The following is a 144,179-nucleotide window of genomic DNA, read 5'->3' as shown; positions in this document are numbered from 1 at the left end:
TGGGAAAATGCCATCTACTCCGGGAGATTTCAGTGGCTAGCTTCTGAGCATACCTCTTTTGCTAGTTTCCAGTTCTCCTTTCTTCCCCTTTTATTCGTTGTTGGACTGTTAGATAGAATCTCGTCGCCTGCTACCGTGGGGTAACTGTCCCATCTTCCTCCTTCAAACAGACAGAGGATATTCCTCCGTCTTTGGCTACAGCTTTGTACAGCCTGGTTGCTTTTGTGATCTGTTCGATCCCTTCACAGAATTCCCTGAAACTGTTCCGCTTTGCTTCCCTGATCGCGTTGCTATACGCGGTCAGTGTATTTTTGTACCTCTGCCAGTCCCCGGTTTGTTTTGCCCGGTTGATGAGTTTTCGTGCCTTTGTTTCTCATTCTGGCCAGGTTTCTGTTGCACCATGGTACATCCCTTGAGGACTTAACTGTCTTAGCCGGACAGCTGGCCTCATATGCTTCAATGACGACTGTGTAGAGGTTTTCCACCACTGTTTCTAGTTCCAGTTCGCTTCTGATCTCACCACCCCCTTGAAGGTGGGCAATGTTATTGCTCAAGTGCGTTGCGTAGGATTCCCAATCCGTTCTCGTGAGAGCAAGCAACTTTAACTCAACTTTGAAATCAGTCTGCAAGATGTGAATGGTCAGACGAAATTCGAATCATAAGCCAGGAATGAAAAAGCCCCGAGTAGGTCAAGAGAGAGGAAAAATCTATGGGACCTGGAGCTAGCTATGCTTAGCTTCGTTAAAGTTATCAGTGTTTTAATCCTACCCAAGATACAACAGGGTTGCTCGTGACGAACAAGGGGCATCCTGTGACGAAAGTTTGTTTTCGACGTATATGAGGTTTAATGTCAGGTTAAGATCATTAAGTGATGCAAACTGGTGGAATAAGAACTTAGTGAATTTTTATTAAGAATGCTGGGAGTCCTAAGTCTGCATCCACTTGATGACGTCTCAGACCACTTGGGAAGTAACTTACTTACTCCTCTTTTTGGGTTAAACACCCAAGTTCAAAAAGAAAAGAAAAAGTCTAATAAGTTGCCTCTGCCCTGGACGAAACCGTCAGTCAAGATTTTTTGTTTTCTTTTTGAACTTGGTTGAACTTGGTGTTTAACCCACAAGAGAGGACGTAAGTTGCTTCCCAATTGGCCCGGTCCGCCATCAAGTGGATGCGGACTTAGCACTCCCAGCATCCTCAATAAAAATTCACTTGGGCCTGGCGTAGGTTTGAACTCAGGACTCATGTCGTATTTGCGATTATATATAAATGGAGCGATTACCCCCTGTCGTCATTTTCGGTCACGCTGCTTCCAAGGCATAGGTGAGGCAGAGTCTGATGAGTTGCCTCTGCCCTGAACGAAAACGTCAGTCAAGAATTTTTCTTAACTTAGGCAAGTTGGGAGCAAAGCTTTTGAGGCTGGGTAGAATAAACCGAGGAGCGCCTAAGGTACAAAAATGCGCAGACGATGTTAAACAATGCTTGTGAGGAGTATCGCAGTAGACGGATAAATATAAGAGCACCAAAAATTTACCCTTCAAAATTTTTTAATAATCCTAGTTTGCGAATGCGCACGTTTATTTCTTTTTCTTTATTATTCATTATTCAAATAAACTACAATCATTGCAGGGTCATACAAGGTGCGCTTGGGCAGACCACCTACGGGTCTAAGATGGAAGTAGCCATTATGGGTAAACCTTAGAGAAACCGTCAAGGTAGCGTACGGGCCATAGATTCGACTAGTAAAGCGGCAATATGGGCGTGCGGCGGACAAGCCATGCAATGTACTATGAATGGGTCAAACAGTGCCTTTTTTTAAACGAAAATAGACGGGGTATATGTAAAGTTCTTACGCCCCACTAGGTCTAAAACTGCCTGCCTATTCTCAACGCAAAAGAACGAGGTCGAAGGGTGATTGAGAGACAGGGAGCCATCATACTCAAAACCGGGAAAGAAGTCGGACTAGCCTGCAACAGCTTTGGATGAGCAGACCGTCATAGAGGTGGATTAGATCAACTTAATAAAGCAGGCGGCTCTCAATCTGACACAATGCATCATCAACGAGTGTGACGTATCCATGCCTTGGAGACTCGCATTGCCCGGTAGAAGACCCAATTACTGATAAAATAGTGAACTGATCAGCCTTCGATCAACTTTCCACTGAGCCAGGTGAACTACTCAGAAGGCGATAGTTAGGATCGATCAGAGGCGAAAAGAGTGCGGAAAAACTCTCAAGCTGGCCATTAACGAAGCTAGAGATAGTCGTTTAAGGAATTCTGCACGGAGGCGGAAGTAAACCCGTGGGGTAGTGCCACTAGAATCGCGATGGGACTATTTAGAGGTAGTTTATCTCCGCAGATCACATGTCGTACGCTCTTGTTGAAAATTATCCAGGGGTTACTTCCCCATCAAGAGAGGGGCACCTATAACTTCCAAGGACTTCTAAATGCGACGGATTAACGGATTCTGGCGGTCGCTACGGAGAAGTTACTGGAAATCTACTGTAGACCAGGTGACAGTAAAGCCGAGGACCTGGACGGAGTACCGAGTAAGGTTTAAGCTTGCTGTGAAATCCAGGCCGTGGATATTTCCTGCGGCATGGGAGCGGCAGAAGGTGGTATTGCTGGCAAAAGCTTGTAAACTTCCAGGTTATATTCACCTCCAATAGACCTATATGTTTTGTGGACACTGTGGGGAAAAGCGGATGCTCTAGTATGATACCGATGATGGTCTGAAGAAGTACGTTGTGTCCGTGGCTATCCCACAGAGCTCCGTAATTAGCCCACTATTAGAAAATATCGTGTAGAGCGATGTACTTATTCTTCCCGTTCCCACGGAAGCATGGCATGTTTGTTTCTAGGCTGCTTGTAGTTAGGGTGGTGGGCAGGATCTTGCTCTATGTAGCCCCAGTTTGGTGAAAAGCATTGCAGATCGAAGCTAATGCTTATAAAATGAATGCAGTCTATAGCATGGCAGCACTAGTTCTGCCTTTAGGAATGTCTCAGATGATGTTGCATTCGTCATCTCGCGAATAATGCCCACTCTTGGCGGAGGACATAACGAATATATACAATGTGAAGCCTATGTTTGCTTTAGCACAGATGAAGAACGTCGAAAGGAGGAAATCTGTAAACAGATGTCAAGAGCGTTGGGAGCACTCGGGGAAATGTTTGTGGATACACAGGCTAATCCCAAGGAGTGGTTATAGAGGCGGCACGATGAGATTGATTAACATCTTGCCCAGTTTCTCTAGGAGCACGGAGAATATCCCCAGTATCTGGCAGTTTGAAGTGGAGAAGACCCCGAGCATTTTTTCTTCCACTGTCTAGGATTTCTGAAAAAAAAACAAAAAATTCAGAGGAGACTCTAGGAGAGGTGCTGATACCAGAAAATCGAACGAATACTAGTACATTAGGAGGATAGTGATGCGACCAATGCCATGATTCCATCTATCCAGAGTAAACTTCGAAAGGCAGAGAAGACAAGAAAAGCGCGGTTGCGTACGTCGCGTAGAGCAGAAAGGTGACTAAGATAGATATAGCTAATTCTGTCCGGCGTTACGGAGCGTAGGGCGGGGGGGGGGGGGGGGGGGGGTTTAGTGAGCAAAAATCACACACCCTAGAATGTCCCGTCCAGTGTCTTTGAAGATTTCCGCTCCCTCCTGATTTTAATAAGGTTCTGTTTTACACAAAACAATACAAATGCTCGACTACTACAGATCCTGAAGGTTCTTGATGAAAGTGCGGCGAAGACGGACATGTAGAGGTAATTGGGGAGTTCTATGGACAAAAAAGCTGCTAGAAGCCGTCAAAGTCGAAACTGGATGAGCCCTCTCGTCGCTAGCCATTGCACTTTATAAAATCAAAAATTTCTATACCTTTCGTAAAGTAAGGACAGGCTCAGTGGAAGGCATTCCTTTCGTAAGAAATGGAAATTAAAAGAATTGTATATCCAAAAAACAAAAAGGGGTATGTTGAACCAGGCAGTACACTTTTAAAGTGTATGATGTAGTAATGTTTGGTGGAAAATTACGCATCAAGGGTATAGTGGAAAGAAATTTGAGCAAATTATTTATAACGTAGTTGGGACTTGGGGTGCCTTTTTCAAGGTGCAGTAATAATGCCAACAGACTATCGAGATCTTGTTGTAATGAGAAGGTCAAGAAACTGTGGAGTGAATACCTGCAAGCAGGAACTGATGCGTAAATGTACAGGTTAAGGCACAGAGAAGAAGTGAAAAGCGGCCCATTAAGGGAAACAGAATTCTTTCAGTCAACTCAGCGAAAGAGCCGAAATCATTTTATGTAGAGGAGCCTATGGAATGGTGATGGTTAAGATAAAAGGAGACGAAGTCCTACATGTCAAAGGTTCAGTTTTCTATGCAAGATAGCGGATATATAGTATTATTACGTTTATACGAGGCCACCCTTGAATGGGTATACTGAGTTGTGATAGAAGACGCGCTCATCAACTTCCTGAGCAAAGTTTGGAGCCAAAAGCACCCGCTCGATAACTGCCATCATAACGAACTTTGGGGAACCCAAATTATTGATGAGGTTACTACTAACTCGAGGCTATAGATCTATTTTGGCATACGCGGATAATCAGGGTGAAGCAGAAACGCGGGGTTAATGATGACAGAGAGAGGTGGAAAAATAGACTAATTGATAATATTCAATGCACTTCGTATACGACGATTCTCAACAGAAGAGAGACTCTTGCTCGTAGAAATGATCATTCCGAAAATGCTTGAATTCCAAGAAGTCCAGAAAGCTGTAGATGGCACCATAGGCCGCATACTGGAGAAGCTTCCAAGGATAGAGCGCGTATGTAGGAATTGTAGGAAAGGAACAGTTCTCAACTCACCAGTCATCTAGTAATCCTGTTTATTTTGTTAGATTTCTTCTGAAGTAGGTAGTTTCTGCTGCTCATAATGTAGCCTCGCTCATTAACAGATATGGCAATGTGAAGTTAATCAATAATTGAGAACGCCCCCACAATTTTAATTTCAACCCCTTTTACATTTTTTTTTGAGAGAGATCTTGTATCTTTTTCCTAGGAATAAACATCTCTTACTTGCAATCTTTGAACGTTATCAATTTTATGAGTACACAGCTTTGGAATAAGCTCTTTGCTGAATGGTAATCATCTATAATCATGAACGAATGTTTGATTCATTCTACATATTTCAAAAACATCTGATTCATAACAGAAAATCCAAACCGATAAGGTCGTCTTCCATATTTCCAAATACGGTATTCACCTCCGATGCTTTTTCATCCCATGAACTACGCTAGATGTTTTTGCATTCTATGTTCAATATCTTCGCCCACTGTGCAAACATTCCTTGGATTGAGGAATAGGTGTATGTTTCAATGTGAAGCAAAACAATCTGGCCGCTGGTCTAAAAAGCGGTCAGCAATATGTTGACACTTAGCACAAGTATAAAGTGTTGAATTGAAGCGTGGGTCTCACTCGGGAAGCCTACGCACAGTGCGGCGATTCTGTGCAAAAATAAGCCAATAAATAGTAACATATAGATGTCCATAGTCACTATTCAATTCGAATACAAAGGCACTTATTACGACCGCAGTTAATGGAAAAGAGATCTGATTCATTTGAAGCCAGATATCTATAAGTGTGCATGTACAATCTGATCTGGACTCTAATTTCCGCTTGATCGTCGCCAGATTGCTTAAGAACTGCTTTAGATATATTACATGTTCCTAATCTCAATAATACCAAACCAACAAGAACTGCGACCAAAAATTACATCATTCCGGGACTGGGGTTCAGTGAACACTTAAATTAATTCATTTCCTCCTGCAAAGTTTTAATAACCTTCCATACTGGGGTAGGTGGATATTCCAAAGATTTCCTTTTAAGGAGCCCGTTCGCCGTTGGATTAGTAGAATATATTAAAGACTCTAGTAGTTCTCTCAAAATGGATCTAGATTTGCTTGTTAAAATCTCATTTTCGGATAGCTTTTATTGTATCTCTAGAAATAGATCACATTCAGCCTACAATTTATCAAGATAATTAATGGTGGACTTTCTTAATCGGTTGAAATTATAATTGAAATGTGTCATTCAGCAAATTTTGGTTTTTAGGCTTTTAATTAATACAACAATAAATTTGGCCCGTACTTATATTTTGAAATTTGTAAACAGATGTTCCTTTAAGGAACAAGCAGATGAATCATAATCTAATCTAATTTTTGCCACCTAAACCACTATTCCCTTATTCTGTTATTGTTTTTTTGAATTCCACTTGGTGGGACTTCCGCATTTTTTTAATTCAACCAGTTAATTATTATGCGACCTTAAAAATTAATTTGTAAAGGGGCGTTCAAAACTGAATACCCAAATGACTATCTATCTAAATGGGCCGTACTCAAGTGACGCTTATAAATAATAATATTTATTGTTCATTCCGAACACCTACCTCGCATTGTGCTTATGAAAATGAAATCAACTTATGTAACAACACATGCTTTGCATTAAGCAGTGCAATAAGCAGTGAAATAAATTTATAAGTAGTTATTATTGTATCTTTAGTGCGTTTGTTGATGCCAACGCGGAGTCGTATCTGAGCAAAAAAGGCAGAGTATAATCTGAGATCCACTTGTGCATTTTTATTTATGTACATATATTCCCCATATTTGGAGTTTCCGCGAGGGTAAAAAAAAATAGAACACTATTAAGAATCTTTTATGATCTCATCCTGGAGTCATCTGTTTTACGTTGGAGTCCGATAGATGCATGTAAATGTAATCGTAATAAATATTCATCAATGTCAAGTGTTGAGCTCGGGTGGTTACTGCCTATTCTGTAATTTTGGAGTTAACAGAATTATAATTTCTAATCTGAAATATATATTAATTTCAAATAATAGCGAGAAAAACATAAGGAAGTATATAGATTTCCGTTAATATACAAACAACTATTTCAACTCCTGTTCTATGAACGCGGAACGATTAATAGTTAAAACTAGATGCTCTGCTTTTATTTTGTTTAACAATTCATTCATTTTCCACCAAATAGTTGTGCGGCGAAAATACTTCGACAAGAGAGGATATAGGTGGAAAGACATCATTACTACAGTTACGGATTTTATTGCTTGTGGACACCTAAACAGAGAATTAGCGTATGAATATTTACCAGCCCATTCCTACATCCTGACATTACCCTAGATGTTACCTCCTAATTTATTTCTATTAGTTAGGTCGTCCTGGAAATCAGCCCCAAGAGGGAAATGCTCTCAGGAAACCTGAACCCGAGCCTTAGAGAGGGGAGGTCTCGGGGATATCAGGGGTGAAGACTGGAGCCAGGACAGCCTCTGTTAGGTATGCAAATGCGGTAAAGAGCATTCGACTGGCTAAAGTATTTCCGGGAAAAATACTCACTCACGAGGATAAGGGATTAATTGAGGACCTCATCGTCATGGAGATGTGTGAGGAATGGAATAATGAGTTCGTGTTCACGGGCATACTCTAGACTGCGCGACGGAGAATACGGCGGAGTGGCTTAAGACTATTGTCTCTAAATTGTCTGTGTAGTGATCATTGGCGACGGCTGGTTTTCGAAAAGGGATAGACTCATCGTCAGACCTAGCGGCGCAGCCTCCCTGAAAAATCAACGAACTTTTCCTCGCCAAACCGGGCACTTTGAGTGTAGGCCGCTCCGTTGTAGGTAAATTTACGCAGTGGAATATTTTATTACAACCGTGATCTCCACAGCACTCCAGTCCGAGATGTAACTTCCTCAGCTCGGCAAGTCGAATCGGACGCGTCGTTCGCGCTTTCCTGGGAGATCTTCTTGGGGGCGTCTCCAACGATGAGGGTAAAGTGGTGCGGACCTCGCTCAAAAATTTTCTGAGGTCCGTCGTATAGTGGATGCAATGGTCTTCGGGAGGCGTCGGTCCTTACCAAGTCGTGTATGCGGGACTCAAGATCCCTAGGCACGTTGGCGATATTTTTCGAATAATTGTCGGTGGTTTGATCCGGCTCACGGCGTCTCTAGCAGATGCGACCGGCCGGTTGGATTTACGCTCGATCGCACGTCGAGAACTGTGGAGTCTCAAGTTCTCCCCGTATACGAATTCCCTGCGGCTGACTGTCCTTATGCCAAGTAGGACAGGAGGCAAGACTTATGACCAGGAAGGAGTCTGCCTAACTCCGAGAAAAGAGAGGATTCAAACTGCGTTTCCTGGGCTGTGATGATGATCGCCGGTACACCAAAGTGTAGAATCCATTCTCGACAGAGGGCCTCGGCACATGATAGTGCCGTAATGTCTTTTAGAGGAATCGCCTCAATTCACCACGTGAACCAATCGATGATTATGAGGCAATGCCTGATAGCGTGCGAGTCGCAATGGTCCAATGATATCGATGGTGTGAAGGCACTTGGTGAACCTGAGGAACACAACTACTTCTTTTCTTACATGCTTCGAAGTTTTACATTTCTGACATGCGATGTACTGTCTGCGATGTACTGATTGGCGTCTTTGTCCATGGACGGTCAGAAATATTTCGCAGTGACTAACTGGTTCGTTGTCTGGATGCCTGTGTGCGCCAGATGGTCAATTGTGTAAAATACTCACTTGCGAAAAGCGGCCGGAAAGTATGGCCTTGGTCCCTCTTTTGAGTTCTCGCAGTATAATGTAGAGGTCGAACCGAGAATGAGGAATTTCCTGAAACTTCGATTTACTCCTCGGGCTCTGAAGAACTGCGTCGTTCTTCTGCGCGTCCGTGATTACCTGGAAATTGATTGTGGCAGGGATCTTGACTTCTCAATGCGTGACAAAGCGTCAGCAACTATGTTCAGACACGTGTTGGATGTTGGACGTGAACTGGATTATGAAGCTCAGGTGCTTGAGTTAACGAGGAGAAGCTTTGTCGAGTTTCTGTTTTAAGGCAAATGTAAAAGGTTGTGGTCCGTGAACACCGTGAATGGCAGGCCATTCTACGGAGTAGCGAAAATACTTTATTGCGAGGTATGCGGCTACCAACTGATAATCGTAGGTATTGTAATTCCATTGGGCGGGGTTCAACTGTTTCTAGAATAAACTAAACGGCTGCCAGCTTTGTTTCACCTTTTGGTGAAGAGTAGTACCTATTGGTGATGCCGGGTGCATTGACGAAAACAGCTAGGAGTGCATCTTGCTGAGGAAAGACCAGAAGCGTGAAGTCCACCAGCTGTTGCATAGTCGACTTAGATGCCTGGATAGCTACTGTGGACCATTTAATCAGTTGGGTGTCTTTGCTTTTCGGCCTGCCGCCCTGGGCAGGAAGCAATGGTAAAAGTTTAGCATGCCCAAGAACCTTTTCAGATCCTTAACAATTTTCGGAAGTGAGAACCTCGCGATTGCTTGCACGTTGTCCGAGTCCGGTTGGATGGTGGCGGAAAATTTCACCTGCAGTTAGAGGAATTTGCACTTTTCAACGTTGAGAACAAAACTGGTCTGCTCAGATTCCAAAGAGGAAGCGACTAGAACATCATCTATGTAAGCCAAACAAAAGTTTAGGTTTTTGAAGCGTTTGCGCTGCATTGCACAGTCTAAAAGTCATCCAGGTGAACCTGAGAAGTTCGAAAGGTGTGCATATTGCCGCTGTCGGAATGTCTTCAGGAGCTACATGGATTTGGTGGTAGGTCTTGGTTAAATTCAAGGCAGAAAAAAACGGCTACCAGCGAGAGAATGAGGGCCTGCATATACCCTGCTTGAGGAGCCCCTGAGACTTTTTCCGTGCAACAGCGAGCTTCTGTGGTGGTAGTGGACGCACCTTAGAGAAGACAGGAGGGCTGGTGGTGCCGAACATCATGCTATACTGGCTTGGAGAGGCTGCAATTGGTAGGTATTTTTGAAGAAGCGATTGGATGAGCAACGCCTTCAAAAATTATGGATAGAATGCCGGATGGCAGGTGGAGATCGTTCCTGATGACGTAAGGTTGATTGTGGGATCAATAAGAGACCTGCGTTCTAGATTCACTAACAAACCATAGTGGTGGAAGTGGAAGTCTGCTCCCAAAATGGGAGTGCTAACGTCGGCTATAATTAAACGTTACGTAAATATAAGTGCGGCCCGACGATGAATTTGCTGCCGCCAATTTCAAAGTCTGAAGCATTAATCGATGGTACCTGGATGTGGGAAGAACCGAAACCTCAGGGGGTCGTAAACGGAAAGGCGACGTGGTGTTTTGCTTGTGGCAGCCGACAACAAAGGCGCAACGGCTGGTACAATTTGTGGTTTTTTCACGAAAGTTCGGTAGTGCCACCATAGCCTGGTACCTGTTGATGGTCCTTACGGACGCCTATTTCAAGAAGCGGATTCAACCTGTTTCACAAGCTTCGTCTCAGATGGAGAACAGAAACAATGTCGGCTAGTTTTGCTACGGGGGTTGCCAATGCGGTCATTGAATGTTGTAGTTTCGCGAGTTTATCCGGCGCGTCACTAGACACCTCACAACCCATGGACCGCGAGTACCCCTTCATGGACTTTGTCGGTGGTTGCCGCCAGCATGTTCAGCGAACCAGAGTCTGCGCACTCCAATATGGCCCGAATGTCCTTCGGAAGCCGCTGCAACCACAAAGATTGAAGCAGAACCGGTCCCCTCCATATCTCCAGCCAGCTGCTTCGTTTCCCTAAGCAGTTGACTGTCCGGTCGCCAAGCGTGAGTTTCGTCAGCAAGTGATTAAGCTTGGTTGTCTCAAAATTGATAGACCAGCAGCTTACTCCAAACTACAATTTTATTTTATTATGTATATATATTTCGGGAGCAACTTACTCCCTTCATCAGTACAAAGCTACTCTATTTAGAATTTTAGACTTAACTACAAATAGAAGACAATATCTAACCTCTTGGTTGTCTCACTTACTGAGAGATGCCGTATTAGGCGCTCCTGTAATATTTCATATGAGCCTTCCTCCAACACGTCGAAGACGAGCCCAATAGATTCTTCGTCTAATGGAGGTCCAATTTGCCAATTTGCCCTGGCTGGCGTCACATCTGACGCCAGCCAGGGCAAATTGGGCATAGAGCTCGCATAACCACGCTTCGGGGCTCCTGCACCATAAAGATGGCATACGCACGGTCACGGAAGCCATGGGTTGTGCAGGCCTTGTTGCGTCCTTTTCTTCAGTGCCCATCGCTAGAGTGGACTGCAGTGGAGCACGCACCAAAACAACCATAGAAGCAAAACTAAAAAAACCGAAGCGAAAATTGAGACAGCGGAGCACACTACCAAAACTGTGCATCGGCTCTTGGGGCGAGTGTACACTTTTTATTTTAGTAGCACTTAATTATACACTGGCAGCTACGGTCTGCTTCTGGTTTAGTTGGTGGGACGATGACGATGGCGGCATTATCAGACTTGATGACCTTGGGGTTCTGGGGTGGTCCTGCTGCGGGCTGTGTGACAGTAACTGATATAAGAATATTTTATTTAATTTTTATTAGCAAGCACGCTATTTCCTTAGTATCTTGTACCACAATAGGGACTTCGATGCCATCTGCGAAGCCAATAATGGACGAAGAATCCTTGTACAACCCCACAGCTTGTCCGACACGCTTTAGGTCCATTGTCTGAATTGTAGTAGAAAAGTCTCCCCATTAGGAATTCTAAAACGATACGCACCAGATGTCTGTCAGCTTAGTCTACACCAAGTTACCAAGGGAAACCTTCAAGTGGTAGCATCGGGAAATGCTATATTCGCTATACTTGCTGGCCGTGATACGGTAGGAAAATGCTCCAAAGCCTAATTAGGGCGACCAGATCTGAGTCCGCATGGAGACTCACCTGATGTGGCTTCCATCAGAGGTTATCTGGTATCATGGGAATCGGGATAGCCGAGGGTATATGACTCAGGAGAATTCCTGGAGAATGGCCCGGTTATTTGCGATTAGCCCCCTTGTGGGAGTTTCATGGAAAATGCGGATATGCTCACATTGCAGGTTGAGCTCCTTGTGGGCTCAAGTCTGAAATATGTGGAGGCCGTCTGGCGATTAATTCTGTTTTCGATGCTTTACTACGAAAATCTTCTAAAGATTGTTCGCATATGTCAATTTTATTCTCGGGCACGCTTCGGGGAAAGTAAGTGCTGAGTTGTCCGACCCAGTGCTGAGATCAACTTCCTGACCACCGTATATCTATTGCTGCCTATAATATGATCACAAATGTGTTTCTCTTGGTTTGGAAGCGGGTATACCTAATGATACGAATGAAGTGAATTTGGCAATAGACAATCAGTTTTAGATGACCAAAAGATATTTCTGGTTTATATGAATAGGACTAGATTGTCATCATTGATCACAATCTACCAATATCTAACTCTTGCTGACCTTTATAAGTAAAATGAGCTAAAGCCGAAAAAGCAATTGGGAAATTAACCAAAATGTTGATAAGTTTATTGGATTTGTACTATATTTGGGATGCAGGATTTATTCGATCTTTTATATTTTTCCAATTCGTTATAAAAACCTAGCTCTGCTGCCATAATAGTCGCACTTTTTGGCTGTCCAACTTTTGACCTGCACAAAATCTTCCCTGGTACTTACATCGAAGCTTGAAAGTCAAAAACATCAATCATTAACCCGTTTTTTGAAAGGCGAAGCTGCATCTTTCTGCAATAGCAATCCGTTGTTCGCTTTAAAGGTGCCAGTTTCCGAATTCGGGCATTGTGATATAAAACTGACATAAACTCAATTTAGGCTTGAAAAAGTTCGGAAGAGGCTAAAATTATGGCCTGTACGTAGTAGCATTCTGCGTTGTTATATTTGCCGGCATAACTGCTAAAAGTATATGCAAATTTGAGTTTGGCCCGAGACGCTTGACTGAGGTTATTCAACTTTTTGTTTACTTTATGAAAAGCTACTGACATAACACCGCCAACACGAAAATATTTCGTATCTGGAAAAGGCAATTATTCTTTTCAGTCAAGATCAGAATGAGTTCATGCTCAATTCGTAATCGATGTTTTCGATAGTATACGCAAGAGTATCTATGACTTATCTTGCTGGAATCTAGTTTAAGTGAAATCTATAAATAAAATGATTCATGTATTACAAATGACACAAATAATGCGTCAGAAATTGAAATTAAAAACTAAAGCGAAATTGTAAAGTAATACTCATACTACTGGAGGTATATATTTTATTACGAAGCATTTCTGAGCAATTTACGTCTTAATAAATTACTTTTGAACAATATTTGTTATAGATGCACTTAAAATAAATAATAAAACTAAACTTAAGTAAAAGCAACCACAATAACGAATCTGAAAAAAAGTAATAATTTCAAAAATAATTTGACTCGTATTTCATCTATCATGTGTACCCAATAATTTCATATTTGTCTGCTTATTTGTCTTATTTATTACTGATGGTCACAGCATCTATAATAAATCAAATGAGGCGAAGGCGGATAGTACAGTGAACTTTAATTCAGATTCGAAGGGTCCGAAGGTCACTACAAACCATAGAGTAGCAATCGGCAATAATACCTAGTTTACGACTTATTTTCATGTCAACGACCAACGAAAAAGTTTTTCGAAAATACAGATCGATATTTGGAAACTCTGTGGATTCAGCAAAGATGCGTTAATATTGCTACAACTACGGCAATTTCACTAAAGTCGTAAAAGTACCTGAATCAGTTAAGGGGTCAGACCACTGTAGCGCCTAATAAATAAGCGTATTTTGTTTTTTTTTCGCGAAACAATGAAGTCAATCAAAATTCCAATAAAGGAATACGGACCGAGTCCTTGGCTCCTCGGTGCCTTGCATGTCACTTCACAAAATCCATGTGCCTCTGAACTCTACATTAAGGATGATGTTCTTTGGTGTTTCCCTCATCAAATTGATTATAAATGTTGACAACCTGCCTAAACAAGTCGGAAAACCAGCAACTGGACGCTTCAGGTATGACAGGTTTTGTGTATTTATTTTATGAAAACATCCCCCCCCCCCCGCCCTTTGCACGTAATGTATGTGCATATCTTATGCCAGAATATCCATTTTTGGGTGCTACTGACATTCAAAATCTTAGATTTTGCACTGAAGTGACCACTTTGACGTATTCAAACTTTGTTAATAATGGCGCGATTTTCACCAAACTTGGTAGGAGTAGAGAGAGGTAGGTGTGTCCGGATAGCTGAGTGGTTAGAGCACAAGGCTGTCGTACGGAAGGTCGCGGTTCAAATCTCACTGGTGGCAGTGGAATTTGCATCGTGATTTGACGTCGGACACCAGTCGACTCAGCTGTGAATGAGTCAAATCAGGGTAATAATCTCGGGCGAGCGCAATGCTGACCACATTGCCTCCTAGTGTACCGTTACGGTCTTGAATGAAGTGCTCTAACACACTTCAAGGCCCTGATCCAACATGGATTGTTGCGCCAACGATTATTATTATTATTATTTTTATTGGTAGGATTATGCTCTATATCATCTATATTACTGGAAATGCATGATTCTAAGGCGGATTTAAGGGGCTTCTGCAATCAATCATTAAAAATTATAGTCATATACTATTATTAACTTTTTTTGATCAGATATCAGTATGAAGGGTATTTCGTAGCCTAGGCACCATAAACTGGCAACTTCCTGGTTATTTTCAGATTCCTTGGTTGGGTAGGTTCTGAGAATGGCCCGCTAAAGAAATGATCCTTTTCCAGCACATTATTACTTCTAAGCCGAGCATCAAATACTTGGGAGTGACCATAGATACAAGCCTATACGGTGGGTACTCGTATGAAAGCATCAGGATGTAAGGTTACTAAACAGAAAGGAAAAATTTAAAAAATGCTCCAACTATACTATATACTAACAAATGTATAACAATCCAAGCTAAATATCTGTGTCCAGTTTAGGCTTGCCTTAAGAAGAAGCTCCAGGCATCCTGTTTTTGCGCCGAAGTCCATCAATTCGATATCCTTAAAAGCTGTCTAGCATCCTGGCTCCTGGTGTCCGAATGGCTCAAGTGCTTAGTGCGCTCGGCTGGCATAGCGGAAGGTCGCGGTTCAAATTTCACCGGTGGCAGAGAGATTTGTTATCGCTGGACTCAGCTGTGCTCTAACACACTTCAAGACACTGATCTAATATGGATTCTTACGCCAACGATTATGATTATTATTAGTATCCTGGCTTACTCCATTGCTATATCTAAGCTAGAGTCTGTACGTCTTCTGTATCTACCATATATATTGCCCTTATACTTATACCTTACCGGATTAATTAAAAATCAAGATAAAGACAGTTTGTCCATTTCCGAGTTTTCTTCCGATTCACATCACGATTACGGATCACTTCTTCCAGGGCCAGGTATGCATGATAGGGTATCCCCTTGTCTTACACCGTTATTGATATTGAATGGGTCTCGAGAGTGAATCCTCTTTGGTATGGGAGATGATAGTCTGGGCTTATGTGACTACTCAGGCTAGTATTAACATTTGTTGGAAAGTAGCGGAATGTGAAGGGTCGAAAGTGATGATTTCTTTAACAGACTCTTTCTCAGAAAGTACCCAACCGAAAAATTGTAAAAAAGTCATGAAGCTCACCCTCAGTCCAGCCCTCAAAATATTTTTCATATGGATACCTACTCAAATTAAGTTCATAATAGTATATTACTCCCAAAGTTATCTTTTCCGTTTAAATTTACTACAACCGAAAATTCTAAATATCAATATCACATTAAAGTGAGTAGTTTGACATGCTAAATAACATATACATTACGGCCTACGTTCAAATGGGATAGTTTTGCCCTCAAATATACTTACATGAGAAACAAACAAAGCAAGTGGTTCCCGAAATATCGGTATTTGCAAAATAAAAGTCAAAACTAGCGAATAAAAAAAACAAGTTTTATTATTTCAAATTCTCTAGATGTTTAAGACTATAACCAATGCTATATCATCGGCATAACCCACCACGTGGCCTCCTCCGGGACTGGAACGTTAAGTACATCCTTGTACATGATGTGCCAAGTAGTGGGTCAAGTACGTAGCAATGTGGGATAGTCGCTTATACAACGAACTCATTGGGCCCATCATCGAGCCTCCTTTTTCGGAGGTAGCTATCGACAATAGCTACAAGGTCAATTGAGAACACCAAACACCAGTTAGGCACTTTCGTATAAGGTTCCAATTGGCTGAATTAAATGCATTCTTTAGGTCCAGGGTAGCCACCACACACTATTTGCTGGTACTGCCCCTTCCGTGAATTGCAGTTTCAGCCAAGCCAGTAATCATTTTGATGGCATCAATGGTTGATCTTCCTTTATGGAACCCATACTGCCGATGAGACATATGGGTTTATAAGAGGATGGTTCACCGGGATGTTTACCAGTACCAGCTTCTGCCGCTTCCATACTTTAGGGAATATCCCTTCGGAAATGCACGCTTCGAACAATTCAGCGAACATGTCCGGTCTGGATTTTATGGCGAGCTTAAGGGTTCTGTTCGGTATGCCGTCTAGGCGCGGAACTTTTGTTATCACCTATTCTGTTGCAGATTTACAACAGCTCGTCCATGTTTACTGCAGGAATTGCCATCACATTCAGAGTTCTCTGAAATGTGTCAGTGCCCCTCTCTTACTGCAGAAATAACCTCCGGATGATTTTTCAACAAGATTGTAGGGAACATTATCTGTGGACATGACCATCCTCTCAACTGTCCCATTACAATTCTATAGCCGGTTATCCACAGATTTACATCTGCTTCCGAGCTGAGCTTCTTAAAGCATTTATTCTTGCTCCGCTGAATAGCAAGCTTGAGGTTTGTGCATGTTATCTTTGGTCTGGTGTGTAGGCTGATCGAACGCTGGCCAATTTACTATTCCACCAGTAGTTGGGCATTCTACTGGGGAATGAGCACCTCCTAGGCGTGAATGCGTCACATGCCTTAGCGATGCATTGTGTGATATTGAGAGCTCTTTTAGTGGGACCGCCTGCCTTAGCAGCTTGGCCTAGCCAGATTTCCAAGAAGCTTCCCTCGTTCAATGCTATTCCTGATCTGTCATTCCCTTCTCAACTCAAAGATGATTGCCTGGTGATCGCTATTGGTGTAGTCCTCGCTAACGTTCGAAGACATATCATGCATCAGTCCAGACATATCCCGTGCCAGTTCAGGCCTGCGATTGAGGAAGACCCCCTTTGCGAAAGGTGCTTGCATCACGTGCCAGTTCAGGTCTGCGATTAAGGAAGACCCCCTTTGCGAAAGGTGCTTGCATCACCTTCATTGGCTAAAACTAAATCCAATGAGGTAAAAGTCTCCTTGTGCTACGCACCCTGCTTCCCCATTCGAGGGCCCAAGCATTGAAGTCACCGGCAATCACCTTTGGGCTTCGTCCCCTTGCATCGGAAACAAGATTGTCTAGCATGTCTTCAAATTCAGACAATGTGAGGCTATTTTTGCCCACACGAAACCACTGGTCGACTGACTCATGGCAAGCATTGTATAGTTCCACCAATCGATTCTGTGAGCCATGATGGTAATATCCAGCTGAGAGTCATAAGTGGTCTGCTCTAGTAAGTCCTGAGCGACCCTGCAATAATTGAGGTTTATTTGAATAAACCCCATTTTTTCATTGCAATCATTTTCCAGTTCCTCTAACTTAAATTGTTCTTTTAACGCAGTGTATATTTCTTCTCTGGATGTCACTTCGTCAGGATCTTTACACTGTATGTAGATCTGATACTTTTGGGTCCGAGCTGCGACATTCTCTCCAAGCGAGTTCTTCACTTGAGTGCGAAAGTCTTCGGTTTTGTCCAAGCTAGATTTTTGCAGCTTAAACATGATGTCGCCTGTCTGTGTCCTTCGAATCTGGCTGACATTCCACCCATATCTTTTAGCTCAGGGTCATATTTCACTTTTTTAGAATTTCCGCGTAGGACAAATTGCGCTTACTAGAGATAACGATTACCTTTGAGCGAGTTCGCATCCACCATTTTCTATCCCCTTCGATTGCTGACGCTTGCATTTGGGGAACAGGCTTTTTACCTTCGGTGGTTTTAATTATTATATTTTGCCGTCTTTGGCATTGAGGGAGATCGAGGAATTGAGAAGGTCCTTCTGAATGGGTCAATTTCTTGGTTTCGGAGTGCCTGCTGTGGTCATCCCTTATGGGCAAATACGGTGGGTGCTGAAACCGCCTTAGTCGTGCACCGATATCCTTTTAAGCCATCATCCCCATTCGTAATTGGTGTTCTTGGCAAGGTCTTCACTTGAACATCTCCTTCTCCAACTCTATATCCTGTAGCCAAGTTGTCCACCACCGAGGCATTGCGGTTGAAGGATACCGACGACTGGGAGTCCGCTTGCTCACTCAGAAAAGGCGCCGGTACGGGGGTTCCGAGCCCTTGCACCGTAAGTTTTCTTCTTGTCTCTTCGTTCATTTTGGTTTTATTTTCTGGGTATCCTTTCCATAGCCATTTAGGTCCACGTACCAGAGTTGAGCAATCGCTAGCCCACACACAGTCAGAAGAGAAAAGTACATGAACTCATATTTACACATCAATAGGTATGTCCCAATTCGCTAACCGGGGTCGCACCTGATGGAATGTCTATCTGTCTGTTTTTCTGTCACATGTATTTTTCTCGGAAACGGTTATGGCGATTGACACCAAATTCGATGAGAAGGTGGGAACTGTGAACGCCCATGCACACAGTGAGTTACATCATTCTACGTCAAATTTAAGGAGGGTCCCCCTAGATGCCAAAGGAGGGTTTAAATTTCAATAATGAGCATTGTTATCACACTGAAAAAATGTGACGTATATCAAGATATTAATAAATATATGATGCAAAATTAGCACTTGTATCTTTATTGAATACTTCAAGAAAAATTTCCAAAAATGCAAAAAAAGGACTTCACACGGGATGACCCCCTTAAGTCTGACATACTTTGTGTAAAATAAAATCATATTTTGTGTTCCATTGAAGAGTTGTTCTGATGTTATTAAGTAGAACGGCCATATATGTCTTTTTGAGTTCTAGTTAAAATTTTAAGAATCAATCGTATTGATTTCTTCATGCATCCAAGATTATTTTTCAATATTCCTTATGCAGCTGGGATTTTTGTTCATATGGAATTATTTGAACTCATCTTGGATGACCATCAGCTTAAGACTTTACTGAGCTATATTTGCGTCTGCAATCTAAGATTTTGTGCAGTTTTGTCCATAGAAAATAACTGACCTAGAATTCTTAAAAATTCTTCATAATAGTCATTCGCTTTCTCTCCATAAATAACACAGCATTCCAAAAATGTTTTGACATGATCGAAGGAACATTTGGCTTCTTTGGCTGTCGGATTTTTTCTCTCGATAAATTTGCATTTCCTTATTTTTTATTAGTTCTTATTAGCTTTCATTGAACATTCTGGAAATGGAAATATTCTAAAGCCATGACAAATTGGTTTCCAATTTTAGGGAAGTTGGCAGCGAATAATGCAAAGCATTTGAAGAGATATCCATATTGGTGGAGGTAGCTTATTTATAGAATATTTTTGAATTTGTTTATTAGTTCTATGCTTCTCTGTTAATTAGAAAATTTGCACGAATTACTCCTGTAGCTTCCTCTTGGAATCTCTCATCCGTATTCAATGATAATTTTAAGAGAGTGGCTATAATTAGTGAAAAGTAGATGCGACAGTATACTATCAAAGATTAAGCCAACTTTGATAGCGTTTTGTTTTATAGAAAACCTTCAAAAATGGTTTATCTGAATTCCATATACAATTACTTGACGTAAGTATCTCTATTTCATCGAGGGGCCTCTCATTTTCAAGTCACATTCACGGTTAAAATTAGGCGCTAATTTTGTATTCAAAATTTTTGCATTTATTAGAATCTTATCTAATTAGAGCACTTGGATCATTGCTATTTTTACTTGGGAATATCCAGAGAGATTGAGAATCCCGGATTAGTGATTTGATGTTATTCAAAGTAATCAATATTTGCATAACATTTTGTCGAATGAATATTATCCAATTCATTTCATACTCACACAACAAATATTTTGGATAGACCAAAATATAAACAAATTTATGCATATAGAAAGGTGTTAATTGGGAGTGTACTATTGCGAAATATAAGTGAATTCTTTCTATTATCAACAGACTTGCGAAAAACTAGATCCGTTTGAATTTTTCCCTGATACACTAGAATGTTGACAAAATAATAATAGTCTCGAGGTTTTACTTTTCGCCAGTCCATCTATGTACAACTTCCTGAATACGCATATGCATACGTCACGCATAGTGTACCCTGATTTTTGTAAAAAAGGCGGTGAAATGGGCAAAGGAATTTATTTCACTTGAGGATATTAACAGTGGGCTAATCTTGGGTTAAAAATAACCTACAAAATGATAGGGTCAGTTTGTATCCTATCTATTATGTAAGGAACGACAAAATCCGTTCACAGTCATTGACAACCAATAGCTTCACTCAAGAGTCTCATTATAGGGTCAAAGCTTCTACTGTACAAGAAAATGATCTCACCTTTCCGTATGCATTCCCTAGAGTCTTGGGGTCTTAGCCCTTCCTTTCTTGCTGAAGACCTTATAGCGCATCTTGAATATCCGCCTAAAGACGATTATGGAGAGGACGGCCTTTTCCAAATCTTAGTACATTTACCTCAAAGTTGAATCACCAGAAACCGCTCTTCAAGAAGTAATAAGCGCGGTTAAGCGTATCGTAGCTGCCTTCTAAAATGGAAAGGGAGGATTATGCAACGTTAGCACCAAAGATATCAAAGAAACTCCAGCCAGAATAGAATTAGAGGGGTGTCTTAAGCAGTGGTAACATGGAACGTAGCTACTTGATCAGAGCTGGGAGCAGAGGGTCGTCCCAGAGGGATGCCATTTCTTCGGTGCTCTGGATTATGGTGATTGATCAAATTCGACGGATATTGGACAGGAGCGGGGTGAAAGTTACTTGGTCATATTCGTGTCGAGGCCGCTTCCATCTAGTATAAGTAAAATGGAGCGCGGTGTGGGAAAGTTGTGCGTGTAGGCTACAAGATCCCAAATCGGCATAAATTCAACCAGGGAGCGAGGATATTTTCCACTAAGACAAGGGTACACAAATTAAACCCCCGCTTGGCTAAATAAACAAAGATTGGTACTTTTCTCCAATGTAAAGTATCTGGATGTGATCCTGGACTCTAAGTTAAATTGGAGACTGAACACAGAACTGAGGGTTAAGAAAGCCTGTATAGCCTGCAAGAGGATCTTTGTAAGAAAATAGGATTCTTGACCAAGGATGATTTTTCGGAAATTCTAAGTATTCCCAACGGACTACATACGTCATACGGAAGGCACGAGAAATTTGCTATGGGCTTTCCGGGGGCAGAGTGGAAGATCCATGAACTGTAGTAGGGTCACGGGTCAAATATGGTCTGACGGGCGGATAAAATATGATCTATGGAGTCGTTGCGGAAGCTTTCTCGGATACACACATTATAGCCGAGTAGTACGGTCTTGCAGGATTCGCCAACGTATTCCAGGTGAGACTACTAGCGATGCTGGAAGGCTTTTAATGGATGGGGCATAGTCCGAGCTCCAAGCGTAGCACAGCCATTCTGAGTGTCAGGCCACCTATAAGGTTTTGTACAGATTAGCGACATTTTCCAGGTCTGTTGGGCAATGCAGGTCTGTCGGAGCGACAAGCATGTAACTCTGCCTCCTCTGGGTTCCGGGTCCTAAGAAAATAGAGGGAATGCGCGAGCTGACGGATTGACTAGGCTGGTCATAAACCTTTGGCAGTCCTGGGTGGGCACAGTTTGCGTCCCCCGGGCGACTGTGAGGGGAGGAATCTACTCGCACGTACGTAGCATCCGTTGCATTGCACTAAGTCAAAGAAGATTTTTTCTGCTCATAATAAGACCAGATCGGAAGAGTTTTTGACTGAAAGCTTGCAAGTGCGTACAGGACTACGGTTGGACGCGCCTACAGAGTTGTAATGGGAAGATTCGGCTTCCGTATGGTCAGATCAGCCATCGACGCCATTAAACTGGTTGCTGGCTTAGCTGAACATGCGATGCATGAAAGGGGTGGTACTCGCAAGTATTGTACTTTGATTACCCATGACGTGCGAAACGCTTTCAATTCTGCCAGTTGAAACCTTATAAGGAGGTTATTGGTGGCTATTGGTGTACTCAGGTACTTAACTGCGCTAGCCGACAACTATTTAACACATAGAAGGCTCTGGTACGACACAGTCAATGGAGCCAAAGAATACATTCGTCCACTATTGCGGAACATCATGTCTAATGCTAACCAGGTCCAAATAGTGGGTTACGCCGATGACATGGTGGTGATTGTTTTTGCAAAAACTCTGGCGAAAGTGGAATTGTATTCATACGAAGCAATCACTGCTATAAAAAAGTAGCTGAAAAATGCATATCCTGCTGATAAAACAGAGATGGGGCTTATCACGAAGCGACGTAAGGAATCCAATGCTTATATCACAATGGGAAAACAGATTGTCATTACAAAAACCAGCAATTAAATACCTTGGAGTGATGATAGATGCGAAGCTGAATTTTAAGCATCACTTACAAAATGTTTATTGTCAAGGCGCCCAATACAAGCATAGCCCTGGCAAAGATGATGCTGAATGTTGAGGGCCCGAAATGCACTCGTAGATGGTTTATAGCTAGAGTGGTGAGCTCTATTCTGCTCTATGCAGTGCCAATTTGGCCAACTGCGTTGCATACCGCTGCAAAGATGAGCGCGGATTGTACAAAGACCGCTTTAAAAGTATACTGTGGTTACAGAACTACCTCGAACGAAACGCCTTATGCAGTAGACGTAATGATGCCGATTGACACTTTGGCTGATGAAATGACACATATCTATGATGAACATGATTCCTCCTGTGATCGGCATGTGAAAAAAACGCCGAAAGGGAAAGATCGTTAAGTAGGTAGCAGCAACATTGGGAATGGGCGGAAAAGGATCGATGGACCTACAGATTGATTCCTTGCATCAAGGTGGGATCGCAGAGGACGCATGGTTAAGTCCTTGGGTTTTTAACGTAGGTACCTGTCGTGGAGACTTAATCCTACGGTCTTCTTAAGACACGAATTGATTTCGTGACCACAATCAGAGCCCCGCTGTGACAAGCAACAACGGTGCCAGTCTATACCAAGTGCATGGCTTTGCATTTATACTGGTGGATGCACAAGGAGCACGGCACCCGTGTTGAAACGCAGCATCACGCCGAGGCCCGAAGGTCTCTTCTCGCTTGAGCATCACCACAGCCCCCATGAAGCTCCCACTAGGGGGCCAACCGCAAACAACCGAGCTGTACTCATATACGACTACTATTCTCCCGAAGTATATGAGTCCAGGGGCTACCCCGGTTCCCATGGTACCAGTATACCCATGCTAAGGTTTCGTGGCCGAGGCCACTTCAGATGAGTCCCCGTGCAGACTGTGATTACTCGGGTCTGATCGCCCTAATTAAGCCTTGGAACATTCGCCTACTGCATCACGGCCGACAAGCCAATGCGATACAGCGTTTCTCGGTGCCATCACGTGGAGGTTCTCCTCGGCCACTTAGTTTTGCTTCAGCCGACAGGGTTGCCTCCCCATCTTCCTCCCCGCCACCTCTGAGCACCAGAGGACGCATGGTGAGATAAACCATTATCTTGCGCATTTTCTCAAGGGACATGGCGGTTACCATGAAAACCTCTATAGATTTCATCTGGACAGCTCACCCAACTGTCCCAGCTGGGACGGAATTCCGGAGGACCTGGAGCATGTTGTCTTCCATTGTCCTAGATTCGCTGAGGAATGCCAGGAGAACTAGAATGCAGTGACCATCATGGTAGGACGGATTCTGTGTAGGTTGAGAGAGGTAGAGGAGGCGAGAAAGGCGCGGTTGCGAATGCAATCTATGGACGAAGAGAGAGGCTAGAACCATGTCCTCTCCGCGACGAAATACGTTGTGGTGGTTCCGGGGGGAAAAGGACAGGAGTTAGCGGGTGGTTTTAGTGTGTAAAAATCCTACACGTTGGAACATGTGTACCAGTGTCTTTGGAAGATTTCCACCCCCGGAAAAAAAAGATCTGTTATGAAGATATTGGTAGTTGCATCAGTAGATGACCCAGAAGAAACGACTATTCAAGAGGCGCCGCTTAACGCAACAGAAGTTGTATGCTTAGTGGTAGCCAACCCTTTAGATGTAATCCTATGAGACGCGTCTTTGACAGGAGCATCGAAACGCTTTTGATCTTCTGTAAGCTCTTTCGTGCTGCGACAAAGGTTGAGAAATCGTTATTATTTGCAAAAGTTCCTGCTTCTCTCATCAATTAAAAGATCGGATTCCTCTTTTCACAACGTACCGTATCCTGACTTTCTTTACTTTATCATGGTATCGGCATGGCGCGTTACGCTCAAGCCCGCTTGTAGCGTTGGAAAGAGCCCACATCCATCAAAAGAACCTACATTAATTCGTAGAACTCTCAGCTTCTTATGTTCATCGATCCGCCGCCGACTTTATTCGCACCACACAGATAAAGGATTTTTTTTATGGCGGACTAGTGTTGTCAATATTGTTGGACAAATTATTCAAAGTTTCCGCCGTTTGGCCAGCATGAAAATTTTCTCACGGTTGGACAAGAGTCAGATTACAGGAATGACCCGTACTAAGTTCGGGCCTCCTCTCTCCATTCTCCTGTAATTTAATATAGTAGCGATACGCAAGCGATAGTAGGCAATAGTCTTTTTCGATGTCGTCATTCAGAAGACAGAGGTTCATTGTCAACTATTCAAAATCCAACTGACCTTGTAGCAGATTCTGTGTTCGAACAGTATGTCGCCAATAATGAGGTGGTGGAAGTGGCAGAAATCTGCAAATGTCTCACAGTTGTATTACGTTTTACTGAAGAAGTGAATAAACTGCTCCCGAAATACATAGTCCTAAAAAAAATTCACTTCGGCTTAGTTTAAGTCTGAACTCAAGGCGGCTTTCACTTGAATGTAATTCACACTCACGTCATGTTTGCGATTTTGTATAAATGGCACGATTACCACCTGTCGCCACTTTGGGTCACGCTGCTACCAAGGCAAAGGTGAAGCAGGATCTGATGGTTATCTCTGCCCAGGACGAAACCATCAGTCGTCTTTTTACATGCCAGCATTTATGAAATAAAGAACTTCATTAGTGACGGAAATAGTATTTACAATGGGTTCTTACTTGCTCCGCTAGAAGCACCGGAAGTAGACACTAGCGGCTTCTATCTCCAGCCAATAAAGGAGAGAGGATAAGCAGGATGTTAGTGAACCAATTATAAGAGGATTTTGTTTTATATAAAGTCTTTAAATTACTGTAAGGCTTGCTGGTTTCTAACCAGTAACACCGTAAAAATAAGAAAAAGTTATATTTACAAAGCATCTACAATATCTATAGTGGTATTCCGGCTGATATTGCAAGGATGCACAGCGGAATGGAAGACCCAATCTATCGAATTAATTTGAAATTCATTATTGGATTTACAATCTCATTACTGTAAAAAGTGGAAAAAATACTTGATTATTTCTACCTATAAATCCTAGACCTGGGACCTGTCTTGGGATCATCAAGGAGCTATACTTCTCCTTGATGATCCCAAGACAACTTGGCCATGCGAAATTAAATAAATATTTTTCCAAAACGGCGTATTTTGGTCTAAGCTCACTTTTGTAAAAATAGCTATTTTCTTCTTGTGTTTAGAATTGCGATGTTATGTACATTTCCGTACTAGCGTGCAATTAGGTTCATTTTGCGTTAGCAGGTCGGCTGAGATAATTTAGAAATTGACGAATGAGGGCTATCAGTGCTATCCATACTACATTTCTAGTAACTAGTGTGAAGTTATTATATTTTCCTCGCTGTACAATTTGAAATTACCACAAAGAACTTGGTAAGTTTTTTCTGCTGAATCTGGTTTTGAGATTAAATTTTCTAAAAAAATAGCCAATAATTAATACTAGCCCAAAAGTTATGAGTAACCAGTTAAGCGAGAAACTAATCAAAGACTTTGTAGGCTTGGCTTGGGGTTTCAATACGAAGCAGATTAAAATAAATCAAAGCCGCGGACAGCAGTGCTACCTTTTTCGTTACTTAGACGTAATCAAACGATTTAATAGGAAATCGGGCTAGCACTTATATAATAAACAAAATCAACTAAACTCAAAGAATTCCCCGAATAATATCGATTTGTAATCTACATGGCTGCAATTAAGGATTGGCGACAGTCCCGCATATCTCCAGGTCTATCAAATCCCCGGATATTCGGAAAATGTATTTACGTGGCCCAGTGTCTCTGCAGAAATCGACCGTTTTATGTAATCCACAATGTCGCATTGCCATTATTATATGTCGCGCCTTCACGACGCTGATCACGCACATAAATTTGATACATTGACCGGTGCGCGGATAGACCAGAAATGGACAAATGCCGGAACCAGTTCCAACTGCTCGACCTGTAACGTCTCAGACCAATATTAACTTAGTTTTTTTCCGAAGCAGATCCAATCCCACTGTCGCACTATGGATTGAACGCCTCCTCTTGACCTTCGCTGGGACAAATCATTTGTGCATTGAATCATTTTTAAGTACGAGACGTAGGTTGCGGCGGTGTAACAATCATTAATGGCAATCACAGCGTCACCATGCAAAAAATAAGATTGTTTAATTTCATCTAGAATGGTAATTGGCGGGAAGTACTAGTGCCTACATTTGGGTTCGCTATACATATTACTCATTTCAGAAAATTAACGATAAGCATTCATGATAAAAACTAAAATCCATAAAAAATCCTTTTATTCCCTTTCACTAAACCACCTAAACTCATATCCTTTAAGTCCAGCTTCCTTTTCGGATCCTTCTTTAGGAGTGTCCTTATCTGAGACCTGTTCCTGCGTCAAATACGGTTGATAGCCAAAATCATTCGCAACATACTCCACGTCGCGACGCAATCCATCACGCCCAACAAAGTAGTATCCGCCATCCTTGCTTCCCACGAAGTCTCCTTTTTCATGGTGACCATGGTATCCAACGGTGTAATTGAATTTGTAGAGAAGTCCAACGAATGCTTTTCGCATCTCTTCCAAGGTATTCCGATCGATCGGCGGATTCAAACTTTTCCCGCTGCGATCGCGTTGACCGCTTGGAGCTTTCGGCTGAGATTGATCATCAAGTTTGCGACCAGATTGAACTGCACGATCGACAGATACTTTTGGATTAATGCGAAGATCAGGTTTTGCTCTCGGATCTGCTCCGATCTCTGGAGTGTCTGCACTTTGTCTGGGTTTCTCTTCTGTTTGGAAGCGAGGATCAATACTTGGTGCACTTGGTTGTAGTCTTCGCTTTGAGAGGTCTTGTGCAATTTCGCGATTTCTATCGTTAACGCGCGCTACTTTTTTTGTAGGGTTATCCAAGCCTTTGCCTACTTTATTCGATTTTTGCTGAAGATCACCATTAATAACATTCGTAGGTGTCTCCGGCACCACTAACTCTTTCATATTATGCTTCATGTACGTGGTCATCTTGGTTACGTCCAATTTTTTGCTGGGTGGTCTAATTAGTAGACTCTGGTCTCTGGGTTCTTCCTTAGGTATTGCACAACCCGAACACGTTCGAGTGTCACTAGGATTGATGGGTCGAAATTCTAAGGCTTTAGGCATACGTTGTGGAGGTGGTGTAGGAGTTTGTCTCGGCGGTGGAGTTGGCTGTGGCAAGGGTGGTTTGGTTGGCAGTTGCAGCACATTTTTAGTTTGGTTTCCAGCTGGAAGAGAAAATAAAACAAAATTTGGAAAAAAAAGTATAAATAGTTGTTAAAATGTTAACGAAAGGTATGGTTACAATTTATTGTTAAAAACTAAGAATCATTTCGGTGGTAGTCTGAACCGTTAAGTTATGAATAATTATTTAATACTCAAGCAAACATTTGATTTGTATATTAGGGATCTGATTTCAATAACCCAAATTTTCAACTTCAACAAAATGATGAACATTTGGCCAAAATTCCAATTGTTATTCCGAAGGAAAATTCACAACGTCCAACGCCTAAAATAGAAACTGTATCCTAAAATTGTTATTCTTCTTCGTTTTTGCTGATATGGAGAGCTTCAAATATATATCTTCGGTGGTTACTCTGAGATAGAAGATTGCGTAGCCATCAATGGAGCAATTGCCACTTCCACTGCGACTTTCACCTGTTAATCAGCAATTTTACCAGTACCTGGCCCCTACAACTGCTAAGCTTTTCGATTGAAATTGTATGGAACTAGATAAGACCCATGACACGACGAAGGCGCGTGTTAATGATATCTTGAAACATTTGAATAATAGCGGCGGTTACCTTCCATGTGTAGCTCCCAACTTGAAGTTGGTGCATACCTAGATTTTACACAAAACAGCGAAGACGAATTTAACGCTGTTAATGCATTGTCTTGATGATACCAAGCAGAAATAATGCTATCAAGATAGACAAATTGATCGACCCTTACGATGTTCTGCCCGTTGATGCAATGACGCTTCAAACAGAGAACCTTGGTTTTGTTCGCATTTACCTCTAGCACAACCCTAATTGCCTCCTTTTCAAATCATCAATCAATTACAGTATGACCATACCTCGGTGAAGGAACAAATAGATGCCATCAGCATTACCGAAGTGTTTGACGAGTGATGTCATGGTTCATTCAAGTTCTCCGCAGAATGCCATTGCGGGTCACTACCTACGCACCCTCGTTCAAAATTCGCTAAAATGTGCTATAACTCTTCCAAGTCTTCCCACAACGCCCACCCTCCTTGTCTACTGTTCTGCGCCAAGTGCTCCCGGAACGACTTACTTTTCGGCCATCTTAGGAGGATGGGTTCCATTGCACGCGTATCCACAATACTATTGCCATCCTTTCGTCATGTGTGGCCTATACCGTCGCCGCTTCCTCCTTTCGATCGAATAGTGCAAGACCATCATACTCCGATGATAAGACGCAGCCAGGTGTTAATGAATGGTTGGAGCCATGGAGCGACAGTGGTGGTCACTTTACATTTGCTACTCTTTAATGACTAATTGAGATTGCGATGGTCAAACGACCATCCTGGGTGGCCCGAGATGATAAAAAAAGAAGAGCTATCCCAAAAACCTAAACAAAAAAATAAATGGCGACATTGACCGTCAAGGTCGGCCCGCAAATTTCGAAACTCCATCGAAGTGTTCCACCGACACCTGCTTGCACGCCTCTGTGCTAGCCAGGGCCGAGAATGTGGGGGAGGATACTTTTAGCACAAAAATTCACGTGTCCTTTCTGGTGGGTCCGCACCGGATCCTGAAAAATACTCAAAAATGAGTATCCGCGCGCACCTATCGGAATGAAGACAGCTCGACCGCATGCGTGGAGTCGTAAAAGTTTGGACCGATGATTCCCCTGCCTCAGGTGTTTCGTGAGGTGCGGCATCTGAGGTTCCCGCCCTGCCTTGGCATTCTTAGGCCATTATATTAGAGGATGTCCCTTCTGTAATAGGAGTTTTTCGGGGATAAGGATGAAAAGGGAAGTGGGCCCTCAAATTAAAGCGAGAATCATGCATAGCATGAAATGTGCTAGTGTACTTACCCATTGGATCAACGTACATTTTCCTGATGCGACAAATCCGTCGATTCGAAGTAAAATCTCGCTGTTATGTTATCCCTTGGTATCTATAATTCGTGGTACCGCCTAGAAAGAATATTATGATCTTTTCGATTTAGACAGCTCCACGCCTCACTGACATTCCCGGCCATCCTTGAGATTGCCCTCCTTGCTTTCATCTGTATGTGCATATGGGGAGGGGTTAATCCCAGAAGGATCTCCAAAGATGCCGTTGGACATGTCCTCATTGCCCCACTGATCTACATGCAAGTTAGTCTTTGGAACTACCTGGCTTGTGTGCTTAGTTCAGTTCTTTCTACCCAGATAACCACCCCACAGGTAATCATTGGCCTTACCATTGCAATGTATATCCAAAGTAGTATATTTGGGGTGCGACCCCATTTTTTCCTGCTATAGACCTGCAAGTCATCAAAGCCCGACAAGCGTTTCCGACAAACACCTTGCAGAGTAATTTTTGGTCTAGCGTAATTCCCAAATACTTGACCTTTGTTTCTCGTTTTATCTTCATGCCATGTAACTTTATGGCTCTCATGTTATCAAGCTCACGCTTCCTAGTGAATGGTATTATAGTGGTTTGGGCTGGATTGATACGCAGCTCCACCTACCTGCACCAGGTGCTAGTAACCCTTAATTCAGTTTGAATTCTATCGCATAAGTGTAACCCTGAACCAGTATTATAGTATTTGTTAGCTGATCTAGGAGTTCTTCCACTACCATACTTACATAAGGGGTGATATGATGAATCATGCGAGAGGTCATGCAATTTCAATTTAAAATAAAATAAAAGAAAAAATTCCTGCAAAATATGAATTCAGCACGAAACACATTAAAAAAAAAACAGTTCTCAATGACTGTCAGGACAAAGTGAGTAATTCGAGATGTTGTCGGACGCGAAGGAGCCTAGCTAGCGGTACAGTTGCATGGGGTTAACGGAACTAAACTGTTCTTCGCGAGTTCTTCCGTTACTGTGATTTTTTTTGCAATCAATTCGCAAGTCTCTAGTTCACACTACTTGTGGCTGCCCTCATCCTGCACAGAGCCGAGGGCAGATTGTCCTGGGCAGGAAACAGCACAGTAAAGATTGTTCGAATCTGAAATTATCTGATCAGAAAACTTAACCAAATGGTCCGCTACGCACTGAATCAATGGTACCGGGTTCTAAACCAACAAATACGGCCGTATGCTTTATTTTAGTAGAAATAGATGCGTTCCATATTAAATCATCATCGCCATGATATGCACCAGATACAACAATACCATGTTCATCGGAGATGATTTCTCAGAACTTAGCCCCAACCTGGTTTCCGCATTAACCACTTGAATATGAACGATTTCACTCTTTTTGCCTCACGGATTTATTTTCACAAAATTACATATTTCCAAACAAAGTACGCTCTTTCTCTCACATCGCAACTGCACTGTACAAGACTCGCTTATCAATTGACGACTGCCGGTCCAGCTGATCAGCTGTCCCTCTACTCAACCGGTGCCCGGTGCTCTCTCTAACGAGGTGCATCCCCATTCGCTTCAACCAACCCAACCGTTTGGCCTGCATTCCGAAATATATGAACCGGTCAAGTTTAAATGCGAGGTCGATGTCCTCTTTTCACCGGTCATGGTATATTCAAGCATTGTTACTATATATAAATTGACAATTTATATATAAATATATAAAAGAGATAAATAATATTTTTGTTAAGGATGCTGGGAGTCCTAAGTCCGCACCCACTTAGTGACGGACCGAACCACTTGGGGAGCAACTTAGTCCCTCTCTCTCCCGGACTCCTTTTTTTTGAGTTAAAACCAAGTTTACAAAAAAAGGCAAAAAGTTGACTGACGGTTTCGTCCAGGGCAGAGGCAACTCATCAGACGCTGCCTCACCTCCCACCAGTTGCCTCTGCCCTGGACGAAACCGTCAGTCAACTTTTTGCCTTTTTTTTTATATTAAAGAGTTTTAAAATTTTTTGGGAGAGGTAACAGGTGGTAGGTTTCGACAAGTAACATAATGAAATGACTGATTTTTAACATTTGAAATGATACAACTCCCATTAGCAACATAGAAAGAAGACTTGCGCAGAACAGTATCAATTTGATTTTGGTTTTAAGATAACTGCGTTTCTAGTTTTTAGACTGGGTAGCAAAAGCGGATCTACCGCTGTTATTCGTCGAGCGACAACCAGTTCGGTGTCACCGTCAGCATAAATCACGCTTCCCTCATTTGACCAAGGTTCATGACCTGGTGAGACAGGTTGCAGAACAAAAAGATGTCGGGTAGTCGAGGTGTTTGACAGATTGAAAGATGTCATAGTCTATTGAACTCCTCCATGTCCTCCGGAGAAGGCAGGATATAAAACGTCACTGGTAACAAGAAGAAATAATATCGGTGACGAGATGCAATTATGGCGGACCCCACTTTGGACTTCATATTCCTTTGGAATTTTGCCTCGATGCAGCGCGTGACATTTGGCGCATTCGTATGTCACTCTGATAACAGTTATTGGTTTTTCAGAATGCCCTTTCTGCGTAGAGTACGTCAAATACTGTCCTGTTCACACTGTCTAAATTTTTTTCGAAATCGATGAAAAGCTGATGAAGCGAAGATTTAAATTTCACGCATGGCTGCAAAATTACCTGTAAGGTGTCGATGTGATCAATGCATAAGAATGCGTAGCGAAAAACAGCCTGTACTATCGATCAAGCTTTCGAGACGTTCTTTGAAGCATTGCAGGATTATTTTATTAATTATCTTTGCGGCGACAGGGAGCACGCATATACCCCTTCAATTGGCACACTGCCACCAAGAATATGCTTCCCAGTCACATTCCCGAGCAAAGTGTTTTCATAGCCAATCTTGATCATGATGAAATTTTTGGGGAGTATTCTAGTCTATTCTCCATGAACATACAATAAAAAAGTGGAAATAATCTTTTGTCTAAAGTAGGTTGTCCTGTCCAAATTGAGGAAAAGTTGGAAGGGATTGTACTCCCGCTTGATTTACCCTTAGATTCAGATATTAAGAAGTAAGGACTTAACTTTTTTTCCTGGCATTTGTGGGCATGGCTATAATAAACCGAATGTTTAGAGAAACACGAAACGAGCATCTGATTTGAAACCGAAAGGGCAGCGCCGTTCAGATCAGAGTTCTCATCAGGATATTTAGTTTTATTCAAAAGTGGTGAAAATAAAATTTAAATACCTAACAGTTTTCTATTAGAGTGCTAACCATTGAAATTTAATAACGCCTTCTCTTTTCTAATGGTTTTTTTCCCACAAATTTATATCATATACATTCAAACCCTTAATACTTACGCAATCCAATTTTAAGATTTTTCATGAATAAAATTTTAAAATTTCCATTTTCATCTGTAGCGTACGCTGTGACATGGTATACGCCATCTCCTGTGATAAATCCATATTCGCCCATAATGATTCCTTTCTCATCTACAATAGAAAAAGTTAGCTTAGATTCGAAATTATTCTAGAAATATAAAAAAGAAAATTGCTACCTTTTGATTCATGTCGATGCTGATAGCCTTCTAAATTAAACCCAAATTCGTATGGCCGGTTTTCTCCGTCGTAATATTTTGATGCACCTTCGGTTAAGCTGGCTCCTACTATGAAAATTACCTGAAAAGTTTGAACAAACTTGAATCTGATAGTTTACAGATTTAGATTGCCTAGAAAACTAATATGTAGAAAATACATGTGTACAAATCGACCTCAAAGTCTATGGGAATGATGGGAAATGTGGAATCCCTCGAACTTCGAGACAGTTTTTCGTAAAACTATGATGATGACATTTTCTACACACTCACCCCGCGGGACCACCGTTGTGGTATTACTTCATAGGGCGAGTTGTTATCGCTTTGCGCGGCATTTATTGCAATAGCTTTCCTTCTATGGCTCCGCTGCGCTTCTGCTCCTTTTAGCTGCGGGAGGATCCGTTTCACCATTGCAAGTACCGCGTCCCATGCTCTATTTGATTGCACCATGTACCTTATCAGATTTTCCACTATTAAACGGGTGTTTAGCTCGGTTTCAAGCTTCCACCTTGAGCTTTTAAATCTTTGGCACGTAAGGAAAACATGTTTCGACTTTTCGGCTGCATCTTCACACATAGGACAATCGGGCGATTTAATTCCTGTGTGCACCGTGTCCGGCCACCGGCCATTCTCCGCCTGGTCCCATGCTGTTTGTCATACAGCCAATGACCATATACGCTCATTTTGCTTGTTTAGGCTCGCTTCCTGATTCTCGTACAGACGACCTCCCTCATCGGTTAGAATATCCACTGGGATCATCCCCGCAATCACGCATGCGGCCTCATAAGATATTGTTCGGTAGGCACAACATATTCGGAGGGCTCTTAACCGATATGCAGCTTGAAGCTGTCTGCGATTTTCTCCAGTTTTTATCGCCGACGCCCACATTGGTGCTGCGTATAAAAAACAGAGTTGACGACTCGCGATAAAAGTAATTGTGGCTGTGTTGTAGGCCGCCTACATTTGGAAGCATCCTTGCTAGGGTTGATCTGATAGTCGCCGCTTTCTCCCTAGTAAGCTTTAAGTGGGATTTAAAGCTCAGCTTGCGGTCGAATGTTTTTCCCAGGTGCTCCAGCGATGGCTGAGAGCCACTTTGTAAAGAGCACCAACTCGTCTTGCGTTCGGCAAGCTTCAGCCCGTGGTCTTTAAGCCAAGACTTGATCGTCCATATAGTCTCATTCGCATAAATCTGTACTTCTTCGGGGTGATTGGAAATTATGATCACTCCAACGTCATCTGCGAATTCGCCGACAACGTCTTGCTTAGCTACTGAGTGCCGTAAAACGCCATTATACATTAAGTTCCATAGCAGAGGGCCCAGAACAAACCCTGCGGAACACTTGCCTTTATTACATACATCTTCGACCCTTCGTCCGAATCATAAAGTAGCTTTCGCTGTCGGAAGTAGTCGTCAACCGCTGACCCAGCCTTCCGGAAGCCAAACTGCCTATTCGATAAATAACCGCGACTATTAATTATTGGATATAGCTAGTTATAGATTACCCGTTCGAGGACCTTGCCTATTGTATTCAGAAGACAGATTGGTCTATAGGATGTTGATTTACTTATCGGCTTTCCTGTTCTCTCTTTGTATTTTCCATTCTGCGTGGAAGGTCCCTTCTTTTAGGCAGCCTGTGAATACCCGCGTGACCATGCTTAATGCCATTCTCATCGCCAGTTTCAGCGCCTTGCTGGGGACTTGATCAATGTCGGGCTCTGCCGTATCTATGACCCATTTCACTGCGTACAAGACTTCGTCTGTGGTTACTGAAGGGATTTCTTCGGCGTCCATTTGTATCATTGGGAAGATTGTTTCGGGATATTGGGGGGACAATATGGAAACTATCTCCCACAATAATCTAGGTCACATAATACGAGGCGACCTTTTGCTTTTTATTGCCGACATAACCGACTTATATATATTTCAGGTATCTTTGTCCATACTTTGCCGTGTTTCTTCGGCGTTGACTCCGCCTTCTAGCCTTCAACCATTCCGTACGAAACTTCGTATTTTAGCGTTCCACCAGTAGTTAGGGTTGCGCTTCCGAGAGTGTGCCCGTCTTGGCATGGAAGCGTCACATGCTCGGTATATCTTTTGGGGCAGCTGCGATGCTTTTTCTATGAACGTCCCAGTAAACTTGGTGGTCCATTTCAATACCTCCAGAAATGTATCCTCATCAAGCGCTTTTGATGACTAACCTGTTTCTGATTTCTTCAGGCGAGGATTTATTGTTCTGGGCCCCTAATTAATAGTAATATGCATATATCGCCTGATGGTCGTCATGCGTGTATTCTTCGCTAACATGCGCCTTGACCAGCGACCACGTACAAAAGTAAAATCTACATCAGAGCCTAGTTCTAAAAGCCTAAAAGTGTTTACGTTTCCGATGTTAGTTAGACAGGGCAGGAGAAAACCTCGAGTAGGTTTCTTCCCCTTTCATTTGTTTTCCGGCTTCCCCATTCCATTACCCAAGCGTTGAAATCGCCAGTAATAATTTTGGGGTTGCGATCTTTGGCGTCTCTCGTTAGTTTGTTAAACATATTGCTATACTCTGGTTTTGTCATACTTAGGGCGTCATCGATCTTAACCCTTGCAAAATCGTGTTCGCGATGCTTTATTGCTTGCTGCAAGGCTCGATTGCCGCAAAACCACACTGCAGCTCAAACGCCGTGATGGAGGCTTTTGTATTGTTCGCAGACAATAGCAACATCGATTTCCTCTTCACTTTCTATACTAGCAGATCCTGGGTGGCGAAGTACGGCTTGGCATTGATTTAGATTCAGCTGGATAACTCTCATTTACGTAGGGTACTTAAAGCGATCCTTTAGGCTGGACACCTGGTACTACCCGTTTTGTGGTTGCAATCGCGATCTGCTCCGAAATAGTTAAACCGATTGTAACGTAGTTTAGTGAAAACATGTGTCCATCCCTTACATGCAGCGAGTGGCGCCATTTTGCGCTGAATTTGAAAAGGGACTCTTCATACAAGTGAAAGGGGGGTGTACATTTTTTTTCACTGAGTATGGTCATGTGGGGTATCAAATGAAGGGGCTCGATTGTTACTTTCCCAAACTGATCTTATTTCTGATATTAAATGAAACATAGGTTGGTGAGGGCTCAAAATGAGTGCCCTAAAAAGTGAAACAGGACTCGATCTCAGAACTTACCCACCAACAGTGTGCACAGTATTTAGGTATTTAATATGTATGTACATAGGCATATTATGTTTGGCAATATACGACGGAATATAATGCATACTTAGCAATGGTATGAATGGAAAAACGTACACAGAGAATTACTCTCATAAGTTGAAAACAAAACTTGTTTACCAATTATTCTTAGTTTATTTACTCTTTTTAAGGTTTTGTGTTTTTGTTAACAAAACCTTATTAATCAATATCTGTCTGTCCGTCTGTCTGTCTGGCTGGGTGTCTGCTACACCCGATTCACTCGGAAACGGCTGAACCGATTGGCATGAAAAATGGTGAAAATATGTGGTCTGTGTGAGACTTCACATGAAGCAGGTGGCATCATTTTGTGTTGGTATAAAGGACGGCTCCGCATACATGCGAAAGGAGGTGTCAATTTTTTTTCAAAATGTGGTCATGTGGGATATTAAATGACTATTATTATGATTATTTCTACATGCGCTGGAACATAGAGGAGATAGAGCTCAAAATATGTGTCCAAAAAGTGAAACAGGTCTCGTTTTCAAAGCGTACCCAACCGAAAAATCTGAAAAAAATCACAGTGATGCATCGGTATGAAATCTAGGCCTCAAAATACATACCGTTCCAATATTCCCACAAATAAAGTTAGTAATAGTATATTACCACGTTTTAGAAATTTACCGGAAAATTCCCCTTAAGTTCATCTTAGAAGTACGAAATTTGGCATAAGCATAGACGATAACATATGACATAATAATTTGAAGACAATCCAACTATTATTAACAAAGTGATACACAATCGAAATTTCACATTTCAGGTAAATTTATTGTGCCCTAAGACGTATATAAAACGTCATCAGTATATAAAACTTATATGAAAGGAGAGTTTCAAGGATGTATCTTGGAACGCGAAAGTTGTACTCCAGAAGTAACAAAATTGAAAAAACTGCTACAAGACAGAAACATACAAAGTTTGCTATTATAAAGATATTTACGTAAGCAACTGGGAGTTTTCAACCCATAAATTCTTAATAGCTGAGAGACTCAGCAATACTTTCTGAAGTGTCACCATTTCCTATTCATAATTTACACATTCTTAGATATCGACCTTTTTTTTATGTTCTGATTACACTTTAAACTAACCAGTGGCAATAACACAAGAGTATGGTATAGCACTCCTTCTGCGATTTGCAATCAAGTACAGGTCACCTTCCGCCATCATCCCTGCGAAACTCGTCAATCGCCGCTCTATGCAACAGTGTTTTGTTCCCATTTCCTTCTTTACAAACTTCCTGTATTTTTGTTTTGGAATAGCTTAGTTCAGCGTCCATGTGCTTACTCGTATATTAAGATAAATATAAGAAAAAAAACACGTCGGTATCAATATTGCTGAAAGTGCTTCCAGAGGAGTCTTCATTAGCCATTCAGTCAACAATAGTACATCAAATCAATGATAATCTAATGTTCATATTATTTACCTTAATTACATGTTAAGGTATTTAACTGTGACAGTTATCTAAGCGTTAATCTGCCGCTTTCAGATAAATGTCGATTTCATTAACTCGCAGCAACACAACTATCTGAGAGAGGCTCGCTACAAGCTTTTCAGCTTCACTTAAATCGTTTGATGCTTACTCCAACGGACAAATTCATTCATTTACAATAAAGCATGAGTAAGCGCCGTCACCAATGTTCAAATAGATTGAAGGTAAACGTTGACTCGGAAAAAAAATTCATCCGTGTTCCAAAGCACACAGTTTACATAGATACATAGATAATTCGAATATAATGTGGTACTTGACACTTGCAGAAGACCTCCAGAGCCAACACCTTGAATTAGCCAAAATATCCAATATCGGTCGTTGAAATCCATCAAAGTTGAGAATTGATGGGTAGCAACTGTGATCTTGACAAATTAGCCAGAGGCAGATTTATAAAAATGACGGTAAATACCATATCATATTTATAAACTTATTCCGGTCACGTGGACCCAGGAATACTCAATTTCCATGCAGAAATCGTAAGAATAGCCGGAGAAACCTGTTCCAATCACTTGTTATCCGATCGGCTCGTTTTTGGCCGTTGTGTGATATCTTCTGGAAACAAAAACAAAAACAAAAATCCAGCCCAGAATTTTACTAAAAATAGTTTCCCAAGCATAAAATACCAACTGACCAAGTTCCTCCAAGGACTTTTCATGAAAACTTTATGACCGCGGTACCACAGAGAGGGTGTCATCCAAGTGATTTATTGAAACTTGCGGCGATAATGCTTAATGTCTGCGGATTCAAGATATGTAAGTTGTTTCTTCAAATTCATCGTAGTGAGGTGTCTCGTATGCATATCTATAAGTGAAGAAATACGCAATAACTGTTTACGGTTAGATTTCATGATGATTCTGATGACATTCGATTGCAAGATATTCGTTGGATTTTGTAAGAAGCAAACTAACTGGTGTCCGTATCGACTGCCAAATTTGGCCTAAGGGAAAGTTCCAATGTTGATTAGTACAATCTGAGATAATATAGTGTCCTTGGTGGTATTGGGTAACGGATTGTTTACCACCCTCAGTGAGTGGCATTTCAGAAAACACAAAGCATCTAATTGCACCCAGATATTTTAAAATTTTAAAAAAATTGCTTTTTGCATATTTTCTTTTGAAAACTACATAGTTGACTATATAGAAAAATGTGCACTTAAATCAAAGATGATTCGAATCGATTGAAGCATTACTTAATGAACTTTTTTTGTAGTAAACTGCGTATGTAGATTTATATAATTCCTGTTTAGATATTTTTAAATGTTTGATCACATCTTAATAGCTTATTTTATACTTTTCAATAGTAAAAGCAGTGCATAAAACGTTAAACTGAGATTCTATTAGGATGACATGGTGTGTTAATATTTACTAAACTGTAAACTATATGTATGAATTCGTTGCCCTGGCGGTTGGATAGCCCAATCTGGGTTGAAACAATCATTTTTGATATGATTCTATTACTATAAAATTAGAAAAAAAAATCTCGAAATCAGCAATGAATGTAATAGAAACAACCAAGCATTTGGTTTGTAGGTTGCTCGACATATGAATTTAATATTTGAGACTATTTACTTTAGTGTGACAGCGGCATTGCATGCTTTCATTACAGGTCCTGGGGGTTTAAAGTAAGTACTTGTCGGATAGCCATAATTCCGCGATGCTCTTCAGTGACGGTTTGATTTGGAGACCACAATCAGAGCCCTGCCTTGGATGGCTAGGTGGTACTGGTTGATACTGAGTGTAAACATTCATTCCAGTGGTAGTGGATGCAAGGTTTATTTAATTCATCTGCTGCAACCAAGAGCTACGTTGCCCGAGCTGTACGGCGCACTTCCGCGGTTGAGTCCACTATGAGCTCTGTCCACGATATGCGCGCAACCACGACCACTATGAAGTTTCCCACAAGCGGGCCAATTGCAAATAACCGGGCCTAGAGTGCATCCCCTACGGATTCTCCTGGTGCATATGTTCTCAACGACCATCCTGGTTCCCATGGTACCAGATAACCCCCGGTGGTACTTCGTGGCAAGAACCACTTGAGATGAGCCCTATTGGAGACTCGGATCGAATCACCCTTTTGAGTACGTGGGGATGGCACTCACTAACGGCTTGATTGGAACTATTCCAGGACATGCCAAGCATGGTACAGTAAATTCTAACTTTCACCTACTATACCTGTAGTAGAACTGTACGGATCTTTACAAACTTCGCAGTATAATAATAGTAATATAATAATATCATCACGCAATGTCGCCCTGCGTCCTAAAAGAACTATTGTGCCCCCTTAATTGGTTATGGTATACCTATAAACTATACAGGGTAGGCCATTTAATGTGGGTCCATTTGTTTCTAAAAAAAACATGAAAAAAAAATTTGCTTGCTGTTCATATTAAAAATCATTTATTTTAGTTTAAGAAGATTTGTTCCAGCTATTTTTTGAAGATGATATCTTTCAAATGTTTGCTTTTGGACTTGATGGCCGAATGTGCTCTTTTTCCCATCGTTTCGGTCAATGTTTCGGCCGATATGCCGGCTATTTCGCGTCGAATGTTGTTTTTAAGTTAAGCTAGGGTCCTTGGATTGTTGATGTATACCTTGAATTTGAGATAGCCCCACACAAAAAAGTCTGGTGGCGTCAAATCTGGTGATCTCGGTGGCCATGGAAAATCACCATTTTCGGATATCAACCTTCCGGGAAACAATGGGTTCTAAAAATCGATTGTAGCGCGTGAAGTGTGGCAAGTTGCTTCATCCTGCTGAAGCCAGAATCCTTCCATGTCATTTTCTTCGATGATTGGCATGAGAAGATCTCGAATCATGACCCCATAACGCTCGCCATTGATGGTAACAGAGGCTCCTTCGTCATTTCCGAAAAAGTGCGGTCCGATGACCTTTTCCGCACAAACACCACAACACACCGTCACTTTTTGATCGAAGAGAGGCTGTTCGACAGTTTTGCTTATTTACGCCTCCATTCAACTGAAAACGGGTCTCTTCTGACATGATGATTTTTCGCCAAAAGTCTGGTCCAATGTGAACAATTTCGACGGCCCATTTGGCATAATCAAGGCGTTTTGTATAATCAGCTGGGTTTAATTTTTGTGTCATTTAAATTTTGTACGGAAACATTTTTAAATCGATACAAATTATGCACCTGAGTGTGGTTTTTGCAATGCCTAACTCCTGGGAACGGCGATAACTCGATGTTCTCAGAGTCTCCTCAATACTGGCTCGTATGGCTTCAATATTTTCATCGGAACGTCTTATACGTTGTCTAGATGCGTGATTGGTATTGCTGAGATTACCGTGGTTAATAAATTTTGCGTATGAACACTGAAAAGTGCTTTTAGATGTAGCACTTTTCACTTTATTTTTTTTTTACGAAATGCACGTTAAGTTAACACAATTGAGAGCTTATTTTGAATGTAAAGTTGAACTATTTCAGCGCGTTCTTCTGGAGTGTATTGCTTCATGCTATAAATTGTCTTCGACTGACGCTCCAAACGCGGTATGTCATTAGTCAATCTGGCATTCCTGCTAAAAGTTACAGGGTTACCAGATGGGCCCACATTAAATGCCCTACCATGTAGTATGTCGTGCAAACCTATAATCGACATAAATTTTATAATGTTTCCTACTTCCAAGTGTTTCAACCTGGCATCTGACATTAAGTCTTCTCCCACTTTGCACAAGTATCCTAGGACATGTATGGGGGTTTCATCACTCTCCTTACAGCATTTGTAGCTAGTATCCGCAGTTATTTCTAGTTTTCGCAGGTGATAGTTTAGCTTGCAGTGACCAGTGAGTATTTCCACTATGATCCTTGGTCAGCTCGTCCGCTCCTTCATTGCTTTCTAACTCAATGTGGCCTGGAACCCAGAATGTCCACACCTTATTGAGCGAGCTGATCGTATTCAATCTCTCAAGGCTCCCATACCAGTTTGGAATTTACCTGTCGATTAGAATAGTAATGTTCTGCCCCACATATTTTTTTTTAAGGTTGAAAAGTGCAAATCTGCCTATGACGCATATTTCCGCCTGAAATACGCTGATATGCTTACCGGTTGGCTCAAAGTGCATTTTACTTGGACCAATGATCCTAGTGCATGCCGCCAGGGATCCGTCAGTGTACCAAGTAATCAGTTGCTGGTTTAAGCTGTATGTCAATGTCACGCTCTCCCAGTTTTCTCTGTTGCTTTAAAGTATTTCAAACCTCTTATCGAAGTGGAACCTCATTGTGATGATATCCCTTGGTATCAGTAATTCGTGATGCCATCTAAAAAGAATATCAATTTTCCTTCGATTTAGGTAGCTACCGCCATAGTGCCAGGATAAATTTCAGTGAATTTTTTGGGTAAAAATTAACTACAAAGTAATGTACTTTTATTAAGTTGTCTAAAGATCGATATGCGATGTATTTTCATGATTTTTACAGATTTTTCGAATAAGTGGCATTGTCTAGTCGGCATATGACTGCTAATCTTCAGCGAACGAGGGTTGACGCCTCTATGACCCAACATATGCAATGGGGGAGCCTTATACCTATCGACGCAATTCACGTGCATACGCTTACCTGCTGCATGAAATAGAGACAAATCTTTTCACAGAAAATGTGAGCTCTTAAGGAAGCAATCAAAATAGTGCCAAATAAGTTTGTCGAAGCATTTATAACATGTCTTAAAGAAAGAGTATTTCCCACACGAAATGGAAGAAACAGAAACTAATACTAATTTCCAAGCCAAATAAATCTTTGGGTAAACCTTCGGTCAATAGGCTAATATGCCTTCTTAATAATACTGGCAAACTATTTGAACGAATAATCTATAGCGGATAACTTCCGACTGCCCAAAAGGAATGAAATCTCTCAGAGGAGCATTTCGAATTTCGAAAGAGGAGGTCTACGACTGACGCAGTTAACCTAATGGCTAACATAGCTAAAGTTGTCAACTTATTAATCAATAGGCTTTACTAATCCTATTATTTGCAGCCCCAGTGTAGAGAGATGCACTGGAAAATAAGGAAATTAAGAGACAAATTGGAGCTGTGCATAAGTGCACTTCGAAGATATTGTGCTTATAGAAAAATATCCGGTACAGCAGCCTGCGTGATAGCAGGAATGATCCCAATTGATATTCTGGCGAGAGAAGAACATAGTCTTCTCGATTGAGCGTACCTCACTGAAGAATCTTCGCGGTACCTTACTGAAGACTCTATCGCGGAATATCAAGAGAGGTGGGATAAGTCTGAAAAAGGTCAATGGACCCACAGAATCATATGGAATATTCGGAGATGGATCGAGTGACCACACGACGCAGACGGTTTCGAACTAATACTGCTTTGGGCGGACACAGGGATTGTCGAGCAAATATCTATCGATGTGGTTCAAAGCGCCCAAATGTTGCAAAACACATTCTTTTAATTTCTAAGATTCGTAGCTTAGCAGGCTGCATTAGAAGCTACAACCGGGGAACACTTAACGTTCGAAAAGGTCATGCAGAATATGTTGAGATCGAAGGCGAAATGAACTGAAGTCTGTTTGACTTTAGCGATAACAGTCATCCATAAGAAGCTTAGGCAGGAAGAAGTCAGTTGGAAGAAGTAACGAGCGACGAACACGAATGTCAACACTACTGCAGAATAAATTCTGATCCAACATTGGGATGTAATGCCATTTGGAAGCCAGCTTCCATAGAAAAAAACTGACAGACAGACAGAGAGATGAAGGAGTTTTAGTGGGCAAAAACCCCATACGCTAGGAAGTTCAGACCAGCATTTTTTGAAGATCCCCCTTCATAAAAAAGACAGGCAAACCGAAAAACAAGCGGACAAACAGTACACCGACTTTAATAAAGTTTTGTTTTTACACCATAAACCGTCTTAAACCATTTTTATTTTGCAGCCTCGGATATTCTTAAAACATTCCTTGCTAATTCCGACCCAATAAAAGACAAAATGTTTACAAATAAAAACTGCCATTCCGTTAAATATTCATACAGAAGGAATTTAGCGATAAGTGCGACATGTTTTCCACATCATACGACTACAAAGGGACCAGTATTTCAAGGTAGCCGAGTGTTTTGCTTAGATAAATCTTGTATTCATTCAAATAAAAAATGTTCTTCTGTCTTTGCTACCATAATTGTATATCTGTTCGTACATTTTACGATGGTAAGCTTAACGCCATTGTATAACTCAACCTCAGTAGACTCGGAAGCGAACCCCCCACTCAAGGAAACAAGGAGCCACGGCGAGACTGGATTGATAAAGAGGCGTTGGTTAGGCTAGGTTTAAACAGGAAGAGGAGGTCCGCAACTAAATACACTTAGGCTTCATATATTAGGTCTGTTGTATTGCCCTTGAAATGCCTATTTAGACGGCTAGTTGAGTTGAAATCCTTATACGTTTTTAACAAATCAGTGTAAATATATATATATATATATATCGCACTAATATGTGGCTATTTTATTTCAGTCCACTTTCTGGACTACACTTCCCAAATACTCACTTCCGACGTAAGTCAATGGGTGGCGTATCTCGAAGCACCCCAAGTAAAAATACGAAATTAAACAACCAAATGTTTCGGCGCAAACTGGGATGCCCTTCATAAAATAGCTAAATACTTTTTCTGTACTCTCAAGGGATAGATTAACTGGTAAGAAAAAGTCGCATTGTCATATTAAAGAAGCTGAGTAAAAGTGAGCAAAGGGTAGTATAGGTCCCAAGGCGAAACGTGCATTGGTAACCACGATGGGACATAAAACCTGGAAAATGCCTGCTGAACCAACACCAACAACTCTACCACCAAACCCTATCTCCACCTCCACGTGCGCTCCCTGTACAGAGATGAAGCTGCTGAACAGCTAGCCCATACCTTGCCCCAATTTAGGGTTGATGTAACAGCGTTACAGGAGATGCGTTGGATAGGGACCGGCATCCTCCGCTACACCATATATTATAGTGTTGATCGAACGCCGCCACCTCTCAGCCTTCATGAATGTCAAAAAATATAGGGGGGCCAATACAGACTCGGATCACTATCTCGCTGGTATGATGAGCTCGAATAACAAAAGCCACCCAGAATCCCCTGTGACGATCAGATGGGAGTTAACACTGAAGCCATCCACAACACAGCCCTCCGCACCACCTATAAGAGGGAAATGGATGCCGCAATAACCGCAGCCAACAAAGATCCTGGATATGATCTTCACAATCACCTGAAGAACGTTATCATAAATACGGGCACAAACATGGGGCCAAGTGTGCTGCAAAATGAGTCGGAACGGCTGGTTTGAGGGGGAATGTAAGCTATCAATGGAACGGGAGAATGCTGCATACTGAGTAATGTTGCATTCTAAAAGAACACGGGCACGCGCAGAGACTTATCACGAACTACGTCGAGCGGAGAAACGACTTCACAGACGGCAAAAGGAAGTCTGAAAGAACCAACAAGTATGTGAACTCGAAAAGTACAGGGAGCAACGGCACCAGGCGCGCAAATTTTACCAATAAGTCAGCAGGATGAAGCCTCACAAACCTCGATGTTCATCCTACCGAGACAAAGAGGGAAATTTGATTTAAGACAGAATGGGCATATTGGAGCGATGGGTTGAGAACTTCGGCGAGTTGGAGGTCCTGCCAATTGAAGACGACGGAGAAATACTGCCACCACCAAGTATGGAAGAAACAGTCCGTGCAATTCATGGGCTTAAAAATCATAAGTCGCCAGGAGCCGATGGAATCACAGCTGAATTGGTTAAATATGGAGGCGACCAATTACAACACGTGGTTCATCAATTTGTGCTCAAGGTATGGGACAGCGAATCAATGCCTGGCGACCAGCAAAGAGGCATTATCTGTCTCATACATAAAAAGGGAGATATCACACAGTGCAGCAATTATAGAAGTATCACGTTGCTGAGCACCATCTATAAGATATTCTCCTCTATCTTGCTAGACCGGATAGCGCCATATGCCCAGAACACCTTTGGCCCATACCAAATAGGCTTCGCTCCAGGCAAATCAGCAACAGATCAAATTTTCTCTCTGCGGCAAGCAATGGGAAAACTGTTGGAATATGGCCACCAGTTGCACCATCTATTCATCGACTTTAAAGCCGCCTATGATAGCATAGCCAGGGTAAAACTGTACACGGCCATGAGAGAATTCGAAATCCTGACGAAATTAATAAGACTGACTAGGCTGACCCTGACCAATGTGCGAGGCCAGATAAAAGCAGCAGGATCACTCTCAAGGCCATTCGACATCAACAACGGTTTACGATAAGGAGATGCTCTGTCATGCGTCCTCTTTAACCTGGCCCTCGAGAAAGTGATCCGTGATGCTGATGTAAATGCGAGGGGTACAATCCTCTTTAAGTCCACCCAACTACTGGTCTATGCTGACGATATCGACATCATGGGAAGAACCACCCGAGATGTACAAACTGCCTTCATCCAGATCTAGCAGGCAGCGATTGGTGCGAGATCTTGGGTTGCACATTAATGAAGGCAAGAAAAATTATATGGTGGCAACGTCAGCATCGAAAACCAACCAAACAACAACATCAAACCGCACTGGTCAAATAGAAAGAATAAAGATTGGAGAATACAACTTTGAGACCGTTGATAATTTCTCCTATCTAGGGTCGAAAATTACAACCGATAACAGCTACGATGATGAAATCCGCGCACAGTTGTTGGCTGCCAAAAGAGTCTATTTCAGCTTACAAAACCTGTTCCGCTCGAAACGTCTCACCATAGGGTCAAAGCTCATACTGTACAAGACAATGATCTTACCAGTCCTCATGTATTTCTCGGAAATTTAGGTTCTTAGCGAGAAAAATTGCAAACTCTTGGCCGCGTTCGAGAGAAGAATCCTCTGAAGAATTTTTAGCTCCCTACATGAGAATGGACGATTCCGTAGCGTACATAATGACGAAACCTTTGAGCGATACCATCACCATCTGGTTGTGGGTAAAATCCGGCTCCGTTAGGTTACGGTGGGCGGCCCACTTTATCCGTATGGGTGAAGATGATCCCACTCGAAAACTCTATAAGGGCAATATCTATGGTAGAAAAAGAAGAGAAGAAGAGCCGCGGTCACCAGGTTGCGGAAATACTTGGAGCAAATTTCAACGGAAGAATTTACTTATCCTCCAATTCCACACTCAGTGTCAGTGAGTTCGTCAATCACGTTATTGAGGAGAGTAGAACGCCATTTGATTGGCTAGAGGTCACGTAAAGAAACATAACTATCACTAATTGTTGATTAAATTCGTACGTCATTTGCATCAACCTCGTAACGATTTTTTTGGAAAATGAGAGGGTTCGGGGTTTGACTTAATACTAGACTAAAAGTAATATAAATGTGGCGCTTTGGGGATGCATTTACAAACTTCCCATATCCCGTAATCTTAATAATAAGAATGTTCATTAAAACCAGAAATGTGTACCGGGATGTCTGAATATTACAATATTACGGGGACGAAAATTCCATAAATAGTGTATGACAACAAGGATCAGTAAAAATATCACAAGCTCATATGCAAACTTCGTCATTGTTTCTGCTACAATGAACTTTGACTTAAATTCAATATTTTATGATCAGCAATAAACCTACACTTCCTTGAGTGCACCACATTTAAGGATTATTTCCTAAAAATTAGAAAAGATTGGACCAGCTTCAGGGATTCTTATCTAAACATGTATGTGCTCTATCAAACATAATTACCCACATATGAACACTAAATTGAAGTGATGTGTGCAAATTCAGTAGCATGTAATTGAATAAACATTTACTAACCATGAGCTCATGAAGGAACATTGTAGTCACCGCAAAATGTCACTATCCCCAAAGCAAATATAACTTGCATTCAACCTCGACGATCTTCAACTTTGTCAGTATTTACTCAATTGGTTGTCACTTTCGATAGTACACTATTGCGATTTAATTCACATTTGATTAGCATTAAAACCACCTTCACTTTCCTCGATTATTAAATATTACCAAATCTCCAGAATTGCGATAGTTAAAATCCGGTTGAGAGTAATGCACTTCGCCCGTTAATCCATTATTTGCTTAAAAGGGGGTGCGACAATGAATTATGTACGGTCCGGCTACTAGTGTGAGCAGAAATCATTCAAGAATAAAACTTCTAGCAACATTGACCACATCTATATATAGAGGAAGATGAATTGAAGCCCCAAAGCACAAGACGTCTCCTTACGCAGGGGCAGAGTGTGAATGTGTTGATTTGGCTAACTTGAGGCCAGCGGCGTCTCTTGAATTGCCAATTGCAATGTGATTATAAAACCATTCGCAATTACTTGTTTGTGGTACTTAGATTCATATGGATGTGTATAATGATGATCAATGCTATATGGTTTATACATATGCAGGATTTGAGAATCAAAAGTTAAACTTTCAGCTGATGTCGTTGAATCCAATGCTCATGATGACGTAGTGTTGAGCTTTGATTAATATCCAAACTTTCCCCTTTACTATGTTATCACTCATATCATCATCATCCCTCTTATACTACGATTGAGGAACTCTTTAACTTATTCCCCATCATAAAGGAACGAATATCTGAAATGGGTGTCTGGAATTGTCAATTATAGCTTAGTGAATTTTATCTATTTATCGGGTTGGGCGGAGTTTTAGACTAACTGACTTCAGTAGTTCACATCTAGCTAGAATACCCTTGCAGAATGTACAAGGCTCTACTATGATAGAATATTTGCTTTGATGTATGGGATACTAATGTTATGCAAATCAATTTTTTGCGCTTGCTTCATGCGCCCTCAACCAGATCATCATCTGGCCAATATGTCCCACTCCCTCCAAAAGTTACCGACTAACATACCCTCTTCCTATAACTGAGATCTCCTCCCGGAAGTAACTTTTGCATTACTTGGGGATGGCTCCATTTTGCTATCACGTAATTAAAAAATTACAAATATATATATATATTTATATTAGTTTACTAATAAATTTGATAAATTATAATCACAAATTAATTATCGCTATTAATAGTTTTTTTAATTATTAATTAATCTCTCCTGATCAGTTGACTAGCCCGGGTCCTACGCTGGCTTCGTGGTTGTCATCCTGCTAGTAACAGGTAGGTAAGCTACTCAGGCCGGTAAACTTCGAGTTGTTCAGTCATGGTGAGTTGTGCTGCGCTACTTTGGTATGAAGTTCGGGTGAATCTATGCTAAGCGGCTCCACACTGCAGCGCCTCCTCATTGTAGTTTTTTTGGAAACAAAATTTTCTTAAAATCGGTTCATTTTCTGTTTGTCCGTTTGTCTGTCACACGCGCACATTCTCAGAAGCTACACAACCGAAAAATCAGGAAGAATTCTCGGTAGCACCTGCATGCGATCTAGTCCCCAAAATACTCCTCATTCCAGTATCTGCTCAAATAAGTTGATGATGTCATCATATTTTTAAAATTTATTACAAAATCCTCCTTAAGCTCACCCAAGAATCATAATGAATGCAATAATATAGGCAATGATGAAGCGTGATCCTGGAAAGTCTGCTGGAAATCCTACTATTATCAATCAATGTGATAATAGGTGAAAGTTTTTAAATTTGACAAAAGACTTTGGTTTAGTGCAGGGCAAAGTTGCATTTTACCACTGAAATTACTCTAAAAAGATATGAAATTATAGTAGCGACATCTATCTTGGCCTTTAACAGTCTTTCTTGGAACAGTTCTTGGAAACCCAGCTACCTCGTAGAGTGTGTGATTTCAAAATGTGCAAATCCTTTTGCTTCATTCTCTGGTGCCATGTATCCGATAAACCCTTTTGCTCCTGCCCCATATAATTTTCTTTCCTTACCACTAGTCTCAATTCTTCACCTCAGCCTAACTCCATAGTAATAAAATGCAACCTGTTTTTCATTATTCATTTTAAATAATCCTCTCCCTTCTTTTCAAAATTTTTACCCAAAATGCACCAACTCGATGCCCTAAATCCCTTTATCATCCTATATACTTTCTAAACCAGAAATCATCATTGACTCTTACCTTCTAAAAGCATGAGAGTTATATATATATGCTAATGCGTAATGAAGTACATTTTGCCTAGCGGATCGATACAGACAATGGACAAACATTTACATATCTAGGTACTGTTACGAAAAGGGTAAATGCTTGTGACAGCCTGAAATTGTTGCAGTTAGGCGTTGAACTTACAACTTTTGGACATTGGTTGAGCAGGGGAGTATGGCTGCTAAGCAAAACAAAAAAAGTTAAGAGTTCTTGTTTCAGTTAATCGGTTGATAAATGGCTATGCGCAACTAAGAGGAGCGGTCTCTTTGTCTTAGACGGCAGACCTGATCGGGGAGGCATTAGAAGTCATGGGGATATTGTGTAGTCATCCGTCATTATTAGAAATTATTCACTAGATTTTTCCTTCTTCAACTTGAATTTCCGTAGAAAACTGAAAAATCATTCAAAGTAGTTAGAAATTTGTACGAGCTATTTGTAGGAGTATTGTGAAAATTTTTACGCTATGTTAAACCTTTGGTACGAATAGTGATTCTATAATTCCAGTCTGCTGTGATTTATGTGGCGAGCGGGTGGAATAATTTCTGGTCAGTCCTCGAATTCAGTTATTCCCTATGTCGGTGTAGGAGGCTATATTGGAACAGGGTGAAACTTAGTCACTTCGGCTGAATTCAGATACAGTTCATGACTTCTTTAGCAGCTCCGTGTTGCAAAGCTTAAATTTGGGCGAGTTGTATTTGTAGAATTTAAACTAATAGGTGTGTCCAGTGAGTTGGGGCTTAAGAATACACTCAAAGTCTTTCCTGTTTGTCGTAAGAGGCGAATAAAAGGGATAGAAATTTATGCCCTAGCGACTTGCGCCCTAGGCGGATAGGGATCGATCTCACGACTACGACCTTTCGCTATCAAAAACGAAATATAACTGGTTTCTGGAATGTGCGCACGCTCCGTGGGAACGGTTGTGAGGGTCTTCAGAATGCCATCTTTCTCCAACTTGAACGGGAATTCCAATGGTATAAACTGGATTTTCTGGGCCGCGGTGAAGTAAGATGGTGGGACTGTGAGAAGTACTCTTCTCCCTATTGCGGCAATGTACTTTTATAATCTGGAAAGCCAAGTGCTGGCAGATGCGAATCCGGTGGCAGGTAGTTTCTGACGACACAAGACGCACCCTATCGACCTGGAAGCTGGTTTCTGACAGAATCTTGACGGTAAGATTCCGGTCTAGGTTAAGGAGCATCCCAGTTCTATAGTACTGTGCACAAATGGAGATTTTTCATATAGTGGAGAAGGATGCTTTCTACGAGCAATTACATGCAGTACAGATTGTGGTGGGTGGTCTGAATGGCAAGGCTGGTATTGAGAACACCTTGCTCGGACATATGATGGAAAAACACGGTCTTGGCGACCGTAACAATAATGGCGGGATGTTAGTGGATTTCTGCTACCTCCACCGCCTTGTCAGTGGTGGTACATTGTTCCAGAACAGAGCCTGCCATAAGGTCACTTGGGTTGGCACTGAGTATAGAGCAATCAGATAACTGTGTGTAATCCTGGCTCCATTGGCCGCTGCGAGTGATAGTGGGCGTTATGCGCTTGAAGTCCGATACCAAGCGAAATCCGGAGAAGCGCACTGTAGTGTGCGCAGGCTGATTTTCGCTCTGGATTCCCCTGCATACGCTACATTAACACTCTCTCTCACTCTCTCTCGTTTGGGAACAGTGCGCGGAATCTAGATCTTCGCTGCACCTGCTCTTTCGCTTGCTTAACCCATGGTGGCACCGAACTGGATGCTGTCCAACGCATTTACAACCCTAGATTCGCTTTCGCTGCCCTGTCTAAAATTTGGAAATGCAGTTATGTTAACACCAAGATCAAGCAGAGACTGGTCGGTATTAGTGCTCTTTCTGTGTTACTATATGGGAATAGTACAAGGAAAGGGACCCCCCACAGGTACTCAAAAGCTCCAAGCTTTCGTCAATACCTCTCAGCGTCGTATCATCGTGGTGAGTGCCACCATTTGCTGTTAAATTTAATAGGGCTGCACAAATATAGCTAATCATTGATGATATTCCAGGATCTGGTGTGGTCCAACGTAGTGAATATATGACACACGATTTTTTTAGTTAGTGACATGATAAACACTGAAATTTCGGAAATGATCCCTTCACATTCCCGAACCGAGATAACACCACAACCGTGAGTCGACGGAACACTTCAGTAGAACAGCGATTAACCTTTAGTGGACCTACACGGTCAACTTCGCTACTTTTCTTTAGATTTTGGGATAGGAAATTTGTTTAGTAACAAAGCTTTGATCCTCATTTGGAAGTGAAAAGTCGTCCATTGACATGTGCTTGCTTGCCGTTATGCGAGCCAGGCTTGGGAATGTGGGGAGTCCTTTGAACAATTTAATCCGTCACATGTCATTCCACAAAAACTTCACGTGCCCTCAATCGATGCATGAGCTAACACCGCAATCTAGATTTGTGTAGTCCACCTTCCTTTGTAGTCTCTACTACCATTTCAGAAAGTTCGCATTTCGTCTTTCTCGTGTTGGAGCTTCTGTTTTTTGCAAATCAGGGGCAGAGGTCCTGCTGATATTTAGTTAGTCTGAGGTCAAGTATTATGCAAGCAGTTACATCTAGCATTCAGCAGAGTGCCTGTCTGGGTCCCCTTTACCATTACCAACCAGAACTAACAATTGATTTCTCCATAATTAAGTAAGTAAATCGGTTGCGTTATGTAGTTACCCCGTCAGGTACGGGTGCTTTATTATTCTTCAGTGCTTTCAACACTTTGGTCATACACTATCTTCCGCAAATAGAAGCGACACCATATCGTGTTATCGGTTGAGGTTCTCCCTTAGGATTTCGTAAGTAGGGAACAGAGAACCAACAATTCAAGTTGCGGTTTCACTGTTGGGCATTAACACTTTGCATCCTAATCCCTCAAAAATGCTGCTTAGATCGTTGCAAAATCCGTCGAATTTCACTTTTTTGCTTTTCAACAAGGCCAACTTCAACCCCTTTTATATTCTTTAAGCACTTCCGCTATTGTGCAAAGTCTTCTGGTGCCGGTTAGGTTTTTTGTCCTTTATTGCAAGCAACTTTTCCTTAATTGTGCATATCCGATGACTATCTTCTTCTCCGATAATCCTGAATATTGGGGTTTTGCAACCTTGGACGATTCGTTGCATTGTCGCGTTAATATCATAACAACACATAGTATTATCTCTAAAATCTAAATATTGCTAGTGCACCAAAAATAATAAATATTGTTTGTAATAAAGGATTGAACAAAACCTTGAGAAAACAACTCGTTAAACTTGAATTATTTTTCTCTCAATCAGCTCAAAAGTTATCTTAACGGTCCAGATTTCTTAATATTTCAATGTCAAAGCTGAACAAGTCGGAAACTGGAAGCTCAGTGCGTCAGGTATCAATGATTTTGTGAATTTATTATCCAAGAATATTTCATTCTGCATATGCATTAATTATGTTAGAATATTACTTTAATATGATATTCTGTATAAGAATTTTGAGGCGGACCATACACGTCAGATTATCTGCGCAGGTGAATCACATAAAGGATTGTTTTTCAATTCCGCCGGTCCAGGTGAACTTAAGATATATTTTTAATAAATTTACAACATATAGTGGACGCAAGAAAATGTTGAGACCGAGTTGTTATATACATAGAAATGTATAGGCTTCAGAGCTATACTTCATATTCTTTGGTTACGTACTCTACAGTTCTACTTCTGTAAAAGCTGTAATATCTTTCAAAAACAATTACTGAGACCTTTAATTTGATACCAAACATGACCACATATGGTGAGACGACATTTTACACCGCTGTTTTGTTTGTTGGTGGACCGCCCCCCTAGGCTCAACCTAGAAAGATGTCACTGCACTGTTTGTGTCGGGGTTCAAATTTCACCCCCCGCCCTCCATCCTATGATGAGTTATCACATCCCCATTAGGAGCGAATAGAGGTGGTCCGATAGGGGCAAACCTGTGTAAATGTGTCTATGGATTTTCTTTTCAGAGTGTGCATGTGACATATGTTTGGACATAAAACCAAAGTGGAGGACGTGAGGCGGAGAAAACTCACGGCTAAGTTTCTCGCAACTCTAATACAGCCGGCATTGAGGAGTGAACAAGCGACCACTGATATCCCTCGATCAAAATGCTTCTTCTAAAAAAAACGCTTGAAACAAAGATAAGTCTACCATTTTTAAAAACATAACTAAAGATCTGGAATGCAGAGAAACGGATATCCCAGGGGCGAATGTCCTCAAACGAAGCGAAGCCGAAGGCAATCAATAACGAATAGATCACGGTCACGAATTAAAAAGCAAAGTTGTGAATTCTTCGAAAGACGATTGTTATCTACAGCAAGAGCAATCTGTCATAAGCTAGGATACTGAAAAGTCCAAATTGATTTTTACCTGAAAGGAATTTTCACCAGGATTTAAAGAACCCAGAAAGATATATCATGTTTGAGTTGGAAAAATCGAGCAGTGTAGATGTATATGCAGCGATATCGGTAAAGTCACATCCAGAAAAACAATTGTAAAAGGGTACATTTGGAAAGAGTACAATAGGAACTTCAAACCCATGTTACACAACGAAAAAGGGGAACGGAATAACAGACATATTGCCAGTAATAAAGTATGCTCGAAATGCAGGTAGCCGTTAATTGCAATGAAAAATGAGGAAAATTCAAATAAACCTCAATCATTGTAAGGTCGCTTAGGGTTTACTTGCATAAACCTAGAACCTAGAATCCAAGGTAGCAGTTGCCCTGGATGATGGTGAACCTTATAAAAGCTTTGATGTTAATGCATTGGTCAAAGATTCGAGTAGTAGATTTTAATTTGGGCTAGCGACCCGAACCCATACAAGATTGCTTAGTATTTGGGCGAAGATACTTGGTGTATATAAATGTGTGAAGGTGGTATGTCAAAAAGGGAACATATGTACATTGTCAAACAAATTGCGGAACAGGGTAGCGTTCTGTGGAATTTTGTTCTAACTTTAATCAGAATTTGGGAATGGTACGAGTAGTATGTCCTCAAGTGCTATAACATACAACCTATTGTTATCGCATGCGCCCTAGATTATGGCGATGGTACTAGAAAACGAAAAAAAAATATTAAGAATTTTGCTGAAAGAATAGCTAGAGATAAGGGCGGCTCTTAGCCAATCTAACCCAAGAATTATATTTATTTTTCCCTCTTGCTTTCAAAAATTGTTTGAGGATGGCCTCAAATACTTTCGCAGATTTTTTTTTGCAAATGGTATCTCCACATATGTTTAAACAAAGGGATTCAATATAAACTAATCAAAGGCTGATTGCTACATTACGACGTCTGGTATCTGGACTTACATACGAAATTTTAAGTTTGAAACAGCAGTTGCCGTCCAAACACTATGTAAAGGTTGACTCTTCAACCCCATCGCCGGAGAGGTTGAGGACTTAATGGAGGAGAGGGGAAGGTGTCCTCTCTTCACAGCTGATCAAAATTTATGGCGGACACCCCCTATACAAGCTTATGACCCCTCAAAGTTGGGTTTTTCATATCATGGTAAAGTTTGATTTGCCAGGCCCAGGCCAGGAAGGGAGCATTACGAAGGAACTCCCCTTTTCTAATACCACTGAAGAATTCTAGTCGTCATCTCCTATTGCAAAGTTATGGTGCCCCGAAAAGGGATATTTTCTTATAATCAATAAGGAAGAGGGAAAATGCGAAGGGCCAAAGTTTACTGGAAATGTTTGCGCAGTTGAATATAATCTAGGCTATATCTCCAGTAAAATAAGGGGCAAAAAAGCTTTGAGTCTAGAGCAAACCGAATAAGGCCTGACGCTGAAATATAGACTAAACATGCTTGTTGAGTTGTCTGAATTGTGAAAATCCGATGAAAGCTGCTATTGTTACCAAAAAGTGGTAAACGTCCACGTGAATCATTCTACTATGGAACAATACATCTTTGGATTGAAGTAATAAAAACTTGTTGTTTCTTTTTCGTTGGTGTGGGTATTAATTCTTGCAAATACCGATATTTCGGGAACCACTTGGTGGTTTTAATATATAGAAGAACCATGAGTTCTTCATCCATGCGTAACCAATACCCTTCCAAAAGCAAAATAACCACAGTTACAATAAAAGAAGTAGATCACGGAACAATTCTCGATCAGGCTAGAAGCCGGGGCATTGGAGAATGTTAAGGAGGGCTAGACTGAGTCAAAGTAAGAAGAGGAACAGAGGGTGAAGCCTGACACTATGGAAGTAAGATTGGCTGTCGAAACGGAACTTACCGTCAACGGTTAAATACAATCTTGATGACAGGTCAGATATAATGAAGAATACCCGCCCAAAAAGAAAATAGAGTGGTCGAGAATATACAACTATCAGAAGAAAAGAAGCAGGATCAGTTAGAGGGGTAGAATGTGAGCTATGTAATGTTGGGAGATAAAGATGATGACGAAGTGTCGTGTTATTTATAAAGTGGAAAGCCTTAGAGAAATATATTTCAACCTGCCTGAAGTTAAGCTTTTTGTCTGGTGATGTCTAACAGGTTGGTAGCAGCGACCCGACGTTTCTCAAAACTGTCTTGCTCTTTACTTATTAGGTGACCAAAATGGGCTGTCAACCAATCTTTGATATATGTCACAAGGATTTTGGAACCGGAGGAGAGAAGCAGAATAAATCGTTAGTTTACAATGAGAGTATGAAATTCGCCGAAGCAGCACCGAAATAGGGCATGTAGAAAAAATAAAAATGTTCATAGACTTTAAGCAAATGGTGCGTGCAGACAAACCAAATTTTGCACGGGGTAATAGAGGCCCCTTTACACAGGCTAAGAAAATGGCAACCTTCAAGGTTTTTGTTAAAAATTATGAAGAAAGGGGAAGAACTCTACTTTTTGGTTAAATATAAACGCTTATCAGGACCGGGTCGAACATCGATATCAAGATTGCCTATGAGGTACACGAATAAGGAAGCGGGAAAGAGAGGTATTGTATATAATATGCTGCAGCTGCGCCGAGACGAAATAAGGGTCGTTGCGAGAAGGCTTATATTATTTCCTTGATCCCACCCACGAAACCGTTTTTACAGACCCGTAGAGCTCTGTAGAGCTATCGCCGTCAATTATTCGAAAATTTTGAAAGGGAAGAGGACAGAGGGATATTACTATATGCTCTGATGGTTTAAAAGCCTGATGACAGGGACCTTTCTCCTCCTATACTGACCGCATTAACCTAATATTACTATTTAACAATTTGGCAATTGTGAAGCATGACGCGGAGTTTGAATCTCTTTTCCACCTGCTCTTCTTTGGTTTAGAGAAAGCTGTTGAGTGACAGGGTAAAATATCGTATGCCGCATCTAGGCAAAATTTCGCAGGAACTTAAAGGTGAAGGTGAAATTTAGAAGGCATGCATTTAGTTGATGCTTTTACTGTTTATTGCCATCGTCTTCCTTTATGCTGCTTTGGACGAAGATGTATAGGGCTGCAATGGATCATCTCGTGTTACCTTGAATGTCTCACATATGGACTAGCCGTGCATCTTTGTTAAATAGCTCTGGATTTGAAAAAGAAGCAAGATTCCCATTTTATCGTCTGCGCACGGGCTAAACACCTATGGACAGGTTTACCAAAATGTGAAAATCATGGAAGGTAGGCCATATATTCAGGAGAGACAACAATTGTATAGTTGGCAGCAATCCCGCCAAGGCATGACATCAGTTTATGTAATTTCACATTCCATGTTCAAGATAAATTGGCATTCAATCGCCGAATATCTTTAGCGCATATGGTTCCCCTACGAGTAGGATCTATCGACTATTAGCAAAATAAGTTCCCATGCTGTGTCTAGCTGATTATAACTAAAATACTTTAAATTTGATTGTTTTTATTTATTTATTCAAAAACGTTTCGAAAAATAAATGCATATGAAAATAGAAATGGAACCGACTTCTTTTATTTCCCCTTTCCTACAGCGGAAATTGTTCCGGTTTGAGAACATGATAAAAAATTGTGATAAGTCTTAGTAAACATATTTTTTTATCTTCATAAATTTTCGAGTTAATAAGTTATGATGAAAGACTGGAATTGACCATTAATATGTTAATAAATGCAATTCCAATCCTGAATGATAAGAAATTGAACGTCTCACACAGAAACTGTTAAAACTCGTTTAGTTTTTGAAAAATGCCGAGAGAAAAAGAGGACAAACTCTTCGGATATGTGTTGTTTGTCCTAACTTTGGTGCTTGTTCGAAGATGCCTAATTACCCACGGTTTTACCACCTACATATATGATGATTTTAGGAAAAAATAGCTCGTCCTTCGTTGTATACGTTGCATAATTGTATACTAATGGTTCGCCAAAGCCATGTTTTCAAGATGAAGGAAGCTTGTAAGTGTTTATATATCATGCCAGCATTTCCCTCACGGTTTAAGCACCTCGGAGACGACTATTTAAGACATGTTATACTACTAATTTGATAATTTGATGGCTATTAGTAAGGTGGTTGTTAGGCACTAAATTTTAAGTGGTAAAATAATGTTCCAGTAACTTGTCTTTCTACAATACCATAGCTTATGGGTTTAGTGACTTAAGGGGGTCATCCCGTGTGTCGGATCCGCGGAATCTAATTTTTTTTTCTGGCATTAATTATATCTAGATACAGTTTAGAATATATGAGCAAAGTAATTTTTTGAGGCTGTACATGTGTTTCTTGAAGAAACCTAAGGTTTATAGATTAAGTATAACAGATTAATGGTCAGTTAAGGTTTTATGGTTGAAAATCGCATTCAACTTTTTAAATGCGTTTTTCTCGAAACTGCATGTTGAAAATCGGTTGCCACCATAGCCCAAAATCTATCCAACGAAGAAATTTTCATGACTTATTCAGAACATATTTCTACGGTCCGCAAACTAGGATAATTGCGATTCATTCAGTAGTTTTTTTTTATTCAATAAAGAAGCCTTAAAAAACGCCAAAATTCACAGAAAAAAGTTTAACCCGGCGCCAAAAATTTAGTTTTTAATATTTTTTAATAATCCTAGTTTGCGGACTGTAGTTAAGTCTTAACGTTAAAATGCTGTTTAGTTTTTTTTCTTTAAGCTGATCACAGCGCCATCTAGCGTAGCAGCAGAAAAACACATTTTTTTGGAGATGGATGTATAAGTTGCTCTGTATTTTAATAACGAACGATGCTTTCGTAATGGAAAAATTACTACGCATGTTCAAGATATTAATAAATTTATCGTTTGTATCTTTATCGTTTGTATCTTTATCCAGTTTTTCACAAAAAATTTCTAAAAACAGCGAAAAAAAACGGCCTTCACACGGGATGACCCCCTTAAGCTGATTGGTTTCGGAGGAAGTGTTGCTTGCTTCCGAGGAACTCCTACCTTCCTGTCGCCCTTCTCTCTTTCCTTTGACTGTGCCACTTGTTTTTGTTTTTTTGTTACCCTCTTTCAATATATCGTTTATTGTTTCTCTTTACACCACTTTATACTGGAAACAATTATAAATAAAAATAGCATTTGACATATTTCGCCTTAAAATTTGGCCTTAATTAATTTTCCTCAGCTAGCCACCGTCAAATCCATTAATCCACAGTTTACTATAAAAATGTGTATTTATGTGCATTTCAGTTTGTTTATCTTAGCTATTATGGTGTCGCTGGCTTTAAAAGTAATTAGATGGACGGGGGAGACATTTGGTAGTTGTGTGGGTGATTACAACTCAGAGTGTGCAGGGGTTTACGTGGGAGGCCAGTGACAGGTAATTGCATGAGAAACAATGGATTTTTCTGGCAGGGGTATATTAACGACCAGCTGAGCTAAAAATGAAAACCAGCTGGATTCAGTACGCGGATAAGATTTGATGGACGGATAACGGAGAACTGTTGTAAAACTGAGAAAAGGGAAATATCATTCCTGCATTAGTAAGGACCAATTGTTTTACGCCTATTCAACAAATACCTGAAAGCAACCAGGCAACAATGGATTAATAGGGTTCAGTTTTTATGATTTAAGGACTCCTTTTTTTCTAGGGATGAAAGTTGAAGTGGCTATGAGATCGAATGGGGATTCTTTTCAAATTTTCAATCAAAAGTGTTTAAGGGTATTTTCTTAAGTGACGTTCGATATTTAGACCGTTTTTGTGTAAAACAAAACCTTATTAAAATCGATTCGCTGTCTGTCTGTCTGTCACATGCACTTTTCAACGCCTACAGCGATTCAAACGATTTTCTCGGACATATGGGAACTACCAAATCCTGCGCATATCGGAAGTGGCATAAATTTACGTGGAGTTTAAAGGGGGGATGTACATTTTTTTTTACAGAATATAGTCATGTGGGGTATCAAATGAAAGGTCTTAAATAGTACTTTGCGAAACTGAGCTTTAACGTAAATTGAAAAATGTGCCAATAAAGAGTGAAAGTGTACACACTTCAAGTAAGACAGGCAACTACTTGACCTAGAAATCTGAAGAAAAAAAGCAGCTTGTATGAAATCTAGGCCGCAAAATATATCCCATTCCAAAATCTGCTAAATAAACTTACTAATTATATATTACCAACTTTTTGAAATTGACTGAAAACCCCTCTTTGAGTTCATCCTAGGAGTACTAAACTGCAGCAATATCGAGGACAATATCACTCATAATATTGCCAAGTTTCATGGAAATCTGGCTGGGGGGTGCGGGTCGAAAGCGATCATTTTTTTCGCGGAACCATTCTCAGAAACTATTCAACCCAAAAATCTGAAAAAATCAAAAGGCTGCCACTATATGGTGCTTAGGCTCCGAAATACCCCCTTTACCGATATCAGTTCAAATAAAGTTGATAATAGTAGATTACTATAATTTTCAGTAATTGACTTCAAAACCGTCCTTAAGTTAGTCCTGGAATAATGAAATTTTGCAGCAATGCGGGCTATAAGATGATTCTACCAAGTTTGGTAGAAATTGCACTATTGCTAACAAAGTTGTAGTAGGTGAAAGTTGTCGCTTGGGTGCAAATTCAAGACTTTGAATGTCAGTATCACGGGAAATTGGATATTCTCACATTACAATATGCATATATTACGTGCTTGGTACTAATGGGACAAATGTTCACTCATATGTTTTTATAAAAGAAATAGACAAAACTTTTCATACCTGAAGCGTCCAGCTTCCGGTTTTCCGACTTGTTTATATGTTATTATTGGAGTCTCGAATTATGATACAAAATTTTTAATGAACAGATTTGATAGAACAAGGTGGGTGACTGGTTTCCCACCAGCCAGAGACTTGGCTCTGGTAATCTAAAAACGAAAATTCATACGCTCTTTTATTCTGTATACTTGCCGCTTGAACTCCGTCGACCAGAGAAGCGACTTCACAGACGGAAAAAGGATGCCTGCGAGAACCAACAAGTCCGTAAGCTAAAAAAGTAAGGCGCGGAAGTTTTACCAACAAGTGAAAAATTCAGCACCGAAAACCAACCAACCAACAACATCAAACCCCACTGGTCAAACGGGAAAAATAAAGATAAGAGAATACAACTTTGAGACCATTGTTAATTTCTCCTATTTAGGGTCGAAAATCACAGCCGGTTGTTGGCTGCCAATAGAGCCTATTTCAGCTTACAAAAACTGTTCCGCTCGAAACGTCTCACCATAGGGTCAAAGCTGTTACTGTACAAGACAATGATCTTGCCAGTCCTCATGTATTCCTTGGAGACTTGGGTTCTTAAGAATCCTTCGAAGAATTTTTGGCCCCCTACATGAGGATGGATGATTCCGTAGCCTACATAACGACGAAATCTATGAGCGATACCATGACCGTCCGGTTGTGGATAAAATGCCGCTCAATAGGTTACGGTGGGCGAGTCACTTAATTCGTATGGATGAGGATGATCCCACCCGGAAAGTCTATAAGGGCAATATCTATGGTAGAAAAAGTAGACGGGCCAGACCCTGCCTGAGATGGAGGGATGGCGAAGGCCAAGACAGCAGACAGCTTTTAGGGATATCGAATTGGTGGACCTTGGCGCAAAGCCGGGATGTCTGGAGTTCCTTATTAAGGCAGGCCTAGACCGGATACCGGTTGTTGCGCCGTCGATGATGATGACTGTCAGAGGGGAATTTGGGTGGTGTTGTTATTCGAACTCGGAGCACCATGCCAACGAAATAGTGATGCGAGTCTATATTCGAGTCTGACATTCATCAAAGCTGAGAGCTGGCGGTGTTCGATTAACACGTGGTTTATTTGGTTGAAAGTGGTGGTATTTCCAACAACCACTTCGTGCGACCCTGCTAATTGAATAATCCGCAGGCCATTATCATTTGTATTTTGATGTAAGCTATGGGAGCCAACGTATCGCCTGAATGTGGCCTCCGTCCCAACTTGACTGTTAAAATCCCCAAGTATAATTTTGATATCATACTTGGGATAGGCTTCGAGGGTCCGCCTCGCAGATGGTATCTTTTTCCCACTCTGCAGTATCCTCTGTAGGGGCGTGAACGTTAATGAGGCTTATATTTCTAAACTTGACTTGCAAATGCAGAGTGCATACCTTTCGGTTATATTTTCAAAGCCGAAAACAGCAGTTTTAATTTTTTGGCTGACTAAGAAACCTACTCCGAGCACATGGTTTACTGGATGGTCGCTATAACATATGGTGTAGCGGCTCTTCTCCAGGAAACTGGTCTTTGTCCATTGCATCTCTTGCAACGCTAGTACATTAGCCTTATATTGCGACAGGGTATCGGCTAGCTGCTCAGCAGTAGGGTTGTCAGTCCTACCCAATCCCCAACCTGGAGGACTAGTTGGTACATTTCGTCCCGTTTTTTGGGCGCCGCAGACTCGCCTTCATCCTTCTACGTGTGCAGTCTTTCATAAAGACAAAACTCCCAACGATCACCACGTGGAGGTGGAGACAGAGTTTGGTAGTAAAGCTGTTGGTGTTGGTTCAGTAGGCGTTTCCCAGGTTTTATGCTCCATCGTGGGCACCAATCCACGTTTCGCCCTGGGACCTATACTACCCTTTGACCACCGTACAGCAGTAGGAACTTGAAAAGGAATTGGAGAGATTTCCACATTGTCGCGAACGAGGATAGCTCTGAGCTCATTTCTCATAAGAAGTGCGTTAGATACCTGGGTGTGCGTCTTGGGGAGCGTCTCCAATTGAACGAGCATGTTAAAGTCGCACTAGAAGGCGCTCGCAAGGCATTCATGTCTCTTCGAAAACTCTTTTATGCTCCACATCTTACCCAGAAGGTTAAGATTATTTGCTACCTTACTTTGGTTAGACCGGTGCTCTCCTACGGTCCTCCTATCTGGTTCAATTTGAGTGCTAGCCAAATTAAGAAAATAAGGATCTTTGAAAGGAAATGTCTGCGTGCTAGCACGCGGCTAAATAGGACTGCTTCATCAAACTATGAGCATTATGTAACTAATGAAGTGATGTATGCAGCTGCTGCTGTGCCGAAAATCGTTATCGTCAGATTGATTCGGAATCATATAATACGATCTATTTCGTATGGCGAGAACTTTTGTGTTTCGCAACTGTTCTACCCAAATGATGGGTATTTCGAGAAAACTCTCACGACAGGCTTCATTTTTCCCGAAGTATTCGTGTGTCTTGACAGGATTGGTCTAATTCTTGACTCTGTCGGTGATCCGGTTTTGTATCATATACATAGGTGGACCACGGACGAAAGGATAGAATACCCCCCGAACTTGACTATGTGGGGTCCGGAATTCGACTGGAGATACTCCAGAGCGAGATCAATTGATATTAAGCGGGATAAAAAGAAGAGATCCTGGTACTGGTGGCTGCGGGATGCCGGTTAGCGGCGGCCGTGCTCAGTTCTGTCATTTGTGTCATTTCAGATGTTGCTATCAAAGCTAATTTAATGAAAATATTTCAGCTCTGATCAAGATAGATACATGCAAGGATAACAGAAGGAGTGACAGAGTTCATTTTCATGGTTTTGTGGAAAACAAGTCCTTTTTGAAATCATTTTACGGTCTATCTGTCTAGGGTATGGTACTTGCATGAGCATCACAAATTTAGTTACCACATCAAAATGTTACTGCAAATGTCTTCAGCTTCAGACAAATGTTATTTGATAATTCCCATAAAATATTTAATAAGCTTTAGAGACCGTATTTCACTTGTTACCAGTGACGAGCGCGATAAGCGCACTTTGCAATTCAATTTATTTGGTGCCATATTCCAGAGGCGTTCGTCCGAATAGGCCTGCACCTGCATTCGTACTTTATGCCTCCAATCAAATTACCATTTATGTAAAAGTGAGTGCATAAGTTTGCCATGTGTACACTCGTTGCAATTCAAATGAAGTTTCCCATGCTGGTCAATTATTTATTAAATGCCATTCACAGGTTATTTATCCAGTATCGGCTCCATTTAAAGATAAAGATGCGCACGAACGTGCTAATCTAAGAAATGACTATTTACACTTGGGGATCATCTGCTTGCACTGCAGAGAGAACTTATCACATGAATGTACCACACTAATCAATTACTCCTGCAGCAGACGTAGATGAACAGGCCCCAATGCTTGCTTTATGGCTTTTTCTTAGATTTTCTTGGATGATATATGCGTGGTCGGTTGCATAGCGAAATTCTTCGCTGACCTTTAGTCGCTTTGAAGTTGTTATGTGAGTTATGCAAATGCTCCTTTCCTACGTATTAGTAACATTTCATGCTCATCGCCAACGTTGTCACTGCGTTCGGGATTAAATTCGTTTTAGGTTAACAATTTCATGGTTTATGCTTTTGAATACGTGAATGCAACCATGTTGAATTTGCAAATATCAAAGATGCAACAAAAAGATGGCACCCGAATTTGAATTTAACCAATTCAGTTTGAATGCTTCCGATGAATATTCACTGGGTAGGCTATTGAATATTTTATTGTTGTTTGGCTATGTTACATTGGCGCCTAATATGTCTGAAAGTCATGGGCGCATTGTGTTAAATATTTAAAATATTTCTCATTGAAAACCTGAAATTGATGCATGCACATGTGTCTATATATCATCCAATATTATACTAACCTAAAAAAATAATTTAAAAACAACTACATCCACGTGGCCAGTAAACTTTGTTGTTTGGTTCTAAAATCAAATTTTACAGTTTACACTATTCTAGAATGGTATGAAGAACATACTGGGTGACTTCTACGTTGAGGTTTCGGAAAAGATCTATTTTGCAGTAGGTCTTCATTGCGTAATCGCAAATAGGATGGAAGTAGATTCACAAGATTCAGACCCAACAACAACCCTAATCACTCGTCAATGCGTATTCCTCACAGCAAAATCCACAAACGCAAATTCCATTCAAAAATGATCCCTTTTGCCTGATTTCCCCTGATTCTATCAAGAAAACGCATTCAGTTTCTATAATTTATGATTCAGCTGCGTAAAGATCTCGACATTAAGGGACGGATTCCGAGAGAAGGATAGTAGCAGGTTCGGAAAGGTCGGGGGTCCTTTGAGCAATTCGATCCCTCACGTATCATTCTGCTAAAATTCGCGTCTCCTTTCCGTTTCGTGGATCAGTACGGGATCCTGAAAAATATACTAAAAGGGGATTAGCGCGAACCTAACGAATTACCAACACGCGAACTAATCTTTAAAACCTCCCCCTAGGATACCATCTTGTCGTGCTTGGGGAGCTTGTAGTAGTTCATTACTACACTAAGGGTGTCCAAAAACACATCAAGATGGAAACAAAAGATTGTAACTCTCCAAGTGGTAAGAAGTCAGACTTCGAATCCACCCGCGACTTTGAAATCAGGTCGTGGCCGAAGCACGGATTTTGGAGGCCTTAACTAATTCATGTTCCTCACAGAGAAATCTGTGGAAGACAGGCACTCCACTTCAGTGGAAAACCTACACCCGCTGTCTATGACGGGGTCATCCAAAATGGATAGTACAGCAACTCCCTTAATGAGAGGAACTGGAAATCTGACTACGGCCGACCTATCGCGCCTGTCACTGTTGCCTAATTCTTCTAAAATGCGGGAGAGGAATGCTCGGTAGAAGGAAATTTTAGCCGAAAATGAGAAGGGACTACAGGCTTGCCTGTCAGAACGAAATCCTAGGAAAACGGAATGGACAAAGTTCAATTAACTTCTTGGTGACAAAGTTGAGCTCCCTAGGCGACTAGGGACTCCTTAGGCGATAGAAGGTCAATTGAAAAATCTGAGCCGCACACTTTTAGAGTGCTTTGAAGAGGAAGAGGTCCTATTTCCCGAGGCTAACGCGGTGAAGTGGTCTCATGGTGCAGCCGAGAATTGCAAAGACTTAGAAAATCAACCAGACGACTTCTAAAGCGTACTTGCAAAAGCAATAAAGATGAAGACTGATTAAACTTCCGGAACTCACAGCGTGAATATAAGAGGCTCGTAAAACATACGAAACTCTTTTGGAACATACTGTAAGGAACTGGAAGGTGGAAGGGAGACTTCCAGGCTATGCAGAGTCCTTAATAAGGATGAGTTGGCCAAGTTGGACTCTCTTAGAAAACCGGATGACACTTTCACGAACTCCAGAGTTGAGTCTATACAGACTTTCTTGCAACTACACTACCTATGAGAACACGTGGGAAGAAGTGAATTGACGGTTTCTGTCTGGGAAAGATGACTATTCTAATCTAAAGAGCTTCAGGCAAATCAGCTTAACATCATTTTCGCGGAAATGAAAATGAGACTGCTTGAACATCATATTCACGGGAAGGCGTTAAGATCCCACCCACAAAATGAAAATCAACATGCTTACCAATGTGGAAAGTCCTGTGAATCTGCTCTTCATTCTTTGGTTTCAAAGATAGAGGATGCAACTCTGAAGGGTGAGTTCACGATGGGTGTGTTCGTGGACATTGAAGGGACTTTTGACTGTGTGCCTTTCCAAAAGCTCTGTGATGCCGCCAAATAGCATGGTGTAGACGAAACTCTAATAAAGTGGAACTACTCTAAGCTAACGCAGAGATTGTGGTGTGCTAAAGTGGGTGTTGATCGCTACCTAAGAACGGAAGCGACGAAAGGCTGCCTTCAAGGAGGTGCGCTATCGCCACTTTGGAGTATGCTGATCAACTCACTACTATGGGAACTGCAAAATCTGCCAACACACGTTCAAGCTTATGCGAATGACGTGACTGTGCTAGCTGTTGGTCGAGATCTCGGAATGGTGTGTAGAAATACACAACGCGCCGTTAATTTGATTGACAGTTGGTGTCTCAGGCATGGAATTTCAGTATATCCAAATAAAACTACAATGGTATTATTTACAAAAAGGACGAAACTGAATGGTCTTTACCTTCCAGAGATGAGGGGCACAACTCTTCAACTCTTCGAAGAAGCGAAATATCCATGCCATGAGCACCACATCCGACGCTCTGAATGCATTACTCAATTTGCAGCCCTTGGATTTGTTTATTCAGAGCACTGCAATGAGAGCAGCTCATAGACAAATGCCATTACATCAAGGGGAAAACAATACGCATGGGGGGCACAAAGCATTGGAAGAGTCATTGGGAGAACTGAATCTAATTTCCGCGATGCCTTCCAATTCTGAGATCCTCATACATCTGTTTGGTAGAAGATATGATGTTTATCTTCAAACGAAGAAAAAACTGGGACGAACCAGAAGAATGTGTATCAGGATATACAGGAGCCGGAATAGTTCTCTCGAGGGTCCCACTATCTTACTTCCATTAAGCCCAGAATGCCCAGCTTATATTGTTGGATTTCCCGCTCAAATTGGAGATAGCGAGCATTCTGAGGACCTTTGCTACCATTATCGAGGATCGTACGCACATTCCAGAAATCATGGTCCGTTTTCATAGCCAAAGATCGTCGCCGTGAGGTCAGCCGTTCTGGGTATTTTTTCCTTTTTGGTACCAATAAGTTTAAAAATTTGTAGATTACTAGCCCACAAATTTCTATCCCTTTTATTCGCCTCTTACGACAAGCCGGGAACACTTTGAGTGTATTCTTAGGGCCCGCAGAACAACCACAAACTTCCTCGAGCTGACTCCTTTCTTTTACACACGCCGCTTGTAACTGATCTTTCTTGGCCCCTCCCTGGTTCCTAGCTAAAGTTGGTTAGATCCGATCTGTGAATTGATCGCATATGAATTCTTTAGCATGCTAGCATCCTCCGAATTTAGAGCACCAGCTTTCCCTCTTCCAAAATTATAATTTCGTTCCTCGTTATTGCCAGAATCCCTTATTTCTTGTAGGCGCCTGTTAATTCGCTAGTGAAAATATATGGTAGCATAGCTGCATTTACAATGAGGTAGCCTTTAAAGCGCTTTTGTCGGTCCACCATCCCTTTTCAGTCGGTTTTTTGACTTTATAAGCGGGAAGATGTTATTGAGGTGGGGGTGTGTATGCGTGTTTTCCTTGTAGATGTCAGGTTTGACCTTCGCAGTCTTATCTATGAATGCCTCGCCCAAGAAAGAGAAGTTTACGTTCCGTATACGATCTAGAAAAGATTTAGTAGGCAGCGCAAGTTAAACGCATCTGATTTTCCACCGCTAGAGGATACAGTCGGTAGAATACAAACCAGTCGGGAAACCGGAGGGTGGACCTTCAGGAGTGAAAGGTTTTGTGTATTTCTTTTATGAAGACAGCATGTAATATATGGATATGTTTTGTGAGGATATCCACATTCAGTCTTGAATTTCGACCTGCTATATAATAACTTTGTTAGTAATAGTGTGATTTCCACCAAACTTGGTAGGAACATGCTCCATGTTATGATATGATATCGGTTTGGAGGGTATTTTGGAGCCTAGGCTCCATACAGTGTCAGCTTCCAGATTTTCTCCTGATGTTTCGGTTGGGTAGTTTCTGAACATTGGTCCTTCAAGGAAAGGATCACTTTCGACCCCCGCACTCCCCACCTTTCCAACAAATGTTAAAACTAAGACCGGCTTCAGAAAGTACTAACCAAGGCCTTTCATTTGCTACCCCACATGACTATATATATAATATATATATAAATTTACACCCCCCTTTTTAAATTCGACGTAGAATGATGGTGTGGTGTGAATCGATATAACTGTCTCCGAGAAAAATGCGAGTTACGGACAGACAGACAGACAGATGGGCAGACAGACAGTCTGACAGTAAACTGATTTTAATAAGCTCTTGTTTTACACAAAACCTTAAAAAGTGTAACAAAAATTTTAGATTCGGTGTTAACTATCCCTTTAGTTTAGTTAGAGTTATATATTTTACCAGCGAACTTAGAATATGCAACTCCAACTGTAAAGGTACTTGCTTTGAGACCAGTTAAGGGAATATGTCCCGCTGAATAAAGAAGTTTTGTGTGTCAGCCTGACCTAAGCCATCGCTCCATCTCAGGCAGGGTCTGTCTTGTCTTCTTTATCTGCCACCGCAACCTCCTGAGCCGGATTTTATCCACAACATAGATTTCATTTTCATAGCTTCGGAATTGTCCATCCTCATGTAGGGGGTCAAAAATTCTGCGGAAGATTCTTCTCACTATGGTGAGACGTTTCAAGCAAAACAGTTTTTGTAAGCTGGAATAGGTTCTATTGGCAGACAAGAACCGTGCGCCACCGATTGCTTCGTCATACCTGTTATCGGTTGTGATTTTCGACCCTAGCTAAGAGAAATTTTCAACGGTCTCAAAGTATCGTCCCTATTTTTATTTTTCTCGTTTCACCAGTGTGAATCGATGTTCTTCGTTAGTTGATTTTTAGCGTTGACGTCAGCACCATGTATGTACTTCGTGTTGTCTTATCAATTTCCTGGGGCACCAAATTCTCTCATGACCGTGGTTATTCTGTTATTGGCGGCCTTAAGGTCGACAATTTTCGCAGAGAAATCTGTTGCTGATTTGCCTGAAGTGAAGCCTCTTTGGTATGGGCCATGTGTCCTCAGCAACGTGATACCTTTTTATGTTTGAGACAAATAATGCCCCGTTGCCAGTCGTCAGCATTGATTCGCTGGCTCACATCTTCAGCATCAATTGATAAACTGCTTGGTGTAGTTAGTCGCCTCCATATTTAACCAGTTTGGTTGTAGATCCATCGCCCCCCTGGCGACTTATGATTTGTAAGCCGATGAATGATATGGACTGTTTCTTCCGTGCCTGGTGGCGGCAACATTTGTATATCATTTTCAGTTGGCGGGACCTTCAACTCGGCGATTGTTTGGTTGTTGAGCAGTTCATCAAACTTCTCAACCCTTTCCCTCCAATATGCCCATTATGTCAGAAATCAGATTTACCTCTTTGTCTCTGCAGGATGAACATCGAGGTGTGTAAGGTTTCATCCTTCTGACTTGTTGGTAAAACTTTCGCGCCTAGTGCGATTGCTCCCTGTATTTTTCTAGTACATAGACTAATCTTTTCTAGTTCACAGGCCTGTTGCTTCTGCCAGGCTCCCTTTTTCCGCCTGTGAAATCGTTTCTCCACTCGACAGAATTCTTGATAGGTCTCTTCAAGTGTCCCTTTTATTTGAAAGTGCTGTGTTGCTAGCTTACATTCAACGTATCAGCCGTATCAATGATAACGTTCGTCAGGTGGTTGTTAAGATCATTTCTTGATGCTTCATCTCCAGGATATCTGTTAGCTGCGGTTGTTTCGGCATTCATTTCCCCCTTATAGGTGTTATGGAGGGCTGTGTTGTGGATGGCTTCAGTATTCACCCTCACGTGACTGTCAAAAGGGATTGTAAGCGTTGTTGTGATTCGAGCCCGGGGTTCTATGACAACGAGATAGTGAGTCTAAATATTCTGACTGGCGCCGTTACATGTTCTGACATTGATCAAGGCCGAGAGGTAGCGGCGTCGATCAATCAAATCAATCACAACAATCAATTTGGTTGAAAGTGGCCTCATCTAAAGAGGCTCATATATGTTTGTGGACCGCTTTCCGTGGAAACCAGGTACTTCTAACAACCATTACGTGCTATACTGATAACTGAATAACCTGCAGTCCGTTATCATTGGTGTCCTTATAGCCCGCGTATCGCCTGCATACTAACTCCGTCCCTACTTGACTATTAAAATCTCCAAGTATAGTTTTGGTATCATACCTGGAACAGACTTCGAGGGTCCGGTCAGCTGCCTCGTAGAAGGTATCCTTCTCCGTTTCTCTGTTTCAACTATCTACAGTAAATGGTCAGAGTTAGTTGCTTTTCTGCTTCCAGTTCATTTTGTTGCTTTGTTCTTATATTTTACAATAAGAAGAGGACTGAGGACTATATGTTGACGAAAGCTTCTGATATTATGTATCTAGACATTAGAAAATGTAATAACAGAAAAGTCAATGGGTGCTTAGTTTCCATAAAGAGTACTTATCATTCTTTTTAAATAGTCTTCATTTTTTGCTTTATAGAGTCCAGAAGAAATTCAGGTCCTGGGTGAAAGTTATGTGGAAAAGCTGTGTCAGGTGTGAAAATTACGTAAGTCTGCGGTGAAAATTATTAAACAGCCTCTATTGTCCACTTTTTTTTGTTGAGACTTCTATTCCGGGCCCTCGAATCAGGAGGTAGTCCACTCTCCTTTCTACGGCCACTTTCGGCAGGCCTGGTTTCATAAGTGGTAGAGGGATTATTATTATTTCTAAATTATCACGATATCAGCTGATGCCGCATCTTACTTACCCCTCACAGCGAGGACCAGGTTCAACGATTCTTTCTGACTTGGTCTTTCATTACCAGCTTATTATAATACCAAACATCACAAAATTACCAAACATCACAATATCACCAAACATCGCCACATTGCCAAATATGAAAACATCACCAAACACCAAAATGGTGATGATGATATTCTTGTGATAAGGAAAAGTTTTGTACTCTCGGTGTCGATTTGATATCACATTACAGCACACCACTAAGCATTAACGAGTAATACTGTAATGAGACATTACACCGACTCTGCTAGTACAAACGGCGGCGTTGGTTATTGAGTTCCAGGAAGTGCGGTACCATGTGCTTTTTAGAAAGAAGGTAGGCAATTCCACTGTAACGAATGATGGCAATTCCTCTGATCGACAAGTGTTTGGTCAACCGACACAGTATACTGGTGAACTATTTGTACGAGAAATTCTTCTCCCGATCCATTGCAGGATTTTTTGACTTGCTTATGTCACGACCAAAATTTCTTTCAGTAATATCTGCAAAACTCAAGGCCAGGGTAGCAGTTCGGTGGATGTCCTCGATATCCTTAGTATACCCCCAATTCTACGTGAAAAGTTGCATTGCCTGGACGATTTGATGAATTTTGTTAAGTGATCTGAAAAAGCTCCGATGGTTCCTCGTGAACATTGCATTCTGAGTGGCTTTTCCATATCGTGAGGTGAGTGTATCTAGAATTCGAACTATGGGTGTTTCATTAGGGATGACATAGTACCAGTAAACCTCTTGCAATTAATTTTTTACTGATCTGCTGACATTGCCATACTGTTTTGAGTCCGCCTAGCAATGTCCTCTTCGTAAGGTTTCACCGAAATTCTGTTTCTTTGGGAATGTCTTCCTTCATTCATTCTCGTCCTAGTATTTGATTTTTTCAAATGTGGTTTTTATCCTTTTTCTTTGTAAAGAAAAGTCGTGTTTTGAATATATTTTGTTTACCTTGATGGTGGTTCTCACTTGCACCACTGTCACTACTTTAAATTACGAACTTTTTAATAAAGCTATGTTTAACTGAGGACCTCCATCTTTTAAAATATAAACAAAATTTCTCATCATTACTAATAGCAACAATTTTGTAGTAAATTCAAGTAACCCTTGGTAAGCTTAAAATAATTTTTAAAACTTCAGATTGTATGAACACTTTTGAAACAAAAAATAAAAGAAAATTATTTTCTTGGAACTTATTTATTTCCAATATTTTTTATCGTATAGTAAATCACAAAGAGGTTCAGGTAACTTAGGCAACTGGCAAATGAGCACCTTCTGGTTGGAAACCATTTTCATCGGCGGTGAATTTAAGGGAGTATTGTTGTCCGTCAGCGGCGATCCAGCTGAATTGTCCTTGGACAGCAATAGCTTCGTTTTCTGAGCCGAGGTTCTTTACTTGAGCGACTTCTTGGCGAGAAGTTCCATCGCTGGTTTCGTAGCTGTGAAAAAAGATTATGTTGAATAGCTTTTTGACAATATATCTATTCTCGCGGATAACAAGTCGTTTCCAGTAAATCTTGTAGATTTGTGGATGGTAAAGTTTAGATACGCGAGCTTTACGAGTCTGAAGCATCTAAAATCACGAGTTGAGTCAACAATCAATACAACATCACAATTACACTGAGTATCCACAAGACTGCATACTTTGGGGCTAACGTTTCAAATCCATCTTATGTATATCCATCTTGTATCCATTGTCGACTCAATTGAAATAGTTTAATTAAAAATTTTATCACTCACGCGAATTTGTATCCATCGGTACCAATGTTGTCGCTTTCGAGACGGACAATTTGGGCGGCTCTTGGGTCATCAACTGGAGCAGCAATGGCTACAGCGACGAGGGCGGCAAGGACTACGGCGAATTTCATTTTTGGATAGAAGCGATTGAACTATGCTCGCAAAGAGAAATAGTGATGAACTGATGATTTCACCGATTCAGCACCATTTTATATCAGATGAATTAGTAAATTTGCATACGAAATCATCATTGCTCTACTTTGAAAAACTGCGAATCGAGTTTTCCACCTGGTGATGCCTCAGCGCAAAATCAACATAATCAGATCCAATTCGTCCGAAGCAGAAGAATTCTTGTTTGCATAGCATTAACTGCCAATGAAAAACGAGTAAAAAGACCTTTATAAAAAATACTAGCCGGGTCAATAAAAAGAATTTACTTTCCATCTTGGCTGTTGAAAACCCGATTTCCTCCAAAAATTTCGTCAGTTTTGTATCATATGATTATCTGGTTGGCGGCATAGTCGAGCTTCGCCACCTTGAATGTTTCGACAAAATGTCAAATTCTAATTTTATTGCGGAGATAATTGCGGATTAAATTGGAAATCTTCATAATGACGCCGGAAACATGTGCTGTGAAGTAAGATGCTGGTGGATCCGAACGCTTCAAACATGCCCAAATCTACCTGCATGCGGTAGAATAAAGCGTGGACTGAAAAAACTACTTAAAGTTGTTTTTTGATCTGAATATGCACATACGGCTTTATTTGAACGCATTCCTAATTTTACTGAAATTATTTTTTTATCTAGATTTCGTTAAATTAATGAAAACTGCTTAATTATGACAAAAACTTTCATTTCCTTCAAGGTCTATTTGACTTGAAGCGGCAGAAGGATCTATATCTAAGTTCAGAACAATTTAGAGCTGACGTGGATATACATGTACAAAATTCGAGAATTAATGAAGACCCAATTCCCCATGCAGGCAAACTGTGCGTTTCGGGGCTTGAAAAGAACTTAGAATGCTACTTTGTTCTGTCTGCCTTATGTTGCATTTCCATAGAATAGAGGAGCGATGCACTTTGTTTTCATCTTATGTTCTGAACTTTTCTTCATCTGCAGAATGACACAGTGGAGTTTATAGTCTTGAAGATCATACATAGTTACACTACTTGAAACAGAAGCAAGTGTCAGTATGGACCCAAATGTTAACTAATTGAAACCTGTCAAACAAAAAAAAAAACAATCGTACATTCGTCGAAAAACCCGACTCAGATCATGCTCCCTTTTGGGAATAATGTGACATACTCTCTGGTTTACCAGAGCCAGGAATTATTCTTTCAAATTATTCCTTGTAACTTTCTTACCATCCTTACAGAGTAGCGTGAAGGTGGACAGGGCAAACGACTTGATGCTTCCTGAAGACGTCCTTTAGCGACACGGCCAACGGAAGTGAATTCGTGTAGGAAGTCTTAAAACGCAACCCACTGACACGTGGCAATCATACCACATAACCATACATCGGCAGATCCTTTAAAGCAATTAATAGCTTTTCTTGTGTTAGCTCCTAATAATGAGCAACGCAAAATGGTTACCCTTAAATATAAAATTAATTTATGGAGTTAAATTACTAAATATTTAGCGTTTTTTGGCCCAGTGTGTTACAGCCCAACTATCATGTTGAAAACAAGATCAATGACCACACAACACAGCAGCCATATTACAAGTTAAAAAAAATTTAGACAGCGAGCATGTCCCCATCACAGACCTCAAATCCTGCTCCGCGGCAGAAGCATTTGTTAAAACTCAATCTAGAAAGAAAATTTTGCTTCCATGTGACTCTAATAAATTGCTGAGCCAAGACTTCAAAATTTTTGAGAAATTTCCATGGAAATCTTAGGAAGACATTGCCGCGCCAGGATGCAGTAATATGTGGGATTCTCACCCACTGAAACCACCTCCATTTTCTCCTTCTTCCTTCCCCGCGAAGCTGTCACGAAGCATTAATTCGCAGGGAGAACTACGCTTGAAGCGACCAAACCTACCGTTCTTCGCGTCCTCCTTGCGTGTTCCTCTTTTCCAAATTTCGCCTGTATCCATAGACTTTTGATTGAGGAGCTCACCGTACACAAGAATCCCCCTCCGACTTCAGGATTTCCTCAACGATGTTCTGCGGGCTTATGCTGAATTTTAAAGAGTGTTCTAGGCTCCTCCCCTCTGAGTAAAATTGTGGACGGTGAAACATAACATGCCCCTGGTCCTCAGACGTCTAACCGCATTCAGGACAAAAGGGAGAATCATCCAACCTGAATTGCTGTAGATACTTCCTGCAACCATCATACCCTGATAGGAATTGCGTCAGATGGTAGTTACTCTCGCTGTGTCGTCGCTGGATCCATTCCTCAATACAGAGAATCAAAGTGTGGGTCCAACGACCCCTCTGTCAATCGTTCCACCGTTGCTGCCACTTTTCCAGCGACTATCACCTTGCCGCCCTTTGGTATTCTGTATCCTTTTCAGGTGGATTCATTCTCCTTTTCTCATACAGACAGCGTGCCTCACTTATCAGAATGTCCATCGCGATCATTCCCGCAATAACACACGCTTTCTCGCCTGATATTATTCTGTAGGCGCTGCACACCTTTAGTACCACTAAGCGGTAAGTTATGTTTACCCTCCTCCAATTACTCTCACACCCCAGTGCTTCCTGTCAAATTGGTGCAGCGTGTAATAGACGTCCAACGTCACCACGGAATTGCACTGATTAGACGACATCGTCTCTCGAGCCAGCTTCAAAACAACATCTATTGCGTCGATCGTTGAGTGTTAGTCCATCCTTATATTCAATGATAGAGAGAAGTCTATTGTAGATGGCATCTTTCCTATCGCGTCCACAAAGCAAATCGGGCGAAATGATGATGGATGTCCTGGTTGCTTATTCGATTTCGGAAGCAAAAGTAGTTTTTGCCTCTTCCACTGATGGAGGAAAACTCCTTCTACCATGCATGTTTCAAATATGCTGATAAACCAGTCGGGTTTAGTCTTAACAGCGAATTGAATTGCTCTATTCGGGGCAGCCTAAACCGGGAACTTTGTTTTCACCAATTCTCCAGCAAATTGGCGAAAGTTTCTCCTCAGTTACCAATGCTTGTATATGGTTTTTGGGCTCCCATTTTTCCGGGGGGAAGAGCGCCATCACGATATCGAGCAGAAAATGCGGGCAGGTAACTTGTGGTGTTTGCCCTCTCACCTTTTTATAACCACCCTGTACACTGTTTCCCAGAGGCTTTGGTGTGCCACTGTGCAAAGTTCCTTGAAGCTTTCTCGCTTGCTAGTCCGTATCTCATATACTTACGTTTTTCGTCGAAATCTGGCCTTCCTCTAGATCGTTGGCATATCCTTCTAGTTCGAAAACATGCAGCCCGCAACTCCGCGGTCTTTTCATTCCACCAATCGTTTCACTGCCATTTTGCGATTACTCCCCACCTCGGCATAATAACGTCGCATACTCTCATTATGTGCTCTACCTTTCCTGAAGGCACCATCAGAATTGTGGCTTCCCAATAGCATCCTCTTCAAACTTTTTCACGGACCCGCCCTGGTCTCCAGCTCCGCGGGAACTCACATCACCGCATGGCCTATATTCGTTCTGGAAGATAATTGCCTGGTGATCACTACGAGTATAATGCTCACTGACAAACCAGGCCACTCTCCTCACGAAGGTGGTAGTCACTTACAGATCGACTATTGAGCCTGACCCTGTTCCATGAAAAGTGGACACATTTTCTGTATTCTGTGGCCCAGGCGCCGCTCTTATTGTTCCGGTAAGGTTAGCTGATTATGGATGGGTAAACTTCCGTGTGCTACTCTCATATTTTAGACATTATAGAACGTCATCGATAACAAGAATAAATATTACCGGTGACAAGATGCAATCCTGCGAACTCTGTTTTGAATCTCAAAATTCCTTTGACATTTTGCCTCCGTACGACACGTGACATTTTAGGTCATCATATGCCGATCTGATAATAGCTATTAGTTCCTCCGGAATGCCCCTCCTGCATAGAGTCAGATGCTTTCTCGAAATTGGCAAAGAGCAGGCGGAACGAAGACCTAAACTGCGCGCACTATCCGAGAATTATCCATAGGTGTTGATGTCGTCAGCGTAGGAGGATCCGGATTGGAAACCAGCCTGCTCTCTGTCTCTGGGATGTTCTTTAAGATGTTCCAGGATTATTCTAGCAATTATCTTTGCAAAAAAAGTTGATTGACGGTTTCGTCTCCCATGGATTTTTGATCCGTCTCCAGGCAGAGCTCTTTAAAACATTCCCGCCTGCCCCGCTGAAGAGCGTGCTTTTTTTGCACCTGATCAATTCTACCTATCGCCATCTGAGTCATCCGTCTGAGCCAGCTCGGTGACAGGCTGATCGATGACTGACCAATTCACAATTACCCTAGTAGCTACAGTGGATGATATGCATCTTGGAAGTAATGAATACCTCACCATTGTTTGAATTTAGGTGCCTGGTATCGCTGTGGGTGTAGTCCTAATTAACTTGCCAGGGCATACTACGCACCAGGACAGGGCTGACAAAAGTCAGATACTGTTTGCTTGAATGTCCGTCTGTCTATATGACTGTCTGCTTGAGTTTCGATTACACCTATTTACATGAAATCGGATGAATTATAGTGGTCGACGTTGAACCCAAGAGAGAGGTGCAATATTTTACATAAATTTTCCACAAAACCTCTCATGCCCAAAGCGCCGCGCTTCCCGCATTCAACTGTTTTAAATTGAAATTTCAATCCCGGGCCTGCAAGAAAACTCCGGGCCTGGGCCGGAACCCCTCCCCCTTCCTTTGTATCCATTTCCTCTATATTATTTTTCGAAACATTGGGCTGATCCGAAGTGTTAATAATGAGCATTGCTTGCGGGGACCCTTTCTGCACTACAAAATTGACATCAACACTTTACTCGATGTTGCTGCTACCTGTAAAGACTTCAGGTGGTGGTGTTTGACCAAATGAAATAGCTGCAATAGAATTCGAGACCGATAGCAAGTGTCTGAAGGCCAACATAAAATAATTCGAGCGAAGGAGCCACAACTGAATGGATATTTCCCCACCATGCTTCGGAATTCATCCAGCTGAATTCGCACCAACCACTTGCGAGAATCTATAGCGCTAGTAGCAGCACAGCTAGTAGGGCACACAAAATACATGCCCTAGTGGCGGCACAGCGGAGACGTAAACCAAGCACTTCATTGCCAGCTGTGCGTCGCCTCGAACACATCTCTCAACGTATCTCTGTACAGGGAGCACACATTCCATGAGAAAATTGCACAAATCGTTATTCCGTCGTGGTGCTATCCGTCCAGTCCGAGGCTCCTGTTGTAGCTTCGTTATAAGTTGTTTTCTGTATGGGGTTGTCAACCCTACCCAACCCCCAACTTGGAGAACCAATTGGTACATTTTGTCCCGTTTTTAGGAGCGGGAGACTCGCCTTCATCCTTCTCCATCTGCAGTTTTTCATGAAGAAGGAATTCCCAGCGATTACCACGTGGAGGTGAAGATAGGTTTTGGTAGTAGAGCTGTTGGTGTTGGTTCAGCAGGCATTTCCCAGGTTTTATGCTGGCGTGGGTACCAATCCACGCTTCGTCCTGGGAGCTATACTACCTTTTGACCACCCTGGAAGTACCTTGACAGAAAACCGGTAGCTCTGATGTCGGCCGATCATATAGTTTCCAGATTCGTCTTTGAAAAGACGTACACTGTCCAAATCACCAAAAGAGAAGAATGGTCGGTGAATGGCCATGAGTTTTTTTAGATTAAAGACTAATCTTCACCGACTGGGCAGTCACGGAATACGGATCGGGGGCAGGGATGTTCTCGGGGAATCCGATTATGGAACTGGCCCGACCCGGCGGAAAAATGACGACCATATTCCAGGCGGAGATATATACCATTTCATTGGCAGCAGAAGAATGTCTGCGACAAAAATAGAGGAGTCGCACCATTCGAATCTGTTTTGACAATTAGGTAGCATTAACAGCACTAAACAGCAAAGACATATCAAGCCAGTTAGTGTGGAGTTGTCATCAGATGCTGCTGAAACTTGGGTTACTGAACGAAGCATTCCTGATGTACCCACATCCAGGACACCCAAACATCGCTGGTAATGAGGAGGTTGACAGACTGGCTCGTCGAGGGTCTGGATCCACAATGACAAGGCCAGAACCAGCTTTTGGAATCCGGCGATCCACTGTTAAGTCTACTCCGAAGGGTAAAATTGCAACGATTCACGCAGCCAAGAAATTAGAACTCTTGCCGGCAGGCCAAAATACTTCTGGGAGAATCTGGGGTCGCTGGAGCGGCATTTTTGTTGTTCCTTAAGAAGTGGGACATAAAAATCCAATTAGGGCTTTTAACGGGACGCTTCTCCTTAAACTAGTATCTGGAAAAGATTGGGTTGGTGATTTCGGCTTAGATCTCAGATGAAGATACCTTGGTAAGGTTTTTTTCAATGAAGAATCTGCACACTCTCCTCCTCTGGAGTGTGTTCTCAGATTCGCTAGAGCCTGTGAACGTCGTAGACGGGTTACCATTGAATAGGCGATTTACGAGAATAGTACAAAGTGCCTAATAATGGCCTGACTGTTTGGAACTGCGGTTCCTCCCAGTAAACTAAATATAGGGTTTAAGGGTCCAGAAGATAGTATCAAAAGAATGATGGTGTGAATAGCTACTGATGATTTATTACAATGCATTCTATTTATATCCTAAATCTAATTACCCCCACGCGCTCACATCTACTGCTAGGTACATGCTGTACTTGCGTGACCCACTTACTCATGGTTTCCAGATGTGATTGTCTGGGGGTTCCCCATACTTAATGCAATGACCAGATGTGATTGTCTGGGGGTTCCCCATACTTAATGCAATGACCAGATGTGATTGTCTGGGGGTTCCCCATACTTAATGAGCGTCGCTCTAATTACATTCTACGTACCACACGGCCATTCCTGACATATCGCCAGTCCCTGGTGATGTAATACAATAAACATTCATATCATACGACAGACACATATTACAACAATTACATACGTATACACATAATTCTGTGAATCCATCAAGATTAATAAGATGTTAATTAGAGATTAAAATACATGATATGCAAAACATGAATACATCTCATAAATAAAATACAGTAATCAAAACAAGAATTGTAGTATCAAGGAAGTTACATATCATAAATATAGTAGTAGAACTAAGTGCAAAAATATAAGTTACAGTAAATAATTAAGAGTTACATATTATAAACATGTCGTATAATAGGGATATTATAAAGATATTTTAATTATTTCACGCGATTTCTCGATCTACTGAGATACTGTGTTCGCCTTCATCTTCTTCGTCGTCATCGGGTTCGAGGTCATCAGCAAACCCACGCCACGGCTTCATGTAGTCTGCTCCGGTTGTTGTTAATATTGGTCCTTCGACTTCACCGATCCTTTCAACTTCATACCTATCGCTGTCCTTTACTCTTATCACTTTGTATGGTCCTAAGAACTTGATGGCTATTTTTAGACCTGGTCCTCGTTGGGTTCTTCTGATGGCTACGACGTCTCCGACTGAATACTTGGTAGGTGGTCGGCGGTTTTTGTTGAAGTTTTTGCTATTTTCAGCCTGTGTTTTCTTAATTTGCTCTACTGCCCTTTTTCTGAGTTCTGATCTTGTATCTATGAACCTTTCTTGTTTGGCCTCTTCTATATACTTTATGATCTCCATATCTTCAGGCATTCTTAATTTGGCACCAAACATAAGCTCAAATGGGGTGGCGTTTATTGAACGATGATGTGTCACATTTATGGCGTGTTGAACTCTCCTTATGAATTTGTACCATTTGTTAGGTTGGCCGAGAGAAACTTTGGAGAATACGGCGTTTGCTACCTGAATAACGCGTTCAACTTGGCTATTTCCTCGAGACATTCCGGTTGTAATAAGATGTAGATCAATCTTGTTTTCTTCGCAAAACTCGTCGAAATCCTTGGAATCGAACCCTCTTGCTCTGTCGGTGATGATGCGTGTCGGAGTGCAGAAATGTTGTTGCAATATGGAAAGTTTTCCAAGGGCTTCTTTGGTTCCTTTGGTTTTTGTGGCAAAAATCCATGTATATTTTGTGAATGCATCCACAATCACAAATAGGTATTTGTAGTTCTTGTTCGTGGATGGTAGTGGACCTACATGATCTATGTGCCAAGTGTGAAAGGGAGCCTCTTCCTTAGGGATTGGTTTGAGCAGCTCCTCTTGTTTGCCTTTCTTTCTTGAAGCTAAAATGCAGGTGACACAGTTGTTAATATAATGATCTACATGCTTTTTCATATTTTCAAATGCGAATTCTTCTTGCAATTTTTCCATTGTCTTTTTTGTGCCAAAATGACCGATGTCGTGAGCTTGCCGAATGATGTCATATCGCATTCCTTTTGGCACAACTAACAGCAATTTTTCGCTTTTCTTTTCGTAGAGCAGGTCGTTGTCCAGGGTATAATTTTTGTATGGCCCTACGTTAAGAAGTTTGCGAATTAATTGCAATTTTTCGTCGTGTTGCTGTGCTCGTTTGATCCTATCCAACAGGGGATCATGTATGAGAAGTATTGAATCCTGTCTGCTCAGAGCATCGACGTGTTGCATCCTTTGAGCTGATCGATGTTCTATCTCAAAATCAAATAGCTCAAGGAACATGATCCACCTTGCGAATTTCGTTTTCAGCTCCTTATTGTTCAGTGTCATTTGTAGAGCGGAACAGTCCGTTACTATCTTGAATTTAATTCCTTGCAGGTTTATGCGGAACTTTTCCAATGCTCTCACTATTGCTAAGGTTTCTAGCTCGTAACTATGGTAATTGCGTTCCGTCGGGGTAGTTTTTCTACTCATGTAGTAGACTGGATGGAAAGCATTGTCCTCAGGACACTTCTGGAGTAGAATCGCACCATAGCCATCCTTTGAAGCGTCGGTATGCAGCTCCGTTTCACGATTTGGCCTGTATAGTTGGAGGAGGGGTTCGCTCGTCAGAACGTGCTTCAATTGCAAGAAGGCTTTCTCCTGTTCTGGTCCCCATTTGAAGGTGGCATCCTTGCGTAACAAATTGCTAAGAGGCTTTGCGATGGTTGCATACCCCTTAACAAATTTTCTAAAATATCCCGTAAGCCCGAGCAGGCGTTGTAACTGTTTGGTTGTTCTTGGCTGAGGATAGTTTAGCAAGGCTTCCATTTTAGCTGGTCCTGGCGTGATCGTTCCTTTCTCTACTATGTATCCGAGAAACTCTACTTTCCGCTGTAGAAGCTGAGATTTTTTCCAATTGAATTGAATTCCATTCTTTTGCGCTACCTCTAACACACGGGCCAATCTTTCCACTGCTTGATCCTCGTCTTCAGCTTTCACAAAGGCGTCATCCACGTAGATTTCCATTATGCCTTCATTGATGAGTTCTTGAAAAACATTCAGTATGAACCTTTGGAATGCAGCTGGTGAATTGCAGAAGCCGAAAGGAGCTCTTTTCGGGATGTATTGTCCCCATGGAGTGACGAAGGACAAGTACTTCTGACTCTCCTCAGATACTTCTACATGAAAGAAGCCATCTTGGAGGTCCAGCGTGGAGTGCACCACGGAGTTCGCAACTGAGTCTACGGCATCTTCTATAAGTCGCATTGGTTGTTGTTCACGTTCGACGACTTTGTTGAGAGGCTTATAATCGATGCATATCCTAGCGCGTCCGTCTTTTCGACGAGCAACGACAATAGCACTCGCATATTCGGAAATTCCAGGGACTACTACGCCTTTTTTCGTCCATTCCTCAAGTTGTTTTTTGACATCGACTTCATCGGCTGGAGATAGGCGCCTCGGTCGACATGCAATAGGCTGGGTGTTCTTTAGCCTAATTGACATTTTAACCGAGGTTTGAGGAGGCATATTTGCAGAATAATTTTCTAATAACTGCCTAATTTGCTCCCTCCTTGCCTCTGGTACCTTGATAATTGCTTGACGGATCCCATCCTTAGCTTCGCTTAACTCTTCCTCAATAAGTTGTACGAAGTCGTTGCCGATGATTGGTTCTATTTGTGGTCCTTCCTTACTGAGAAAAACCCTGGCAACGTCGAGTATAGGATCACCTAAGAGGATTCTTGATGGTAAATTTTCTTCTGGCACTACGGTATATTTTAGTATGTACTCTGTGCCATTGATCACCGTTGGTATCCTTACACTTCCCAATGTCCGAATAAGGCCACCAGCTCCGCTGAGTGTTCCTTGTTCGCCGTTCAACGGGAAACGATCTTCGATGCGTTTGTAAAAATCCTTTCTCATTACATTGCGATCTGCGCCACTGTCGACTTGGCAATTCTCGATAATTCCTCCAATGTATGCTGTAATCCGACTGCGATTACCACTTTTGTATTGCACGTGGTTGATTTTAGGTGCAGAATTGTTTTGTGTTTTTCCTTTGTACTGGACGAAGTTTCGAGAATTGGCCTTTAGGCCCTCCTTGAAATTAGAAGGTCGTTCCTGGACTCCTGATTGTCCTAGACCTGGTCGGGTTGCTTCTAAAGTTGCCTCGGTACAGTCTTTTCGGAGGTGCCCGTACTTGTTGCAGTTATAACAACGCTTTGTACCTTGTCTATGGTGGTGCCGACGTTGATTATGCTCCTCCGACTCCCGAGTTTTCATTTTTTCATGAGACTCAAGTAGTTCCATGAATCGCAGGCGAGATGAAGCGCCAATAAGTGTCAATTTAATAGATTGGTCATCCGTTACACCATTGACGATGTATTGCCTTATCTCGTCTTCGTCCAAGTTAGCCTGAGATGCTAGTAGTTCCATCTCTTGAACATAAGCCAAAATAGTCTCATCTCTTCTTCTCTTCCGCTTGCTTAGAGCTTCATGTATGTCTGAAGATTTGACACGTTTTCCAAAGGATTCTATCATACGTGTTTTCAACTCTTCCCATGATATTATGCCTTTTTGACCATCGAGCCATTTCCGAGCGGTACCTATTAGTGCTCTTTTTGCCGCTATGAACTTCTCTACGGGAGACCAAGCATGAATTGTAGCATCTTCGTCGACTCTAACGATCCACGCTCGAACTGACTGGGTTGGAGAATCAGCACTGTATTTCTGCAGTTGTTCCATAGAGACTGACAGTGGTACGCGCCTAAGGACTTGCTGCAAATCGGATAATATTGTTCCTGCGTCAGACATGCTGCCTGTTGGTGTTCGATTAAGCTGCGAATACATCGTCCGGTTGTCTGCGACTGGTGAAAATCCAGAACCGTTGGCATCATGGCGATTTTCGTGATTGTTGTTTGCCGTGAGGATGCCAATAGAATTTCTATGAGTAGCTTCAGCTGTGACCATAGAATTCGATTGATCCTGTGTTGGAGTTGAGGCTGCGCCCGTCCCTTGCTCTGTCCCGGCCGTCGCTGCTGCTGCTGTTGCTGCCGCCGCCTGCTCTGTCACAGCCGACGCTGCTGCTGCGGCTGCTGCCGCCGCTGCTCGTTCTGCTGCTGCCGCTGTAGCCTGCTCTGCCGCGAGTTTATCCAACAGCAGACGCCGCTCGTTTATCCATGATTCGCGTTCATGCTGCACTCGAGCCAAAAATTCTCGATTGCTTTGAGCCTCGTTGCTGCGTTCTGCCTGCATCGCTTGAAATTGCTGTCTAAGTTCGGCTAAGGCGGATGAGAGCTCGTTAGCTTGTCGCTCGGCTTCTTCACGACGCTGTTGTTCCTGCTGAAGAAGCTGTTGATGTGTCATTGTTGTTGCCTTGGTGCTTCTTGGAGGCTGGAAGCGCGACGGGGCGATTATCGATTTCTTTTGATTTTCAATCGTGTTTTTTAATTTTTTCGCACTCACAGAAACCACTTTTAGCACGATAATCGCATCTATTTTCACGTATATTGGCTATTAAACGAACACTATTATTTAACTTTTATAAAACTCGCGAGTATTCACTTGCTGCTCCACGAAGGAGGTCTCCACGTCAAGGAGATTTATTGCTCCACGAAGGAGGTCTCCACGTCAAGGAGATTTATTGCTCCACTAAGGAGATATGACGGCTCCACTTAGGAGAAATGCTCCACCAAGGAGAGATTACGGTATTCGCGAAGATTTGTGCACCAATCAACGCGAATATTAATCAAACTTCTAATTTACTACCTTAGGACGAGCCCCCATATAGGGTTTAAGGGTCCAGAAGATAGTATCAAAAGAATGATGGTGTGAATAGCTACTGATGATTTATTACAATGCATTCTATTTATATCCTAAATCTAATTACCCCCACGCGCTCACATCTACTGCTAGGTACATGCTGTACTTGCGTGACCCACTTACTCATGGTTTCCAGATGTGATTGTCTGGGGGTTCCCCATACTTAATGCAATGACCAGATGTGATTGTCTGGGGGTTCCCCATACTTAATGCAATGACCAGATGTGATTGTCTGGGGGTTCCCCATACTTAATGAGCGTCGCTCTAATTACATTCTACGTACCACATAAATTAAACTAAAACTAAATCAATTAGTATCGATGTCTTCAAGAAAGTGCAGTTGGGGCAGTATTTCAACTCATACTGGCTGTTATTAAAATTTTATGCAAAGATCAAATAACTGCAATACCACAACCAGAATAGGTTGTGAAATAGAGGATGAAATTAAATTATAATTATTCAGTAGATGATGTTCCACTGACCAGAATATGCATCATCTTCCAGTCATTATAAATAAAAACATTCTGCTGCATTCCAACACAACAGGTTGGATGCCATCTTAAGCAGAAAAGTAAGAGCTCGAAATAAAGGTTAAAAAATAATTTGACTATTTGGAAAATTTAGTAAAGCCAGTTTGGACATTTGTATCCAGTTTCGGCGTGGGTATACGCTAGGAACTAGAACAGGGACATATTATAAGATAATTTTTTCTGCATAAAATGCTGAGGAATGTTGCAAATTTGCCAGAGTATCTAGAAAACAGGAATCAAGATTGCAATAGAAGAGTTAATTGCTATGTTTGTCCATTCAGGTTCAAGGTCTGGACCCTGACAGTAGAAATGTGGCTCGTTATTATGTTTTGTTTGATGAGCGAATACTTCGGAATCTGAGCTGGATTTGAACAATGGCATAACCGGAACAACGCGCATAAATTTAAGTATTATAATTTAGATGTATCTTATGAGTTAGAAAGAAGAAGTAAATAACATCAGATATGGACTATATTCAGTTGTTCGTGGGACCCAGCCATTTATCATATTTTTCTCTTCTCCTACGCAAGTTTGGCTGACGAAACTGCAGTTGCTGGATTAGTCGGAGTTTCATAGTCGCTATAGTATAGCGACGACAGTAGGTAGGGTTGGTCATCAGTACAAGGTATTACCTCAAAGCTAACGCAGCAGGCCACTAGGTAGTAAGTTTGGGTTGCTTCTAACTATGACTTAGTAAATTGCGGGCGCAATGCTGACACCATCCAAATAAAAGATGCTCCACCAGCATACAATCGATTTCTTTATTTTATTTTTGTGCATTTCTTTGATTCTTTATCAATCTGTTTTGTCATTTTTCAAAAACCCGCAGAACAGGTTTGTTTACGATTTCATATTTATGATTGTTTTGTTATCGAGGTCGTCTTCTCTACTTCAGCCATTTGGAAACTTAATTATTAAGTGCTGATAGTCTTCCAGTTGTCTTAACCCTACAGTAAAGCATAAAGTTGTGGTTGTGATCTGGGGGTTCACTTGTTTCCTTTAATCTAATGCAGCCATCAATCACTACTTGGCACTATGGCACTCAACAAACAAGTTGGGGCTGACTCCAACAATTATCCTTGGTGCTGAAAAAAGATGAATTATGGTAACAATTACTTTACCAATTATTATTACTTTAGATCCACCGCAGTAATTACAGGCTTAGTTCATGTTGTTTTTTTAGAAGATGGTATTCTGAGCTCGTTGCGAGTGATTCAGCGTCTGTAATTTAACAATTTTATATAAAAATTTTCACAAAAGACGAATTTTTATCTTCGCCTTTCAGATATAGATATTTCCATTGCTTGCTTTACGTATTGAAAAAATGAACGGCGCATTTTTGCTGGACTCAAATATGCTCGGCGAATAAAAGCTTGTACCTTGAACACAGAAACTCAGTTCTCTTCTATCTTTGATTAAGTTAAGCTTAGTATTTGTGGAGTAGTATTCTAGCATTTCTAATCTAATAACAAAATGAAGGTCTTAGTGTTGTTAATATTGAGCGTTATTGTCATAGTGCAAGCTTTCCCGCAAAAAGAAGTTCCTGAAATTGTTTTATACGAAACTGATGGTGATGACAATAGTTACAATTTCCAGTAATATCCCAAATATCCGAAGCCCTTTGAATACGAACGGTCCCTAGTTTATCTTCCTTAACTTTCCAGATTCGAGACAAGTGACGGTATAGCTAGAGTAGAGAAGGGAGAACTGAAGGAGTCTTCAGTGCCCGGTGAACAACAGTTATCAGTGGAAGGTTCCTACGTCTACTCTGATGACCAAGGAAAAGAGCATCGTGTCCGATACATAGCCGACGAACGTGGATACCGTGTGCTTCCGAACAAGTCATGAATCTAACCTGAGCAGGCAGCCTATCTTAAATCACACAATAGAAATTAATTCGAAGCATATGAAGCTAATAAAATTCAAATGGTAACGTTCAAGTTCATGAACACATTCGTCGCAGCAAGCCCCACACAGCAACATTTCCACAAGTTCACAGAAACGACATGTTTCCCAGGAGTGATGTAACCATCCATCTACGTTTACATAAAGCAGATCCACAGGAAGGTGATTCGGTGAAATTATAATTTTATTCGCCTAAGAAACCTATTATGAATGCATGAATTTCTCTTTTCATAATAAATTTTGTGAAAATTAACGAAATTTGTTAACCTAATTAAATCTTTTAGTATTAGCATAAAAAGTGCATTTTGTCTTCGCCCATACTGACCTTGGCCAGAATAATGGTGACTTTTGTTTTTAAGTGAACCCACGTAAAATATGTCCCAAATTCCATTTTCTTTTCTCATTTAGTCAATGCTGATTTATTGAACCGTCTTTTACTTGAATCATCTGAAAATTTTTTTACCTTTGGTGTTTGGATTAACCCAGACAAGACTTGCTTGTCATGTGTTGTCTGGTACTTAACCACATCGAGCATGATGGACCAATCAGATATAATTTTAAACCACGCTATAACCTAACGACCTTATCACAAGACAGTACAAGATTCAAATCATAACCGGTATCTATGTAATCAATCATCAACGATTGTGAGATACATTGGCTAGTGAATGCCTGGGAGGGCTGATGACGTGTAGTAAACTTGAATATCAGCTAACATGAAGTAAATTTGGTGAAAATGGCAGAATTTGTGCAGTCTCCACTTACATATTAGCATTTACACTGAAAAAGATGATCTTCATTCCTGAATGAAACGTTATCATATTTGTGTGAGAAAATTGTTTGGGGTTGAAGCGTAGTATGTATCTCTGGGGGGTCGAAGATTCAGAACTGTAATTTTCAACAAACCAAATGTTGCTTGGATCGTGACATTGGTAACCGTTGGACAATGTAGACAAGAGAGGAAGAACGCCGATTTTTTTTGGGTCGTAAAACAGAAATGAGCCGACTGGCCCTCTTGGTTGGGGCTGCGTAACAAGCTAACGACAACAACCAGTGAAAGAGACAGCGAGGGCTGATATACCGGATATGACACCAGGAGGACTAAATAAAAATGGCAAAGTGGCGCGATTGATGGCATGGCGACGACAACTCCAATACCCTGTAATGTCCTTGTTCCAGAATAAAGCCCCGTCAGAATCGCTAGTCCAGAGCAGGTGGAATCGGACACAGACCAAGTAGAAGTGCCGTCGACCATCCTAGCTAGAGCCGAAAAGCCTCATCAGGAAATGCGCCACAGTAGTGAAGCGTATGCGGTCGACAACGTTCCTTCCGAAGAATGTCAGCAAAGGTGTCAAAATCAGATTGATGGAACTGGAGGAACCACTGGACCGCGTCTCATTCCGCAGGCGAACCCGGAGATGCGGAAAGCAGAAACAGCCGCTCTTCCCATCGAGAACACTGCAAGCCCCAAATGGATCGCAAATAGCCCACTCCAAAGCGAACTGGAGAAAAAGCGAAAAGAGGAAGGCATGCCTGAACGAAACTTTATCCAAGTAGTTTCCAGAGCCCAAAAACAGAAAATAAATAAGGATAAAGGAAAAAACTCGCTACGCCGCCAGAGACCGGTCTATCCAAAGACACGGAGGCTACAAAACAAAGGCCAGTACCGGAGAACACGAGGAAACAAAAAAGGACTAAATCGTCGGCTCTGCTCATTAAACCGACGGAAGGTAAGACATTTGCGGAAGTCCTTAGTGAAATCCACCGCAGGATAAAACCCGAAGACAATGGAGCAGAAGTGTCTTCCATACGAGAAACGAGTAGTGGCGGAATCCTCGTTGAACTAAACCCGAAAACAACTACTAAGAATGCGAAGCGGTGAAGGAGTCACTGGAGGAGAAGGCTCTCGTTTCTCGTCTAGAGCCTATGTGCTCTCTAGAAGTCCGAGATTTTTACTGTCTCACACAAAAAGTCGAAATGGTGGAGGCCATAAAACGTGAATTTTCAGAGGTAACCAATGCCTAGAGAGGTGTCGCCTTTTTGAATGTGCTAGATCGAAAACTCGGTGTGATGGAATATGCGAGGAAACTCCTTAACAGCGGGAAGAACAGAACTGGATGAATAAGGGTACAAATGCGGATAACTCACATCAAGTGTTACAGGTGTCTGGACTATGAACACACGTCAGCAACTTGCAAGGGATGCGACAGGAGGACAGCATACCGCAGATGCAGTCAGGTCGATCATCAAGCGAAGAGTTCGCGGCAAGTCTAGTGAGAGCGTTGCACATACTACGGGTTTGGGATGGTGTACAGTCTTTATAGTCCATCTGACAAGGGTTAGGGAGCAAATTAACATACATCACAGTGCAACCTCTTACCAGCTGCTAGTGCAGTTCGCTGCAGAGGTAAAGGTTGATCTAGCGCTTATCAGTGAGCAATACCGAAACATGGACCTAGCTTCATGGCATCTTGACTTATCGGGTACCTCAGTCACCTGGGTTCGGGACGGCGTTCGAGTTCTTTTTCTTCCCAAAAGTCGAGGGAACCAATTTCCCTGGATTCGGTGTTGAGGGATAACGTTTTTTAGCGTTTACCTGAAGCCGGATGAGACGATGCCGACTTTAATGTTAAGGGCATGCCCAAGCCAAACTCCAAAGGAAAACGGATCCTGAAAATAGCAACGAGAACCAGGCCTGTAGTTTCAAACACCGGATCCAAGCCAACGTTCCAGGGCCCAGGCTGCGAAGGAAACTACCCTGACAAAACTTTTATGTCGGAAAATGTGGCCGAATCAGTGGATGGGTAGCGGGTCCCAGGAGACTTCTCGGCAAACGATCAACAGTACATCGCGTTCGAAATAGTTGACGCTAGTTGCGGGCGTGCACCACCCCAACGCTCCCTCGGACTATGCGGAAACCCTGCATACTAAGTACCGATCCCGATGTCAACAGTGCGGAAAGCGTCGCGGATTGTTCCTTTTTACAATGAGAGCTCGAAAAAGTAGTTCTCACCATGGTACCCTGGCGGAAGTATACAAACTAGCGTTCCGCCAACACCCAGAGTTGCTACTCGAGGCGTTCAACACTTGCCTGAAGGAGGACATTTTTCTTTGTCGCTGAAAGATAGGGAGACTCGCGCTAATTAGCAAAGGAAGCGCGGAACTTCCGTCCGCATATCAACCGCTGTAGATGCTTGACACGGCCGGAAAAATCCTCGAAAAGCTTATTAAGAATAGACCCGCTGAAGCAATCCCCGCTGCCGGGGCTTATCCCCAAGGTAAGTTCGGGTTAGGAGCAGGGAGATACACAGTGAATGCTATTAGGGAGGTCGTCGATGGAGTTCATCGAACCGAGGCGTACAGCGGGCTATCTCGGCGGATAGTGTTTCTCATAACGCTTGGTGTCAGCAATGCCTTCAATTCCCTAGGATGGACAGATATTCTAGGTACATTAGAAAACTCATTTCACATGCCAAGCTATCTCTTACGGATAGTAAAGATTTTCTGAAAGAAAGCTTACTGCTCTATGAGACGATAGAGGACCAGCGAAGGATGGAGATCACGTCGGAAGTAGCACAGTGATGTATCCTAGGTCCGGACCTGTGGATCGCGTCCTACGATAGTCCGCTAAGACTCCACATGCCAGATAAGTCGCGGCTGGTCGATTATGCAGACGACGCTGCGCACTTATTGTCGGATGCACTGTTGAACACGAAGAAAGTAAACTTGGCATATCGATGCAGCGGATGGATGACTGCTCATGGAAAGGTAGACAATCTCGACCCTCCGTGCAATGTCGGTTGGCGAGTTGACTATAGAGTCAAGTCAACTGTTAAACACCTTGGTTTAATGCTCGACTCAAAAATAAGCGAACCAAATAAGCAGTAACGGGCAGGCTACAGCTGAAGTCTCAACATTGAGTCGACTAATAGCGAATGTTGATATCCCTGTATCGACCAAGAAACGTCTTCCTATGGGAGCAACACAGTCCGTTCTGCTCTACGGTGCTGAGGTATGGCTGACGCGTAAGTGCCTTGCTCAAGTGCAGTGACGGGCAGCTTTGCGAGTGGTATCTGCTCACCGCACTGTCTCAGAACCAGTGGTGATCACGGGAGTGATGCCGGTTGCCCTTTTTGCTAAGGAACGTAAATCTATGTACAACCACAAGGGCGAAAATTGGAGAGAGGTGATTGCGCGAGAAAACCTCAACGCATGCTTACCGAAAGGCAACTCTCTTGGCAAAATGAGCCGAGGCAGATGAACTGTGTGACTCATCGACAGTTTAGATCCGCCGCTGAATCGGAAGCATGGAGAGGTTGATTACTTCCTTACCCTTGGAAGTTAGGTGGAAATGGAGGTTTTCAGTCTTACCTTTCACAGGATTAGGAAGGCATGATTTCCTGATTGTGTGTTTTGCACTGGAGTGGCAGACGACGCTGAACATACCTTTTTCTATTGTGAAAGGTAAAACGGCTTTCATCAGCAGCTTTATGCAGAAAACAGGGGAGCTCTCTCCAGACAAGATTGTCAGAGAGATGTTGTGGAGAGCTGGTAGATCGGGCTCTTCTTGTTGCCAAGAAGATTGAACTCGACCGGTGGAGGGACTGATTGGCAGGGGGTTCCCTGAATTAACAATATCTGAAAGTTATTCTAGACAAGAAACTTCTTTGGAACAAACATGTAAAGATAACGATGAAACGAGCTCTTAAAGCTTATGGGCTATGTACGACATTAGGACCTAGGTCTCAGGTAGTAATGTGAATATATATCGTCATCATTAGGCCAATGTTGGCTTATGCATTTGTAGTCTGGTGGATTAAGGTGAAACAAAAGAGTTTTCGCTGTAAACTGGCTACACTGCAAAGAACTGTGTGTCTGGGTATCACCGGTGTCATGCGCACGACATCCGACCCAGATTTCAATGCATTACTAAGTTTGCAGCCCTTGGAATTTTTTATTCAGAACACTGCAATGAGAGCAGCTTATAGCCTAATTCGATTAGATCTATGGAGGAACAGTGGTCGTGGGAGGGAATCTCGGATGCTTTAGCAAAAGAGGATTCAATTTCCTCCATGTCGTACCGGAACCAACAATTGGGGTATCAGTGGCATTGGCTGATTTTGCTATCAGAAACTGTGGACAAGATCGCCATAATAACAGGTGGCAGAGCCTTAATGCTGCTAAACACACCAAACTTTTCAACCAGAACCAAAGAAACATACGACAAAGTTTATCATGTCGAAAAGCAAGAAGACTTGCAGAAGTTTTGTGGGCAATCTGGTTGGCCATAATTCACTACATGATACGTGTCCATTCTGTAGTGAGAAAACGGAATCCACGGAACATTTTCTATGTGAGTACTCCGCCTAGGGGCGCATCAGACATCAGATTTTCGGTGCTGATGTCCTTCAACTACACCGGGTAGCACCACATCTACTAATGGAAATCCTGCGATACATAAATGTGGGATATTCCATTAGACGGGAGAATTGTGTACAGTGTACCACTAGAGTCTGAGTGCTCCGAGGTTTTGCCTCTCCCCCCTCAAACACAGACAGGTATTACAATACGGGGCAGCTCACTCTGGGTTGATCACCTTTCCTTCTCTATGTGGCTTACATGCGGACTTTTTACGTCTCCTCTGTCCTTCGCAATTTGTTTTTGATAAATGCGATCGTGAGGTTGCGTTCCTTACATACTACCATTCTCCGCACCAGATTTTCTGGTACCAGCGCCTCTCCTACAACCTCGTCTAGGTTCCTCTTTTCTTCCCCAAATCTTTTACAGTGAAAGAGTGCATGTTATGGTTGCACCAGGTGTCCATCGCAGTTTGGACAATCGGGTGTGGTGTTCAGTTTAAACCTGTGCAATACTGGCGATATTTTCTTTCCACCGTGAGAAATGGGGTAAGATTATAGTTGATCTCTCCAACCACTTCTTGATGGCAGGGATCAGCCTGTGAGTCCAGCGACTTTTTCTTGAGCATTCCCAATGCTTTTAGCATCTATTTGCAGACTTTTTCCTTTCGACGTTCGTCTCCTGTGATGTGTATTTACGTCATTTCATTTGCCAAGATGTCAATCATTCCCGAGATGATGAACGCAACATCATCTGAGGCAATCCTAAAGGCAGAATACATACTTAGGGCAGTCTTCTTGTGGACTGCACTCAGTTTATTTGCATTAAATGAAATCTACATCAGCATTAAATGAAATCTAAATCCGCCGCATAGAACATCATCGAGCTTACCACCCTGGCTATAAGCAACCTGTATAGTATGGTCCTGCCACGTTCGGCATCAACCTTTGCCAGAGTCATACTGGTAGTGGATGCTTTGTCACAAACATACTGCATGTGTTGTCCATAATTGAGCTTCACGTATATCATCACTCCCATGTATTTCCAATTTAAATGCGGGCAGAATTTTTTTTTTGTGGTGCTTCGTTTGAGTATAAGCCAGCATTCTCGAGATTCTTGTGGCCACAATCAATGCTGTGACATCGCGTAATCCACCATTGTCGCTTTTTCCGGAAGATTATGTACACCGTTGTACATGATATTCCACAGTAGTGAGCCCAATACGGAGCTCCGTGGGACACCCGCGGAAATAACGTATTCCTGGTGTCCATCAATGGTGTTATTCCAGAGCTTCCTCTCAGCTAAATAACTATAAATAATAGCAGCGAGTTAAGCAGGAGTACCAATCTTCGCTAGGGATTTCTGTATTATATTCCAATTGGTTGAATTGAATGTATTTTTCACATCTAGGGTTATTACCGCGCAATATTTTCTGATCTCACCCTTTCCGTGAATTGCATCGTTGGCCAAGCCAGTAACCAATGTGATGGCAGTAATGGTTGATCTACCGAACCCATACTGCCGATTTGAAAGGCCTCCTTAGCTCTCAACAACAGGGAGGAATCTATTAGATCTATAAGATTACCAGCTCTAATATTTTCCCCACAGTGTATGAGGATGACTCACCGGAAGCTTTACAAGGCTTAGGAAGCAGTACCATCTTCGTCAGTCTGTCTGTCACACTTACTTTTTCCATAACAGCTACACCTATTGATACAGTTTGGTAGCAAGGTTTAAACTGTGAATCCAAACGCATGCAATGAATTATAATGCTACACGTTGAATTTCAAGGGGCGTCCATACATCTAAAAGAGAGAATGAAACATCTCGATCATTACTTTTCGAAGCAAACGTTAGTTGTTACATTGTCTGCAAAGGGGAGGATTGCAGGTGTTCGAAAAGCGTCAATTTGTTGAAGAACCCGTTCTCAGAAACAGCCCAACCTTAAAATCTAGAAAAAATTGTGCACCATTAACTATAATAAATATAATAAAAATTGAAGGATCATAGACGAGTACATAGACAAGACCTTAACTGCGAGGACGCCAAGGGCATCGTTTTCGTTCTACATATTCAATTAGGTTAAAAAAAGGAGAAAAATAATTACAGTTGCAGAGGATGTATCTGCCATATCATCGACGTAAATCTCAAACTATAGTTCAAAATTTTGTTACAGGTAAGGCAATGAAAAATCAATGGAAAGGAGAAAAACTCTTGGCGGTTATTGGGAAATATTTGTCTCCACGAACTTCAATATAAATTCCAAATATTGACCCAATGAAATGATAATAGGCAAAAACTGCGAATTGAAAATCCAAACAAAAAGAAAGGTGAAGAAGATTTTTTAAACCCCGAGTTCAACAAAAAGATCTTCAAAAATGCGGTTATTTTTAAATAACTGCAATATTTTCATAAGTGTATCCAAATTTATTCCATAAAGTGTTTTTCTATTGCATCATGGCAATATTCGCCAACGCCCAAGTGGGAACTTCTTCAACCTTGTATCTGAGAAATTACATCAGCCACAAATATATTCTATGTGCACGTGAACCAAGAGAATATTGAGTTCGGAAATCATCAAATTATGCAAATCCCATATGCAGTCACCTCGAAGAAAACCCATTGATACGCAGAATTTGCGGTCACTTAATAAGATACAAGCATCTAAAGTGTTTCTCGTCATTTGCGAATTAAGTCTGGCATTTTTAATATGTGCTTGTACCGTGTGTATTTTGCTTTCATATGTTTGGCCAACAAAAACTATTCCTGAATGATTGCAACGTGGGTCTTTCTGCGCCATGATTACTCAAATTTCTAACATATTGAAATTACCGTTAAGCGTGCATTGCCTCTAATTGCTTGAATCGGGGACTTTTCACATAAAATGTCTATCCTCCACCAACCAGTGAGAAATAAAATACGGTCGTATTACAAACGTGCATATATTGATGTTATCTCGTCAGAAATATCAGATACGATAAAAGGCGTGCAGCGAAAAAGACGACCTTCAGAAATTTCACTCTTACCATTTGGTCGTGTGGAAGACCGCTCAGCAACAGTTATATCATCTCTTCGGCCTTGACACGATCTGGAATGCTACGAGCTGGGAAAGAGAGCTTGAAAAGTTGTAATAGATCTCATTAATAAATCATTATTAGAAAGAGTCAAAAAAAATTTATAAGATCTTTATTAGCTGTTGGCGGGTCGCGGCATGCGGAAAATTCAACAAATGAAATGCAGTGGTTAGCCATGATTAAAAACTAATAGGTGTGAAATTTCATGTGAAACAGGTATCCGCTGGGCTCATTCACGCTAACTAAAAGTTTCATCATCAAAGCTTGGTTGTTATTTGATACGAAACAAAAGACTTAAGCCAGTAACCCGAGACGCGTAAAAAATTCAAAAATGCATTTTGACTGTTTTTTTATCTAAATATCAAATGGTTATCCAAACAGTGAAAAGCTCCTCAAATAATGAATGGAAAAGTAAACAAAAATCTCAATTAGTCGGCGGGGCACATTATTTATTGTTACATACGCGTATCTGACAAATGGTACGCAAAGAGCTTGGTTTCAATCTCAATTAGTTTCATGAATTTGTATGAATGTAAGGAAGATACATGGTATTATCAGCACTTCTTCTCTAGTTCGAAATATCTAAACTGAACGACTGACTAAATTGACATTATTTTTGTCCATATTGCGAACAATATCTTAATAGGACCTTCACATAGAAACGATAGGTTCGATGCGTTCGCATAATGCTCAAGGCCAGAAGATTTTTTTTCTCGAATTCATCACTAAATATAGTAGCCACAGAAATAAACTATAGTCATGATAATCGGCATAATCTTGCATTAGCATATATGAAATTGAAACTAGCTGCTGAATTATCTTAAAGTTTAATATGATGAATATTTCAACTTTTTGTCAATAACACAAAAACCTGATGATAACGAAAGTGAAATAGGAACTGAGGTAAAAAAAAATTCTTAGAACCAGTTAGTTCGGCTGGCGAATGATCTTATCTCTTTGCTAACGGGCGATCAGTTGATATACTAGAAAAACCATCCGCTAATATGTATGGAGCGGTTCTCCTCACTACTACGTGGTGAACAAGATATCATATTTACCGTAAGGAATCTTTTGACAGGTTTTAATAACGTGCTAATCTGGTGCTGAGCTTTCTGGATTTTGAATTTAAATATTCATTTTTTCAAATCATGCTTACAGTTTCATCGCAAAGTATTTCACCATCAGTGCAAAGAAATTATATGAACTTGCATATCGGTGCTACCCTGTATCTGACTTAATCTTGCATCTTTATGCCCTTATTAAAACAGAAAATTCACATCTCTTTTGCTTATTCCTAAGAGTGGTAATAAACAGAAACAGGGAAATCACATAGGGATAATTTCGGCTGACACCAGAGTCCCTCCTCCTCTCCGCAACTTCACCAATGTGCATTGTTGGGTATGATGAGCCTGGCGGTCTGGCCCTTCAAACTCTAAAGCTCTCGTGATAGGGTCTGTGTTCTCTGTGACTTCCGTTGTCCTGCTGTTGTTTCTATCGCCGGAAACTCAGAAACGGATAATTTTGAGTGTCACCCAAACGTTTGAACACATCTCTTCACAGTCCAATCAGCCTGGAGGATGTCGCAACTGATCACAAAGTCTTAATGCCCATTCGCCGTCAATCAGAATAATTCATACCCAAGGGTAATAGACGCGAATCATTACCCAAACAACGACAGATCTCGAGGATCACCAGTGCCTTCGCGAAGAATACACTGTCGTCTCCTGAATGACCATATGAGTAGGCTACACTGTGAGTATCCGAGAAATTTTCCCGCTTCCATTTCATCCGACTTCCTAATCTACTGGGCCGTCTTCCAATATGCCTTGGGTAGAAAGATCACCGCGAAATAACCTTTAAAGGTTGACATAGTCCATTAGGAATACCCTGAGTTTGCCAGCACAGATTACCTATAATCATCTTAGCTTTCAGTATAGATACTATCCATTATGAAAAACCTCCAATACGATCCTGGTTAAAGCCTCCTTGGACTTATATGGTTGAATTCTCCCTTTATATGCAGAAAGGTAACTAAGGTATGTTGCTTGTTGTGCAATGACGACTAAATCCAATAAATTACCTGGCGATATGTGGATTTCCCTTTGAAGTAGACGTGTTAAGAGGGACGATGTGCAAATTTCATTGGCGGTTAGTTAAATATGCGATCCCTCGAGTGGTGTTAGGGGGAACAGTCTGTTAGAAGCATTTGAATAACTACATCTAGTATTGACCAAAGGAGATAATGTTACTACCTATCAGAAAGGCGTGAGTGGGGGGGGGGGGGGGGGGGGTTCTGATTTAGTTGTAGATCTGACTTTTGACAGTCCTGCATTGGAGCGTAATATGTCTTGGCAAGTCAGTGAGGACTCCACGTACAGTGACCACCATAAGATCACTTTTGAAATAAAGAGGCACTCGTCCAAAGCCAATTAGGTTATTCAGCAAAAGTCACGGATGAGTCCACATCAATGAAGGTCTGGTTAAACCAGCTTAATAAGCCAACCACTTCCATGGATGAAACTCTCCATACAATGCCACATATAGGCAAAGCATGTGACGCGTCCTATCTAGACGATGCGCATTCCTCAGCAAAAGACCAAACTACGGGTGGAATAGTAGCCTTTGATTAGGCTACCGCCAAGCACAATTCCGCCAGTCACTAGTTAAAAGTCGCTGGAGATCTGCGATAGAATTGACAACAGCAAAGCCTCGGGCCTTGACGGCATATCGGCATTGAGTGTGGTTGCAAAGCATCTCGAAAATTCTAAATTATACTTATGGGAATAAACAGTCATATTAGGGCATGGTTAGGCAATGCTGGATTGACACTTGCGGAGAAAAAGATGGAAGCAGTCCTCCTTATCAAGCGCCGTAAGAGAAATTATGCTCCCATTAGATTTAGGAGTCATATTGTCATTTCTAAACCAGCCGTCAAATAATTGGCAGTGATAACAGCTACAAAGCTCAATTACTTACGAAAAGGCTTTCACCATGAGTATGGTTCTAGCAATAATGATGTCGAACGTAGATGAGTTCTGGAGCCCATCCCTCCCCCGAAGGCACTGCACGGTATATATAACGAACATAAACTGTGTGCGATCTATCAAAGAACCACCCTAACGGATCAGTGGAGTGGTTGGGGAAAAAGCATAGGGAGATCAATTATAATTCAACCCACTTTTTCTCGTGTCTTGGAGGACACCGATAATGCCTGAACACGTTTGAATTAAATAATTCACTTAATTATATAAGCTGATCTGATCGAACCTGATCAAACTGAGAAAACGAAGGAGGTCAGAAAGGTGCAGTTACGAACGTAAAAAGTTTTCTTGGCACTTCATTCAAGCGGACATCAGCATCCCCATATTAGGCGCAGACTTCCTTAATAGACCTTGATAGACTCCGCAACCTCGTTATAGACTTTTTTGTTGAGGATGCTGGTAGTCCTGAGTCCGCACCCACTTGGTGCGCAACGGCCCTCTTGAGAAGCAACTTACTTCCTCTTTTGTAGTACACGGACTCCTCTTTTTTGGGTTCAAAAACAGAACGAAAACCTTGACTGACGGTTTCGTCCGGGGCAAAGACAACTCATCAGACGCTGCCACGCTCCGGTCCCCCACCAAGTGGGTACGGACTCAGGATTCCCAGCATCCTCAATAAAAAATTTACTTCGGCCTGGTTTAGGTTATGATCGATTTCACTTGAATATTATTCATACCCATTACGTGTTTGCGATTATATTTAAGTGGAGTGATTACCATCTGTCGTTTTTTCCGGTCACGCTGCTCCCAGCGCAGAGATAAGGTAACGTCTGATGAGTTGCCTTTGCCCTGAACGAAACCATCGGTCAACTTTTTCGTTCTTCGTTATAGACCTCAGGGAAGATTTCTACCTGCCGAGATGACACTCTCTCGATAATTTTCAAGGACATTGCAGACAATCACATTCGCCCACACCTCCGAAAGTTTCGCATCATCAATACTGAAAGTAGTTTCTCCAAGCCGGTGAAGCCCGATGTGCAGCACCATGACACTACCACCGGCTCTCCAATTTCTCAAAAGTGCGTCCTCCCTCACCGAAGAAGCTTGCTGGTGCGAAGAGTGAGATTAGAAATTTCACGAAACAGGGTATTTGCAGACAGTTTTTGGTCCTCTTCGCTTCATATGGTCGCTAAACCAATAGGCGAATGGCTGCCATGCGGAGATGATAGGCACTTGAACGCTCAGACAGTTCCAGACCGATATCCCACACCACTCATCCATGATTTCGCGCTCTCACTAACAAATTGCCATGTTTTCACGACCTTGGATCTAGCCAAGGCGTACCACCAAACCCCAGTAGCTCCTGAAGACATTCCGAAAACGACTATTTGCACACTTTTCGGACCCTTCAAGTTCACTAGGATGACTTTCGGCTTGTGTAACGCTGCGCAGACTTTCCAGAGGTTTATCACTTTTGTTTCGTATGTATGGATGATGTTTTGGTCGCTTCCGAATCTGAGCACTTAGAGCATCGCGAGCGTATTTTTCAACGTCTCCTTGAAAATGGACTTCTCTTAAACGTTGAAAATTGCAGATTCCTGCAGAAGCAGCTCAAATTTCTCGACTAGTTAGTTACCCTGACAGTAACCAACTTGACTCAGACAAGGTTAAGGCGATTAAGAATTTTCCACTACCGCGTTGAAGGATCTGCGAAGGTTCTTGAGCATGTTAAATTTCTATCGTCCTTTCTTGCCCAGAGCCGCTCATTATCAAGCGATCCTGAATGTTTACTTGTCTGTGCTGAGGCCGTCCATACGTTTGAGACAAGCTGTCGTTTACTTATTGAGGCAACACTGCTGGTATTTCCTGAGCCAGATGCACCCCTAGTTGTGTTCATCGATGCCTCAGATACTGCGGTAGGCGCCGCTCTTCAACAATGGGTGAATCAAATCTGACGACCGTTGAGCTTCTTTTCAAAACAGCTCAACCCAGCTCAACGCAACTACAGCACCTACGTACCTCGCTATAAAATACTCCCGTCCCCCATGAGGGCAGGCCGTTCACTTTGTTGACAGACCACAAGCCCCTTACATTCGCGTTTAGACAAAAGCCCAACAAAGCGTCTCCTCGCCAACTTAGGCATTTGAGTTATATCAGCCAGTATACTTCAGATATCCAACATGTTTCTGGAAAAGACAATGTTATTGCAGGCGTCTTGTCTCGAATTTCAGTGGTCGATTATACGGCAATCGCCGTGGCACATAAAGACGACACGAAGCTTCAGAGTTTGAAAGAAAATTCCAAATATAAATCCAAGCGGTTTCCTATTTTCGGCTCAAATTCTTACTTATTCTCATTCCGGCCGATTTTCCCAGGGAGGTATTCCACGCTATTCACGATCTTGCGCACGAAGGCATCAGGGCGACGAACCGGTTAGGATGTAAACGCTTGGGTCAGACAGTGCATTGCGTGCCAAGTCCAAGCATGTTCGAAAGGAAATAGGTGTATTCCCTCGCTCAACCAAGCACTTTCATACCATCCATCTCAATATCATCGGCCCTTTGCAAGATTCACACGAATTCGGGCATTGCCTCACAATCATCGGCCAACTTAAGCGGTGGTCAGAAGCAATACATCTGTCTGATATTACTGCACAATCATGTGCCGAGGCCCTCTGTCGAGAATGGATTCCGCGCTTTGGTGTTCCAGCCGTCATCATCACGGACAAGGGAATGCAATTCGAATTTACTCTTTTCGTGGAGCTAGGAAAGCTCCTTGGCTTTAAACGGCATAGGACTACTGCATACCATACGCAATCCGATGGTATGCTGGAACGTTGGCACCGGACGCTGAAAGCCGCTATTATGGCACCCGACGATCCGTCGTGGCCGCGGTCTTTGCCTTCCGTCCTCCTCGGCCTCTGTACAGCTCAGTGAACCGACACGCGACATCAGAGGTCAACACCCCCTGGGGTCTCGAGACATGCAACCTGGCCCTCATCAGGGTGGCCCCCCATCGGAAGCTGCTACAACCGCCATACGAGGGTCCCTTTAGAGTACTTGGTGGAAGCGAGCACTCATTCAAGCCCGACGTGCGAGGCGGGGCCAAGTGTTGGGGCAGAAGGCTTTCGTCGGACTGGTGACGGCTCCGAAAAAGTGCCCCAAAGCGTCAGATTCACCCAGGAAGGTGGTGGTGAGTGATGTGGCGGCGCAGCGGAGGCACGAACCTGGGACACCATGGTGAATTCGCCTCTATATTAATGGCCGCAGCAAAGTCGATAGGTGGCTTGGTAGCGTCAGTTATGACATTTGTCATTAAGATAAATGTTGGCAAAAGAAACTAACAGCTCTCTGTTCGTCCCCGCCATTGTGATATAAAAATAACAATGTGGCGTTAATAAATATTAACTAAGAGAGGACGGGTGTTTGAATATTGGGGAATAGAAACCCGAAAAGGGCATCTAATCAGATACTAATCAGTTTTCTAGCCTCTCCCCGGAGAGTTCCTTTGTCAGTTAGTAGGGTGATATCAATGAGTCCAATAAGTCATAATTTTCCGAACTGCAGAAAAGGGAGGTTGGTGAATTGTCCTGTTAGACACCGATAGATTTATTCTAATAATAAAGTCAGAAAGTCACTCACCTTCTTCTTTGATTTCCAAACTACCTCAAAACATATGCTCTGCATTGGGGTTGCAGCCTATAAGCAGGGTGGGCTTCTCTCCTTACAATAGTAGACCTCAAATGTTGCCATTCCTCCTGTGATGCTAATCGGTCGTGAGCCAGGTAAGTCTAGTAAAATACATGTTATTGGCTCTCGTCTGTTCCAATTTGACCACCGTTGGGTCGAGAAAATTCGGTTCTGAACATAGAAAGGATTACAACCTGTTCCTGACGACAATAAATGCGCTGGACCTGTCCGGATTGTGAAATTTGCTTTGAAGCCTTAGAATCATCCAAGGCCTCCTCCGTTCCTGAGTTCCTATATTAGTACAATATTGATATCGTGGTCCGAAAGGAAGACCAACAGGTTTTTCAAGGCGGATTCAAGTCCTGCAGACTGACCTGTGCTACACCTATCTTGGTCCGCTTACGAAGGTAAAAAGTGCCCGTCAGACAATCGATTTTCATATCCTCCAACAACTGATTGGCGGCATCGACGGAGCTCACGTTACCTGCCGGTTTTAAGAAGCGACCTTTGTATTCCTAATTCCAAACCGCACCCTACAGTTTGGTTTTTTCAGTGCCTCTAAACACGGTCGTCCATCGGGATCATGGGATTTCGAAGGCTCAAGGATCGGACGAGTAACAATTCTCTTAGTTATCTCGCCGTATGAGATAATCTTGAGCTTGACTCTCTCCTGGGAACTTTTGAAAGTCCCTGGAAGCCTGCTCCAAGCATGATATTATGTAATAACCACAAACAACTTAAGAGGAATCGAAGTAGCTCTTTAATTTCGGGTAGGAACACTCCTCCAGAGCGTCGGCGATGAGTCCAATCGACTCCCCATCCAAACCGACAAGCGCTTGCTTAAATCGTCTGCTATCAGCAGTGATGCCCGCGAGCGCGAACTGCGCCTCCAGTTGCCGGAACCAGGCATCCCGGTTACTTTGCTAAATCGGTGGCACTTGTACCACAACTGCGACTACGGGGAGGTGAGATAGCTATTTGTCGCGCTGTTCTCAAACGACATTTGCAAAAATAGATGGATTGCTTAAAGAAAACGAAGAGTCGTCCGATCTCTAAAACGAAGACAAAACGCAAAAACTCAATCACATCCGAAGGGGAACTCTCACCAGCTGCGGAAACACTCGAGTCCCACTGTCGATAGCTTTTTTGCTGTACTGAGCAGGGCGCCTTTTCCAGAGCCCCGACCTTTGACTCCAGTTCGTCTGTCGTGCGAATCTTACCAATTTGCGCACCGGAGAGTTTGTTCTTATTTGCTTTACCAACTTTCTCCGATCGATCCTCCTGGGGTCTCTGAAGGTTTTAGAGACCTCTGCGACGAGATCTAGACTGAAAAGTATCAAACTGTGATCTCTGGCCATTGTCGGTTAGTAGGGTGACACCAAGGACCTCTTCCCAACCGTCACAGTTCTCCGGGTTGGAGAAATGAAAGGTTGGTGTACTGCCCCTGTTGCACGCCGATAGGTTTGAAGTAATAGTCAAATCAAAGAATGACTCACCTCTCTCGTTGATTTTCCTAAAGCGTATGGCTTGCGTTAGCGTCGCAGCCTATCAGCATTGCTATGGTGTTCACCAGATGTTGAAGTTCTTCAGGCGGAGCTGATAGGTCGTGAGCCATGTAAGCCGAGGAAACATACACATTCTCTACCCCCGCCCACTCCAGCATGACCACGACTAAGTCGCTGGAACACAGAAAAGCGTGCACACTCTTCCTCACGAGAATACATGTTCTAGGTCAATTCTGATCAGCGTCTCTTGTGCTGTGGAATAAAGTGAAATCTTTGCTTTGGTGCCCTTTGATGGTTCGGTCGCCTCCGACCCAGGGCTCCTGCATTAGTGCGATCTCGATGTCTTCCTCTAGCCTCTGCAAATTTATCTGCGTTACCCTCAGCATGATCTGTGTGCATGGGGGGTTCGTCCTTATCCATTCGGATCTTCGGCAACTAGATGCCGGGGACCGATCTCCAGGGAATCTCGTCATAAGAGATGACAATGAGCTATACGCCCTACCAGACGTCGGTGATCGACGCACGAACCGAGAAAGTCCCTAAAGAATTGGTCCTCGCAAGCTATAACGTGGAACTCACGGATCACAAAGTTACCATCCGCCAGCGCCACACGTAAGTGGCTCCTGGCCACGTTGCTGAAGGGTTTCGCAGTTCGTCGGTCGTCGGCTGACTGTTACTGCGTACCTATCTTCAGATGCTGCTTAGCGTCTGAGATCTTGCCCACTCTGCTCCGCTTATGATCTTGGTCGACCTCGTCTTGAGATTGATTGCGTTTCAGAGCACCTTCTGCTCGTCTGCCAGGCGTTTGCTATTGTATTCCTCAACAATCGCCTGGTATTTAGTAAGGTCTTTTTCATCCCGCTCGTCGACAGTACCGGCCTCCTTATTATTAGCAGGAGAAGCAGCGAGGAGGTCATGTGAAGACTTGCCGAATTATGCAACTTTAATCTGAAGCATAATTAGATCAGGCTGCCGCTCCACGAGCATTTGCTCGGCAAATTATCTAAATGAAATATATAGTTGGATTCCTTTCACTGTGCTTGCATACGCGCTTGCATTTGGCTCCTACCTTCGTCACGGAAACTTACACAAGGTTTCCTCCATCCTGAGTTCAAGTTTAGGTTTCTTGAGGACATTCCTAGTGGGCTGATTTCTGCTGTTTTACGAGTGTGCGTATGCACGCCCAACGCGCCCCTGCCCGGTAAGGTCAAATTTACTCCTAAGGCGGCTAGGTGTCTGTGAAGCTGCGTTCAAATAGAGTCAGTTCAGCGGACACGGTACGCATAACCTCCTGGATTGGGAGAGATATTTTTCGACTTGCCAGTCTCGATCCGTAGCATTTTGTTAATACCACCGCCTACTAACGGTCTTGGTAAACGAGAGGCTCGACTCCTTGAAAGAAATGTATTAGCCCTCCAGAAAGCAATAGGTTGGCTGTTAAAGAGCGAGAAAATTTTGGCTGGGCTAGAAGTGAGCTTAATGCTTTTTCAACCCGTTTGATTTTAGCTGGTAGAGGCAATTCGAAATAGTTTCTTCCAGGAAGTGTGCTTCCTCTAAGACCGAACTATGTTCAGCTGTGAAAGGACCCCCTGCCAGCTTCCATCAAAAAGAAATAAATTTTAGATAAATCAATACCCTTGAGATCGCGAACTACAAAAACTTACCCTCATAAAGCAGATCTTTTGCTTTTACATGCATAGCTGACCCTTTTGGTAGACAGGTAAACAGTATTGAGGGTTCTAAGGTTATTCAAGCTAATGTCGGATAAATATCTATTATATATGCGCAGATTTGAAGGCTTCTGAAGTGAATCTATATTCTCACTCGCCATTGTGCTCATATGCATATGCATGTGAATATCGATCTATTGGCAGTTTTGAAAACATAACTCCAATGGCTCTTTCGGTTTTTGCTCCATTGATTCGCTTATTTATTAGCCATAATAGCAATTTTCTCATCTTGGATCAAGTTGTTTAGTAGAAATTTTGGGATAAGGATTGAATATTGATAATATGTAAACAAATTCGACCACTTGGGCAGGTGGTTTTTTTGATATTTATGAATTTTGAAGCTGTTCGCAGCTATTTCCACGTTTTTTACTGTTTTATTTTGGAAATGCTAAACGTGAGACGTCAAGAGCAAGTTGCTGGTTTCTTTTAATTGTTTCCAGCTCAAATAGTGGTTTGCTATGGAGCATTGTTGAGATTCGACAAAGCGCAAAGGTGAGCATAATTTTCATTGGATATGTCTAGCACTGCGCATCTTCGGAAATTTGCATATGAACATTTTTAAGAAATATCGAAATTTTTGCAAATCCAGTTTTTGCGGCTTTTAATCGGTTCTTTGAATTGGTTGATCCTTTTCGCGTTGGAAGTGGGTTTCTATAAATGCGACAGTATCGCCTACGAAAAGGCATACAGAGATCAGTTCTCAAGAAATCAACACCAAAATCAACTACAAAATGAAATTCGCCATCGCTCTCTTCGCTGTTTTGGCCGTCGCTGCCGCCATCCCACTCGATGACCCAAAGGTCGCTAAGGTCCTTCGTTTGGAAGCCGACAACATTGGAACTGATGGATACAAATGGGGGTAAGTTGCAGTTGACCTACTTACTTACTACTGAATGTTTTTTCTGATACTCTAACCTGGAATATCTTTGCCCTGTTGCAGATTCGAAACCAGTGACGGAAAGGTCCATGACGAACAAGGTCAATTGAAGAACATTGGAACCGAAGGTGAAGCCATCGTTGTCCGTGGTGCCTACTCCTACACCGATAAGGATGGCGTAAACTACCAAGTCTCATACGTAGCTGATGAAAACGGTTTCCAACCAGAAGGCGCCCACATCCCAAAGTAAATATTTTAACAGACTCAGGATGATGGCTTTTTTGATTCGATTTTTGGATACATTAACGTAGCGTTTGACTGTGGACAAATTTGTTATCTAGAAAAATTTAGAATATTTTAAAATAAACCAAAAGTAAAATATCACTATTGATTGTTTCTCTAGAGAAGTTCCTTAATTCAAATTCTTGGATTACTTCGCTTTTTACAATGCATACTGGATACTCAGCGCATTTGGGAAGCTGATTTTTTTATCTCAAATCTTCATGATAAACACGTACTTAACAAACTACCAGTTGTCAACCGCCTACTGGATTTTACGAGTACCACATCGTTTCCGGTTCCAATAGCGCCGTCTTAGCAAGCCTCTATGAAACTAGATACGTTGTAGCTCATTCTACTCTTGTTCTGCTACTCAACATTTCAAATGACCTTGTCATCTGCAGTGATGAACAAAGAGGAGGAAACTGTCTGCGTTCCAAAGTCAACTGCCTTCAAAAACATTCCAAAACGGAATCATCTCGCTTAGATGAACTCTACTGAGCTAGTGCGACTATTGCTCAATGTACTGGAATGTGAACTTGAGCCCCGGATCATAAATATCTATCGAAACCGACTATCGGATCTACTACTCAGCTTCATCAATGTACTAACATGCATTTTATGCCAACTAAGATGCATCTTGCATACCAATTTCTGCAATTTATCAATGTCTGTAAACATCTTTATGACCATTTTTTCTCACATTTAGAACTGAGAAAAAACCGAATATATGTTAACAACTGGAAGACCAAGTCCGTCTCCCCGAGATGGGGGACTCGTACTATTAACGTAACTGTGTTCACTTTTTTTGTGACTGGAAAACGTAATTTTTTGCTGACTAGCAAGGAGCCAAGAATTGCATCTTCACCTTTTCCCCGGCTTGCCACCGATCCGCTTCTTACTTCTCACCATCAGATATTTGCACGTATCCCCGAAAATTTCTGTTAACGACAAACAAGTTTGTCAGGAAATAATATTTCAAGGTCAAAAGCTGAAATGAAGAAGATCTTGAAGAAAGGTGGTATTTGAGCCAACAGAACAAGTTTCACTTTCAACCCATACCTGGCCTAAGCGGCTTAATAAAAAAATCTCGTTTAGCGGTGATGTTACGTAATTTCAGGTTTTCGAGCATGAAAACTGGAATCGACTTCACTTTAGATAGGTTAATTGCATGATATTTATAAGTCAGACATGTAGTGTGGATCCAGCTACCTTTAATCATGAATTAATTTAATATCAAGAATTCATTATGCATGCGAGAATTATTAATCGATTTTCTTCGGGGGAAGTACTAATATGCAACTTGTCCATCTTGCCAATTTGCGTCTTCTGATTCATTGAAGCGGCCTCAACGTATCCAAACAGTTTGCGAATTGATTGCTGATATTTATATTGGTTCCACTAATATTGATGTTAATGATAGCAAATTAGTTATGTTGCAAATGGTATTCACTATTAAACCTTGGTATTGCAAGGTGAGGTCCTTGTGTTGCATTGGATTATTTCCTTTTCTCAATTTTGTACAACTCCTCCCCAAAGGTGGTAGTTTGAAAAATTCACCGAATATATGTACCTACAATTACTGCCCAGTACCATACTGCGTCCGACTGAATGGAATGACTAAATTAGATCGACAAATCAATGTTAATCACTTTAAGCCACCCCAGAACGCGCTTCCACAAAGTATTCGATAGTCTGATATAGACATGGCGGGAATATGGGAACAGTACCGAAATCATGATAACACATACGGGTGGAAGATACATCTGGCAACAACGTAACAGGAGGGTATAGAGTAAGTCATATAGGAAACAATAGCGCCCCCAAAAACCGAAGATGACTATCAACGGTCTCCGCTCTGCGCTCATCCTGGTGTAATACCAGCACAATATGAGTAGTTGATAAACAGCTTGATGAGAAATACCACAACCATAAAATAACTGGCAAGGAATTCAATGTATGAACCCTGGTACGAGGAAGCCGAGTGACGAAGACCAGAGCCCAAATCCAACTTAAGACCATTATGGAGTTGAACATTAGAGAATATATCACAGTACCTTGTCGGTCAGACGAATGATCTGCCAGTTGAGTGAAAAAAGTAAGATGGTTGGGTAATATACTATGGCTTTTGAAGAAGAAGTGTTCTCTGTGGCGCCAAAAAGAGGCCATCGCCTAAAGGTAACAGCGATCTAAAAAATGAGCCTACAATGTTAGGCACAGAACCTCAGAGGACGATGACCACTGTTATTTGTTACGGGATGTTGGCGCTTTATGTCAGGACTGTTTTTAGTTTGGTCAATTTTTTCTTCTTCTTTCTCTTTTGTCCGGGTTAGAAGCGAGTTTAGCTTATTTTGATCAGGGTCGCCCTTGTTCTCGCTCGTCACGAGGCTCTCAAAACAATCATCCAGCGTATCAAGCCAATGTTGTTTCGTCCAGAGAAATCTTGACAAGTGAATGTTTTGTTACGTCACTGGACCAATGTCTCCATTGCCGCGGGGCGTCGTTCATTGTCTTTTATAACCGGCCAACACTTAGAACCATACAGGGAGTGAACGACATTGCAGTAAATTTTGGATTTGAGACTTTCGTTGATGTGTCAATCACAAAGAACGCCAGTTGCGGAAAGCAACTTCACCCAAGTTGCACTGATGAACGTGGATTAATGGTGTTTTGACTAAACTGGATGATAATCGAAGGTTACCTCGCAAAGCAGGTACTTTGTTACGGGAAAGAAGTGGACTGAAAATAAACACCAAACAAACTAAGGTTTTCAGTCTGACGGGACATCACAATCTCCCTATCTGCATTAATGGGCAGAGCATCGAAGTCGTCGATCAACTTGTATATCTAGAAAGCGTGGTTTCTGGTAACTGGATTGATGGACGAACTGACCCGACGCTAGATCCGCTTGTTCTGCCTAACATCTGAAAATACAGGATCCAGTTGAAACTGTTCTGTGCTAATATTTTTTCTGTCTTCCTGTATGGGAGTAGCACATGGAAGGTGAACCCGACTATCGCTCAATAGCTCCAGGCTTTCGTCAATACCTGCGCAAGTCGTATTTTCGGAGTATGCTGGCCTGACACTATCTCAAAGCAAAAATTTGATCTCTCCGCAGACTTGACATTCGTAAGTCACTCATTTAGGCGAGGCGACAATTGCATTGCGGATTGTGCTGTGCAGTGGAATTCACTCTCCCAAAACGGCGGACGAGTGGGCCGCTCTAAAGGCAGAACAGTAGAGAATAAGTGCGAGCGTCTCGGGAAGTCGTAGGGGGAGCTGGAGAGTGAGTATGGTTGCGGCACTATATCCCACAAAGAAATGAAGGGGCGGAGCGTGTATTCAAGGTTTTTTGTCCTGAGACAATAACAGAAGGCTTTGCCAGTGCACGGACCAGATGTCTGTGGACGTGTTGATTAGAAAGCGGAAATGGTACTGGATACAGTATCAACTGAGGACATTATGTAATACAGGAAAAGCTACTATCCCAGGGTAACCGACGAATGGGTCGACCTAAAGCTATGTGGCATAGAACAGTAAAGAAAGAGTGCTCTAAAACCGTGGAAGGAGTTGAAACCCATTGTAAGAAGCCGACAACAATAGCATATAGGTGTAGTTGATGCACTGTGCCCCAAATCGTTTGTGGCAATAAACCTGAATATTAGTGGTGATTCACATTGAACAGGTTTCTTCATCTTCTAAGTAGCTTTTCACCTTGTACAGTCAATTAATATGGTACTCACTAAGCTTCGTACGTAGCTTTGTAGCTAATTTTCTCGTTGATTTTTGAAGACTTCATGAAGAGAGTGACTTACTTTCGCTAGTTGTTTCGTATGCTTGGAGATCCATGCTGCGCCAATTCCCACCTTAACATACATTGTACTTGGCTCACTGGTAATATTTTTTACAGTGTGTGTATGTATGAGGGGGGGGAGGACAACAACTCTAGACACTCAGACCCTAGTGGTCCATTCTACTCGATCTCCTGTTGAAGGGCACATTTCGGATTTGTTGACGTATCGCAAGATTTTCGCTAGTAGATATGATGCTACCCTCTACAACTGGAGCACGTCAACAGCTAAAATCTGATTTCTGATGCGTCCATAGGTGAGGCATTCATATAGAAAGTGGTTCGTGGATCCCGCTTCTTTATTACAGGACACGTATTATCTTAAAGAATCTCTGTTCAAAACATATGTACAGCTAATGAATTATAGTCAGTCAGAATGGCCACAATACCTCTCAAAATTCTTCCTGTCTGCTGCCGAAAAGACAGGATAAATTTTGCTGTATGATTATTTGGTTCTGACGGTAATAGTTTGATGTGTCTAACAGCATCAAGGCTCTGCCATCTGTCATTGTGAGAAGCCTGCTCCCAATTTTTGATAACAACATTTGGCAATAATAATAATCATTGGCGCAACAACCCAATTAGATCAGGACCTTGAAGTGTGTTAGAGCACTTCATTCAAAACCGGAACGGTTTTTATAGTATAGTAGAAAGCAATGTGGTCTGCATTGCCCTCGCGCGTGATTATTAACCCTAATTTGAATCAGGTAGCCATTCACAGCTGAGTCGATTGGTATTCGTCGTCAAGTCATGATACAAACCCTACAGCCACCAGTGAGATTTGAACCGTGACCTTCCGTACGTCAGCCGTAGTGCTCTAACCACTGGACTATCCGGACCACACCAAATGCCAATGTAACTTACATTTCGTTTGTAGCTCCTGTCCAGGCATGGGAAAATTCAACCTCCTTTTGATTCCTCGGGTTTGTCCCAGTTTTTTCAACGTTTCTGGATAACTTTATATCTTTTACCAAACAGATGTGTGGAGCTCAAAGAATCAAAAGGCATTACCACAACTGAAATCAGTTTTCCCAGTAACTTTTCCAATACTCTGTCCTCTCACTCTGTTATTGCTCCATCGATCTAATCGAATTAGTCTATGAGCTGTTCTCATAGCAGTGTTGAGTAATAATGGATTTAAAGTTGCACCAGATGGCGTGCTCAAGGCCGCGGTAGTACCCAGGTATACAGTTTTTTACGTTGAGGCCAAGTGGAAACTCTGTTTTTTGACTTTAACCCACCATAGCAAATATGCAAAAGCGAACAGGATAGCAACATTACTGCTACATTACTACCTGAGGCCTTAGTACCCATGTCAAGGTAAAGGTCCGCCTGTACAGTCCATAGGTTATGAACAATTTTTCATCTATACCTGTACATGTTTCTTAAAAAGAAGCTTCTTATCTAAAATGACTCCCAGATATTTCATTTTTTCAGAGAGCTGAAGGGTTGTACCTTCATCTTTGGTATGCAAAGACCATTCAGTTTCCTCCTTTTTGGAAATAATATCATTGTGATTTTATTTGGATTTTCTGAAAGCCCATTTCTGAGGCACTGATTACGAATCAAATCAACGGTACGTTGTGAATTTCTACACATCGTTCCGAAGTCTCGACCTCGATCAATTTAGCGCAGATTTCGCAGTTCACTCGATTAACAGCAGTTCAGACGACCAATATACTCTACTGGAGCGCGATAGCACCCTTTTTTGAGGACAGCCTTTCGTTGCTTCAATTGTTAGCTAGAGAATAACACCTAGTACAGATTCATTTAATTAAAATGACATCGACACCACGATCATAAAGTTTTTGGAAGAGTGCAAAGTCAAAGGCCCCCTTCAATGACCTGGAACACCCCCATTGAGTGCGTCCTCTATATTTGACATCTAAGAGTGAAAAACCGACTCACAGAAATTCCACGTCAGTCAACATATTCGTTTTTATTTAGTGGGTGCGATTTTAGCGTCTTCTTGCAAACGCGAAGCGTAACCAGCCTCTGCTGACATTTCAGTGAAAATTATGTTAAGCTTATTTTTCAGAAGTTCTTTGAATTTGAATAGTCATCGTTCCCAAACCTAGGTAGGAAAACTACCTTAGCTTTCTGCCAAAAGATGGACACCCTGTTCTCCCGGATGGGATAGTTCCAAGAGAGTCTGTACAAAGTTATCTCTGGAGCTCATGAAAATTCCATACGGTTTTATTAGAGAGTCCAAGTAGGGCGAACTCTTCACGTCTGCTTTGAAGTCTCTTTTTGGCTTTCCAGTTCCTCACAGTACGCTCTAAAGAAGTCTCGTTTCAAAAGTTTTATGAGCCTCTTATATTTACTCTGTGAGTTCTAGAAGTTTAAGCACCATTCAAACGTCGTCTGATTGATTTTCCAAGTTATTGTATCTCTTAATTCCACATGTTTGTTGTTTCATCGGTTTTGCCCGGGAAATAGGACAAGCTTCTTCAAAGCACTCCAAAAATTTGAGATTCAGAGTTTCCCGTTGATTTTTATCGCCAGATCTTCAGACACCTAGAGATCTACACTTTGTTGCCAAAAAGTTCATTGAATTTCGGCCAATCTGGTTTCCTAGAATTCTGCCTTTGTATTACATTCTGTTCGCCTGGAATAGTCAAAGTAAATTCTAAATAATGGTGATCTGCCAATGAAACTTCTTCTCGCACTCGCCGGTCTTTAATCAACTCCAACATTTTTGAAGTCAATCAATTCACTTCTTGTTGGCCCCACCAGCTCTCTTCTAGGAAGGCGTTTACTATTGCCTCAAAAAATATACTGAGTGTTTGCATCACAACTTATTAAGAGTCCAAGGCCCCTTGATTTTACATACACAACCAGATTCGGCGAAGGACATATAGAAACATCGGGTAATTAAGCAGAGGCAACTATGTCGTTTCTTTTCTTGCCATTAACATAACCGCAACTAAGTCCTGGTAACAAAACTGTGTCATCATGACATCAGGATGCAGGGTCTCTGTCTTGAAGATCTCTCATCAAAGAAGATTCTGGCATCCATTAGTGATCCAATACTAGGGATTTTGCTTAATCGAATCCATGGCTCTTGTACTAGAAAGATAAAAAGACAGTCTTACAACTTTGCCAGCCTTATTGCTAGTAGATGGGTTCATATCACCAGCTTCCCTTTCTTCCACATTTACACATAGAGATGGAAGAGAAGGTTCTAACAGGAAATATTTAGCCTGTAGTCCCCTCTTCTTCGCAGCTGAAGTTTCCTCCTGTCCCCGTTTTATGGAAGAACTAAACAAGAACGCCACTAATGGAAAAAAAGACAATTTGTTTAATGCCGAATAGTGTGTTTTTCATTCCTCATATACCAGTATTTCGAGGACCAGTTGTCCTCCTCCTCAGTGAGTTTTTGTCTAAACTGCTTATGGTCTAGCTTGTCCTTAAATACGTAAATCCAGACCTTAATTGCTAGTTAATTTTATTACCTAATTAATGCAAAAAGCCAACTGTTAACCTTTCCTTAATCACTGTTAATTCTTTTTCCTCCCGTATCTTGTGGATGATGAAACTGTCTAATGCGTCCAATTTGCGTAAGTCATTAACCTTCTTAATTATCCTTAGGTTATCCCCCGTTATTGTGTTTCTCCTCGGTGATGTGTCCGGCTACCAATGATTTGAGGGCATGTGTTGGTCTGCTTTTTGGTTAAGCCAGATTTGCTTCCCTTATATGTTCGTTGAACCTCGTTGCTGTTACTCTTCTAGTTTGCCTATATATGTTATGATGTTTCACAATCGGTGCAGGTTATCTCGTAGATTCCGCTTTTCTCGCTATCTACCTTGGAGTCCTTGACGCTTTCTAATCGTGCGTTCTGGGCGTGGATGTTGGTTTTCGGTAAATGTCGGATCCGATTTTTCTTCTGTTGTTGATGATGAGTAAGTCCAAGAAGGGTAGTTGACGGTTGTATTCGACTTCCATGGTGAATGTAATACTCTTGTGGACCGTATTCAATTTGTTGAGTACGATTTCAAGCTGGCTTCGTTTCCCAATTGCAAAAATTTCGTCAACATATCTGGCTCAGAATCTTGGTCAAATACCAAGTGGTTCTATACGTTTATCTATTCGCTCCATAAATATGTCGCTGATAAATGGTGATAGCGGATTACCCATGTTGCCACCCCCTATGGGCGCTTCTAACATACCGGCTGCAGTCAGGTTCACATTGAAGTGGACAGCATGTCCTTCACAGATTTCTCCCTAGAAGAACATAAATCTGGTAGGGACTCCAAAATCCGTGCCTCGATCACGACCTAATTTCTCAAAGTCGCGAGTGGACTTACTATTTGGAGAGTTAAAAACCGTTGCTTCCATCTCCATGTGTTTTGGACACCCTTAGTATAATATGACGACAAAGTGGTGTCCGAGGGCAATATACAGTGTGCTATTGTTTAAGGATTAGAAGCATGCGTGCGTGAAGCTGACAACTGAGCAGCCTTAGTTATTTGTTTCTTCAATTTTTACCCGGCCTGTTCTAGTTCGTTGTTTCGGTTTTCAGTGGATTGCGGATTTGTAAATGAGAGTTAAATAAATTAGTTTCTCACCTTTATTCTTTTTACAGGTGCACTCATAAGTTGCACAGTGACAGACAAAATATTCAAATGGATCTGGATTTGAAGTAGAAGGTAAGAAGAGACGGATCGAAGATAAACACCAATAGTACCAAGGTTTTCAGTCTGGCGGATCACTTCCTTTTTATCTGGGCAGAAAATCGGGTTGTTTATATTCTGAGAAGTGTTAATTCTACCAATTATCATATCTAATTCAATGTTACGCGACTCAATGGCAGCACTAAATCCGCCTTCGTTATTCTTCCCAAAATCGGAAGTACAGATCTCCGTATCAGTATAGCATTGAATCCTTTCCACATTAACTTCTATATGGTACTGAATGCGAACAAGCAAAGTTTCTATGCTGTCATTAACTTTCATCTGTGATCTATTAATCTAGGTACTACATCGGCATACGGCCAGACATCTGTAAACGCATTGATCAGAAGGCAAAAGTGGCAGTGAAAAGGTCCCGCATTCGAAACTTGTAGCTGCATAATTCAGTAGAATCCAATATCCTCGGATGGCCGACGAATGGGTCATGCGCGGTAAGTAAGTTCGCGAAACTGTAGATGATACAGACATCAGGTTCTAGGTTATTATATTAGGCCCAAATGCGTCGAATGATCCTTGAACTATTCCTGGACCATTTCGTGCAAACTTCAATCAAAATTTTTATTCAGGAACCGTATAGCCATTTAGTAAGATTTGTTGAAAAGAATTCACTGGAATTGAATTAGATTTAAATATTACATAACACGTAAAATGAGGTGTACAGTTTCAATGAAGACTAAGCTTACCCATTGTCATCAAGTTGACCAAATGCCAAATTCTGACTATGTGAACTTGAACGGTGACGAAATTTTTACACTTTAGCCAAGATGTAAGGCGACCGTTGCAGCGATAGAAACGATAAATTGTCACAGGCATCATTTTTTTGTATAGGTATTTTCAAACTGCCGAGCGTGATTTACCCAGATCCGTGATAAAACTAAATATTAACTCAACTTTTCATTCAATTCATTTCATTTTACTTTATCAGCATTCTAAAGGCGCAGGACTCTTTTTTTACTAGTACGGAATTTAACGCTCAGTATTCATGTTAAACCTTGACCCAAATTTTGATGGTACCCATGATTCCACATGATATTCTGCATATAGTATGCCATTCTGAAGCTTGGTCATGGAGAACATTAATGACTACTCTTACCCGGTTCTACTGAAATCAGAGTATTTTTCCCATCCTTATCCCAAACTTGAAAGTTGTCCTGTAGTTGTAACCTCTTCTTAAGGTCAAATTCCAAATCCCAATGTTATATTCGTGCTATATCAATCCAACTGAAAAACTAGAAACAAAAAATACAATTTCAATGAGTATTACTTTATTTTTCGCGGAAAATAGATTATTAAATTTAATAATTAATAATTTAATAAAATGGGTCCTGAGAGCTTGGTGACCAAATCCAATGGTCTTAGACTTGAGTTCAACAAATTCTCCTTGAATTAATCGAAATCAAAGAGTTATTACTTCTTCGTCAATTATTGGATTGTAATTATCCATTTCTAATGAATTAAGATATTATTTTCTCAAACTGGTTTACAGCGGATCGCAACTGATAAATTCACTTACACCGTGCGAGTATACTTTACGAATAGGAAAACTTTCTTCTCCAAATTACTTTGTATAATCTAAACTGTTGTGGCTGATTCTGAAATGTAACCATGAATATATGTACCCTATTTTCGCATGGAAGACTGCTGGTAACATGAAAGTTACTCCGGCAGAAAAATGACTCAATGTACATTTCCACAATCAATTTAATAGTTGTTCCATTGGTCAGGGTGGGACTGGTTTTCATGTTGCCCTTACACGAGTTGGAATATTTTTTTTTTCTTTAGCCGTAAGATTCTGTGGATTAAATCATCATTCACCGAAGGAATTCCAGCATATGGGAAAAAAAATGGAAAAAGCTGGTTAACCACTAAAGGCCCACCGAAAATCTTATGACCGCGGTGGCGCGTCGCCGTGGATTTAACGTACATTTTGTCACAGTATAAAAGCGCTCGCCCATACGCAAATGGAGTCAGTTTAGCTTCTTCACAGCAAGAAATCAGCAAAAAATCCCATCAAAATGAAATTCGCTATCGTTTTTGCCGCTCTCTTGGCCGCCGCCTTGGCTGCTCCAGTTGATGACCCCAAGAACGCCCAAATCCTCCGTTACGAAAGTGACAATATTGGAACTGATGGATACAACTTCGCGTAAGTAGCACATGCCCGGGGGAGGCTGTAATGTACCATGCAATTGTGGACCAATCTTAATTATCATTTTCAATCCGCAGTTTCGAAACCAGCGATGGAACCTCCCGCCAAGAACAAGCTCAACTTAAGAACGTTGGAACTGAAAACGAAGCTCTTGCCGTCCGTGGAACCATCAGCTGGGTTGCTGCCGATGGCCAACAATACACCCTCAACTTCGTAGCTGATGAGAACGGTTTCCAACCAGAAGGTGCCCATTTGCCACGTGCCTAAATTTAATGTTACAAACCCGCTAGTCATGACAAATCTATAATTAAATATTTTTTTTTCTAAGAAATTACATGCGTTTTCATTGAATCCACCCAGGACATGGGGTATTTTCAGGTTCGCTGAACTATCTTAAGTTGTGGGCGTATTACCTTCAAATTGTAATCAATGCAGATTTTTTTAGACTCAACTTACATGGAGGAAGATTTTCCCACAGTTTAATATTCTTCGCACATGTCGTCCGCCTGGTTCGTTACGTAAACTGATCGAATCGAGGTAATAACACACGCGGTCTTAATAGGGATGTTGACCGAAGTCATCAGTTTGCAGAAGATTGGAACTTCTCCTGCGCGTTCAACTCAGCATTTTAATTCATTGGGTGGGTTGCAGTTGGGCCTTTAAATTAGCTTTGAATCTCTTCTGTTTTTATGGGATTACGCAATCTTCACATGTGAGAAAAAAGTGGATAAGTCGACAGGCGTGGGAGCGTGAAATGTGCCAGCTGTAAGGGTTAATCGGGATTGGAAGATTCGGAATTGGACATATCTTCAAATAGTGAAATTGTATCCCAATCTTATTTTTATAAAAACGCATTCCGGTTTCAAGTATATTTTAAATAATGTGTGTGTGCAACCACATTCAGGACAAAAGGGAAAATCATTTAGCCTGAATTGGTGCAGATACTTCCTGTAACCACAATGTCCTGACAGGAATTGCGTCAGATGGTAGTTAATCTCGCCGTGTCGTCGCTGCATCCACTCCTCACAATACGGGGAATCAAAATGTGGGTCCAGCGACCCCTCTGCGAGTCATCCCACCGTTGCTGCCACTTCTCCAGCGTATTCTGCATCCTTTTCAGGACAATTTATTTTCCTTTTCTCGTAAAGGCAGCGTGCCTCACTTATAAGAACGTCCCGCAATAACACACGCTGCGTCGCTGATATTGTTCTGAAGGCGCTGCACACCCTTAGCGCCACTAAGCGTAAGTCATATTTACCCTTCTTCAATTACTCTCACACGCTAGTGCTTCCTCCCAAACTGGTGCCGCGTATAATAGTGTGGAGCAAACCACTCCAGTTACAAGTAATCTGCGACTGTATCTTGGGCGTCCAATGTTAGCCATCAAATGATACGCTGGTATTTGTCGCTTTCTCACAGGCATAGTCCAGGTGTCCCTTGAAATTGATTTTAGCGTCAATCATCACCCCTAGGTATTTGATAATCGGTTTCGAAGTGGTGATGTGACCACCAACACGAATATTAACCGTATTTTCCTTCCTACGATTGGTAATCAAGACCGCAAGCTGAACCATCTCCAGCCACACTTTTATACCGCTAATGGTTTCGTTAGCGTACACTTCAACGTCTTCAGGTTGTTTCGCAACGCCAACTACAGCTAGATCATCTGAGAAACCGATTATCGTGGCCGCCTTTGGAACGGGAAGGACAAGGACCCCATTATACATCACGTTCCACAGGAGAGGACCCAACACCAAGCCCTGTGGTACTCCTGCGGTGATGGTGTACTGCTTGAATTCCTCATCCGTGTCGTACCAAAGTCGAGGAGCTTTGTCAAATAACTAAGGATCCCCGTTTTAGCCAATGAGCTTTTTATCCACTCCCAACTTGCGGAATTGAACGCATTTTTGATGTCCAACATCACCACGGCACAGCATTTTTTAGACGACATCGCGTCTCTAGCCAACTTCAAAACAACGTCTACGGCGTCGATCGTTTAGTGGGCTTGTCGAAATCCAAATTGTTGTCCTTTGTAGATGACCCTTTCGAGCATCTTGCCTACCGCGTCGATGAAGCAAATCGGTCGGTATGATGATGGGTTTCCTGGGTGCTTACTCGGCTTCGGGAGCAAAACTAGTTTTTGCCTCTTCCACTCGTCGGAGAAAACTCCTTCCCGTTTTTCGTCAAAGTCCAGTCTTCCTATAGATCGTTGACAGACCCTTCTAGCTTAGTCAAAGTCTAGTTCCGCGGAAGCCTCGAGCACGATACGGCCCCTGGTGTCCGTAGCGCGAATGCCCCAATCCACGGCCCATGCGTTGAAATCACCCGCTATGATCTTGGGGTTTCGATTTCTTGCATCCGAGACTAGCCCCACGTACTCGAGGAGGGCGATCAGACCCGAGTCTGCAAGGAACTCATCTGAAGTGGCTCTGCCACGAAGCCTCACCGAAGGTTATCTGGTACCATAGGAACCGGGATGGCCCTCTGAGAGCATATGCTCCAGTAGAATTCCTGGAGGATGTGTTCTCGGCCCGGTTATTTGCGGTTGGCCTCTAGTGGGAGTTTCATGGTGGTTGTGGTTATGCCTACATCGCGGGTAGAGCTCCTCGGAGCTCATGCGTGGTGTTGCGCTGTACAACTCGGGTGCTGTACCCCTAAGTTCCGGCAGACGTGTTAGATAAGCCTCGCATTCACTGGTATGAATGCTGAGCCTGCACTTAGTATAAACCAGGACCAGTGTGCTTGCATGGCGGGGCTCTGATTGTGGTCCCATCCGTGTCCGAAGAGGACCGTGGGATTATGCCTTCACGGCAGGTACTCACGTTAAACCCCCCGAGGACTTTCATCCGAGACTAGCATGCCTAGCATTCCTTCGAATTCTGCTATCGTCTCGCTTAGTGCAGCATAGCAACTATATACAGATACCAGCTATTTTTGCCCTGAAGAATCCAACTTCTGGAAACTTCATCACTTCTTGAACGGCTTGATTTCCACACGCCCATATTACCGCGTTGCCAATTACATCTGCAGTCCGGGCACCGCTTTTATAATTGCAATAAGGCTCGCTGATTATGGCAACTTCGATTCCCTTCTCATAGATGGTCTGCGGTCAAGGCTCTCCTAAACACTGGGCATTTGCTGCTGCCTGCAACGTGCCGACAGTTGACGCCCTTTTTCTCCTTGTAAAGCATACATTCAGGCTGAGCCTTGTACTCCCTGAACATATGACCTTCTCCCCCACATTTTCTGCAATTCTTTTTCCTGACATAGTCACCGGTGCATTTCACCGCTATATAGCCAAATTCCAGACATCTAAAGCAGCGCTTGAGGAACACCTGCTCCCTGAGTCGGCAAACGACCCAACCTATTTTTACTTTACCAGCCGCCAGCAGTTGGAACGCTGCTTCAGCTGGTAAGGTTATAGTTGCCGTTTGCGTGCCTACGTGTGGCTTCCTCAGTCCCCTGATTGCGGAATCTTGCAAGCCAAGTGATCTGAACTGCTTTTCTAAAGCGTCGCGGATATTTTCTTTGATCGTGATTTCATCATTGTCCTTACAATGTACAGAGATCTCCTACTTTCTGGCCCGTACTTGTGCTTCTTCTCCTACCGATTTGCTCGGAGACTTCTTCAGATCCAGCACCAAATCTCCTTTTTGGGACCATCTGATTCGGCTGACGTTTTCTCCAAGGTCCATCAGCTCAGGATCGGATTTGACCTTCCTGAGGATATCGGCGTAAGTCATATCACCTTGTTTGGAGATGGTAATTAATTTGGGCCGTAATAATGTTTTATGTGGCGCATTTTTCTTCCCGCCAAACTTAGTCAATGCTTCCTTGGTTCCTTTTGAGGCTTTACCTCCCTTGGGTCGATTGAAGCCGGCGCCCGCCGGTAAGAGGCCTTTTTACCTTTTCGCGTCCTGTGAGGATCCGAAAGAATCGTTCGCGCCCTCTCTACCCCTCTTTTCAAGCTTACCGCCCTTTGGATTTTGAGGGGATGTTACTTGTGTTGGCCTGGGTGATGTTTGATTTCTTCTTGTCATTTTTTTCGGCCTTGGCACTATTGTACAGTACGCAAATGGTACGGACCATGTTTTTGATGGCTTAGTGCAGATTGTGTTTGTTCTTTACAAATTCAGACAAGTCTACTATTTTACCTCCGCGTAGGGCAAACGATGATTCGTCCGTATTCTGATGCTATTCCTCTGCTTAGTTCCGTATTTATTAGCCTTCCGGGAGCTTTCCTGATTTTCTTCCTTCATCAACGTTGATTTACGAGGAGATCGCTGGATCGTCGAGCTTCTCATTCATTTGCCTTGCACGGCACATCACGTTCATTACGCGCCTGCGTCCACACAGGTGACGTGTAAAACAGAATGGATCACACCATTCTAGCTAGAAACAACCTCGGACATTTTTTCAAATGCTACAGTGGCACTAGCTGCCTTTTGACACAGGTGCTCTAAGCGCTCTATAAATCACATAATTACCTCCAATATTTGAAGGCCGGTTGAGAGACGACCGCAAATCCACCGACTTCTACCTTTTCCTTTCTGGGAGGTAATTCTCGACCAGACTCGCCAAATATCCAGGAACACCAATGTAAGCCAATGCTCTTTAATTTGACTGTAGTTGGCGGAGTTGAATTCGTTTTTAACATCCAATGCTAACACCAGATTGACCACCATGTTTATTGGATCCACCGTAGAGCGGACGCGTCGAAATCCGCACTGACGCTCCGACAGGACATTGCCCCTTTCGACGATGCGGAACAGTTTGTTGTAGATGGCTCTCTCCAGCACCTTCCCCATTGGATCTAATAGCCAGCTCCGGCTATATTATGCTTCATCTCCGCCTCTAAGTTTATTCGGTTCGGGAAGCGCACCAACTGTTTCTTTTTCCACTGAACAGGAAATCATCCTTCTTTCAGGCAGGTCTTTCGAAAAGGTCAACCATAGTCTCCGCTGTCGCCTTCAAACCTTTGGTAGGAACGCCATCCAAACGTGGGCCTCGTTGTCGCCGATCCTCCCGTATATTTTCCATAGTTCGTCCTTGATAACTGGAGATACCACTCATTCGTTGGATAGGATGGATAATCGATGGGATTGGCTACTATCCTATGATATAAAGAGCTTATTATCCTGCTATATAAAAAGGATCAATCTACATTGAATTGGCCTTCTTAAAAGCAATTCTGAAATGAGATTTGGTAGAAAAATATTTTACTTTTACAGCGACGGTTACATCAAACAAACACATGATCCCACATGTCTTAACGAGAAGAATGCTTTTGGTAACCTCCCCACAATAGTTGATTAAAAAAGAAACCAAAGAATATTTTTGATAATTTATATTTCTAAAAAAATGACTAGCGGCAAATTAAGCACGTGGCAAATGAGCTCCTTCTGGTTGGAATCCATTTTCATCAGCAATGTAGTTGAGGGTGTATTGCTGGCCATCGGCTCCAATCCAGCTGATTGATCCACGTACAACGAGGGCTTCGTTCTCTGATCCAATGTTCTTCAGTTGAGCCTGTTCTTGTCGGGAAGTTCCGTCGCTGGTTTCGTAACTACACAACAGGATCAGAAAATACTATTTAGTACTTCTTCAGAAGCAATACTCCAATGGTCAGAAAGGATATCTTGAAGAAAACTTACGCAAAACTGTATCCATCTGTTCCGATATTGTCGCTGTCGTACCGGATGATATGGGCATTCTTTGAATCATCGACAGGAGCAGCCAAGGCGACGGCGGCAATAGCAGCGAAAACGATAATGAACTTCATGTTGGATCGGTTAAAGTTAATTTGGCCGTAGTCAGTAAGTAACTAATGAAGTTAAGTAATCTACACCACTTTTATACGGATTACACGAATGGTCTTCAATGCCAACGAAAGTCATCTTACCAAAGATGTACCAAACGGCGCTCAAGATGGAGACATGTAACAATGCTCTACAGAATGGTATTCATAAATTAGCATGGTGCTAATCCGAGCATTTTTTGTGGAGGCTTGGTATATGGAAGCGCGAGCCGTAAATATTTCAACTGAGTGTACCAGTTCAATGGGATTGATCGGATGAATCAGAGATGGTCAATGCATAGGCCTTAAAGGTCAATTCATAGCTTGGAGAGTTGGGTGTGCGGAAATACTTTTGGAACTTATTTCAGCGTAGATTCCTTTGGAAGTTCAATTCCTTTAACTTGCAGGGGTCAAAAAAATAGATTCTTTGCTTCTTAGCTGCATAGAACTACAAGTACCACGGGGCAGGGTTTTATTTGAATAACCAGTTTCCTGGTATTCTCCTTTTTGGATATAATGTCAAAAACATAGCAATCATCCTCTAGTGGAACACCTACGTGGTCTACTTGACTTTAAGTCCATTTGGTGATAATAGTTCTATTTCAAGATACAAACAGGATTCTTTTCGACAGATATGCGTTGCGCAGATTCAGATCGAGAAACTTAACAAATCTGGGATTCCCTCTAACTTATGACATATTAAAAGATTTCGTCATTCATAATTTATTCATTTTTATAATAAAATATTCAAATTCTTTTGATCCTGTTTCACAAGCCTGATTCAAGCTGAAATCATTCGATTTTTTTATTTGCATGTTTTTAATTGGATTGCGGCTCTCCCATGTATTTCCAATTGCAACATTGGGCGGTTGAAGAAGATAGACGTGATGCGTGAAGACATTCATTTGCAAATAACGCATGGACTAATACCAGTTATTAAAGGCACCAACTACCGCTTGCGGCTGGCCTTGCAAATTCAAATCAATCTCCAGATTAACTGAAACATCTTATTTCGGTTAGGAAAAATTAAGTAGCGGCTAACAGGTATCCCTAAATAGTAAAAAGATAAATTGTGCGGATTGCATTTGCTTTCAAACTTTGATTGATGTGATTATAATTTCACCAGATATTTAAAATATTATGATATGGAGCCGGTAACTGGGTTTCGACAGAGGAAGGTGTGCAGAGGGTACAACTGAAATATCATAACGAAATGCTAAATGCTATTGAAATGATGGTACATAGCGGTGGCATCTTCTCATTAGAAGCTTGAGGAACCTGTCTGAAACCGGTCTGGAATATTAAGTTGAACCATCAAATGAATTCCTATCACGATTTTCGAAAAGTTTCTTCCTAATTGAATAGGCTTCGGTACCGTAGAAAAACAAACAACAACCGAAATTGCTAGTGGGTTACTAAGCCTTTGAGACTTCCGTTTTCGATAATTGCATATAAACACTTCTCAGAGGCATCAACAGAGTCGTTCTTGATTACAGCTCCTTGAAGATGGTTGAATTAACCTTTTCCATTCTTCATTCAAGAAGGAAGATTTGTCAAAGGAAGTAAGTGAGAATGCAATTCTGATAATGCGTTGCAAAGACTTACAAAAATGTACTCGTGAAGGTGGAACACTGTCGTAGCAGCAGTTAGGTTAGAAATTCAACCGGAAACATTTTGTTCGGGTCACACAAGTTAAAAATGTCAGGCAGCCCCAGCCTAGAGCGATTGGAGATATAGCTGCAAGCCAGTTTTCCTATAATTTAGGTCGCTCTTAAAGGACAAGGTCACTTTAACTGCTTCATTCAGCCTCCTCCTTTGGAATAATGTATGTTCAACACCATCTGAATTAGAATAGTATGATTTAAAGTAGGCCAGTTATTGTATGTAGCATACTCTGTGCCATACGGATAACTATCATATTCAAACTGATCTTTGATTTCCGCATGACTTCGCTCAATTCTTCTCCAAATAGTAGGGATACATTGCACATTCATCTCAATTGGGAAACCCTGGAAAACTCATGTATAACAACATTTCTCACTGGACTCATTCCTTGCCGCGCCTTTCCCTTTAAAATAAGTAAATTGGCATTATGCCTGCTCCAATCAAAGCAGCTACATGTAATGAAGCCACCTACCAGACATTAGTGGTCAAATGGTAGCATAGCTCCCAGGGATTGGAGCATAAAGCCTGGAAAACGACTGCTAAACTGGCATCAACAGCTCTACTAGCAAGCCCTACTTCCACCTCCACGTGATGATCACTGAGAGTTCTTTCTCAATGAAAAATTGTAAACGGAGAAGGATAAGGGTGAGTCTCTGCCCGCGACCAAAAACTACGGGACCAAATGGACCAACTTGTCCTCCTAGTTAGGAGTAGGGCTTACACAGAAAACAAAATGTACGAAGCCACCAAAGGAGCCTCAGCCTGGACGGATTTACAATGACGGACCAGGACATGAAAACGGAATAACGATTTGCACATTTTCTCATTAAACGTGCGCTCTACAGAAAAGCAGCTTTCAAGTAGCTAGCCAATACCCTCTCCCAATATAAGGCTGATGTTACAGCATTAAAAGAGATGTGCTGGATAGGGTTCGGTTTCCTGGAGAGGAACCACTGCATAATTTATTATAGTGGCCATCCAGTAAATCATATGCTCGGAGTCGGTTTCCTACTCAGCCAAAAAAACTAACCGTTTACGAGTCGTCCACGCCCCTACAGAGAAGATTGCAGAGTCGCAGGAGGGTATTATCTACGAGGCAGTAGAATAGACCCTCGAACTCTTCCCCAGGTATGATATCCAAATCACTCTTGGAGATTTTAACTGTCAAGTAGAGGTAGCTTACATAAAAGCACTAATGACAGCGAACTACGCATTATTTACCTAGCACTGCCACAAGAAACACAAACAAACGTGAGTCTCCCCACTCGTTGTTAAGATGTTCAAGGCTCAAATAAAACCACTGCCTAGAATCCCCTTCTTACAATCAGTTGAGGGAGAAAATTGAAGACATCCATAGCAAAGAATTCCGTAACACGTATAAGGGGGAACTGGAATCGGCAATTATCGCAGTTATCAGAGGTCCTGAAGATAAAACATCGACAAATGAACCTCATAACCACCTGATAAATTTTGTCTGGCTTATTTTTAGTAGCAAAAAATAAAAATTAAAGATCAAATTTTTCCTAAAAAACCGAATAGGGATTTATATTTCTCATGTACCGATATCTTTAGGGATAATTGTCCTCATCCTCAACGAGTTTTTGCCAAGGAGGAAGACAACTACTGGTCCTGGAAATATTGGTGTATGAGAAATATAAATTTTTATTCGGCATTTCAGAAGAGATTTGGTCTTTTCTTTCTGCTGTTTACACCTGAAGAACGTTATAAATGATAAGGCCAGAAATACATTTGGTCGCCCAAAATATCGGAATCACGGGTTCGACAATGAATGTAAAAGCTAGTAAAGAAACGGAAGAATGCTGCATACAGATCACAAGCTACGTCGAGACAAGAAGCAACTTCACAGACAGAAAGAGGAAACCTGGGAGAACCAAAGGTCTGTGCACTAGGCATACCCTGATCCTCCCCAAAAGGATCACCAAGTTTGTTGAATCAATGCCTGCTCACTGCCAATAAGGTATTATCTGTCCCGTAAAAAAAGAGAATATTAGGCTATGCAGCAATGATAAAGATATCACGTGACTGAGTACTATCTATAAGATATCCTCCGCTATCTCACTAGGCCGGATAGTCCCATACACCCAAAACATCATCGGCCCATAAAGAAGAGGCTTCACTCCAGGCAAATCAGGAACAGATTACATTTTCTCTGTGCAGACTCCATCCTCTTCAATTCCACACAACTACTGGTCTATCTTGACGATATTGACATCCTACGAAGAACATCCCAAGATGTATAAACTGCTTTCATCCTTATCAGGCATACAAGACAAGATTTTGAGCTGCACTTAATGAAGATAAGACGAAATAAATGGTGACAACATCGGCACCAAAAACGAAAGAAACAACAACAAATAGCACTGATTACTGAGATTGACAAAAGTAGGAGAATACAGCTTTGATCTCGATGATTATTTCTCCTATCTAGGGACGAAAATCACATTCGAGAGCAGTTATGACGATGAAACCCGCACACGGTTTTTGGCAGCGGTTGTTTCAGCTTATAAAAACTGTTCCGCTAAAAATGGCTCACTAAAGGGTCAAAGCTTTTATTGTACAAGGGAAAGGTGTCGCTTGTCCTCATATATTCCTCGAAAACTTGGAATGTTAGCGAGAAAAATTGAGAACTTTAGCCGAAGGATTTTTGACCCCCTAAAGTAAGGAAGAACCAGACTTTCTGGGCAATATCTATAGTAGAGCAGAAAAACATGGACGCCAAACAGCTTTTAGGGATACCAAATTGGCGGACAGCAGGTGTGGCTCGATCGGATTCCGATTTTTATGCAGTGATGATGTTACCAGGATGAAGGCAAGATCTGTCATTACTCTAGATAGAACCCTCAGTCGTTTTCTTTTTCAGAAAGTTAGGTAGGTTTCCCTTTAATTTGAGCGGTCCATGATAAATGGATGCAGACTAAATGCGCCCGCACAAATCATGCATGGAAGTGTGCTGTCGGAATAGGAACTAAGTTATGGATCGACACAGCAACATTTTCTTTGTGGCACGGGGGTGAAAAGTTCTAACTACGCCTGTTTCAACACAAATAACTACAAGGTGCTTCCAGACAAGAACGGGGACATGGAAAATCCTCATTCATTGCAAAATATCCACGCCTCCTCGTGGATGGAGCGCATAGACACGACTACCGAGAACCGCTCCGCACATCAACTAGCTAGTAAGTCCTTTTTATAAGAATGTTAGAAATACATGCATTGTATATCAAAAGTGGAACGCGTTATTTTTATTGCCCGTGGGTTAGTGAGGAAACGCACCTGATCCCCAAACTCATTTTATCCTACCAGGCAAATATGACTCTAAATATCCTGGGTGCATACAGGATTTAAATAGCAGCTTTCAGTTTTACCTTTCCCGTTAGTCAAGGCACGAAAGGAAACGTCCTAGTCTGAATTACCAGCATCAACGCTTTTCTGAGAGTATTATCCAAACCTAAGGCTTTGCTATCACTGATCCTCCAATATATTTCCTGTAGCTCTAGGGCAGTAAATGGAGATATCACACCCTCTTTGGCTTGTGGAGACGTTTTCTTCCGCGGTTTGTGGTGATGCCTATTTTGTAATGCCCTCCCATTCGATGAAATATAAATTAGGAGGTTTCGATTAGTACTTTCAGAAAAAAATGTTACACAGAGCAGAGGAGCGCGAAGGTTAGAAAGTGGTATCCTACCGAAATATCTGGAAAAATCATCGCGGTATAGGCAATTAAAGGTACGGGGTTAATAACTCACGATCATAGGTACTGCAGTTTCTTTAAGCAGGATTGAGCTGTTTGGAGAAGAAGCTCAAAGGCGGCCAAATTTTTGGTGAAGAGCAGCAGCTGCAACCAGTCTGAGGAACCGATGAATACGGCTAGCATCCAGAAGTATAGGATCCACCAGCTGTTGCTTGGTGGTCTTAAACGCCTGAACAACCTCTGGGAACCTCACAATCAGACGAGAGTCATAAAAACTAATAAAAAACCCTTCTACTTTCAAGGTATACAAATAAGTTTTCAAAAGTAATTAAATATTTTTTCTTTTTCAGAATTTAGATATGAGTCTTTAAAAACTAATTAAGCTAGTATCTATGAAAGGTTTTCATCGCGCTACACAGACCAAAAGTCATCCTAGTGAACTCGAAGAGTTGCATAGATGCCATTTTCAGAATGTCTTCCGGGGCTACAGAGACCTGGTGGTATGCCTTGTCTAAGTCCAAGGGGTGAGCGGGATGACCTAAGGGAAATTGTGGCGTCAATGATGGGCCTATTATGTATATCCACTAACGATCCATATTGCCAGAGGAAATTCGGGCCTAAGATGGGAATGCTGCTGTCCGCGGTAAGAAAACACTCGTCAAAGTCCTAAACTCAAGTCTACCTGCCTGTAGCATACATGCGGATCGACGAGGAATTTACTGCTGCGAATTTTAACGATTGCGTTACTAAATTATGATGGCAGGATACGGGAAGAACCGCAACTTAAGCGCCTCTGTCGACAAGGTAGTTGTGTCGACTTAAGGGGCCGCGGCATGGTGTTAAATTTCGGGTAGCAGTCAGATGGAGATGGTACATTTCTTTGTTTTTTCAGCAAACCTATGATGGTACCAACTTTCCCCCATAACTTGCCAAAGGTCCCGACGACCTACTATCTGCTCGCCCATTTCGGGAGGTGTATCTAAAACTACTCCCCGAACGCGAAGCTTTCTGCAAATTCAGAGACGGTAGCTGTTAATGCTGGCACCATCTGCTGCAGTTTAGCCACCTGTCGGGAGACACCTTACTAACCATGGGCCGCACGTGGACCTCACCAATTTTGTTCGCGGTGTCGGATAACATGCCCAGAAACTCCAAATCCGCACTTGCCAGGATGACTTGTGTACTCTCTGGGACCCTCACGACACGACATGTGCATGAATTATATTGAACACAAAACCGGTGTGCAAAATTTTTTGGGCCTAAGTCAGCCGAGGCAGCTATGTGTTCGTTCCTTTCGAAAACACGACATTTGTATGAATTATATCGAGGACAAAACCACAGAATAAAAATTCAGGCCTAAAGCAGTCCGAAACAAGACTAGATTTTGCTTAGCAATTGAGGGAGTCTTAAGGCGATTTTTTCCTCAATATATGGTAACGATGAGAATGTTTTCGCCAAAATAAGTGCGAAAAGCAAAACAACGATTGAGAGGGACAGTAATTATGTGATCAGCTATAAGAAGCTCACAAATGCGGAGAGCTCATTCTCCGCACTAAAGAGCCCAAAGGTAATATGGAAAATTGACAACCTAGTGCTATAGATTCCCTCCTTAAAAAATAGTATTTGGTGTAATAAACCCTTATGTGGTGCTTAATGCGTCAACCCCATCCACGCGCCATTCCATTCCTGATACTGTTCTTCAGCTCTTTCGACGACTTTCCAGTTTGCACTTCTCGACAATGGCTCCATGCCACGTAGTTTTAGGATTACTAACACCCCAGCCATAGTGGGTTCCATTGCACGGTATAACCCGCCATGAACTTATCGATCCGTTTTTGTGTTGAAATAATACATTTATCTTGTATATAATCTATTCGTTGAAAGTTTTTTGGAAAGCTCAGTGATTTCCTACAATTTTTTAAAAATTAAGAACAGACAAGTCAATTGAGCCCCCTAATACCATCACTGAGTTAAAGTTAAATTAATAAAAGCCTTCACTATATTTGTATATAGATCCAAACCAGATCCAAACCTAAAATCTATTGAAAAGTAAATTTTATTAGCAAACCCAGAGAGAACAAGAAGGCAAGCTTTATTAGATTCCATCCCGCCATAGAAATTATTTCCACTATTACTAAAAATAAGCCCGAGAGTGTTCAGGCTATCTATCATATGTTGTGAATTATAATTAAGTAAGGACACAAGTCAAAAGCTTTTTTTCTATATGAGGATTAAATGGTCCCGAATCTTTCATCCACTTGACGCTGGACTAACCAATTTCCTTCTTCTTTTTCTTCAGCCTTTGTCCCGTTCCCAAGCGGGTTCGGCTCGTCGTTATCGATTTCACCATTTGGCTCTATCAAATGCCTGATCTGGATGTAATGCCGAGGCTTTCAAATCCCCATCCAGCGTATCAAGCCATCGTAGTTTGGGCTAGCCTTTTGGTCGTTTACCATCGACTTCGATGTCCAGATCAATCTTGGCAAGTGAATTCTTGTTAGCGCGAATTACGTAACCATACCATCGAAGGCGCTTTTCTCGCAGTTTTTCCACAATCGGTGCAACCCCATAACGATCGCGGATATCCTCATTTCGGATGAGATCAAAACGTGTCCCCCTACTAGTCCAACGCAACATCTTTGTATCCATCCGCGCAAGACGCCGTTCATTGTCTTTTATAATCGGCCAACACTCAGAACCATAGAGAACGACAGGACTGACGACATTGCGGTAAATTTTAGATTTGAGATGTTCGTTGATACGTCGATCACAAAGAACACCAATTGTGGAACGTCATTTCATCCAGGTTGCGTTAATGCGTTAAGCAATTTCGTAATGCAGTTCGCCATTGACTGATAGCGTCGACCCGAGGTATTTAAATCGCTCAGTTCTGGGCAGGTCACTGTCGCTGACAATGATTGTGACTGTTTCATGGGGATCGGTCGTCAAAAATTCAGTTTTATTCAGATTCAATCTGAGACCGTGCTGCATGAGGTGATCATTCGATTTTTGGACAAGTTGTTCGAGATCATTTTTAAGGTTTTGTGTAAACACAAAACCTTATTTAAATCGGTTTACTGTCTGTCTGTCTGTCTGTCCGTCACACGCATTTTTCTCGGAGACGGTTATAGCGATTGACACCAAATTTGGTAGAAAGGTGGGAACTGTAGACGCTCACGCATGCAGTGAATTACATCCTTTTACGTCCAATTTAAGGGGGGGTCCCCATACATGCAAAAGGGGGGTGTAAAATTTTTTTTCATCAAATATAGTCATGTGGGGTATCAAATGAAAGGTCTCGATTAGTACTTTTCAAAGCCGATCTTAGTTTTGACATTCGTTGAAAGGGTGGGGAGCGAGGGGGGTTGAAAGTGATCACTTCTTTAAGGGGGCCATTCTCAGGAACCACCAAACCGAAAAATCTGAAAAAAATCAAGAGGCTGCCACTATATTGTGCCTGGGCTCCGAAATACCTTCCATGCCGATATCTGTTTAAATAAAGTTAATAATAGTATATTACTACCATTTTTTGTAATTGGTTAGAAACCCCCCTTAAGTTCATCCTAGTACCATGAAATTTTGCAGTGATATAGGCTATAATATAGAGCATGATCTTACCAAGTTTGATGGAAATCGCACTATTACTAACAAAGTTATAATACCTCAAATTTGTTGCTTCTTTGAAAATTGAAGACTATGAATGTCAATATCACACGAAAATGGATACTCTCACATACGTACAAAGAAATACACAAAACCTTTCGTACCTGAAGCATTTAGCTTCCGGTTTCCCGACCTGTTACTATTATATTAGATGCGAGGAAAACATCATCTGCATAAAGCAGTGTATAGGGCGTTGGACGTGTCTCGATAACAAGAATAAAGAGGAGTGGTGAGAGAGCGCTTCCTTGATGAACACCGACAGACGAAGCGGTTTTGATACACCCGCCACACTTCGAGTGCACGAGTTCCTCTAGTACTAGGCGTTGTCGTAGAGCATATCAGATTATTTCATGAGGTACATGGTCAAACACTTTCTTCAGATCCAGAAATACACGATGTTTCTCTATGAACACAAGCGGTTTTGATAGACTCGCCATACTTCGAGCTTTACTTTTCCGATCGTGGTAAAGCAATTGAACGCAACGCACGAATTCTTCTGGCTCTAAGTGTTGTCGTAAAGCATACCAGATGAGTTCGGGTGGCACACGGTCAATCGCTTTCTTTAGATCTAGAGATGCAATGTAAAGAGCGCGATACTTCTCACGGTGTTTCTCCATGAGTAACCGCGCAGCGTGTACTGTGTCAGTAGTTCCGCAGTTTTTGACAAATCCCGCTTGATTCACGGTTATTTCAACGATTTCGCGAATACGGTTGTGAAGAATGCGTTCAAAAATCTTTTGGAAAGTAACCGGATCGGACGGTAATTGAAGAGAAGAGGAGATTCTGCTGGATTGCCTTTCTTTTTCCACATTGGAATCGTGCTAGTTTTTGCCAGTCAGATGGTGTTCTTCCTTCCTGAATAATTCAATTAAAGGATTCACTGAGCCACAGTGTTTGGTCCTAGCTTTTCTCTTTTCAGAGCTCAGATGCGATGTCATCAGTTGTTTTTCTCGATTTCTTTCTTTTTTTTTTGGCTCCTTGGTGGACGTGCTTCTAATGACGGCAATGGTTCTGAAAGCGGAGGATGAGCAAATTCTTCAGTTGAAATCTGCTCAAAATACCGATTTACTCCTGAAAATTGGCGCAACTGCCACCAACTACATGGGTGTTCAGGACCACTCAACCCTTAAACAAAACGTTTTTACTTGCTTAGCTTAGGCAGGCTGAGGTGGCTTGGTTTTTGAATTAAAATAATATATTTGTAGCCAATAAAACCTCTCACCGCTTCTGTGCACACTACTCCTTAGGACAAAAGTGAGACAATGTCTGAAGAATTGCCTTTGCCCTGATGAACCCTTAGTAATTTTTGTATTCACATCAGTCTTTATTGTCTGTAGGTGTTGAATTATGATAATTCTCGAAGAAGCTTCTCTATTGTATCTATTCTATTTAACGATCTGCTTTGACGAATTATGACACGAAAAGCTCGCTTACACATTTCTCCCCCTGCAGCAGTAGCCCTCTGATGCGCAGGTTCTCGTGTAACTTATTAGTATTATTATAGGAGGCATTTCACGGTGTTTGTGAATCACTAGTAGATAGCCCTAACTTTGATCCAGACAACAGAAAATGATATTCCACTATGTTCCCCCTAAGTAGGCTGTTTCTATAATTCCATTCAAAGACATTAAAAATTCGGAAAATGCTTACGTGCAGCCCTTCTTTAAGAGAGTCATGATTTATCTGTCTAGTGTAAAAATAAATTTTTCTGCTCATTCTAACTATGTATCTTATCTATCAGATTTATCAATTTCTCACCAAATTATATCTCTGCTTACAGGACCCTGTTCTTTTCTATGCATGTTATCCACACCCTTATCTCATTAATAAATGTTTTACACCTATCTTCACTATACTCGCTGATTTGCTTGCTCCAGAGGCGAAGGATATCCATTAGAAAAGGTTAATAGACTCCAAATTTCATGGGCAAATAGAAAATCGATTTGAATTAAGTCGAAACAAATCGGTACATTATTCCAGATTAGCATCTCTTTCCCATTAGAATTTTATGCAAATGGCACCACGCTTCGGAAAGGTGAGAGATACGCAGATGAGATAAGATCAAACAAATTTTATATCTTTTCAGATTTTTTTTATTGGATACAAACTAGAAATTCAGACACGCGGTAAGTGAGCACCTTCTGGCCGGAAACCATTTTCGTCTGCGACGTAGTTCAAGGTGTAGCTTTGCCCGTCTTTGTCAACCCACGATACAGTACCGCTAACGGCGATGGCTTCGTTCTCGGTTCCAATGTTCCTGAGCTCAGCTTGTTCTTGACGCGCGATGCCATCGCTGGTTTCGTAGCTGAAATTCAGAAAAATTATTAATCAAGTTAATCAATTAAGCCTTGACATTAGACGCGTTAATTTTTGGTTTCTCTACAGATTAGTTACGTGTTTTTTGTCTTTCAACAACTTAGATTGAAACTTACGCGAATTTGTATCCATCTGTGCCGATATTGTCGCTTTCAAAACGAAGGATTTGAGCATTTTTTGATTCGTCCACTGGTCCTGCGACGGCAGCAGCTACAAGAACAGCTAAAACGACAATGAATTTCATTTTTCAGCGATTTTCGTCTTTTCCAGACACAGAATATCTAACTAGTAACCAGATACAGAGCCACTTTGTCTTTTATACCTAGATTAGAACAGGTGCCGGTTGTAGTCGGCTTCTGGCCAGCAGGATTGCTCGTAAATGATACTTTGACTATTCGTGAATAAATAATCAAAAGCGAGAAAACAATTTTAAGAGAAACAATATTCAAAATCTACCATTTTCCCCGTAGAAATATTCAAATTCTTATAAAGAAATAAAATCTATTCACACATTATAATGTCGCTGTCTATCCTACGCGATGCTTAGACAAAATACTGAATATACATATGTCGCTCTGCATATATGCATAAGTTTTTTATGTTCTCTCAAAGCAGGAGGTGATTTTGATAAATATGTTTTCAGATGTTAAAAGGTTATCATCAGAAAATGTCTTTCCTGTGCCAATCAAAAGCATATAAAAGGTATATATTGAAAGTAAACAAAATTTATTGGAAATAGCGATACGAAGCCTTTGAAGCTCCCTAAGCATCAACACACTTCTGCAGGCGAGTTTTCCACGACGTGTACGCTTCCTGGAAATCAGCAACCGAAATATCCTTTAGAGCCCTCCCTAAGCGGTTTTAACAGAACTCAGGAACCCGCGGTGGTGTCCTTTGGGATTGGTTTTCACTTTTGGAAACAGAAAAAAATCTTCGGTTCCATTTATTGTCAGGTAATCAGCAACGACGGAGGAGGTGTAAGATGACACATTGTCGTGGCCAAAAAGATCTTTTGAAATACAGCATGGGTTAGTTTCTGCTCATAAGTCAGCACTTTCGGGACAAACTTGGCGCAAATCTTCCTCATCCCCAGATTCTCACCGATGATATTGCATACAATCCCGTCCATCCCCGCTATCATACAAACAGCCTGTCCGTGTTCAACAAATCTGGCACACGTTCCTCCTTTTCGGTTTTGGAGGTTGGTGGACTGATCTACTTTAAACATTTTGTTCTACTTGAGCTTGTGATAAGCTTTCAATGCTATATGCTTGTCGGATCATTTCCATGCTTGGGCTTTTAAGGATTAAATTCTGTCTAACCGTAAATAATTCAGAATTAATCAAAAGTGAAAATCCCAGCAAAGACCTTGAACGATACCCCTATATTTGCAATAACAAGCAAACCTCACTCGAATGTTAATTTTCAGCTCTATTCAGCTTGACTCCTTCGACAAATAGAAGGTAATTTGGTTCATGATTCGTCATGATCGATCGAAGCCCTACACATTCCCTAGACAAGGCAACATCAAGGACATCACCGATAACGAGAAGGAATATTATCGATGAAAGAATGCTGCCTTGTCCGTACACCCAGGTTGCGCTGGTTTGCAATCGTAGTCTACAAAAAGGGGGACTCTCCTGAGAATCGTTATGAAGCGCCCCTTCCATCTCTTCAACTGTGTCCTCTCCTCTCTCTCTCAGAGTGAAACTTTTTTTTCTTTTGACGCATGCTAGGCTTGACTTTTTGTACTTTGTCATGGTAAAGACACTTGTAGAAACTTGTGTTCACCAGTACTTGTAACCAACGATACCTTTCCCAACCCCCTTCGTCCGACAATCCGTCTCTATATTCGCCTAGTCAGTCAAACCTAGTAGTGTCCTTCTAAGGCGTGCCTGACACCTTCATTCGTCTCAGAGGCAAGAGCAATTTTAGTGACCGTCCATCGATATGTGGGGCGGGTTGCTAAAAAATTGTGTCGTTTGCAAGGTAAGCAAATATTAATACTGCTGGACGACAGCCGGAACGCGGAGAAAGTATTTAGTTTGGAAGCCGGGGCCGACGCTCTATTTTGCGGCGAGCAAATATAGTAGCAACACGCAAAAGAAAGTAAGCGACTATCAGGCAATTAAGCCTTTTGAAGCCTCCGTTAGGACCTCACCAATAACTCCTGAATCTACTGTTGATCGTAATAAGGTCGATGTCTGGTTAGAAGTTGGTAGCCGATTAGTCGAAACCTTATTCAGACCCTGTCCTTGGGCAACATGCCGTTGGCGGCGTCGATGACGAGGCGGGGAAAGTTGGCGAAGTCTGCAAACGTTTTGCTGTTGTTGTTGTGATCATTAAGACTACACCTCCATATCACATGCCCGAGCAAAATCTTGCCTTGCATTCACATCACCAATCCTCACCCTAATTCCACCTTTAGACGCATTCTTCTGATCAATATCATTAATACTACTTAATCGAAGTGGTGATCCTGTCAGAAAGCGAATTTGAGATCACAAACGCGCGCCTTTTCGACAACCCGATATCGGATTCACGTCTACTAACGTACAAAAGCAAAGCACCACCAAAGGAAGAGGTACATGCTCTAGAATCCCACCATCCCACTTTGCTTAGTCCAGCCAATATCGTTGGAATTCTAATTAAAATCATTGAGATCATTTTTAGGGAGCATAGGTACATCAATGAATCAACGAGTTTTTCGATAGCCAAAGGTCATACCTGTTACAGCAATCTCAATCCGAGGCGTCCTTAATGTTTAGGCAGCAGAATAGATTTTTGCGGGTTGCTAGCCCATGCATTTCTATCCTTTTAGGTCCTTCTTACAACATTTTGGCAATATTTTGAGTTTATTGTCAAACCCTAGCTCAACGGGCCAATGAACAGATGCTGATTATTCCATCTATCGGTATCGTTAAATGCGTAGGTAAAGACCTTTCAATTTGCAATCTCCTCCTTCTTTTCTTCCCTCTTAATCGCGGAAGATCGACCGCTTCCCCATTTGAAGTGCTTTTAATAATGGTTTCCTGATAGCTGAGTGATTAGACCACAAGGCAATCGTACGGATGGTCGCGGTTCAAATCTCACTGGTGGCAGTGGAATTTGTATCGTGATTTGACGTCGGATACCAGTCGACTCAGCGGTGAATGAGTACCTAAGTCAAATCAGGGAAATAATCTCGGGATTGTGCAATGCTGATCACATTGTCTCCTTCAGGGTACTGTAATCCTGTAGTGTACCGTTACGGTCTTGAATGAAGTGCTCTTATAGGCTTCAAGGGGCTTCAATATGGATTGTTGCGCCAACGATTATTATTTACTAGTTGTCACAATCTCAGCACATGGCGAACTTTACCTAATACTAGCACTAAATGCCAAACATTTAGGCTCGGAGAGTCCCACCTACTTAAATTATAAATCGGCGCTGGTGGTGGCGGCCGGTGACAGTCAATGGGAGAATCCATCGAGAACCCCCCGCAACATCGAGCTCGTATGCAGAATGGTGTACTACGGCATGGTTTGAATCAGACTGTGCGAAAGTCCCAGGACATTAAGGGAAGCTGTGAGGGATTTAGGTACAATACCTGTAGTTGACAATATTATGGGAACTACAACCACCCGTTCGAGACGCCAAATTTCTTTGATTTCCCGAGCCAGTGGCTCATAGTTCACCTTCTTCTCCACGTATTTCCGTTCGATGTCGGTGTTAGGGAGGATAGCAACATCAATAATATAGGCGGAGCGACTTGTCTTGCCAAGTAACAGTACGTCAGGCTTATTATGTGGAATATCGCGATCATTTACACTTGCCGGTCCCAATACATGCCGCAAGTAGAACTATCAAGTACTGCTTGCGGCTCATGTCAGTAAACCGGACATGTTCTTGTGGTCAACCCATGCTTGTATGCAAGGTTTTGATGGATAACCTTACATACAGCATTACGCCTGGTGATGTATTGCACCGGTGCCATAACAGTACAGCCAGAAATGAGATGGTCCAACGTCTCCAACGCCGAACCACACATTCTGCACGGATCATTCTCCACCCAGCTCGGGTGGCGACCACACTGTCCTGAATGGCACACATGAATCCTTCCGTCTAAGTAAAGAGCTCCCCAGCACATAACCATCTATTCGACAAATGTAAATCAACAAATGCTTTCCAAAGACAATTCACGTGTCTTCGACTTCAATTCATCGGGATCATTGGCAGAGTTTGGATGATGCATTCGGAATTTGGACATAGTAGTTCCTATCCGCCGCTGGACGTCTTCCAGATCGGTCTTCGCCCACAGCAATATTCCGAATGCATAAGCCAGTAAAGGAATAGCGAATAACTTCAATGCACTCGATCCTCTATAGATGCTATTTCAGCATCAACTTTATACGTCGTAAGAATGCGGACAGCAGACCATACTTCAGATCACCAACTCGAGCATGAGTTCCTTGGAAGATTCCTATGTATTTGTAGAAGTCTGTCTCGGCCATAGCTTCGATGTGGAGGTCACCACCAACGGATGGCTTGAACTCGACCCTTGTCTAATCCAAGAGTGATGTCATCTGCATAAGTACATCAAGAGTGTCAGTTCGCACTTAGCACACAGGCCATTCTTTTTTGCAAAACATTGCCCTTTAGCATCATTTCGTCGCCAAGAAAGAGGGTTCAGTGTCATACAAAACCAAAGGTGACTCAACGAATCCCCCTTTAAGATGCCTCTCCGTATGTGGATAGGCTCTGAGGCATCGGCGCCCTCAAAGGAAGGCACTGATAAGGTAGTGTGCCATCCTTCCATGACTGTCGCCAAAAACTTTATTAGTTTACGATCAATGCGATGCAGAACGCTGCCGAAAGCCTTGGCATAATCGATACAGCAGCTAAAGACGTTTCTTTGGCCTCTAGTTGCTTGTCCTACAACTACCGAGTCAATAATGAGTTGCTCTTTGCAACTCCTTGAACCGATTCAGCAGCCCTGCTGCTCCTCGGACAGAATGTTGTTGGCCTCGAGGTGCGCATTGACCATTCCTCTAATGATGGACGTTATGTATGACGTATGTATATGACGTTGTAGAGGGTTGGTAACCAAGTAATCAGTCATAAGTCTGCGGGGTCCTGCATCGTGTCCTCTTTAGGGATAAGGTAGGCAATCTCCGCATAATTTTCCTCTTTATTTTTCTATTTTATTTTCTTATTTTTCTTTTGTTTCACTTTCATTATAATACTTAATACAACAAGAGAGTTTGTCACTTTAAGGGATTCCTTCTTTCTCCTCCTCGTGAACCCCACCAAACTTTAACTAAGGGGCATCCTCCAAAATAGTCGTCAAAGGGTGTCAAGAAAAGAAGAGAACCTCGCAAGCTGCGCCTCAATAAACATTTGAGGCAGAAGAAATCGGGATTGAGACTGAGATCCGTCGTGGTTCTCCCCTTCTCGATCGCAGCACTCTGATCTGACTTCTCGCGCGCGGTCGAACTGTCGTTTTTTTTTACTTTTCAAGCTTTAGCTCGCGGTTTGGTTTATCTCTCTAGGTTTACGCGAATCCCCTCGTTTGTTTGAATATTTGCAACGTATTGACACGTGAATTTTGTAGAATGACATGCGAGGGATCGACGCCCTCAAGAGAAACCTCCACCGGCTCCAATTCAAAAACAGCAAAAAATAGAAGCGACGTACCAACTAGTGTTGAGCGGCTAGGAGGAGCACCAAACCCCAGTGACAGAATTGAGAACAAAAATCCATTTAATTATAACTAGTATGAACGTCAATGCGAAAAGGAGCGACAGAGTTCTGTATTCTGGTTGGTGGGATCGGTACAAAGATACGCAGGTCGGTTAAACGATTGTCATGGAAGCGCTTTTGCGAGGAGACTAATGTGCCTAATGCATTTCAGGGTCGACATGCATATAACCCTCGAACCTAAAACATGAAAACAGCGTGAATAGTCGTAAAGTAAAATCCACGTTTGCTCGTTCCATGGATACAAATCTGTGGGATTAGTGGGCATCGTTTCTATCTTAGTAAAAGAGGAAATTAATGCTCTGGGTCTACATATTTTGAACATATACGAGTAACATATAATACTCATTAATTGGCGCAATATAGAGATGATATTTATTCCCAAAATCAAAGTAGCCAACCTCTCCGGAGCAGAAATCCAGATAGTATAAACAGCCAAGTATTTAGGAGCAACATCTCGACTCGTTTATGTGCAAGCATCATGTCCAAGAATAATATCAGAAATTATTCAGATTGCTCTAGTGCTGTAGGACTACGATGCATTTTCACTGCAATGTGTTCATTGAATGTTCGCATCCATAATAAAGCCCATTTTGATGATTCCGGTCGAGGCTAAACATTTTTAACAGCAGAGAGCTACTGGCACAGATCCAGAAGGTCAATTGAATAAGTATTGCAGGAGCGATCCGTGGTAGTCGAAACTATCCTAAATCTAGCTTTATTTGAGTAGATATCGGAATAAAGAGTGTCTTGAGACAAAGACGTTGTATCTAGACATCGTGTTGATTTTTTTTCAAGATATTTGGATTTAATAGATTTTTTAAATGAGTGACCACTCCCCCTTTTACGCCTGTTGCCAAAATCCCCATAACTATATTCGATGGAAAAAATATCACACCCCTTTTTGCATGTACGTAGAACAATGACCTTCACCGCATTGTGTCAATAGGTATAATCGTTACCGAGAAAAGTGCATGTAACAGACGGATAGACACTGACCCGATTTTAATAAGTTTCTGTTTGCCACAAAACCTGAAACAAGTCCGAAAACGGGAAGCTGGACCCTTCAAGTATGGATGGTCTTATGAGTACTTATACGTAGTAACGTAGTAGTAGAGGCGACAATTGCATTGCTGACTACGCCATGCAGTGGAATCCACTCTACCAAGATGGCCAACAAGTGGGTCGCCCCAAGAGCACTTGACGCAGAACAGTTGGGAAGGAGTGCGGCAATCTCAGGAAATCGTAGGGAGAACAGAAGTGCGTTTCAGGCAAACACGAACGATGGCGGCTAGGTGCAGTTGACGTGCTATACCCCACAAAAGGGTGATTGGCAATCATATATTGCAACGTACTAAGAAATTCGATTCTGCACTGTTTGGATTGCAGACTTAACAATCTTCAGTGAGGAGGTAGTCTTATACGACAGATTGGACTTAAGGATATTCTGTGAAATCCGATTATGACACTGCCCCTACCTCACTGAAAAACGATGACCGTATTCTAGGCTGAGATGGATACCATTTTATTTTCCGCAGGAGAACGTTTGCGATAAAAATGGGGCAGTGGCGTCATTCGATTTTGTTCAAACAGCTAGGTAGCATTTTTAGCACTATATGGGGACATCTTGTCAAGTAGTTGGTGCACAATTGCCGCTAAGCGCTGCAGAAACTTGGATGACTGCTGAAATACTCCTAATCGTGTCACCTAACTTGAATATCGTTGACAATGAGGAGACTGCCAGACGGGTTCACCGAAGCTATAGCTCCACAAAAGGGGATCAAATTCAACATTCAATATTAGGCTCTCCGTGTCAAAGCTACTCTAAACAGTGAAATTGCGTAGGTTCTAGAAGGCCCAAATGGAGAAATTTGGATTCTAGGGTCTCAAGAGCGGCATTTTTACTGTGCCTTAAGAAGGGGGTATAGAAAAAATTGGAGTGGTGGTCTCGACTATGTGTAGCCAAGGTGATGGAAAGAAGATGGTCCTGCATTTCATATGCAGCGGTTCGGCCCCGTCAGAGCTTAGAAAAAGATACTTTTCCTCAACGAAGAACCTGAATGGGTTCATGATGAAATGTTTCGTTCGTGTAAGAAGAAGCGAACAGAGAGATAATGTCTGAAATGTTTAACTGCTTGATTGAGAAGGTCACTCAACCTAACAATAAACTCGTCATTGAACCATCTTCATCAAGGTACCACTGATTCAATAAGTCCGGAAAACAACTAACTGCTGGAAGTCACTTAAAAATATATATTATTATCCCAATTATGGTTCAAGAAGACCTGCTTTTTCTGGAAAGATCCAACAGTAGGATGCTAAGCCAAATGAAAATTCCGGTATCTTTACCACCCGAGCTCTCCTCGAATACCCAATCAAAACCAATATCTGTTTCTAACATCGACCTTCAACCAACTTGTTCTTGATCTTGGCTTTTACGACTATAAGCATTTGGATATTTTATTCATATTTCCCGTAGATATTCATACTAGAAAGATAATCTACAATCAATAATACACAATCAATCCCAAAATATCCACATTTGGATATTATGTTATAATAGAAGACAAAACAAATGCAGCAAATTTCGCTACTCTTAACAATAGCCACTTTGGATCGGACAATATTTCATTTGAGCAGGATCTTTGTCTATTCTTTGCAACTTTGAGATAACCATTAAATGTAAAATTAAAAATGCATCTTTTAATGGCAGTTTTATATACTTTTATACTAGTATATGTTAAGATAGTTAAGATATAAAGATCCTTCTTAAAAGATATCGGGGCGATTGTAATATATAGCAGACCAAGGACGGCGCCATTATATTAATACTAAATCACTAATAAAACAGCATTTAATTGCTATAGAACTAAAGATATCAGGTATACAAATGGAAGTAACACAATACATTACAACAATAAACTGCAATCTACTTCCATTCTTGGAATGGAGGAAAGTTCAACTGGTCTGGAAGAAGATGCAAGCATTCAGTCAGGAGCCTTAAAAATGTTCAAGTGCAACCCATTATGCACCCTCCACGTACTCCAATGCTCAATTGGCACTATCCGCACT

At 41.9% G+C, this 144,179-nt stretch overlaps 7 protein-coding genes across 8 annotated transcripts; 3 read left to right on the top strand and 4 right to left on the bottom strand.

The window, feature by feature from the left end:
* Window positions 1-26,784: 26,784 nt before the first annotated feature.
* Window positions 26,785-71,701, bottom strand: LOC119648340. Of its 2 annotated transcripts, XM_038050035.1 has the most exons (5): window positions 47,890-48,079; window positions 47,686-47,819; window positions 33,139-33,259; window positions 32,942-33,073; window positions 26,785-27,765 (listed from the first exon to the last, which is right to left on the bottom strand). In XM_038050035.1, exons 2-5 carry the CDS (start codon window positions 47,704-47,706, stop codon window positions 26,801-26,803), a joined length of 1,239 nt encoding a protein of 412 aa, XP_037905963.1. In that variant the 5' UTR covers window positions 47,707-47,819; window positions 47,890-48,079; the 3' UTR covers window positions 26,785-26,800. The 2 variants fall into 2 exon arrangements, with proteins under 2 accessions (XP_037905963.1, XP_037905964.1); XM_038050036.1 differs by lacking the exons at window positions 47,686-47,819; window positions 47,890-48,079 and adding an exon at window positions 71,584-71,701.
* A 1,081-nt stretch (window positions 71,702-72,782) lies between these two features.
* Window positions 72,783-73,534, bottom strand: LOC119647979 (flexible cuticle protein 12-like). The gene is made up of 2 exons (XM_038049352.1): window positions 73,345-73,534; window positions 72,783-73,043 (listed from the first exon to the last, which is right to left on the bottom strand). The coding sequence occupies exons 1-2, from the start codon at window positions 73,470-73,472 to the stop codon at window positions 72,854-72,856; spliced, it is 318 nt and encodes a 105-aa protein (XP_037905280.1). The 5' UTR covers window positions 73,473-73,534; the 3' UTR covers window positions 72,783-72,853.
* A 13,978-nt stretch (window positions 73,535-87,512) lies between these two features.
* Window positions 87,513-88,270, top strand: LOC119647981 (endocuticle structural glycoprotein ABD-5-like). Its single transcript, XM_038049354.1, has 2 exons — window positions 87,513-87,724; window positions 87,794-88,270. Exons 1-2 carry the CDS (start codon window positions 87,603-87,605, stop codon window positions 87,975-87,977), a joined length of 306 nt encoding a protein of 101 aa, XP_037905282.1. The 5' UTR covers window positions 87,513-87,602; the 3' UTR covers window positions 87,978-88,270.
* Window positions 88,271-107,040: 18,770 nt separating this feature from the next.
* LOC119647980 (flexible cuticle protein 12-like) lies at window positions 107,041-107,632 on the top strand. Its single transcript, XM_038049353.1, has 2 exons — window positions 107,041-107,230; window positions 107,312-107,632. The coding sequence occupies exons 1-2, from the start codon at window positions 107,103-107,105 to the stop codon at window positions 107,496-107,498; spliced, it is 315 nt and encodes a 104-aa protein (XP_037905281.1). The 5' UTR covers window positions 107,041-107,102; the 3' UTR covers window positions 107,499-107,632.
* A 10,387-nt stretch (window positions 107,633-118,019) lies between these two features.
* LOC119647977 (endocuticle structural protein SgAbd-6-like) lies at window positions 118,020-118,544 on the top strand. The gene is made up of 2 exons (XM_038049350.1): window positions 118,020-118,212; window positions 118,293-118,544. The coding sequence occupies exons 1-2, from the start codon at window positions 118,085-118,087 to the stop codon at window positions 118,480-118,482; spliced, it is 318 nt and encodes a 105-aa protein (XP_037905278.1). The 5' UTR covers window positions 118,020-118,084; the 3' UTR covers window positions 118,483-118,544.
* Window positions 118,545-123,547: 5,003 nt separating this feature from the next.
* Window positions 123,548-124,054, bottom strand: LOC119647978 (endocuticle structural protein SgAbd-6-like). Its single transcript, XM_038049351.1, has 2 exons — window positions 123,870-124,054; window positions 123,548-123,781 (listed from the first exon to the last, which is right to left on the bottom strand). Exons 1-2 carry the CDS (start codon window positions 123,995-123,997, stop codon window positions 123,592-123,594), a joined length of 318 nt encoding a protein of 105 aa, XP_037905279.1. The 5' UTR covers window positions 123,998-124,054; the 3' UTR covers window positions 123,548-123,591.
* An 11,068-nt stretch (window positions 124,055-135,122) lies between these two features.
* Window positions 135,123-135,671, bottom strand: LOC119648925 (flexible cuticle protein 12-like). The gene is made up of 2 exons (XM_038050831.1): window positions 135,485-135,671; window positions 135,123-135,357 (listed from the first exon to the last, which is right to left on the bottom strand). Exons 1-2 carry the CDS (start codon window positions 135,610-135,612, stop codon window positions 135,168-135,170), a joined length of 318 nt encoding a protein of 105 aa, XP_037906759.1. The 5' UTR covers window positions 135,613-135,671; the 3' UTR covers window positions 135,123-135,167.
* Window positions 135,672-144,179: the final 8,508 nt, after the last annotated feature.

The sequence above is a fragment of the Hermetia illucens genome, chromosome 2 (assembly GCF_905115235.1).
Source record: "Hermetia illucens chromosome 2, iHerIll2.2.curated.20191125, whole genome shotgun sequence".
Taxonomy (NCBI): domain Eukaryota; kingdom Metazoa; phylum Arthropoda; class Insecta; order Diptera; family Stratiomyidae; genus Hermetia; species Hermetia illucens.
Note: the sequence above shows the minus strand (reverse complement) of the source record. Positions and strands in the feature narration are given on the sequence as shown.

What these genes read in the sequence shown, in the direction of transcription:
- LOC119648340 (XM_038050035.1), bottom strand. Translation starts at nt 47,706, where the DNA reads ATGTTCCTTCATGAGCTCATG. An exon ending in GCATCGACATGAATCAAAAG is followed by an intron (nt 33,074 to 33,138) that starts GTAGCAATTTTC and finishes TTTCTATTGTAG; the next exon opens with ATGAGAAAGGAATCATTATG. An exon ending in AAATCTTAAAATTGGATTGC is followed by an intron (nt 27,766 to 32,941) that starts GTAAGTATTAAG and finishes TTTCTCTTCCAG; the next exon opens with CTGGAAACCAAACTAAAAAT.
- LOC119647979 (XM_038049352.1), bottom strand. Translation starts at nt 73,472, where the DNA reads ATGAAATTCGCCGTAGTCCTTGCCGCCCTCGTCGCTGTAGCCATTGCT. An exon ending in ACCGATGGATACAAATTCGC is followed by an intron (nt 73,044 to 73,344) that starts GTGAGTGATAAA and finishes CTTTTTTCACAG; the next exon opens with CTACGAAACCAGCGATGGAA.
- LOC119647981 (XM_038049354.1), top strand. Translation starts at nt 87,603, where the DNA reads ATGAAGGTCTTAGTGTTGTTAATATTGAGCGTTATTGTCATAGTGCAA. An exon ending in GACAATAGTTACAATTTCCA is followed by an intron (nt 87,725 to 87,793) that starts GTAATATCCCAA and finishes TTAACTTTCCAG; the next exon opens with ATTCGAGACAAGTGACGGTA.
- LOC119647980 (XM_038049353.1), top strand. Translation starts at nt 107,103, where the DNA reads ATGAAATTCGCCATCGCTCTCTTCGCTGTTTTGGCCGTCGCTGCCGCC. An exon ending in ACTGATGGATACAAATGGGG is followed by an intron (nt 107,231 to 107,311) that starts GTAAGTTGCAGT and finishes GCCCTGTTGCAG; the next exon opens with ATTCGAAACCAGTGACGGAA.
- LOC119647977 (XM_038049350.1), top strand. Translation starts at nt 118,085, where the DNA reads ATGAAATTCGCTATCGTTTTTGCCGCTCTCTTGGCCGCCGCCTTGGCT. An exon ending in ACTGATGGATACAACTTCGC is followed by an intron (nt 118,213 to 118,292) that starts GTAAGTAGCACA and finishes TTCAATCCGCAG; the next exon opens with TTTCGAAACCAGCGATGGAA.
- LOC119647978 (XM_038049351.1), bottom strand. Translation starts at nt 123,997, where the DNA reads ATGAAGTTCATTATCGTTTTCGCTGCTATTGCCGCCGTCGCCTTGGCT. An exon ending in ACAGATGGATACAGTTTTGC is followed by an intron (nt 123,782 to 123,869) that starts GTAAGTTTTCTT and finishes CCTGTTGTGTAG; the next exon opens with TTACGAAACCAGCGACGGAA.
- LOC119648925 (XM_038050831.1), bottom strand. Translation starts at nt 135,612, where the DNA reads ATGAAATTCATTGTCGTTTTAGCTGTTCTTGTAGCTGCTGCCGTCGCA. An exon ending in ACAGATGGATACAAATTCGC is followed by an intron (nt 135,358 to 135,484) that starts GTAAGTTTCAAT and finishes TCTGAATTTCAG; the next exon opens with CTACGAAACCAGCGATGGCA.